Here is a 144,179-nt window from a genome sequence, read left to right on the forward strand (position 1 = left end):
GTTCTTATGTTTCAAGGTTAATAATACTTGAACTCCATGCCATGGCCTCTGAAAATATGGCCAAGGAATTAAATAATAAATTTTATACTTTGGGAAGCTCATATATCTAAACCATTCCATTGTGATATGATATATCTAAGCTCTCTAGTAATACATCAGAAGAATTATGCCATCTGTGACCTAATTTTTCTCTGTACTAATGCTAAATTCTAAAAGCAGTAATCTTTTGATCCATTTATTAAAACAAGCTCCAGAAGTCATAGCAGGTTATGGACATCAGCACTTTGGAATTTTCCACTGTAACTAAACCTGTGATTCTTCCCTCTTGGTCTAAGTTGTATATTCCAGAACACTTCCATAGAAAAAATCCCTGATGGTTACTGGATTGATTTACAGAGGACAAAGGTACAATGAGATGTAGAAGGAAGTATGAAATTTTTTAAGTAAAACAGTGAGTATAAAACAAGTATATAAAAATACACTATTGAAAAAAATATTTCTGTAAACAAAATTTGGGTACGCAATGTTCAGAATCTATCTTCACAATATCAGTGTTTCAGATCCTAAATGGTCTCTTTCTCACACACACATATATATCCAATATTCCCTCACATAATATTAACCTATGATAACATTTTATGAATTTCAGATCCAGCATAAGTATTTACGACTCCTCCTTATATTTCCTTTTTGTAATTGGTAGAAAGAATGTTAGACATAGGAAATATTACTGAAGAAAGATGAATTTATATACTACATTTTTACATACACTTTAAAACCCAATGTTTTTATTACAGTTTCATATTATTTTAAGCAATTTATTATGACTTGAATTATATTTAGTCTATTAATAATTTATAAAATAATGCCTCTTAAATATTACCATATGACATGCCTTTACCCACCCACCCCAAAATTTTACATTTTATAGTAGTTTAACTTTCAAACAGCAGCAATGCTATCTCTACTTACATCAAAAAAGGGGTTGTGGGCCTGCACATGTGAATGCACATATATGTACATAGATCTATGTATTCATTTCTCGGTTAGTGATTACTGTATTCTTTAGTAAATGTCCTTTCCAAATTAGACTCTTGTTTTTATTTTCAAAACAAGCCCAAACATATCTGGAAACAATTTTCTTTCTAACACAACAAAATTTATGAGATTCATCTTGTTTTGTTTTTGTTGGTGATGTTATGCCAGTTTCATAAAAGCTCCAATTTCTATCAGGATGTAAAAGTGAGTTGACCAAAACGTAGATGCTTGGATGCATTGATAAAATGACTAGAGGTATTCCCAGCAACTGTTTCCTAGTGTTACTAATGGAGTAGTATCACAAGGACCTTAGAGCCACTAGATGAGTCATGTTGATGCTCTCAGTTGACTTGCACTGTCTTTTTACATACACACATACATTCTATAAAATTTTGTATTTTTCACTACTTACTATTGCAAACAATGTAATTAAATTACAACATAGAATACTCAGACTAATTGAGTAGTCTTTAATAAAATTTGAAACTTTTATAGTAAAGACAGTGTGCTGTTGGCTAAAGAATGATGTAGTGGATTGAATTATGTCTCCCCAAAACTCGTTGAAGCTTGAATTGTGTCCCCCAAGTTTTACGTATTAGAAACGTTGTCCCGACTGTGACTGTTAATGTTGTAAAAAGAACTTGGCAAGGAAAACTTCAGACTCTCAGAAGGTTGGAGAGCCAGGAAGTTTATTACACTAGCGGGACCCAGGTGAACTCACGTTTCAAAATACTGGGACCCTGCATGCACAGACAGTTGTGATTTTATACTTTTCTTGAGCAGGCAGGCTGGCTTTTCATTGGCCCTGCTTGTCTCCAGGCAGGGTCACACAAACTGGGGGCTTAATCAAGCAGCTGTACAGAAGCAGGAAGTGCGGTTAGGAGAGCTTTGTAAATATCAGCAGGCAGCTTCTCTGAAACAGGCAGGCCACAGAATTACAGAAGCTGAAGATGCAAACAACTGATTAACCACTAAACCAACTCTCATGGGCTTTCTGCAAATAAGCACATTCCAGTTACAAGGTTGCATAAACAAAGGGCCTTAGTTAAAATCACTTTTTAGACCCCAACATCGAGAAGGTGGAAAATCCTATTATGGTAATTTAAAGGTGGAGTCTTGAAGAGGTAATTAGATTATAGGACCTTAGTGAATGGATTAATAATGGTGGTCAGGGGTGTGATTCTGGGGGCTTTCAAGGTGCGTCAATGAAGTGGTTGGTCTCTGCTCTCTCTCTCTGCTCCCTCTGCTTTCACCATCTTGCAGTCTGAAACTCCTGGGTCTCTGTCACCACCACCAGATGGACTTTGGAATTCCCATCCTCAGAAACTGTAAGCAATAAATTTTATTTTCTTTATAAATCACCCACTTTCAAGTATTTTGTCATAATCAACAGAAATGGATTAATACAAATGGACACATGTATCAATGGGTAAGAATAGGGAGTCAAGAAGTAGGCCCCTAAAGACAATTGATTTTATACAGGGTACCAAAGGAGTTTAATGAAGATAACCTCAATAAGTAAAAACAGTACTGGGACAATTGAGAAAAATATCTCACAACATACAAAATTTAACTCAAATATAAAAATAAAATATAAAAGTGCAATACTTTAGAAGAAAACACAGGAAAAAGTTTCATGATAAGAAACAAAAACAGCAACTGTAGTTGTCTTAATGCAGAATAATATATATATATATATATATATATTTTTTTTTTTTTTACCATGAATAAAGATATCTGCAAAACCTCCACAGTTAACCAGTGATGATGCGTTAAAAGTATCACCTTTAAGGTAAGGAATAAAAGTGTTCCCACCATTATCATCTCTATTGAGCCATCTACTGGTTAGGACATTATGAAAAACATATGAAAGACAGGAAGATTAGACATATGAAAAAATACTCAAGGCAGGGATATTCCCTACTGAGCCTAAACAATTTCATAGAACACAAACATGACACAGAGTCAATGTTTGTCCATGATGGAGTTAGACAAAAATATAATCACACTATGATATTGTCTGTGCACAGACAAAAATAAAAATGCCCTACAAAAACCAAAAACTGAAAAAAACATCTTCCTCTCCCAAAGGAGTGAGAATTGTTCTTTTAAAAATCAATTGCAGAACTTTCAGAAGGAGAGAACAAACCTAAGGATACTAGAGATGGGGGGGAGGGTGGTAGGGGGTTTTTGAAGTGATAGGTTGGGCAGAGGGCATAAAGAAATATCACAATTTGTAAGAATGAATATGCTAATAATAAAAAATAAAAAATAAATTAATTTAAACTTCAGTCATGTTGAATTCCTCCAACAACTGAGATAAAAATTGTGTTAGGATACTCAATCCTAGAATTGCACCCACATTCTGACAGTAATATAGATCAAAACTATGCTTCAAAAATTTCCTAACATAAACCTATATCTTATAACAATATCCTTCTAACACCCACATGTTTCCCTATGGTGTGCAGTTTCCCTTGATGCCACATGTACCAATAAACAAACTATGTTTAAATACAAGTGTGTTCTTGGTGATCTTTTTCTGTTGGGTATTAAAGAAAGAAAGAAAACTATCTTAATTACAGACAAGATGATTGTCAACATAGAGAACCCAAAATAACCTAATGATTAGAATTGATGACAATTTAAAAACATATACTACTATAATCTGCAATAAAAAAGAAGAAAAAAATCATTTCTAATTGAATGACAAATATAAATAAATCTAATAAAAGGTGTATGAATATACTAGAGAAAATTATACCAGATTACTTAAACAACAGAAAACTTAAGAAAAATGGGTATAACATGCTCATAAATTAAAATTTTTAATATCATAAAAGACAAGTAATTCCAAAAAAAATCTATAAGTTTAATAAAATTCTCATAAAATGCCTAACATTTTACAGCTCACTTTTTTCTAGGTGGAACTTGATAAAACGCATGTAAAGTTTGTATTGAAGAACAAGCCTCATTTTAGGTATAAAAACAAAATGAGGATAGCTTTATCACGTATCCTGAGTTATTAAAAACATATAGGGTAAAAAAGAAAGGGCATTTATTATGCAAATAGAATAAGTAAATATAATATCAAGCCCGGAAGAGAAATACATACGTGTGGACAATTGGTATATGGCAGATGGCATTGTAGGTCATCAGAAAACATGGACTTTTAAGTAAGTGATAGAATTATGGCTAACTACATGGAAAAATAAAATAAAAACAGGGCCCTACCTCCCACCATTCACAACAAATACATTTCCTGAACATTAAATGACTAAATATAAAAAAAAGTATAAAAGCTTAAAAGACAATTTCTTAATTATCTAGGTATGTGAAATAATTTGTAAATAAAAAGTATATACAATAGTGCAAAATACCAATGATTCTGACAATATTAAATTAAGAAATTTTGTTCATCTAAAGAATCACAGTTAAAATACAAGCTCAAATTATGGAAAGATATTTGTAGTACAAATAATCGACATATGACTAATATCTATAATGTACAAAAATCAAAAGACATGAGTCAATAAAAATATAACCCAGGTGCATCCATGTTATCACATATGGCAGGATTTTCTTTTCTTTTTTTTTTTTTAAGGTTGAATAATATTCCATCGTATGTATATACCAACATTTCTTTATTCAGTCATCCATTAATAGATATTTAATTTGTTTTTATGTCTTGGCTATTGTGAATAATGTTGCAATGAACATGTATGCCGATATCTCTTTGAGATCCTTATTTAAATATTTTGGTTATTTAAAAAAATTAAAAATAGTACTACCATATGACCCACCTAACCCAGAAGAAGGATTGTTAGGTGAGTCATATGGTAGTACTATTTTTAATTTTTTGAGAAACGGCCATTTTTTTTTTATAGCAGCTACACACTTTTACGTTTTCCCATCAACAGTGTGCAAGCGTTCTGATTCCTCTACATCCTCACTAGCACTTATTTTCCTTTATGTTTTTGTTTTTTCTTTTTGATAACAGCTATTCTAATGAATGTGAGATGTTATCTCATTATGATTTAGATCTGCATTTCCCTGATGATTAGTGATATTAAGTATCTATTTAATTACTTCACTATCTGCATGTCTTCTAAATGAATTTATCCAGATATAGGATAAATATTGCTTAAGTCCACTTTTATAACGTATTTAAAATAGTCAAACTAGTACAAACATACAGTAGAATGGTGGTTGTCAGTGTCAGGGGTCAAGGGGAAATGGTCAGTTGCTGTACAAGTGATATAAAGTTTCAGTTATATAAGATAAGTAAGTTCTAGAGATCTGTTGTATGACATCGTGCCTACAGTTAGCAATACGGCCTTGTTCACATATTATTTGTTACAAGGGTAGATCTCATATTGTGACAGAAAAAAAGATAAAAAAGAAGAAAGGATGTGTGTTTGTATATAAAGCAGTGAATCATGAAGTATTTTTAAAATCTGTCTTAGAATTGTAACTTTCAGTGTGAAGTCTTTACAGTACTTTGTTGTTTCAAATGTCCACCAGTGAAAAAGCAAGTCCAAATTGTTAACAAAAGAGACCACGAGGTCCATGGAAAAAACAGAGGGACACTTTATTTGCGGAGAAAAGGCATCTGCAGATTGAGGAAACGAGACCTCCTGGGAAACCCGAGAGTGCATGTTCCAAAAGAAGGAGGCAGAAAATGGTATTTATGTTTTGCAGGGTCAGCTTTGTGTACATATTTAGCAGGTTTGGGGGAATTCTGTGAATATTTATGAGGGAAGTCATGCCTGTGAGCAGTGGGTAAAGATACATCTAACCTACATCCCATGTTCATTTTGGGGTGAAGATATAGTATTTAAAAAAATAATTAATTTTTGATTATACATATTTTGGGGCACAGAGTTGATTATCAGTATTTGTGTACAGTATGTGATGATCAAATCAATATTGTTAGTATGTTCATCATTACAAATCCTAATTATTCTTTGTGTCCCTTACCTAATTATTCCTTAATCTCCTCCCCCTCCCATTACCACTCCCCATCTTCCTTCCCCATTTCTAGTAACTATAGGTCTGTTCTCTCCTGCAAGTTCAACGTTTTATTGTGGTCTTTCTTTCTTTCATTCTTTCCTCCCACTTATGAGTGAGGACATGCAGTATTTCTCTTTTCTGTGCCTGGCCTATTTCACTTAACACAATTTTCTCTGAGCTCATCCATGTTCCTGCAAATGGCAGGATTTCCTTCTTTTTTATGGCTGAGTAGTATTCCCTTGTGAAAATATACCACATTTTCCTTATCCATTCATCTGCTGATGAACATTTAGTATGTTCATATCTTGGCTGTTGTAAATAGAGCTGTGTTGAACATGGGAGTTCGGGTATCCCTTCAACTTGATGTTTCCGTTCCTTTGGGTACATACCCAGAATTGGGATTGTTGGATAGTATGGTAGTTCTATCTGTAATTATGTGAGAAACATTCATATCATTTTCTATAGTGGCTGTACTAATTTACAATCCCACCAACAATGTAGAAGAGTTCCCTTCTCCCCACATCCTCACCAGCATTTATTATTCTCACTACCTGTCTTCCAACTATACTACAAAGCTATAGTAACCAAAACAACATGGCACCGCATAAAAACAGACACATAGAGAACACAGGAATCAACTTAGGAACTTACAGTCAACTAATCTTTGACAAAAGCATCAGGAACATAGACTGGGAAAGGACAGCCTCTTCAGTAAACCACATTTTACTTATCCAGTGGTCCAATAATAGACATTTAAATTGGTTTCATATCTTAGTTATTGTAAATAGAGCTATGTTGCCCATAGGCATGCAGATTCCCTTCGACAAGATAATTTCCATTCCTTTGGGTACATATCCAGAAGTGGGATTGCTGGATAGTCTGGTAGTTGTATCTGTAGTTTTTTGAGAAATTTCCATATTGTTTTCCATAGATTTAGTACTAAAATGGGGTGAAATTTGGCTCTTGACATCAAAAGATAACTACAGGGCAAAAAGGACAGTTAATGCACAGTCTGTGTGAACCAGCTAAAGCTTATTACAGCTTAAATAGTGTTTATTAGAGAAAGAATGTTTGTGAAGCCGATTCTCTGCCCAATCAAAGCAGTAGCAGAGTCACAAAATAAGGGTGTGTGGGGAGTAGTCAGTACACCTGTTGTACTGTTGGAGGGCAGTTGGGAAATTTCTAGCTGTAGCTATTTTGCCATTATTCACCAGGAACTGGTTTTTGCTCAGTTACAGGAAAGAAAAGCCTCATGACTGTTAGCGACATGTATACCATAAGTGTGGGGTTAAGTATCTAACCCCTCCTTCTGCTATGGCTATTTGGTTCTCTTTGGCAGTTTTAGAGTGTCTCTTTTTAGCCACAGAGGAGCCCGTTTTCTCTGTTCATTGGAGTATAGTTTAACAAAATTTTATAAATAATACTTTATTTCAATTTTTAAAAAGAAAAAGAAAAATATGACCCAGTAGAAAGTGGACCAATGAAATACATGAATTTTCAAAAAAGATGAACCACTTATGAATAAATGTTTGAAAAGGGAAAGGAAAGTAAAACCATGATGTGATTTATTTTTACAAGAAAGAGTCTGACAAATTATTTCTTTTTAAATAGAGATAATTTTAAATGATGGTGAGGATCAAAACAAGAGTACTCTTCCATTCTTAGCCAAAGTGTAAACTGATATATTCATTTTACAAAATAATTTGTCATTCTCTAGTAAAGTTGAATATGTGCATCCCCTAAAGCCCCTAATTACACAAGAGGCTCAAAAGACACACACAAGAGGATTTATATCACTATTGTTGAAAATAGCAAAAACTGGAAATAATACATATTATTTATGTATTGTGGCATCTAAATATGTCAATATTAGAATGGAAAAATAAGTTGTGTTACATTTATAAGAGACGGCATTCTACATCAATTAAAAAAAAATCAACCATCAAGCTCAAAACAAAATAAATGACTCAGACGAATATATGAAGTAGATTTCATTTACGTAAATTTCAAATAGAAGAAAATACAATATATTTAAGGAGGAATAACATACAGCAATGGTGAACATTATGAAGGAAAGCAAGAACACTGATACAAAATTCAAGATGTGGTTGCTGTTTGAGGTAGGAGGGAGCTATCACAAGGGGAAGAGTACCTCAGGGACATCTGGGATATGGTAAAGTTCTTATCATAGCCTGAGTCATAGGCAGTAGATACCCCAGTTACTATTGTTCTTTAAATTGCAGTTTTTATACGTCTTGTGTGTGTGCTGTATTTTGTTTCAGTTTCATAAGGGAATGTAAAACAAGATACTTGAAGAGACAGATCTGAAATTAGTAAAATAATGTTTTGGCATAAAGAATATCATCTGGGACATAGGTTCTATGAAACTACATTTTAGAGATTATTTCTTAGAGTTAGGAAAGTTACTAAAATAATATGCAATATGAGAAATCTCTGAATTATACAGTTTTTAGGCAAACTAGATATAAGCATAAATATTTTATTATAAATAGATGACATAAAAATTGCTAATTTATTGCCAGTCTTATGCAAAATATCATAAGCAAGGCTACCAAAGCAAATAATAATAATAACAACAACAACAATAATAATAAGGCTGAGATTTTAGGAGAAAGGTTAAAGATTCCAGTGAGAGATGATCTGACAGATTATGGCACCTATGATTAAAATGTATATGTAGACGACTCTGAAGATCATGTGATATCACATTACTTCTCGGTGACTTCTTTCTGTTGCTCACATCCTTGTCTACAGAAACTCAAATTCCTTTTCTTTTAGTTTCTGCCAAATATCACCATGATAAATGCAGAAATTTTTTGATGATATTTTATTGAGAAAATTTGAATACTGCTAGCAGAGATTAAATTAAGTGTTCCTATCCCTAAATCATAGTAAAATAATACTAGTAATTATTTTGTAAGGAAACAGTATGTGTGAATGATTATGCATTTAGTTATGTGACTATTCACAATATCACATTATATTTACATATTATTATTTTCAGACATTTTGGGTATATGCCCAAAGTCAAAACAAAGTTAAAGTATCTGTTTTCCAATATCTCTCCAAAATTTTTGCATATAGTTATGTGTCTCATTCTTTACATTCTTTACTACTAATACAAGAGAAGACTTGCAATAGAAAACATTCTACTTATATAAAAGTAATGCCCCCCCCCCCCACACGCATATCCAAAGTCACCAAATCAGGCTATTTTAATTGAGGTATTTAGGTAAGAAAATCCCAAAGATAAAAATAACAATTTTCTTGGTTAAAAATGCTTTGAGCTATTTTTACTGTTCAACTGTTCATTTTTAATCTAAAAATAACAGTAATAAACTGCTTAAACTTACTTATTTGAGGTAGTTATTTCAAAATACGAGAGGCAGTTGTTTAGTCTCCTATTCTTTACACCTTGAGCCACAGTGCATGAGTCTAAAAGATACCAGTTCTGTGCTACATTCCTAGCTCTTTATCAGTGGTTGATTTCTAACTCTACAGATCAATAATTTCTGCTTCTAAAATGAAAAAAAAAAAAAAAAACTCTGAGAGGCAGAGGAAATAACTCTTGAAATAAAAAATGAACCATAAAAATAATAACACTAACCACCACAGCAGCAGCAGAAGCAGCAGTGAATCAACTCAAAAATCAAGAAATTATGTGTAAAATGCACAAAGGAATTGCCACAAAAAGGAAAAATTATGATATAATAAGAAAATTAATTGATGCTTAAGCATATTTGGTTGATAATATAAGTTTTATATAGTTATTTAAAGTCCATTGTTTTTCAGCAAAATATCCACTGATTATGTTGCAGTGAGATACTGTGAACTTGCAGGGAGAGGCAGGAAACACCTAGGCTTAAAACAGGAAAACAGAGATTATTGAAATGCCAGCATTTGACTCATGTCCAAATTTTTGAGCAGCCTAATGCAGTGAGGCAGTGATTTTTTTTATCATAGCATTTCCAAGTTTCTGGAACCGTGCAAGAGCAGCGATCTTATGATTTTATGTGGTTATGACTCTGTCACAGGGTGGGAAAGCACAGCGGGTGAGAAGCATGCTGAAAAGTTCTGTTTTAGCAGTCTGTGGTAACCATAGGGTGAGACCTAGGGGGCCTGTAGCTGCAGTGGAGTATTAACAAGTCTGTGATAACCACAGGGTGAAAGAAGGCAGGGCTGCATGAAATCCACGTGGGGGTCTGTTACAGCATAGTGTGGCATAACATGGATGTTTAATGGCTACAGCTGGGCTGGACACAGCTGGGTAAATGTGAGTGCCTCATTTCCCCCTTTGATGCATAACCAAGGCCTTAGATGGCCTGGTCAAACAGCATCACCTTTAGGTGGCTTTTGTTTTAGAGGCTGGTACTATCATAGTGAGAACATTTTGGCTGTTTATATATATATATATAGTGGCCTCCAGAGAGGACGTGACTTTGTGTACTACCAGAGGCAGCAGGCAAGGAAGGTTGAGGCAGGTGTCTATTAACAAAAGAACTCTCCTGACTACTGTTGTATTGGGACATGAGTTAGTTTTTTATCTTTGTCTGGGGATCCTCAAGCTTCTGCCATGCATAGATCAGTTAGCCCCTGGAGTGAGTGGAGCAGGGCTGTTGTCATCTGGGATCTCCATGGGGTTTCTGCTCCTCTTTTCTGGATAGTTTACTTGTAGGGTAAGGAATGCAGTACCAAGAGGTCATGGCTGGTTTGAGTCTGTTGTGATGTATTCAAGGAGTAACCTCTGCTACTTTGACTGCAGTAGAGGTAGACAAGACAGTAACCAGTCCCCTCCATAGGGGTTTTAGGGGCTGTACATTCCTTTTTTTTTTTTTTTCTTTAACCCAATCAGAGATACCTGACTTGTAGGAGTGTACAGTAGAGTTAACACTAACTGGGAGTCACTCTCCTTCCCACTGGTGAATGGTCTGCATATTTTTTTTCCTAGAGCCAGGAGTTGTTGTAAAGTTACATGTCCGACCTCCATCAGATCGTCTTGAATAGCCTTGACGAAAGGGGGAGGCCTTTCATATAGTTTTTTGAAAGGGAAAAGCCCATGTCTTTGGTGGGTGTAGATCAGATTTGAAACAATACCATGGGGAGGATTTTGTTCCAGTGGAGGTGGGTTTCTTGTCTTAGAGATAATTTGTCAGTATTGGCTACCAGAAGGGTTGTGGCCATTGCTGCCTGGATACAGGGCAGCAAGCCTTGGGCCATTGTGTCCAGCTGTTTTGAAAGATATGCTATCTGGCAGTGCCAAGACCCTAGAAGTTGAGTTAGAACTTTCACCAAAATAGCCTGTTTTTTGTGGACATATAGAAAGACGGGTTTTTTGGGGTTTTTTTTTTGTTTTTTAAGTTAGACCGTCCCAGTCCTGGAGCACTTGTAAGTGCCCATTTTTATGTCCATGAAGGTCTTTTATTGAGCTGTTTTTTAGATCAGGTTTTTTTTGTTTGTTTGTTTTTACCCTCCCCCCCCCACCTTTGGTTGTTTTATATAGGGGTTTTGCCAGCACTGCATAGTTAGGGAACCAGATCCTGTAGAAATTCATTGTCTCCAGAAATTCATTAACTTGTCTTTGGGTGTTGAGGTTCACGATGGAACAGAGAGCCTGTTTACTCTCTGGTCCCAGCTGATGTTGTCTTTGGGAGATATAGAACCCCAGATATTTGACTTTTTCATGGAAGAAGGCATCTTTAAGGTCCAGACAGGTGAAGTAAGCAGCATCAGCCAGGATTAAGCTCAGATTAGGAATAGCAGGGTGCAGGGTGATGGTTGCTTGGTTGACTGCCCTGAGGTTTCGTACCAGTCAGAAGTCTTTGGTCCCCAGCTTCTGAACTGGCAGTAGAGGTGTGTTCTAGGGGGATTGGCAGGGCCTTAAAAGTTCATATTTAAGGAGTCTTTCCAGATGTTTTGTATCCCTTGTTGAGCCCATCAGGGGTTTAATATTGTTTTTGTCAGACCAGTGTTGCCCCTGGTTTCAATTTCACCAGGACCAGGGGAATGTTCCTGACTAGACCTGGTGGGTTGTCTTTAGCTTAGATTCTGGGCACTCGGAGGGGAAGCTCCAGTAATGTTGGTGTCATGACCTCTAGGCTGAACAATTGTCATTTTTTCCCCTGGGGAACAGTGAGAGACAGGATCTGAGCCTCTGAATCTCCCAGAGTTAGAGACATCTTTCTGGTCTTTGAGAAAGTTATTTGGGCCTGTAACTTACTCAGTAGATCTTGTCCAAGTAGGGGTATTGGACAATTTGGCAGGTAGAGGAACTCATGAATGGCTTCTCTTTTTTCTATGTTGTGTCTTCTGGGCAGTAAGTAGGTGGATTTCTTTTGGTTTCCTGTGGCTCCAACTATGGTGGTTTGTTTAAGAGAAAAAGGTCCAAGAGACTGTATGACTATGAATGTTCAGCTCCAGTGTCCATCACAAAGTTTATAGGTTGGCCCCCTACCATCATTTTGATCAGGGGCTCCTGGGGGCCCAGGGAAAGGGAGCCTGGTCAGTTCTATTCACTTTCACTTTTATATTGTTTAAGTTCAGTCAAGCCAATGAAATCTTGCTGGGGTGCCTTGGTAGCCAATTTGCCTGGGTTGCAGTCTCCTTGTAAGGCTTGTCTCTTTGTCAAGGACTGCAATTTGGCTTTGGTGGTGGCTGGGAGTTGGGGACATTTATTTTTTTTAACGACCGTCTTTAGGACAGTAAGCACATTTGTTGGGTCTGAGGGGTGGTCTGGAACCGGGTGTGTCCTGCGGCTGCCCTCTGGCCAGCTTTTGGCCTTGGCACCGGGGCCCTTTCAGAGGTCTTGATTTTTCAGCCAATGTAGCAGCTAGGAGGTCCACCTTTATTTTCATTTTTCTGTTTGTCTCATGGTGGGTCTCTAGGTCCTGGTGGACAAACAACTTGGTTGTAATTTTTAAGATCTGGGTGACATTCATGTCAGTAAATCCTTCCAGCCTTTGGAGCTTGTGGCAGATATCCCCCTACACCTGTCCCACAAAAGCAGCGTTGACCATTCTCTGGTTTTTAGTTTGTTTAGGATCAAAGGGTACGTAGAGTCAGAATGCCTCATTGAGCCTCTCATAAAACTGACTGGGACTTTCATCTGGCTTCTGGAGGACTTCAGAAATCTCACTCATATTGGTTGGCTTTTTTCCCCCTTTCTGTCTTTAAGCCTCCCAAGAGAGTCTCTTGGTATCGTTTCAGCATCTGTAGGCCCTGATCTGTGTCGGGGTCTCAGTTCGGTTCCTCATCGGATAAATGGTTTCAGCATACATTTGGGCATTCGGAATCCTGGGTGGGACATGGTCTTGGAGCCACTTTAGAGCTGCTGGGCTGATATGGTATCTCTCCTTGGTATTTAAGAGGGTCATTTGGAGCTCCTGCAGTCCATGCAGGGGGGCCGATGAGTCTGGACAATGCACTGGACCAGATCAAACATAGCCTGGGGCTTTTCAATATAGGAGGGTGTATGATGTTTCCAATTCAAAAGGTCAGTCATTGTGAATGGCTGATAGATGACGGTGGGGTGTCCTCCCTGCAGTTGCCCAGCCTGGTCATAACATAAGGGACCTTGAGTCTCTCTGAGTGGCATCTGGAGAGCCATTCCACATGGTGACTCAGTTGAAGGCTGGGTCTGGCTTGGACCATACAGGGTCAGGATAGTTGGTGATAGGGTCTCTAGAGAACTGGGAACTGAAGTGGTCCCTTGTGATCAGCCAGGAGAAGATGTTGGAGACATCGCTGGAGTGGGAGGCAACAATGGATGCCATGGGGGTGGCAGAGCAGTTGGTCCAATTAAGTAGGGAGGTGGCAGATCCTCTGGATCTAAGGGCAGGATAGCTGGCTTGGGGCCATATGTAGCAGTTGCCTCTGGGTGTGAGTCTGGCCTGGAACTGATATTTCTTGGGCCAGGAGAATTTGGCAATGTTTTTCCATGCAGGCCTTTAACTAGAAGTGTGGAGAATGATCTAAGTCTTCCTAAGAATTAATATAGGGGTGCTGGTCAAGGTGGCCCTGAGGGTCATTTCGATGTTCACCAGTGATAATTCACCTGACTTGATGGATGAGGAAAAGGTTAAAGGACCCCTCCCAGGGCCACCCACATTGAACGATAGTCAGTCTACCTCACAGAATGCCCTGAGTTTATCAGGAGATAATTTGACACCATAGTCACCAGAAAAGCATTTCTTAAAGTTCCTTAGCATACAGGCAAGGGGAGTTTGTTTACTAGGTGTTCCTCCCATGTTTTCCACCTATGATCAGTGTTGCAACAGACACTATTCCAGCCGCTGCATATCCAGCCGCTCACCTCATGGTGATATTTCAGCTCCTCTTGGCTTTGGTGAGATGTTATAAATCCCACATCAGGACCTCTCTTGCTAGAGTCACCCTTAGCCATATGAGGTCACAATGGAACCACAGATCAAGACTCCACACTTGCTTTGTATCCAGTATGCATCTCAGCTACACACATTTACAAACTTTCATTCACCACCTGAAAATTCCAAAAGTCCTGACTGGAAAATGTAATATGGTTTCCTAAACAGAACAGAGATCACCACCCCCAAATTATTGAAATCCTGAACTGAATGAGGAATGTGGTTTCCTCTGTGAAATGGAATACTAAGACATTCCCCCTTTGAGAAGTGATCAGACTCCCCTTCGACTCACATGAGAGTGGAATCTAGTGGGACCCTGTTTCTTACATAGTCCAATGGGCTGAGCTCCCCGGTCTGGTTCCTGTGCCTCTTTGGGTTCCATTGTGCTCAGAGTTTTACCCAGTGAGGTCTTTTCCACTCATGGAGAACTCTCCGTTGGCACCTGAGTGCAGTCCGTATCGTCGGGTGTCCCAGGGGTCAAGACTGAAAGACACGGGAGGTGGTCAACCCACCATTTCCACCATCATGGATGAGCCCCCAAGAAATGTTGCAGTGAGTTACTGTGAACTCACAGGGAGAGGCACGAAACACTGAGCCTTAAAGCAGAAAAACAGAGTTCATTGAAATGCCAGCATTTGGCTCAAAAGGACTCATGCCCAAAGTTTTGAGCACCCCAACTCGGTGGGGCAGTTATTTTTATATCATAGCATTTCCAAGTTTCTGTAACTGTGCAAGAGCAGCGATCTTATGATTGTATGTGATTATGACTCTGTCTCAGGGTGGAAAGTACAGAGGGTGAGAAGCATGCTGAAAAGTTCTGTTTTAGCAGTCTGTGGTAACCATAGGGTGAGACCCAGGGGGCCTGTAGCTGCAGTGGGGTGTTAGCAAGTCTGTGATAGCCACAGGGTGAGAGAAGGTGGGGCTACATGACATCCAGGCAGGGATCTTGGTTACAGCATAGCATGGCATAGCACGGATGTCTAATGGCCACAGCTGGGCTGGACACAGCCAGGTAAATGTGAATGCCTCAATTGTGTATAAATTTTTAATGTTGAAATCATAGCTCCATCTTATCCCAGTGAGGAAAGTGAAAATTTGCAAGTGCACACAAACACAGCTGAGGAGAGCATGCAGATTTAGAGCTGGAGAAACATGAACTCAGCACATGCACAAAAACTCACAATTTTAGCAGTGGGATTTTCTGTTTCCAATTAAGCAGTGCCAATCAGTTATCTGGCGATGACTTCCCCAAATTAATAATTAAATGTTTAAATTCTACAATCTCTTATACTGGATTTTATGAACAAATTTATAAATTGTTCACAAAGTTAGGGTATATCTAAGAGAAACGTATTTTACCTTCAAGGCCAAAGGAAAAAAAAAAAAGGAAAAGAAATTCACATGGTGTTAAGTGAACTCCTTCAGAATCAAGAAAATTTGTGGCTGGTCCATTAGCTCAGTTGGTTAGAGTTGTGCTGATAACACTGATGTCCAGGGGTTTGATCCCTGTATCAGCTAGCCACCAAAAATAAATAAATAAATAAATAAGAATTATATATTTCCTGGAACTAGTACAGGTATCATGTTAGAGTATTTTCTTTTATTCTTATGTGTTTTCTTTTTTTAGTTAACTCCGTCAGAAAGGTCAGTGAGACATTCCCTTCTCTAATACACTTCCCTCTCTTTTGCCCTTGATCTTTTTGATCCAGGATTGGCAGATGTGAAGCTCTGAGGCAAAACCATTGACTCAAGGAATCCAACAGAGTTTAAGACTCATGCATTCTATTTTTGGATGTTATACTCACCAAATAGGGCATTTACTTTGGTGACTGAGAACTGCAACACATAGAGTTCAACCTGGCAGAATGTGAGAGAGATTTTCTATGCGATTTTCAGGGAGTCACAATTCCCCATCTATCTTGTCCTACTTCTTGATTGGCTTTTCTTCATTTACTCTCAGCATTCGGTACCTATTATGATGGTACTCCAAATGGTTCCTATGAACTCCTCCCCACCTTTTCTGTACTTATTGGGGGGGGGGCAGTGGCAAGACTTGGGACAGATGCACAACAAGTTGAAGTTTTACCCATGAAGCAGTGACTCAAAGTTAGAGATTTCTCTAACCTTATACATATTTCTATATATTATTTACTGGAAACCTGAAATTTTTGGAAAACTTTGAGTATGTTCAGTTTCAAATATAAAGGTTGCTATAGCAATAATATGGTCTAGTTTCATACTGTTATGTTTCATATTATGTTTTGTTTCACTCCCTTGCTTATTGCTTCTTAGACATTTATACAACAAATATTTATTAAATTCATTCCAAATGTAAAGCCCTGTTGGTGATCTCAATTTGCATTTCATGTGGACTCTATATGGAAGGAGCATGCAGTCTAACAGGGAAGATCAGATGGGTATATTATTGTGACAAAAGGTAAAATAATAAAGAGCTGTAAGTCTAGTACTGTGGGATTTCAAAGAAGGAAAGAATTCCTTCTAGTATCACTAATATCAATACAATCTCATTTCTTAGGTTCTTAGATAGCAGTCACTAATCTGTGCATGAGCTGACTAAATTACAATACTCAGTGTGATTTTGCTTTCTGGAATTTCGAGAAAAGCGATTAGTGAGTTCTGATATCAACAGAAATTTTACATGAACTTTACCTTGATTATTTCAGCTGTCTCTTCAAATAATAAGATTCAATTTCTAAATAACATATGAATGGAGCAATTGTAGAATTTACTATAATAATGTATTTCATATGTGTATGTCTGTGAACATATGTGTAGTTTTATTCATTGTTTTTGTTTTCTTTTTTAAGGAGAAGAAAAGGGAACCAAAATATTATTTGCCAAAATCTGACTGTATATAGCAAATTCGGGGATTAAAAAAAAAAGATGTCACTGTTATTGCATGACGTGTAAGTTAAACTCAATTTTTTCTCCTTTTAGCAATTTCAAAATCCTTTAAATGTTTCTTGAAATTGTTGTTTCCTTGGCAGCCACTAAGTGAGATGGTTACAGACAGGTGCCATTATTCTGACCGTAGAAAATACAGTGTGAGATATTATACTAAGACTCTGATTATCTTCCTTTCCCTACTGAATGAGGAATTACTTAGATAAAATCCATCCATATGTGGCACTTTTATTTTTCATCTAGATTTCCTAATGCTCCTTTGCACATGTGAGAAAGGGGACGAATGCCAACCATATACATGCATTTCAAAAGAGCTGTCATTTTTTTTTAGTCCATAAAGAAAAGCTAGACAATAGTTAAGGTCAAAGAAATGAATGCACTGATAGAAATTCCTCCATGGCAAGAAGTAATTTTTAGGTATGGCATGTTCAGCCTGTAGAGAAGAGATGATGTGGTATTAAAAATACCCTCTGTCCTCTAAAGCACTAGTAAAAAAGATGCGTCCCAAATCAAATGGTGTGTACAAATGCTTCCCTTGTCTAAGAGAACCCAAATTAGTAGTATAAGATAAAGAAGATTTTTTTTGATCAAAGTAGATAGAAAGTAATCAAAGTTGGTGAGATTAATTAAAAATATGTTTATAGTCCATAGATATCAGAAGCGAAAACCAGTGCCTAGTTTTTAGAAATTGCTCAGAGATCAAAACCGCAGGCATGTGATGTGACTGCTATAATAATATACAAGAAGGTGGTTGGAAGCCTGATATAGGAAGAGAAGGTGAGAAAAGATGAATTTATGATAAATGTGGTAAAAGGCTTGAATACGTCTGTCTTAAAGGATTAATACAAGACTCAGACTTGAAGACAAAATAAGGAATATATTTAACCAGATTTTCAAAACTTGATTTTTTTTTTAGTGCTGCAGGATTTTGGCAAGGCTGTTAGCCTCCTGCAGTGACCTAAACAAAAAGCATGAACCTTAGGAAAGTTAAAAGGCTTTGATGATTCGTTATATTGAATTTCAGAAACTATGAGGAAATATTGAACTAAAGGTTTATGCTGAAAGTTTGGCCGCAGTTAGGAAGCACAAGTATGCAAGTTGTACACATTTATGGAAATATTTATTTTTTCAGACTGCTACCAAGTTATTTTCATTAACAAATAAAGATCTCCCACCTAAATACTTGGAGAAGGTGGTGATTTTCCCTTTGAGAGATAAGCAATAAAATATGCATTCTTAAAGGATACAGAAAGTTCCCTACTGTAAAGGTTGATGATAGTTTAAATACAATTATTAATAACTAAAACAAACAGAGAATTTATCAGAAGTAGTGCTGGCAGAGACAAGGAAGGGTTGAAAAGTAAACAAATAAACAAGCAAATAAATAAATACAAATAAAAGCAGTGTCCTTTAAGGCTCCAACTAGAATGGAGGATGCCCTAAGTATAAGTAAGTGGCCCTTTCTGAGCTCTACATCAGTAATGGATCTATATGACACCAGCATTAACATCATCTAATAGTCCTGCTTTACTGGCAAGTTCACTAAGAAATCTTCCAATTAGAATTTGACTTACTATGTCAAATAAGCAAATTGGTAATCATGGATATCCAGTCCACTTGATCATCATGTTTAACTGCGTATAAGTTAATTGTCATTATTAGAATTTTTGTCCATCCCTTTGAGTTCTGCTAATGTAAATGAATACCCCAATTCAAATTCTATTTACTTCTTGAGATAATAATAGCAGAAATCCTGGGACTGCAGAAGTGAAGCCCAGCTCCTGGAATATAATAGCCCAACTCAGTACTAAGGTGATGTCACAGGATTACGCTAGACCAGATGGGCAGCCAGCTTCCTGTAGCAGATGATCCCGTCTTGGTTAAGCATGATCTTCAACTAAAACGGTAGCTCTAAAACTCATTAAAACAAATTTTGTCTAGAGAAAAAGTTATGCAATAAGCAATTATAAAAATACCAAAAATCAAGAAGGAAAAGTCGAAGTGCTAAAGATCTCAGAGTTTCACAGAAAGAAACCATTAGACTTGGAGATGTCAACACATTTAGCTAATTCTATTAGACAGTCTCTCTTTCTAAACGTTGACTATGCTTTAAATAATTTTATAAGTGACAATTAAAAAATATTTTAAATGATGCTCGGAGAAAAATATTGTAATTTATTAAGAAATAATTAGTTGCCAGACTCTTGGGTGATTTTAAATTTGGTATATTTAATAGAAGTTGGCTTATACCTATGGAAATATTTAAGCATGTGATGTGTATACAAATGTACTGAAAATAATCTGCAGAAGGTATGAAGAAAGATGGACAATAAAGACTTCTTAAGAAACTTTTTGGGGGACCTTACAGGAAACATTGAAGATCTCTCAGATTTACTTATATACTTATAAAATGTTATGCAACCTTAGCTTCTTAAAAGTAAAGTAAGATTAAATTATCACATAAATTTATTTGTGACTACATGATAAGGTCAATGTTAGGAAGGTTCTGGACAATCAAACATTTCTATCACATATCAGGTTATGCAAAATAATGTTTTAATAGAAATGTTTTTGGTTCCAAATTGTGTAATTGCCTTAGATTTCTATATTAACCTGTTTTGGGTAAACCTAGCCAAATTATAGAACACTTACATCCTCCTACCCCTCAAGAGCAATATTATTATTTTGGAAGAATACTCAGATTTAACCATATCTCTTTCAAACATTAATACACTCACACTTTGTAAACAGTTTTCTTAATGTTGTTAGTAAGCATGGGAAATATATAAGCTTGAGGTTTTTTCATAGGAATAACAATAGGCCCAAAATTAGAAAAGTGAAGACAAAAGTGAGATGAAGACATAGCAAAGTATTAGTAATAAAAACGGGTTAAACACTCAATGCAATGGTTAAGCACATCACGGTTCAAAGGGGGAAGTTAACAATGCTAAAAAACAATAATGATAAAAGAAAATAATAATAAAAATAAACTAATAATGATAATGAAAAGTCAAGATTTTTAGAGGCTCAGGTCATCATAAAGGTTAAAAGTTAGACTAGGAAACTGAAGTATGAAAGAGATAGCTAGTAAAAATAAGGAAAAATGAACAATCTAGAGTACAGTAAATCAGGCACCAGAAGACACACAGTATCCAAGGAATAGGACAGAAAACTCATCTGTAACTGAGATAGGACATTTGAGAAGGACATTGATTAAAAAACCAATCAATGGATATCTGATCGCTCTCGATATTTTATTTTAGTGCTTCATTTAAAGGAAGGTACCTTTAATAGCTTCTGTAATTCTAAGGACCCTTTGGATATTGAGTTCGGACTCAATTTCATGGCATCTGCACAGGCATACACATAGGTATAAATATGACTATGACTTATCTTTAATTTCGATATACTTGAAAAAAATCTTAAAATTTATGTAAAGCTGAAATGGTAGAGTCATTTTTTAAAAAATAATATACAGATATTTAGGGTGGATCATTATTTCAGTATTTGAGGAAGGGAATATATCCCATAATGCTTAAACCTGGTTGTCATTCAGATCATCTGGCATACATGTCCTTAGGCCCATCTGTTATGTTGTCACGGTGCCATACTGAGGAAGTGGCAAGCTAGTTACAAGTAGACATAAATGCCAACCAAAGATTAATTTAGCAGGAGAGCTTGTTGAGAGCAAACAGTGACATCTCCTATAAGAGGAAACTCTTGACTAGCAATGCCAAATTGGGGACTTGTGCTTCATTACATGTGAGTGCATCTGTTGCCACTTGTAGGCCTAATGCCTAAGAGAGAATGACTTTCACCGTGAAAGCTTCTCTGGAAAAAAATGGAAGCATAGGTAATTACATAGTTTATGGAGGATTCACCTTATGGTTGCATATCTAATAAAGTCACTAGATGGACAATTGTGAAAAGCTGTTGAAATAAAAGATAATACAATATTTATCTAGATTTTAAAATACTTGGTCAAGAATTGGATGGCACTGTTAAAGAAGAGGAATATGCAATTATTAATGCCATATTAGAGAAATGAATGTTATATGGAATGGGTTTTAGTGATACAGTTAATACATAATTTGGGAATTGATATAAATCATTTAATAATAAAAAATAAGTAAAGGAAAAGGATAAATGTGAAAAATATAGCCAAGAAATAAAAATATAACTTTTATTTTATTTTGTAAACTGCAAGAGAAGCTATTTATAATGATATTAAGTTAACAGAGTAAATGTTTGGAATATCATAGATTTTAGGAATGTGGCAACATTCAGAAAAGTCACCTCTTCAATTCACTGATGATATTTTATTCATGGATTTACTTAGACATATTTAAATAAATATGTTAGCACCCAGCATGTGCCGAACTCAGTGACTGAGCTTCCTTAATGACTGACCTGAAATAAATCTTACTTAAAGGACATTTTTTTTCTCTTCTAGATGACATGTTTTCTTAAACTTAGACTTTTGTAAATGCAAAAAGATGGATGGTTGTTGTTAAACAACATAAGTAACAAAATGGTTAAAAAAGGAAAGTAATAAGTCATTTGTATTTTCCTTCATTTCTATGAACTGATGCTTTAAAGATTTATGTCTTATATTACTTTTATCTTAAAATAATCTTACCTGTGTCTTTGATTTGAAACTTCAAAATGGATAGCTAGAAAGATTACCACACTACTATATTAATAAACATATTTCATGTTAAAATTCTCCAGATAAGAGCATGCTTTTCAAGCCTGAGTATCGAATTCTCAAAAATACTTTCTTCTTTAGAAAAGTGATCTTTTGGAAATATGATATACTATAGAAATTAAGCCTTTTTTGTGTAGCATAAAATATGTAAACTGTTTTAATCACTTTGAGGAATAAACAAAAAACTCTAATTCCAAAATTTCAAGTCAGAAGCATCTTAATATTCGTTAACACCAGAAAATTTGATCTCATTTCTTTAAAGTTCAGAATACCGTTTCTTTATATGATGATGAGGGCAAAATTATGTCCTTTTGTAATACGGCAACTGTGCACCAAATTTGCTGATTAAAATAGGCTGTGTTTCTCTGAAACCAAGTGATTCTGCATAGTGGACCAATTTGAAATCATCCTCGTACTGATCCCTGGAGAGTTGTTTCTACTTCTTAAAAACCTTATGTTGATTCAAGTTACTTATTTTCTAATTTTGATCCTGAAATATGATCACTTTATTATATTGAAAAATAACTGTACTTCTCCATTTCCACAATATTGAATACTAAGTACACTAACAATACTGAGAAATAAGTGTTTTAAATAATTTAACTCAGGTATTCCTCACAGTTAAGCTATGATGCAGATATTATTATTCAGGGTCTTATAGCTGGTATGTGGCAGATCTGGGATTCAAACCTAGGCAGTCTGTATTCATACTCTTAAGGTAAATTAAGTCCTAAGTGACGTGCTGCAAAACTTCTGCAGATATATTGGATGAAATAAATGAGTCATGGTTTTGAATATATTACTAAGTTGGAAATAAAAGGGACATGAGAGGCACAAAACAGCAGATAACACAAATCTAGGGAAAAAATTTGCAGAAGATTTGGTCATAGTTCTAAGGGCATCCCTTAATTTCTGGTATCTATCCTAGAGCATTGCTTTCATCAGGATGTGCTCTGCTCAGGAGCTGGAGACAAAGCTTAGGGCCAACACAAAGGTGAGTTTGGTTCAGCTATTCTTAAACAGTAAGTCACATTTAGAGGGTAAATGCAGCACAAAACAAACAAATACACAAAAATTCCTGTTTTACTAAGAGAGATACTTGTTTCACACTTGGCTTTAGATGAAGATGAAAGAAAAAAGAAAAGATTTTTCTTACAATTTTGAAGAAAAAGTCCATTCTTACATGGATATGGGACCAGAATACCCAAAACCCTATGGCTCTAAAATAAACAAGGTGATGATTAATTTAAGTGGGCTTGAATTTTTAGTTCTTCTCAAGCATCTGGCAGAAAAAAAATCAAATTCTCTTTGGAATAATTTAGTTCATAGCTCAACTTCAAAGTGTGTACTGTTGAAATTCCAGGTAATGTGGGTTCATGATAAAAAAAAAATCATAAATATCATGAGAAAACAAGCCACTATAAACAATAGCTTGAAAAAGCAACTAATTTAAAATTATGGCTGCCAGGACTATGGTCACTAGAATTATTTGCTATAGAATATTGAATAAGTATAGGTAATATATCACAATATTATTAAGCAGAAGGGACTACCAAAATGAATTAAGCAGATATGGAAAAATGCAATAAATTTTATGAAGATTAAAATATAATGAAATAAATTTAAATGAAATAATCATTATAAAACAGATTACAAATAGCAAAAAAAAAGAATTAGTGAACCAAAAAGATTGTTATAAATCACAGATAATTTAATATAGAATGGAAAAGAGAAGAAATATATGAAAGAGAAGTTAAGGGACATGGAGGAGAGAATGAGATTGTCTACCACATGTTGAATTGGATTTTTATAAAGGGATAATAGAGAAAAATGGAGAAGCAGCAGTTGAGATTACAATGAATGTGAAATATTTTGAAAATCTTCAATTCAGAAATACCAGTGAATCTCAAAAAGAAATAATATAAAGAAATTCACACCTAGATGCATAAGGAAACTTCAGAATACCAAAAAGAAAAAAAAAAAAAAGGAAAGAAAAAAGAAAAAAAAAAATTAGCCAGAGAATATAATGGATTTCCTACAGATAAGTTGTATACAGACTGAAAATTAAATTCTCAACACTAATATAGAAGCTTTAAGAGAATGAAAGCATATTCAAGGGCTGAGAGAAAATAACCATAAATGCAGAATTTCATATTTAGAAAAACTGTATGCTAAGGATGGAAGCAAAATAACGATTTTCTCAGATAAACAAAACTGAGGGAATTTCTACCAACAGAAAACTTCACATATACAAACAAATCAAAAAGATACACTCTAAGAAAGAGAATGGTATGAGATATAGGATAGAATAATAAACTAAAATATTAGTCAATGTGGGTAACCTAACATATGTTGAGTATTAACAATTATAACACCTAATCAGTTTATTTTAAAAGGTAAAAATTAAAAGATGAAAATGGTACAGTAGAAGGAAATGATTTAGAGTTAGAATTTTCTAAGACTTGTATAACCCATTTCATGGAGGAAATCCTCTCTTAGATTCTACAGAAAAAGCAGTTTCTTTACAAGGTAGTGTTTATTGCCTATTCAACAGGCATTACCTTTTTCCTTTTCTCATGCTTACAAATTTTCCATGTGGCCCTAAATAATAAGTTGAATATCTGTAAGCCAGTGAAATCACTTCCTTCTCCTGCTGTCATATGATAATTTCCTCAACCTCCTTTGCAGTTTAGGTGTGCATCTGACCTGCTGTTGCCAGTGAGATTTAAGAGTAAATCTGATAGGGTTTCTCCTAAAGGTAATCTACTATGATTTAAAGAAGGGCCTATTTTTGTTGTTGTTTTTTTCCAAGCCCTGCATTTCTGCTTAGACATCGATTAAAATACTTTGTAGAGAATATGAAGGGAATTGAAGAGATAATTTCCCAACACCTCTACAATGCTGAGCAGTTGAAGCATTACCAGCAATCCCCTGTTCAGAGCACTTGTCCGTGACACAAAATAAGCCCATTTAGGTGAAGCCATTTTAAGTTTGGTATTATGTTATTAGGAGGCAGGATCATTGCAAACTGATACAATTGCACATATATATATTTATATATATGTACATAATTTTCATAATTTTGGTCACTTGATTCCTTAATTCACATTTATGGAAACAAATAAAGTGGCTATTACTTTAATAGCTTTGAATATCTGGATTCTTTTCTTCTTTTTCTCCACCTAATCATTTAGAATTTCTATCCACTTCCTTCACTGTAAACACCCCTCAGTAGTTACGTTTACATTTGCCCACAGAGAGTTTCTAAAATTGCAGTTACTACAAGAGATCAAGTGCATTTATCTCTTGGACTGCTTCCCACTTCTCTATGTACGTTTATCGGGAAGCTCCTTGAAGCAGCACAATGATAGACGGTACTCAGTGTACCTAATGAAAGTGCAAATGCTTGTGCCACAGAAATAGTTCTCAAAGTCATCAATCCACTGAAAAAAACAGTGCCCTGTCCTGCTAATATGGTAGAAAATAGTTTGATTTCTAACTTGGTGTAACCCTTAAAACATGGACCATCAAGCACATTATTGTTTCTTGGATTCATAAAATGTCTCAACAAATTAAATAGGCACCCACCCCTTTAATTATTGTTTTCTGTAAAAGTGAGGCTGTTAATACAGAAACAACATTATCATTATTTTCAAATAATATAATCTTACATCTGAGAAGAGATGCAAGTTATAGAATGATGTGTATAATTTAACCCATTAAAACATGCATAGAATTATATATGAGGGCACTTCAAAAAGTTCATGGAAATATTCATATTATCTTTTAATTCTATTTTTCATGAACTTTTTGAAGTATCTGTAATTATATAACTCTAAATAGATACATATCTATATATTTCTAAATATATCTCAATAGCTATCTATATCTGCCTCTACTTATTCATCTGACAATCTAACATACACATGGGAAAAATTCTTTTTTTTAAAGTATATTTAAAAATATTTACTAATATTACTTTTTTTACATTCTATGATGCTATTGTGGAGCAGTTGCGGGGGAGGGAGAGAGGGGAAGAGGGAAGGAAATAGGGTGGGAGAAGGAGGAAGGAGGAGAGGCAGATTTGAGGCCTGTGGCACCCCCCTAATTCCTGCAGGGGAGACCAGGGGGCTTCCAATGTTGTCTTGGTTTCTGCTGGACTGGGTGCAGATGGCGGGGGGGGGGGGGGGGGGGGACTGAAGCCCTTGCCCCGCCCAACTTCCCCAGCATAGGAGCCGAGGCTCTTCCTGCAGCAACTTGGTGGTCATCACTGGGCTAGTTGTAAGTGTCAGGGGGGCGTGGCTGAGGCCCTTGGTCGCCCACTGCCCTGGCTCTGGAGAGCCTGGGGTGCTACCTGCCATGGCTTGGTGGTCGTCACTGGGCTGGTTGCAGGTGTTGGGTTGCATGGCTTAGCCTCCCAGCCCTCCCTCCTTCTTGGCTTGGTAGCCCAGGTGAATTCCAGTCCTTCTAGCTGCTATAGGTGTTCTTTGGTGATGTGAGACCTTTCCTAGTTAATATCAAACTTTGTCTCTGGTCTGTGGGTATTTTGTTTTTTCTTCCAGTTCTGTGTTGGATTATTTGCTGTTCCTACCACTTAAACTCTGCACTGGAACTAATTTGTTGTCCTTTGCTTACTTCTAAAGTGGGAGAACTTCCTGTGGGGAATCAGTGCTTGAGCTCTGTGGTTGAGCTAATTTGTTGCTTTGCTGCTGATTCCCTGAGGAAGGATTTTTGTGCAGCTCAGGTTTTAATGGTTGACTTTATAGGTACTTCCAACTCTTGTGAGATCTGGTACACCTGGGTTGTGTAGAAACTCTGATGTGAGCCTGAGTCTTTTCAGCAAACCACACCTCCTGAAGTTCTAAATTCCTGACTATTTTCCACTGAGTGGTCCTACGCTGTTTGGGGGGCAGATCAGCTGTCCATGCTATGTCCCAGTGTTCTCCTGGTGGGCCCATCTCCCCACATTCTAAACACTTCCCATGGGACAGGCTGTGTGCCAGTCCCTTGTAATGACTCACTGGCTTCTGCGTGGCTCCTTTTTTTCAGTTGTTGTGGCTCTTCGCTCCTATGTGGGTCGAAGGGAACCCTATCAGTAGTCTTGCTGGCCTGGGGGCCAAAAAGGCCCTTTTCTCCCCTGCCTCCTCCAAGCAACTTCATAGGAAAGACACAGCTGCAGCTTTTGCCAGCTCCTGCTCCGTGTACTCACCATCTAGCCTTGAGGCAGCCAGGGCTCCAAATGGTTGGAGCAGTTCTTCCTTTCTTTCATCGTGGCTTCTCCCACCTTCATGTACTCCGTAGGTCTCTCCTCCACTTCCCCTGAGTTCTAGCAGCCCCAGCTTGGCTGCCATTTTTTAAAATAGTTATAAATTGGTTGACTTGTGGAAGAGAGTGATGCTGGTGAATATCTATTCCGCCATCTTGACCACCACATAGGAAAAATTCGAATGCATAGAAAAACAGTCTGTAATGGAACTGAGATTGGGTTTGGAGGCCAATGTACACAGAAAAAGACATTTATTTCCTACCTACATATATATATTTAGGGATATACTTTTCCAATGGGCTTCTTATGGCTCATTACATTTAAAAGAAAAAAAAATGTTACTTTTAATGTAAGCAGTTTATAAACTGAACCCCTAAATTTGATTTTACCAATCTCTACATTTACTCTCATACAATCAGTCAATAATATGCAATATATCTGATTCTGAAAATGGAGGACTAGGTAATCCTACAACTCTCCCCCTAAGGACATACAGAAAACATGACGGTTTTTTTGTTTTGTTTTGTTTAATTCATGAAGATAGGAGATATCCAACAGGCAATGAAAACTTACAGAACCAAAATCTAAGAAAAGATAACCCAGGAGTTAAGTTTGGCTACTATGGGCCATTTTCCCTCTAGAGGTGTTTTTCAATTTTGAATGAAATAACAAAGAAGCCAGACTACACATTTGACCTCTTTTTGATAGGTAGGCCAAAATTAGAGTTCAGGGTCTTTCAGCATGAGGAGATAAACGTAGGAAGCCCGTTCATACTTGGGTTGGGATCCTTTAAGGGCAGCACCCTATGCCTAGGAGTGAATCTAATCCCTATCTCTCTTTGAGACTTTCTGGATACATGCATAATACCTCTTAAGAGAGAGCTAATATAATTCTATGCCTCCAGTTAATTTACAAAATAAACAATGTCTAAAACAAAATAAAATTGCCAGGCTCAAAAGGAAGTCCACATAATTGAAACAAAGGAAAACAATGAACAATAACAAAACTAACAAATTACAAGATGATAAGTTATCAGATACTACAGACTTTAAAATGTTTTTCATAAATCAGGTTACTTACCTGGATAACATTTAGAAATGTTTGAAACTGCATGGATATTCTACTTCTACCTAAATTATTTCTTAACATGCTAGCCTAGTACTGCAATATTACTCTGAACTGAAAGCCTAGATTACACAGGTTCACAGACTCTTACTAACAAATCTTGAGATATGATGTGTTTTGAATTTAGACTATGTCAGAATTAGTAAAAAGTAATACAGTATAGATTATGTAATACTTCCCAGGGGGCAGTACTCCGTAAGCAAATACTTCAAGGTTTCTGGAACAAAATAGTGAATATTTAAAATAGGTGAGATATTTAAAAGACTGTATATAGCCTAGCTCCATAAAGGTTACATTATACCACCAAATGAATTTATTGAAAACTTAAAATACAAACTTCCAGTGTTCAGAGCTTTTTAGATTTCTGAATTGTGAATAAGGTATTTAAGATCTGGGCAGAATGAAGTAATTTGAAATAATTTTCCTCTCCCATTTTGTCAAATTCTTTGTTCCTTAAATTTATACTGTAAGAGAAAAAATAAGCAGAATTAAATGTGTTTATAAATCCACAATATTTACAATTCTAAATAAAAAAGAACTTGTGCAATTTAAAATATTTTTATATGTAATTTTTAATTAAAGTAATTTAAAGCTCAAATTGAATTTAGTTTTAGTCTATAACATTTTTTACAATCTCAAGGTATATTTGGGATTCATTGTGAACATGTAGAAATAGAATAAAACATTTATATTTGCATTTATTTATATTTATATCATCCTACAGAGTGAATACTGAGCATTTCTTTTGAATCTGCAAGAATATAACTTTAGGACAATATAATAGCATTTCAGCATGCAAACTTGATTTGCAGAATCATTTTTGACTGGGGATTATAACAAAATGCACTTTATTGTTTCATTGACAAGTGCATAGATCATAGTACATTTTATTTAGGTATTAGACATGAATTATTAATGTAATATGTGGGTAGGTCTGTGTTCATGTTTCCTTTTAACAAAATCTAATAAAGGCTTTTTTAATTTTTTATTTATTTTTTTTAATTTAAATATTGAATATTGAAAAAATTTCAGTGCTCATCCAAAAAATCTTTTTAGAGATGTTTAGAGATTTCCTTTTCCCATTAAATTATTCTTGCCTGAATAATTTGCAATGCAATCACAAGAAAAACATAAACAGAAAAAAATGTGAGGAATTAAATACTTATCTTAGCCAGTTGCTCTCTACTAATTAATACTTTTCTTTGGGGTTTTGTTCTCCTTTTACAATGGCCACTTTTAGTTTTTAATAAAGCAGATGATTTTTTATGAGATATAATTTCCAATGATACATATTATTGAAGACTTTAGAATAGGGGTGAGACCTCATTGTTGACAGAGAAGTTTTATGGGGGCCTTGAAGGAGGACTGAAGTAAAACAGGATCACACAGCTACGAGGAAAGCTTTCTAACAGCTTTCACAGAAACTCTGTGAGGGGTTTATGGTAGATATGATTGCTATTTTTATTGCCCACATATTTTAGTTAGGATAAACGTTGGAGGGTAAGTGATTTTCCCAATGTCACAGGGCTCTTTAAAGTGTTTAGAACCAAACCTCAAATCCAGGCTTTCTCATTCCACATTCTCTGGCATTTTAGCAAGACTGCCAGAATAATTATTTTGGACATGGCTTTCCAGTCTTTTATTCTTCTTGTAATGAAACTCTTTTTTTTAAATTCACTAGACATTTGTATAACGTAATAAAAATTGTGAGTGCCTGTTTGAAGTTTGAATATGCATATTAATTGATTGCAGTGAAGTGGAAGACTGAACCAACCAAGCACATATGTTAGCGTCTTTTAAGAACCAGAGCTGTTTCATGTTAAACTCAAAAAATTTAAAAGAAAAAAAAAATAGTTAAACTCCTCTTAAGTTCCAATAGTTTAGTCATACTGATTTATGGCAGTGCTAGGAGCTATTTCCAAAAATGCTGCCTATCTCCTGGCCAGAGCATTAACCATTAGAAAGTGTAAACCAACAGGATGGCCGGTGAGCTCATCTGGGTGAGTGTAGTGCTGATAACCCCAAAGTTAAGCGTTTGCATACCCAGAACCAGCCATCTGCCAAAAAAAAAAAAAAAAGTGTAGTCACCCATAGCTCACTTGGGAGAGTGTGGTGCTGACAACACCAAGTCAAGGGTTAAGATCCCCTTGCCGGTCATCTTTTAAAAAAAACAAAAAACGGTGTAGTCAATACTATCGCTACTTTAATGCTTAACTTGTCTCAGATTGGGGCAGTGGGAGTTCCTTCAAGCTGGCTTCCTGACATTTATTTTTTTGCCTTAGTTAGTAGATATAATTGTATGAACTTATTGTGTATAATATGATGTTTTGAAGCATATATACATCGTGGAATGGTTAAATTTAGGTAATTAACAAATGCATTAACTAATTTGAGCACCTATTTAGTTTCTGCAATAGCAAGATGTTGTAACTTTTAAGATATTTTCTATGCCCCAGCTCTGGAATCATTCAAATATTTAAGGAACCCAGATTCTTTATACTTGAGAATATTTATAAACCGAGACCTCGACAGTAGTGTACTCATTGCTGATTGTATACCATTGCTTCTAGATCCTCTCAGTAGACAAGGTACTTACAGAATATATGTATATCCTTCATCAATTATCTAATCTCTCTATTTCTCTACTTGTCTTTCTATTTGTCTATCTATAAAGTATATAATGTAATATAAAATGTACATACTATATGTTTATATATGCATGTATACACATATAATTATTTACAAGTTATCTATATATTTAACTGTCTATATTTAAAGCCATGAATTCCCATAAAATTTCAAACATCCCATAGCTCATTCTAATGTTTCTCCTTTTAAAAAAAATTTGTAATTCCCTTTCTCAACAATGAGAAATCCACATTTTCTTATCTTCACTGTAGCTACTTATTTCCTCAAATTCACAATGCACAGCAGTTTTGAGATTTGCTAACAAACACCACAGGCAATATTAAACTTAATAACTAGAGAGCAGTATGTGTTTACAGTTAACTTATATTTAGGTATTTGCTTATGTTTTGTTATTTATTTACATATAGATAAATACACTTTATTTACTAGTAAGCACTTATATACACTAAGTGTAATGCACAAATCTTAAGTGTGCTAATAGATGAAGTTTGGAATATCCATTTGCCTGTGTAACCCATATTCTTAATAAAATTTAGAGCATTTACACCAGCACAGAAATTTCCCTCATGCCTCTCCCTGTCAACTCATGCTCCTACTCCTTAGAAACATATGTTGTGGAACTTTCTGGTTCCAGCTATTTTAACTCAGACTAAAGTTATTAATATTTATACACGTTATACAATATATCAAAAGTTCATATATTTGTATTGAAGGAATATAGTCCATTTTCTGAATACACCATATATTTTCATCTCTTCTCATGCTGTATAATATGATACTTATTTGGGCTAATTACATCCAAAGATAGGTTTTGAGCTCAGTATAACATTTTACTTTTTAAGAAATCTCCAAATAAACACCTTGAATGAAGACAGCCAAATTGTGCAAATTTTCTCTTAAAAGAATGGTAATATATAATATAAACAATTCTGAAAGCAATAAGATTATTTAACCCATGAAACAAACTCCTGTACTCTATATTGTATTCTATAATGTAATATTTCATTCACAATGTGACTTAGGATCAAACATTTCCCTACTTGAAATGATAAGAATATTGATTTATGTTAATATTAAAATGGCTTTTATTTTGTTAAAAGGAAATTCACTAGCATTAAAGCCCAAAGCAGGTAAAGTATTCCATGACTGACACATTTCTCTGCTAATTAGATTATATTTTGGTCACTCAGAACCTCTCACTTTCAAACTTTCCTGTATACCTGTATAAAGTCGCCTGAGGAATTTCATATTGGAAGTATTTTTGGCTAGTTTTATCAAAATAAATTTTTTTAAATAGGTACTCTTATTTGTTTACTATTTTCATTCATTTGCTTATCAGTTGTCTGCATATTGGTTGACACAATTTGATGTAAAATTGCAAAGTGGTGAGTGGTGCTCCTCTGTCTTTTAAAGTTTGTTTAAATCCTTTTAAGGGGATTTGGTTACTATCTCCCTCAATTATTTCTGCTAAAGCCACAATTTCAGCTAGCCAGATAGGACTTTTTCTACTGTATCTGTGTGTATGTGTGTGAGTGATTGTGTGCGTATTTAGGCAAAACATCCGCAATAAGTTATATTTACTCTTTTAATGTACTTTTATCGGTGTGTGTGTGTGTGTGTGTGTGTGTGTGTGTGTGCACGCACGTGTGTGTGTTTAACTCTTTCTACCAGGACAATAAACTTGATTAATAAGTTGTGTCCATTTAAGTACCAATCTCTATCAAACCTCTCTAATTCTACATTGCACTTCTATTTTCTCTTTAAGATATCTGGGTGATTTTAAATTATTGGCTTTCTTACTAACTATGCACATAATTAATATTATAGTCCATTCATCCAAAATTTTATGGATATATATATATATAGTGGCTATACAGATGCTTTGACTGATTATTCTATTTTATTTTTAACCATTTTATTGAGGTATGATTGACATACAAAAAATTATGCATTTAATGTATACAGCGGATGAATTAGGAGATAAGTACAAATCCATAAAACCATAAAAACATCCATAAAACAGTCTTTGCCATAAACATATTCTTCACCTCTAAAAGTTTCTTCCCACTCCCTTTATTGTTTTATTCCATTGTATGCATATGCCACATTTTTTTTTATCCATTATTCTGTCCCTGGACATTTATGTTGTTTCCATATCTTGGCTATTATGAGTAATACCACAGTGAATATGGGAATGCAGATATCTCTTCATGATCCTGGTTTCAATTTCCTTTGATAAGTATCCAGAAGTGGAATTGCTGGTTCACATAGTAGTTCTATTTTTAACTTTTTGTGATACCTTCATGCTGTTTTCCACAGCAGCTTCACCATTTTACATTCCCACCAACAGTTAAAAGGTTTCATCTTCTCCACATTGTTGCCGACCTTTGTTATCCTTTTCTATTTTTTTTTTCATAGTAGCCATCCTAACAGGTATGAGGTCATATCTCATTGTGGTTGTGATTTACATCTCCCTGATGATTAGTGATACTGAACATAGTTTCATATGCCAGTGGGCCATTCATTGCATGTCTTTGAAAAAATGTGTATTCAAGCCCTTTGTACATTTTTAAATCAGGTTATTTGGTTCTCTTGCTATTGAGTTGTAATAGATTCTTATGTATTTTGACTATTAACCCCTTGTAAGATATATGATATGCAAATATTTTCTCCCATCCCATAGGTTTCTTTTTCATTCTGCTGATTATTTCCAGTAAACTTACAGAATACAAAATCAACACACAAATATCAGTTGCATTTCTATCCACTAACAATGAGCTATCTAAATATAAAGTTAAGAAAACAATCCCATTTACAATAGCATAAAAAAATACTCAGGAATAAACTTAACTAAGGAAGCAAAATAATTGTACATTAAAATCTACAGAACATGAGGACCCATACAACCATTGTGTTTTTCACTTTCAATGCAGTATTCAATAAATTATACAAAACGTTCGACACTTAATTTAAAATAGATTTCGTGTTAGAAGATTTTGCCCAACTGTAAGCTAATATAAGTGTTCTGCAACATGTAAGGTGGGCTAAGTTAAGCTGTGGTGTTCTGTATGATAGGTATGTTAAATGCGTTTTAAACTGACAATATTTTCAACTTATGACGGGTTTTGGGAAAGTTACAGTTTACTTTCTCCCTTTCACTTTCATCCCTATATGCAGGCAGCTGTCCTTTCTTAAGTCAACTCAAATCAAACCTTCACTGGCTCCAGACCCCAGGACCGGAGAATTCTATTGTTTTCTTGGGGACAGCAATGACTATGGGCTTTTGTTCCCCTGACCCCATTTGCATATTATCTCCCAGAAAACTCTCTCTTCATGCCTCTCCCCAGCTCTACAATACCAGAGTGTTGGTCGTTGATAGTTGGGTGGAATTGTAGTAATTGGGCCCTCTCCAAGCCACTAAATAACCTTTGTTCACTTATGTGAATATTTCGTAGATTGTGGTTGGTGCAGTGTGATTGTGAGTATCACCTCCAGCTCACAATTGTTACAGAATTACAGTGAACATTCCTTTCTGGGACCCCTGAAGTCATAATATGTAGGTGGCTACCTATTCCTCTTCCTCCTCCACATCTACACTATAAGTTAAAAATCTATATAACCTGAAAATAAAAATTCAGCCAGCTAGTGAGATCATTGCCAAATAAGAGGAGAATTGAGTACGTTTCCACTTTAGGTTGCTAATGGATGGAGTTTGTGTAGTGAATTCTGTGAATATTGTGGGCTGAGAATTTATTTCTGTTAGACAGAAAGTCCTTTTGGAGCTGAAACTGTAATAGTACTTGATGATGGTTCTTAGCAAAGTTCTCAGTCAATGTGATTAATACTCTCTGCCTGTATACAGACGTCAAATAGTTGGTCAAATACCTGCCATGTCTAAAGACTGCCATTTTAGTATTCATGATGAAGATCTATTTGTTCAATTTCTAATACTTGTGCTAGTGGTCTATTCTCCTGAGCCATGGAACCAGAAGGCTCTTTGCATATTTTGGGTGGAAAGCGGCGTAAAAGCAACACCTGTTGCTTCATTTTTAAATGATTAAGTATTGTAATAAATATTTACTATTTAATTAATACTTAATTTAATATTCAATTAATCATTTTGTAAATGATTATTTATTCAAGAATCTATATGGTTTGTGTTCTAAAAGAGACTAAAATGATTTTTTTTCTTCTGGGTAAATAGAGGCATTTTTTTTTTATTTTAACCCTATATTTATCTTTGAGAAAACACTCTTTACTGACTTTGCAATTTCCAGAAGCAAAAGCTATAATTCTATATTGTAGGTCACACTGGAGGACACCCTGTACTTGAATGTGACAGTAATAAAATGATATTTCTCAAGAAATTTAATTAACAAGTCGAGGTTATAAAGAACTTAATGGCATTTCTCATCAAAATATTTCATATCACTTTTTAAACATTAGCTCATTAATTTTCATAACCACCCATGGGAGGTAATTATGTACACAAGAATACTCCATTTCAGCGCTTTTCATGGTCATCTGAAAAATTCTTTTATATACCATAAAATAAATATTTGTGATCGTGTGATTATACAATTAGTTGATTAATTTGCGTCCTTATATATGTTTTCCTAATACGTGCAAGATGCTATGTTAAGTTGAAGAAAGGACATAGGAATACATTTTTTTTTTTTTAATTTGTAGCATCAGTGGCCTTTGGGTTTAGGCCTTGTACTGATGCTCTCCCGGGTATCCGTGTTTTACTGTTCTTTGAAGGAATAAGAAAGATAATGAATTTGGCATTTAGAAAGATAATAAAATGTCTGGATCATGGAAGGTAACTGGATAGGACAGAAAATATGGTGATATCAAAGTCTAGGAAGGCCCATGTTCAAATACATTCTTCAAATCCAGGATTTGAAGATTTGTCCAATTTTGGATCTTACAACTCCAGTGATTCTTCAGCTGGATTCCATGAACATGGCAGGAGCATTAATAGATGATACATCTTTAGGAATTTTGTAAATTCTTTATAAAATTTTTGAATTTTGTGAGGCTTTCAGTAATTATATAAATGCATATATAAATTTTGGATTATCTGAGAAACCAGTTAAAAATGGGAAGCTACCACTCCATGCCAGTATGCATTTCCATTTATTTTAAAAATATTTTTGGTGCCAAGTACTACTGTTTTTATTGTCAGGGACTATTGTGGAAGACGAAAAGAGAGGTGAATGTAATCCACAAGTGTTTATCTAAATATGTGAGCAAAGTTGCACATTGTATAATAATGAAATAGACAATACTTAAGGCAGAATTCAAAGATGGCATAACATGCTAAATTCATACAAAAATGTTTTGTTATAGTCAATATCACATGTAGTGTGAGAGCTGTAATGCATCACCTATCACATTATACTAATAATGATAATTTGAATATAGTTGCTTTTAGATTTGTTACACTTATATATTATATATTTTTATATATGGTGGAAATATATATATATATTCAAATATATATATATATATATTTGAATGAGAGCTAAAATAAAAGTGGCATTATACCTAAATTTTTCTAAAAAAAAATTATCCAAGAAAAGTTTAGAAGCACCCATCTGTAAAGTCCACCCTCAGATACATTCTACTTCAGCTTTATTAGTATTCTTTTTTGGTTGAGGCATAATTCACCTCCACAGATGCTAGCAATTTACTTAAAATTCAACCCAATATCTGAGGTGAGATGAAAATATACAAATACAGCCAAATTTTAGAAGCCAATAAAAAACAAAGGGAACAATGACATTGGGAGCATGTAATAATATCTTTTGTTCGGTAAATCCTTCTAAAATAAGACTTCTGGCAATGGTTTTAAATAGATAAATTTAAAGTTGCTGACCATGCATGACTTATTACATTTGCTTTCAAGGAGCTCAGCTCAAATGTAATTGTTTCTACTGTAAATGCATACATTCAAATAAGTCAGTATAATGAGATGGATGGGCGCTCTCTCACAGTTCACATGTATGATTCAGAGAGTGTTTATGAGAGCACCGTTTAGTCATTATTCCATTTCCTCAAATGCAGTTCTATTTCTCACTCATCAGTCTAGCTTTTCACCCAACACTCTGGTTAAATGGCACTCACTAATACTTTCCCAAATACATTCAATTCTGCTTTCTTAATAGGCTATTTTCTGTACTTATCTTATTGACTTCTGCCTATCATTTCTTTCACTTGACTATACCTCCTGTCAGTTTCTGTGTCACTAAACTTTTCCAGTATTCTTAAAATATCTGTAGAGGGCTGTCTATTCTCAGCCTCATTCATGGGTTCTTCATCCTTTATGCAGCTCCTGAATATTGATATTCCTTCTAAGACTTTATTATTATCCCTTTACATAAAATCTATAGTAGACCTCACCTATAACCAGTGTTCCAACCACTACCCATATTTCAAAGACTATTGCTCCTGCCCCATTTAGCACCTGCACACCTACCTTTGGATGCTCAGAGACATTTAAATCTAAAAAAATACAAAAATAAATTTTATTTCTTTCTCAAGATTTTTGTTCCTCTTTTTGTACTTAGTTTGTAAATGTCTTGACTCTCACTCACTTATCAAAGTAGAATCATGACAGTCATCCTAGATTTCTCTTTATTTACTTATCTCTTTATCTACTACTTATTATCTAGCCATTTACTATATTCTATATCCTTAATATATCTTAATTATATTTCTCTGACTCCAATGATATTTTCACTATTCTTGTTTCTGTCTGTCATGACTTCACACATAACATCTCTGTGGCATTTTAAAAATTTATCCTTCATACTCTATGATAATAATTTTTCTGCAATGCAAATTAGATCAGGTAGCATTATTATTTTAATGCTTTGCTATATTTTTATGCTAAAGTTATAATTCCTTAGTTTATTTCAGAAGGCCTTTTATGGCACAATTCTTTCTTACTCTTCTAGCCTCAAGTTCCACCCCTCCCAACACCTCTTCTTTGTCCACCTACAGAGATTTATTTTTGTTTATTTATTTTTTTACAACCACAGGGATTTTATTTGTAGTTTTAATGAGAGCTCATGGTTTTCTTAAAAGCAGGTGTCTCCTCTTGGAATGTTCTTATCCTGTTCACCCTAAACATTTGCCAGGATACCACACTTATCACTGAAAATGAAACTCAAATATCATCTTCAACCAGATTTGTTTTCTTTTCCTATTTATCAGAGAGTGAGACCAATTCATGCAATGACAATTACCAATAACTTTTCCTCTGTCTTCCTCTGCTATAAAGAATAGTATTCAAAACACTAACTAATCAAGCATCTTCACTGTTAGGGATGAGGATGTGGTAACTCTGGCCTATGAGTTGAAATCAGAAATCACACAGGGAGGATTTCCCTTAACAGATCAAGATAAAACTTCAGGTGCAGAGAGTCTTTTGCCTTTCTTTTCTTTTTTGGAAGGGTGGGGGAAGATGGAACATGGAACAAGACATGGTGCCTGGAACAGCAGCAAGAAGCAAGAAACAAATGTAATAATGTATTCACAAGGTATATAACATTGTTGAGATTCAAAGTGACAGCCAGAATCATGATTAGTCAACATTTAGTTTAAATTACTATTAGTCAAGATGTTTCTTGCTTGCAAAGTAATGCATTTCTAATACTATTATAGTTTAAAATATTTTTCTTACCTTATAAAACACTCTTCTTATATCTGCTGTCAAACTTTAGCAAACTATAGTGTAATACATTTTACCTGTTCATTTACTTGCCTGTATCCTCTACTTTATTTGTGGAGGTCAAGAACAATGTTTTGCCCCTAAAGCACTTGGTCTTGCATCTGGAAGATCACAGTACTCAATGAAAGTTTATTACTTAAAATACATAATAATTCAGATTCATGTAATATGTAAATGGATAAATAAATCATGCTGCATGTCTTGATTGACCAAACTGTTAATCTTCAAAGAGGATCACAAACTCTACGGAGAAACTCTCGATTATTGTTGGACTGTGTCTGGCTTTTACTCTTTTATGTACCTTCTCAAAACTCAGTTAAATGTACTTAATGTTCTTTCTGCAGAATAAATAGCAGTTTTCATTGTCATGTAAAAGTCTTTGTGCTTATTAAATGCCCCAGTAACATAAAACCTGTAATATAAAAATATTCATTAACATAGTGTGTCAGTATGTAGAGTCAGTACTAATTCTTAATTCACATTATACAATTTACTAAGTTTTCCTCCTTATCACCCATTTTAATTCCATTTCCTAGCAATAGACACCCTTTCTAATTATATTACTATGTTATTAAATGTCTACATGTCATTAAAAATATGTAAACATGTTTTATGAGAAAATGTGCTTAGAATTTACACAAATTTTATAAAATCTATCTTATGTTAAGTAGTAACGTGACTTATTTTTTTCTAACTTTTTTTTTACGAAAAGTGCTTTTTCTTACCAAATATTCGTATTGTAGGATATATATGTCAATCATTACTTTTGATGAAAGCACAGTCTTGCGTTGTATTAAATCAGGCTTCAGTAATACTGAAATGAATATCTTCAAATAAATATCTTTATAGTGTCTTGGGAAAGTTTTATTGGCATGCAAATAACAGAGTGAGATCTCTGGGTCTCAGGACAGTCACAACAGTTAATTTAACAGTCTGTCAGCTATTCTAGAGAACAGCTATACAAATTCACCTTGCCTGCGAAGTGCCTGTGAATTCTGTCTTCTCATCTTAACAAAACTTGCAACTCATCTACTTACTATATTTTTCCAAATGGATGAGTTCAGAGAGCATCTATTTTTTAATATGTATTTTTTTAATACACTTTAGTTTTTAGAGCAGTTTTAGGTTCACAGCCAAATTGAGTGGGAAGTACAGAGAGTTCCCATCAACCTCTGACCTCATTTGTGCATGGCCTCCCTGAGTATCAACATCTCACACCACAGTCCACGTTTGTTAACAATTGATGAATTTTCGTTGACACATCATTATTACCCAAAGTCTGTAATTTACATTAGGGTTTGCTCTTGGTGTTGCACATTCTGTGGGTATTGACAGATGTATAATGGTATGTAACCAACATTAAAGCATCATGCATGACTGTTTCATTGTCCCAAAAATCTTGTGTTCTGCCTTTTCATTCCTTCCTTCACCTTGCCCCCTAGCAACTATTTTTTTTTTCTGTCTATAGTTTTTCCTTTTCAAGAATGTTTATTGTTGTAATCATACAGTATGTAGCCTTTCCAGATTGGATTTTTTCAGTTAGTCCTAAGCATTAAAGGTTCCTTCATGTCTTTTCGTGGTTTAGTAGGTTATTTCTTTTAAGCATTCAATAATATTTTATTGTCTGTATGTACCACAATTTATTTATCGATTCACATACTGAAGGACATCTTGACAGCTTCCAACTTCTGGCACTTATGACTAAAGTTGCTGTAATATCCATACACTGGTTTTTGTGTGGACACAACATTTCACTTCTTTGGGGTAAATAACAAGTAGTGTGATTGCTGGATTGTATGGTTAATGTATGCTTAGTTTTGTAAGAAACTGCCAAACTGCCTTTCAAAGTGGCTGTACAATTTTACGTTCCCACCAACATTGAATGAGATTTCCTTTTGCTCCACATCTTCACCAACATTTGGTAATGACAGTGTTCTGGATTTTGACCATTCCAATAGGTGTGTAGTAGTTTCAGTTTGCAATTCCATAATTTCATATAATATGGAACATCTTTTCATGTACTTATTTTCTATCTCTAATAATCTTCTTTAGTGAGGTGTCTATTTAGGTCTTTTGCTCATTTTTTAAATTTGTTTGTTCATTTTCCTATTATTGAGTTTTAAGAGTTTTTTGGGTATTATGAATGACATTCTTTTAGCAGATGTGTCCTGTGCAAAAATTTCCTCCCAGTCTGTGGCTTGTCTGTTTATTTTCGACATTGGCTTTTGTAGAGCAGAAGTTTTTAATTTTTAATTAAGTCCAGTTTATCAATTATATCTTTCATGATTGTGCCTTTGGTGTTGTATATAAAAGGCCATTGTCATACCCAAGGCAATCTTGATTTTCTTCCATGTTATCTTCAAGTCGCAGTACAGTTTTGAGTTTTACATTTAGGTCTGTGATCCATTTTGAGTTATTTTTTATAAAAAGAGTAAAAATCCATATCCGAATTAATTTTTGTAATGTACATATCTAGTTGTTCTAGCACCATTTGTTGAGAGACTGTTTTTTTCCCAATTTATTGCCTTTGCTTTGTCAAAAATCAGATCACAATGTCTATGGGGGCTAATTTCTGTGAACTCTATTCTGTGTTACATTGACATATTTGTCTAATCATTCACCAGTACACTGTCCCAGTTACCACAGTTTTATAGTAAGCCTTGAAGTTGGGTAGTTTCAGTCCTTCAGTTCTGTTCTTATCCTTCAATATTGTGTTGTCTGTTTGGGTATTTTGTCTTTTCATTTAAACTTTAGAGAATGAGTGTGTTGATTTCTACAAAAAAAACTTCCTGGGATTTTGACCGGCTTCACATTAAATCTATACATCAAGTTTGGAATAACCGATATCTTGACAATAATGAGTCTCTTCTCCATGACCACGGAATATCCCTTTATTTATTTTGTCCTTTTAAAGTTTCTTCTATTATAGTTTTGTAGTTTTGTTCATGCAAATATTCTACATAGATTTTTAGGTTTGTAACTAAGTACTTTACTTTTGGGGGTGAGTGGTAATGCGAATGAAATTGTGTTTTTAATTTCAAATTTCACTTGTTCATTGGTGAGATATAGGAAAGCTGTTGATTTTTGTATATTAATCGTATCTTGCAACCTGCCATAATTGTTTATTAGTTCTAGGAGTTTTTAGTTTTTCAGTGATTCCTTTGGAATTTCTACATATATGATTATATCATCTGTGAGCAAAGACAGTTTTATTTCTTCCTCCTGTTTTATTGCATTAGCTAAAAATTTTAGTACAATGTTGAAAAGCAGTGATGAGAGGGAACATTCTTGCTTTGTTACTGATCTTACTGGCAAAGCTTTACTTTTCTCATCATTAAGCATGATGCTAGCTGTAGGTTTATTGTAGAAATTCTTTATCAAGTTGAGGAAGTTTCTCTCTATTCCTAGTTTCCTGAGGAGTTTTTTTTTTTTTTTTTTTTTTTTTTTGTCATAAATGGGTATTGGATTCTTTCAAATGCTTTGCCTGCATCTGTTGATATAATCTTGTGATTTTTCTTCTTTTGCCTGTTGATGTGACGGATTACATTAATTGATTTTAAAATATTGAGTCAGATGAGTATTTGTAATAATTTCCCCTTTGTTGTGATGTATATAATTCATTTTATACATTGTTGACTTTGATTTGCTAATATTTTGTTGAGGATTTTTTCATCTCTCTCTATGAATGGCATCTGTCTATAGTTTTCTTGTAATGCCTTTGTATGGTTTTGGTACTAATGTTAGACTTAGAATAAATTAGGGAATATTCCCTCTGCTTATATTTCCTGGAAGAGATTATAAAGAATTGATATGATTTCCTGTATAAATGTTTGGTAGAATGCACCAATAAACCCATATGAGACTGGTGCTTTCTGTATTGGAAAATTATTAATTATTGACTCAGGCCTACATTTTCCTTTGTTAGATTGTCAGGTTTTGTCTTTCAAGGAACTGGTTTATTGCATCTAGGTTATGAAATTTGTAGGTAAAGAATTATTTATGGTAATTCATTATTATCCTTTTGATGTCTTCTTCATTTATGATTTTAATAATTTGCATCTTCTGTATTTTTTTTAATTAGTCTAGCTAGGGACTTATCAATTTCATTGATCTTTTTCTTTTTTAAATTTTTATTCAAAATATTTTAACATTTACCTGTACATACTTGTGGGGTACAGCATGTTGTTTTAATACATGCATATACTGCACAGTGATTCACTTAGGGTGGGTGGCATAGTTTTGTACCTATTAATCCACCATTTTTCCTCTTCCCTGCTTCCCATTCTCCTGGCCTCTGGTAACCATTATTTAACTCTCAGCTTCTATGAGAAACATTTGTTTTTTATATTCTTCTTCATATGAGGGATATCATGTGGTATTTGTCATTTTGTGCCTGACATATTTCACTTAACATGATAGTTTCCAGTTCTATTCATGTTGTTACAAATGATAGGATTTTTTTTTAATAGCTGAGTAGTATTCCATTGTGTATACATCACACAGTTGTTTTAAACATTCATGTTAAACATATTGTGAGTAGTGCTACAATGAACATGACAGTGCAGGTGTCTTTTTGATATGTTGATTTCATTTCCTTTGGGTATATACCCAGTAGTGGGACAGCTGAGTCATTAGGTAGATCTCTTTTTAGCTCTCTGAGGACCGTCTATACTGTTTCCTCAATGGCTGTACCAATTTATGCTCCCATCAGCAAAGCTGGAGAGTCCCTTTTTCTCTGCATTTTCACTAGCATTTGTTAGTTATATTGTGCCTTGTTGATAACAGTCATTCTAACTGGAGTGAAATGATATCTCATTGTGGTTTTAATTTGTATTTCCCTGGGCTGAGCCGTGGCGCACTTGGGAGAGTGCTGCGCTGGGAGCGAGGCGACGCTCCCGCCGCGGGTTCAGATCCTATAAAGGAATGGCCGGTGCACTCACTGGCTGAGTGCTGGTCACGAAAAAGACAAAAAAAAAAAAAAAAAAAAAAAAAAAATTTGTATTTCCCTGATGATTAGCCATGTTGACTATTTTGTCATGTGTCTGTTGGCCATTTGTATGTCTTCTTTTTAGAAATGTCTGTTCAAGTCTTTTGCCAGTTTTTAAATTGGGTTATTTGTTTTTGTGTGTGTTTGTTTGTTTGTTGTTGAATTGTTTAAATTCCTTATATATTCTGGTTATTAACCCCTTGTCTGATGTGTAGTTTGCAAACACTTTTTCCTGTTCTGTAGGTTGTCTCTTCACTTTGTTGACAGTGTCCCTTACTATGCAGAAGCATTTGAGTTTGATGTACTCTCATTTGTATATTTTTTACTTGAGTTTCCTGTGCCTTTGCAGTCTCACTCAAAGAAGCACTGCTCAATCCTATTTTACGTAAGATTTTCCCTATGTTATCTTCTAATAGCTTCATAATTTCAGGTCTTAAATTTAGGTCTTTAATCCATTTTGAGTTGATTTTTGTGTGTGTGGTGAGAGGGGTCTAATTTCAATCTTCTTCATATGGATATCTAGTTTTCCCAGCACTAGTTGTTGAAGAAGCTGTCCTTTCCCCAGTGCATATGTTTTGGCACCTTTGTCAAAAATAGTTGGCTGTAAATGTGGGGTTATTTTGGGGCTCTCTATTCTATTCCACTGGTCAATTTGTCTGTTTTTATGCTGGCACCATGCTGTGTTGGTTACAATAGCTGCATAGTATATTTTGAAGGTAGGGTGTGTGTGATGTCTCCAAATTTTTCTTTTTGTTCAAGATTGCTTTAGCTATACAGGGTCTTTTGTGGTTCCATACAAATTTTAAGATCTTTTTTTCTCTTTCTGTGAAGAATATCATTGGTATTTTGATAGAGATTGTGTTGAATGTGTAGATGGCTTTTAGTAATATGGGCATTTTGATGATAATTCTTCCGACCTATGAATATGGAATATTTTTCAATTTATTTCTGTCCTCTTCAATTTTTCTCACCAGTGTTTATAGTTTTCATTGAAGAGGTCTTTAACCTCCCTAGTTAAGTTTACTTCTAGCTATTACATTTTTTTGGTAGCTATTATGAATAGGATTATCTTCTTGATTTCTTCTTCAGCAATAGTGTTATTGGTGTGTAGGTGTATTTTATATCCTGTATAAAAATTTAGGATTTTTGTGTGTTGATTTCATATCCTGTCACAATAGTGAATTCATTTCTTAGTTATAGTAATTTTGGTAGTGCCTTTAGGGTTTTCTATGTATATGATTATGTCATCTGCAAATAGGGATAGTATGACTTACTCCTTCTCAATTTGAATGCACTTTATTGCTTTCTCTTCTTTGTTTCACTGGCTAGAACTTCTAGTCCTATGTTGAATAAGAGTGGAGAAATTGGTTATCCTGTCTTATTCTGGATTTAGAGGAAAAGCCTCCAATTTTGGCCATTCAGTACAATATTGGCAGTGGGTTTGTCATATATGCCCTTTATTGTGTTAACATACATTCTTTCTATACATAACTTGTTAAATGTTTTCATCATGAAGGTGTGTTGGATTTTATCAAATGATTTTTCCATGCATCCCTGGGATGAATCCCACTTGATCATGGTGTATGATCTTTTTTTTAATTAACTAATTAAGTTATTTATTTTTTATTGGTAAATAGCTGATTGTACATATCTGTAGGGTACAGCATTGAATATTAACACTTTTGTGCAATATGTGATGTTTGAATCAGGATAATTAGTATATTCAACATTATACAATGTAATCAATTTTCGTGGCCCTTTAACAATTCCTTCCTTACCTCCCTCACCCTCTCCCTTTCCCATCTCTGGTAACCTCAGTTCTGTTCTCTTCTCTTGAAAGTTTTAAATGTGTTGTTGGATTCTGTTTGCTCATATTTTATTGAGAATCTTCATATCTATGTTCATTAGGGATATGGGCGTGTAGTTTTCTTTTTTGTTGTTGTATCTTTTTCTGGTTTTAGTGTGAGAATAATGTGGCCTTGTCAAGTGAGTTTATAAGCATTCCCTCCTATTCGATTTTTTGGAAGATTTTGAGAAGAATTGGCATAAGTTATCTGTTAAATGTTTGGTTGAATTCAGCAGTAGAACCATCTGGTACTGGGGTTTTCTTCATTGGAAGAATTTTTATTATTCCTTCAATCTCATTACTCAATACTGTTGTGTTTAGGTTTTCTAGTTCTTCATGTTCCAACTTTGGTAAGTTGTATGTGTCCAAGAATTTATCCATTTCTTCTAGGTTTTCCAGTTGGTTTGCATATAGTTCTTCATAGTAGTCTCTTATGATCCTTTGAATTTCTGTGGTATCAGTTGTAATATCTCCTTTTTCATCTCTGATTTTATTTATTTGAGTATTCTCTGTGTTTTTCTTTGTTAGTCTAGCCAAAGGTTTATCAATTTTGTTCATCTTTTTGAAAAACCAACTTTGTTTCATCAATCTTTTGTATTTTTTTAATTTTAACATTTATTTCTGCTCTGATCTTTGTTACTCTCCTTCTACTAATTTGGAGTTTGGTTGGTTATTGTTTTTCCAGTTGCTTGAACAGTGTAACATTAAGTTGTTTATTTGGAGTCTTTCTTCTTTTTTGGTGTAGGTATTTATTGTCTTAACTTCCCTCATAGAATTGCTTTCACTGTTTCCCCAAGGTTCTGATGAGCTGTGTTTTCATTTTCATTTGTCTCCAGGAATTTTTAAATCATCTTCTTGATTTCTTCTTTGACCCATTCATTGTTTAGAAGCATATTGTTTAATTTCAATGTATTCGTAGGTTTCTAGTGTCCCTTTTGTTGTTTATTTCTAATTTGATTCCATTATGATTGGATAAGGTAGTTGAAATGATTCTGTTTTTTTTAACCTTGTTGAGACTTGCTTTGTTTCCTAACATATGGTCTGTTCTAGAGAATGTCCCATGTGTTGTTGTGAAGAATGCGTATTCTGCATCTCTTGCATGAAATGTTCTATAAGGTCATGTTCATTAGGTCAAGTCAGCATATACTAGAGATTAATTCTGGTGTTTTCTGGTTAATTTTCTGTCTGGATGATCTATTCTTTGCTGAAAGTGGGGTATTAAAATTCCCAACTATTATCGTGTTGGAGTCTATTTCTCTCATTAGATCCAACAGTAATTGCTTTATAACACTGGGTGCTCTGCAGTTGAGTTCATATATATATGAATAATTATTATTTTTTAATTATATAATGATTTTCCTTATCTATTTTTATTTGCTTTGGCTCGAAGTCTATTTTATCTGGTATAAGTATAGCTACCGCTGCTCTTTTTTTTTTTTTTTTTTTGGTTTTCATTTTCATGAAATATTTTTTTTCTATCCCTTCACTTTCAGCCAGTGTGTGTCTTTCTCATGTAAGTGAGTTTCTTTTAGGCAGCATATTGTTGGTTCTTGTTTTATAATCCATTCACCCACTCTGTGTCTTTTATTGGGGCATTTAATTAGTTTACATTTGGGGTAATTATTGAGGAATCGGGATTTGTTCCTGTCATTTATAGATATTTTTTTTCTGGTTCTTTTATAAATCCTTTTTTTTTTTTTTTTTTTTTTTTCCCAGTCTTACTGTCTGCTTTTGTGGTTGAGTGGTTTTCTCTAGCTTTACATTTTTATTCCTGGCTATTTATATTTAGTATGTCTCATACATTTTTGTATTACAAAAAAACATGTTATAGCAGATTATTTTAGACTCATAAAAACTTAACTTTGCTACCTAAGTAAATAGAAAAAAAAACAAAGCCCACTCTATTCTTTGGCATTGTTGCCCCCCACCCCCACCCCATTTTTTGACATTTTGTTGTTCCAAATACATCTTTTAATATTGCCTGTATGCTGTGTGGTTGTTGTATATTTTATGGTCTTCTTAGGTTTATCATTTAGCCTTTATAGTAAGGATATAAATGGTCTTTACAACATTGGAGTATTCTGAGATTGTCTTTACTAATGAGTTATGAACCTTCAAAAGTTTTCTTCTTACTCTTCAGAATGTTTTCTTTCAGATTGAAGAACTCTGTTTAGCTTTTCTTGTAGGGCAGGTCTAGTATTGATGAGTTCCCTTACCTTTTGTTTGTCTAGGAAAGAGGTTATTTGTCCTTCATATGTGAAGCTTTGTCTTCTGCCATGTCCGTTCCGTTTTTAGCTCATCCAGTGACTTTGCATTTGAGCATTTGTATTTTTTCTTTTATAATTGGATCATTTTCATTCTTCCTATTTCTGTGTTAATACTTCTTTTTCTTTGAGGAGATTTTCATGTGTTGAAAATATACTTTCTTTTATTCTTTGGAGATAGATATAATTGCATTTCTTCATAATCCCCTAGACCTTTACCTGAAAATAAGGTTCTTTTCAATGTTATCCACATTGCTTTTGTTTTCTCTTAAGAACATGTTGTACCTTTTTGTTGTGACTTGTTTTATTAATATGCTTGCTAAATTTGGATGGTAAAATCCATGTTATGAAGAGTATATTACAAGTTTCTGGATTCTCTTTGTTCTTATTTATTTTTCCTAGAAAAATAAACCAAATGCTTTCTTCATTTTAGTAATCTATTTACTTGTTGTGTTTAATTTAGAAACTCTGTTTCTGATGTTAATGTCCTTTGTCTTCTTCTGAGCTACTCTGGGTATGTTCAATGCATTTGTTGTTTAGGAGCCAGTCATAAAATTTACAGAGTCTGGAGAACCAATCTCTGGGTCTTTTCTTTCTAGGATTATTGGTCTCTTTTCAGGATTCATGGTTCACTGGCTTCACTTTTCTAGTTTCTCAGACATATTGCAGGTTTTGCACACACACCCTGCTTCATTCAAGTATGCCACAAAGACAAGTCCCAAAATAAAAGTCACAGAGGCAGGAACTTTCTAGTATAGCTTCCTATCTCCACTTCTCCAGTGATCTTGAACTCACCATCAGAGTCTATCTGCTCTTGGATGCTCTGCATCTTTTTCAAGTAGTTTCTTTTTGAATTACATCAATTTTTATATTTCTTTTCAGAAGACAGTAGAGGATTTATACAATTGTGTATTACTTCATCATACACAGAAAAAAAAAACAATCTTTATTTTGGTAGAATTTTTTCTCGTTATACAAGTCTCAATTGACAGTTACCACATTTTTATTTCAGTATCCAAAACTGACAGATTTTTTTTTCTCATTAAAGTGCTATTGATTTTCTCCTGACTTCCAAAAATTTCAGCTTCCATTTGTATAAAATGAACTTTTTTCCTGTCTGATTTTATATTAATCTTTATCTTTATATTCACCAGTTTGACAGTAATATGTCTTGATGTACTTTTCCTTGTGCTTTTCCTCCTTGTAGTTCATCAAGCATCTTGAAACTCTGAATGTGTGTCTTTTATTAGTTTTGGGGAAAAATTATCATTATTTTTTCAAATATTTATTTCTCTTCTGGTCTTTTGGGACTAAAATTTTACACCTATTAGACCATTTGATATTGACTGACAATTCTCAGATAAGTTGTTTAAGTTTTTTATGCACTTTCTTTGTGTGTGTGTGTGCTCTTTAATTCTTTTGATAATTCTGTATAGACTTATGCACTTCACTGGTCATTTACTCTGCTTTGCATAGGCTATTGTTTACAATATTAAGTAAATTCTTCATTTTCTTGTATTAGATGTTTTAAATTTCTTCCATTTCCATTTGGTTTATTTTTATAGTTTTTATTTCTCTGTACAAAATCTCCCTGTATTCATGCATATAATCCACTTTTTTTCACTGGATGTTTTTATTTATTTATCTTGCTATTATAAATTCTGCTTGATAATTTCAAAATCAAAACCATCTCAGGGCTTTTTTTTGCTTGAGTATTTTCTTTTTCAATAATTTGTCAGCTCTTTTTAAAAAAATAATGGAGATGTAGTATTTTACTGTATGCTGGATGTTTTGTACAAAACAACAGTAAAGAGTGAAGTAAGTAATATGCACCTCCAGAAATAACATATTCTTCAATCTGTCAGATTTCTCATATGGAAGCCTAAGTGCAATCTATAATTGCTGTGTTTGGGCGTTATGGTGGGTTCAGTTAGATTCAGTGTACCAATAGATTTAAATATTTTCAGGGTGGGAACAGGGTTTTCCCTTCAGCATATGTTGGGATCTCAGCATTGGCATGTTTCTGAAGGTCTCTTTATGTTTTATAGCCAAGACACCAGCTTTCTTGACATAAATCCCTGTGTTTAAATGCTTATTTCTTAGCTTTCAGTGTTGCTGTATAGTTCCATGATCTTGTAGTATATCTGTGTTTTTTTCCACTGTTAGCAGTAATAGTTCCAAAATTTGTTTTAAAATTAATACGTCTCTTCTCATTATTCTGTGACTCTCTTTGACTCATCGCTAGTTTTAGTTTCTGATCTTTATGACTTTGCAACAAGGGAGAAAAAGAAGTGATAAAGGATTATGGGCTTAGAAGATGATACTATTGTGATCTGATTTGGAATCTCTAATATTGGTGTCTATTTTAAATTCATCTTTTTCTGTCTTGGATAATTTCATTTTTCTTGAAGATTTCCCCTTTGGGCATGGACACACTATTTTATGATATTGGTCCTTTATAATTTCTCACTCAGCTCTTGGTTATCCTAAAATCTATCCGTTCTGTTGGGGTCACTCTCCTCTGCAGGGAAGCCTCTTGGTTATGAGTCAAAACCGCTACTAGCCAGATCTAGATTGTGACCCAAAACTGAGCCAGAGAAATACTCATCAATCTCTGGATTGATCCTAACTTAGAGTCACTTTACTGTTCTTCCATTTCAAGCCAGAGACCCAACCCTTCTCTTTTTTATTTAGAAACTTGTCTAATATGTCTTGTGTGTTTGAAAGATATGTGTCCTGGTCTCCTAGAAGTCCCCTTGAAATATGGCTCATTTAACTTGAGGTGAGGAGTAAACATCTCTTATTTCCACAGGAAAGAGAATGCATCCTATATTATTGCATAAATATCTTCCAGGTAAATCTCTCAGCTTCTTTCAACAAAAGTCTGTTATAATAAGGTGGGCTAAAAGCCATGAAATTGGCTTTAGAGCATCTCCTTGCAGATTCTACATATATTATCTAGTGTGGTTTTAATCTGTGAATATAATTGCCATTGGAATCTCAGTTGAAGCTGAGAAGAGCAAATAGACCCATAGATATAGATAGATAGATAGATAGTTAGATAGATAGATAGATAGATAGATAGATAGATAGATAGATAGATAGATAGATAGATAGATAGATAGATAGATAGATGGACGGACGAACGGACGGATAGATAGATAAGGATAGATAGAGATGCATTTTTTTCTTTACTTTTTGCTAAAGCCCTAAAAAATGCTGTTGACTTTGCCTGGAAAACCTGACTCATGTAATTAGTATTCGTACAATTTCTTCAAATCTTCCTCAGGGAGGACATTTCTAACCTCACAGAATAGACAATATGCCCCTTTTCTGTGCCTCCGAGCACTGTTTCGTTTCTAACATAACATCCATAGCAATTTATTGCAGTACCTAGTGCCTGAGGTTTTCTTAGGGGATATGAAGAAGAAAAGAAGTGAAGAAAAGCAAGGGAAACACTGTAACAAGTCTCTAAAACATTTAGAACACTGCACACATATTCCCAGAAATACTACTTCTCTGGAGTCTTCCTGAAATTGCAGTTTGTTGTACAATGCTGAAGCCAAGTGAATTCCTAGCCAAACCCAGGGGATGTTTACAAGGACTAAAATAAGAGCTTACAGAATTCTGAGGCTAACATTTGCTAATTTATTTTATAAATCAGATCCAAAGAGTCAATTTAATTTTGTGGTGGTAGTGATTTACATATTAAGAATACATATAGTTCAGAATTAACATAGAATAAACTGAGACTTTATCATGTATCCAAAGAAAAGATGACCCACTGTGTGAATGTTAATAAAATAATTTTTATTGTCTCCATATTAATCTTAAAATATGTACTTCAATATTATTCTGCCACTTAATATTTGTTTAAGTTTATATTTAAAGCCACGAAGAAAATCAATTATCAAACATTGATTTAAATTTTTTGTTAATGTAAACATTCTTATATTATTATTTTTTAGCTTTATTGAGGTATATTTGGTTTACAAAAACTGTACATAATTCATGCATACAATTTGGTGAATACAGACACATATATACACTGACATTACCATCTCCACAATCCAATTAATAAACATACTCATCATATCCAAAAGTTTTCTATATCTCTTTGGTTTTGTGTATGTTTGTGTGTGGCAAGAACATTTAATATGATATCTACCCTCAGCAAATTTTAAGTACGCAGTACCCTTTTGTTAACTATATACACTATGTTGTATAGCAGATCTCTGGAACTTGCTAGCCTTGTATAACTATAGTTTTACTCCCTTTGTTGTTATAAGTATAACAACTGCCCATATACCTCTCCCCCATCCTCTGGTAACCACCAGAAGTTATTGTCTAATTCCATTTCTTTGACTATTTTAGATACTTTATATAAGAGCAATCATGCAGTATTGTCCATCTGTGGCTGACTTATTACACTTAGCATAATGCCTCCCGGATCCATCCAAATTGTCACAAATTGTAGGATTTCCTTCCGTTTGAAGGCTAAATAATATTTCATTGTATCTATATGCCTACTTTCTCTATGATTCATCTGGAGATGAATATTTGGGTTGTTTCTATATCATAGCTATTGTGAATAATGCTGCAATGAACATGAGTGCAGATATCTCTTTGAGATTCTGACTTCAATACTTTTGGATATATACTCAGAAGTGGAATTGCTGTATCATATGGTAGTTTTATTTGTAATTTTTTTGAGGAAACTCCAGACAATTTTTCCTTGCAGCTTCACCATTATACATTCCTCCAACAATGTACAAGGGTTCTGATTTCTCCACACCCTAGCCAACATTTATTACCTTTTGTTTTGTTTTGATTATAGTCATATTAACAGGTGTGATATTATATCTCATTGTGATTTAATTTACATTTCCTGATGATTAGTGGTATTAAACATCTTCTTGTATACCTGTTGTCCATTTCTTTGTCTTCATTGGAGAAATATCCATTCAAGTCTTTTGCCAATTTATTTATTTTTTTAAGTTTTTATTTGTTTGCATGGTTCTTAGCTATTAAGTTTAGGAGTTCCTTATATATTTTGAAATGTAACCCCTTATTAAACATATGATTTGCAAATATTGTCTTCCATTTCTTAGGTTGTCTTTTGACTTTGTTGATTATTTACTTGCTGTGAAGCAAGCTTTTGTTTTGTGCATCCCCACTTGAATATTTTTGCCTTTGTTTCCTATGTTTTTGGTGTCATAGCCATGAAATCCTTGCTCAGACCAATGTCAATAAACTTTTCCCCTATACTTTCTACTAAGAGTTTCATAATCTTAGACATTATATTCAAATCTTCAATCCATTTGGGGATTTTTTGTGTGTGTATGTTGAAAGATAAGAGTCCAATTTTATTCATTGGATATGGATATCCAGTTTTCTCAACACCATTATTTAAGAGACTATTCTTTCCTCCATGCATATTTTTGGCACCCTTGTCAAAGATCAGTTGATTGTATATTGGTGTATTTATTTCTGGAATCTCTATTCTGTTTTATTGGTCTATATTTCTATTTTTATGACAGTACCGTAGTATTTTGAATACTGGAGGTTTGCAAAATATTTTGAAATCAGGAAGTGTGATGCTTCCAGCTACTTTCTTCTTGCTCAGAAATATTTTGGCTATCTGGAGTCTTCATGTTTTGGCTATTTGGAGTATTTTTTGGTTCCATATTGTATTACTGTGTTTCTATTGCTTATACCAAGATACCTGGAGCTGGGAATTTATAAAGAAAATGAGATTTATTGCTTACAGTTTCTGAGGCTGAGAAGTCCAAAGTCCAGGAACACATCTGGTGAGAGCCTTGGTGGTGGCAACAGTGATGGCAGAGTATCACATTGTGAAAATGGTGGAGCAGAGAGAGACTAACCTATCATGTGTTTGTCTTTTTAAGCCCTCAGAACCATGCTCCTGATGACCATTTTTAATCCATTCACTATGGCATGGTCCTACAATCTAATCACCTCTTCAAGGCCCCACCTTTAAATTACCATAATAGGATTTCCCACCCTCAACAGTTGCAGTGGGGGGCAAATTTCTAAAACAAGGCTTGGGAGACACAATTCAAGATTCAATGAGTTTGGGTGGGCGTTCAGTTCACTGCACATATGAATTTTGGTTGGGTCTTTTTCTGCTATGGTCTGAAAGGTTATATCTCTCAAAGTTCATATGTTGAAATCTGAACCCATAAAGTGATATTGGGGCATAGGGACTTTGGGAAATAGTTAGATCATAAAAACAGAGCTCTCAAGAATGTGATTGGTGCCTTTATGAAAGAGGCCTCACAGAGACCCCTCATGCCTTCTGCCATATAAAGATAGGGTGAAAGAAGGCCATTAATGAAGTGGGCAATCACCAGACACCAAAACTGCCAGTACCTTACTCTGGACTTTCCTACCTTCAGAACTACAAGAAATAAATTCTTGCTGTTTATGAGCCACCCAGTTTATGGTATTTTGTTTTAGCAGCCTGAACAGACTAAAGCAAAAGTATTTTATTCTTTTGGAGATGAAAAGAAGGTTCAACTTATGGAAATCCATCCATATGATGTAACAAATTAATAGAATAAAGAATAAAAATCACATTTGTCATCTCAATAGACATAGACAACTTTTTAAAAAACATCCAACATCTTTTCATCATTAAAATTTTCAACAAACTATGTAAAAAAAAAAAAAAGAAAGAAAGAAAGAAAGAAAAAACTTACCTCAAAACAATAAATGTTATATACTAAAAGCCCACAGCTAAGATCATCCATAATGGTGAAAAACTGAAAGTTTTCCTCTAAGATCTGGAAGAAGGTAAAGTTGCTCACTCTCCCACTTAGCCAGAGGAATTAGACAGGAGAAAGAATTAGAATTCATCCAGATCAGAAACAATGAAGTACAATTATATTCTTTGTTCAGATGACCTGATCTTTGTTGTAAAAAACCCTAAAGACTCAAAAAAACAAAAAATTGTCAAAACTAATAAACAAATTCACTAAAGTTGCAGGATACAAAAACAATATACAAATATCAGGAGTGTTTCTATACACCAACAACACACAAAAATCAGGTGTGTTTCTATACACCAACCACATACTAGATCAAAGGAAATTAAGATAATTCCCTTTTAAACATGCTTTATTAATGCTGAAAACCTGTCATAGAATTTTCTAATTTGATATTTAGAGAATATTAGTCAAAAATATAAATTTACAATATAACTTAAAATCCAAGTTTACTGGCACGTAACCTTAGAGATAGTGAACCTAAAATCCTGATGAAGAATTTCTCTAGGAATTGTGAAAGTCTTAATAGATAATAAACTATGTAGTATTTATAATTTTATTTATAACTTTATACAAGCATATATATTTTATTCATAACTAACAAAAATTCAAAGTATGTTTGGTAGAAAGCATCTATCTGGGTTTCAGTAGCTCTTTCACTGTGCTAAATAAACTATACCCATGATAATAATAACTGATATTTATCCAGTGCTTATTATGTGCCAGATACATTGACAAGCAGTATCTCTTTCCATTTACAAAGTATGATCTGATATAGGTACTTTTCTTATTCCCATTATACTGATGAGATAAGTAAAGATTAAATATGTTAGGGTTTTTTTTTTTTCTGAAGTTCACACAGCAATTAAATGAAATAAGAAGGATTTGATTGATCCTGACACCCATGACCTTAACCACGATGGTCTATGGATTACCATAGAACAAGTGTCTTTCCTAAATAGCTTGCCTTGTTCAATGTCCACATAAAAGGAACAATATTAGCTTCCATTCCAAGAAAATTGGAATTTAAGCTTATTAAATGTTTCCATATACGTAGAAAATTTATTAAAATAAAGAGATTTTAGTTTTCACAGAGAATAAAATAGTCACTGCCTAATAATAACTGTTCTTATCCAAACTTCCTCCAGAGAGCCTTGTTGCTTCAGCAAATGAAAATTTTTTATTCCAGTCCCATTGGCATTTGTTTTTATGAAATAGGTTGCTTCCTTTCACATTAACAGAACAAAACATAATTTAAGATATCTGCATTGTTTTCTTACAGACTTTATTAAACTTTATTGGTTCTCCAACAAATCTTCTAATTAATAATTTTTACTTTTTAATAAATATAGTAGGAGATGAATATATATATCTATCACATTAATAATTAGTAGAATTTCTTATTTCACATGTATGCTTTGTCATTCTGATATTATGTATAAATATCCTAAGTTGTGTGTATATGAATATGTTTTAATCCCATAAACCCAAAGGCCAGAACATAAACTGTAGTAAAAAGATAATTATTCCATTGTATAGTTACTCAGGATACTTTCCCAATGGTGATGACATACTGGTGACATCACCACTGGCAGCATTTGGCTATTTTCTCTGATTCTACATTCCTTTGGTTTTAGGAATTTTTACTTAAATGTAATAATTCACGTTATAATGTTTCTGTAAGAAAAATATTTGACTTTCTTTACACTCAAAAACTTCAATATGCCAAGGGGGAATACATAGATGTCAGTCTTACTAAGAATATATAAAGAGAATAACTATAAAGTTAAAGGTATTTTAGTTCTGCAGTGATTGACAGATTTTAAGATTACGTCCATAACATGACAAAGGTCAGTAGAAGAAGTTACTGGAAAATTCAAGTATGATAAAATATCATATTTCAATTAGACAACTTGGAGGAGTATGTTTCACAATTAGAAACTATTAATAATTAAATAAATCAGAAACATCATAATAAACTGGTCTGCTTATTCTACATATTTTTATATTAGAAGTACTACTAAGGTAATTAACAACTACAGTATTGGTACAACCTGTTATTTTTTTTTATCTCTTCCCCTTTGAACTGTCTTACTATTTCCCCAATTTGAAAGCTCTAATAATTCCAAAAACTTTAATAACCAACTGCTGAACAAAAATTTCATATTAACATAGTATAAGATACGAAACTAAATTTTTTTGTGATATATGTGCTCTCATTTAAAAATTTCAGCTGAGGTTCTTAGTAACTTTATGTGATATTTACTTTGAGGGTCATTTTATTGCTAAATTATCTTTTTTGCATTTAATTTGTGTATTATATATCCAATATGTATATCTATATATCTATACACCTACCTACCTAGAAACTATTACCAAAGATAGCAATTCATCTCAGTTATGCTTTCTGTAGTGGTACTGTTGGGAATATTCAAAATTAATTCTTTCAGTAGCTTGTTTTGCCTTTAGAACAGAACCTTCTTATTGTATCAGCTTTACTGATAATCAACTGCTCGCACTCCTGCTTTTGTAAACACGCTTGCTTATCACAATGGCTACTGCACTGGCTACATGAATGCTGAGAAAACAAAACTTGAAAGAACCCAAAAGAGTCCACCTATATAAACCCTGTAAGACCTAAACTTGGAGCTCAGATCTTGGAGTGCAAGCTCACTGGGGCCTGCCAGTGTAATAAAATACCTGACTCTCCAACCCTCTGACTGCTGACCGCTTCTCTACTGAGTCCGTTCCATAACGGTACATGGTGAAGTTCCAATTTGGAATTTATTATTTTTCTGTCATTCTCTTACTGCTCATTAATTTGGATCATTCTAAGTGAACACTTATGAAAATTTAACTAAATATTTAGCATTAAGCTAGGCTCTTGAAACATCAAGATAAAGAAAGCATTATTCTGAATTTCAATCAGCTCATGATCTTAGATGGGAGGTTGGAGGGAAAGAAACTTTAGCTATTATATGATTTTGATTTCAGAAGAGTATTTTGCTACTGCAATGGAACCTTATTTAGACTGGGGATTAGGTGTCTAGAAAAGGCTTCTCAGAGCCCGTGATATCAGCTGAACCTTAAAATATGAGATATTGAGAAAGCCTAGGGAACAGAGAAATGATAATCAAAGAAGGATAGATACAGTATATAAGAGTGAGAAAGAACATAGCACATTTGGTAGTGATTTGAACTTAAGATCTATAAAACTGGAAAGTTAGGCAAAATGGAAACACTAACAACCAGTATGCAATATTATGAAAGAGTGATTCATAAACAGGTAATAATTATCAATAGTTTGAGAATAAAACTTAGCATTTTCTATAGATTTTAGAAGCTATTTGTTACCAAACTGATCAAAGTTTCAGCATGTCTTTCCTCATTTAAAAAAATTCCAAAATTTGAAATAACTCTGATAGTATCATTTTTATTAAGATTGATATTAGATGTATTTTTTAAAAAGTATCCTCTTTATTTTTTTGAAGTATGTTCCACACAAATATAAATAATTTATAATCATTTTTGGAATATTAGCTTATATGAAAATGATAAATTTAAGTAATTCGAAAGCATTCAAAAATCAGTATGTTCTCTACACAGAAAACTAAATTCTGTAATGACATACATGTTAGGATAAGTAATATTTAACTGCCTTTAAAATGCCTAATCTCTAAAATACAATAGTTCTTAAAGTAGTGCAATTTAATTTTTACAATAAAATTTGTTAATTATTAATTTATTATTTTTACATTAGTAAACATTAAGGGTTTATACATGGTTTGAGCAGGATGTGCCTAAATGTACAAGATCAGCAAAATAAAATATACATTTTTTATTTGTTAATTGACATGTAATAATTGTACATATTTATGGAGCACAGAGTAATATTCCAATACATGTATCTGCTGTGTGATGATCAAATCAGGATCATTGGCATATCTGTCACTGCAAACATTTATCATTTCTTCGTGATGAAAACATTTGAACTCCTTTCTTCTAGTCATTCAAAAATATGCAACAAATTATTGTTAATTATAGATACTTAGCACTACTATAGAATACTAGAACGTATTCTTCCTATCTAGCTATAATTCTGCATCCATTAACTAACCTCTCCCAATCTTCCCTCCCTCTACCCTTCCCAGCCCCAAGTACCAATTTTGCTCCCTACTTCTATGAACTCACTTTTTCTTTGCTCCCACGTATGACTGAGAACATGCAGTATTTATCTTTCTGTGCCCGACTTTTTCACTTAACAATGTTTTCTGTGCTCGTCCATGTTGCTGCAAATGAAGTGATTTCTTTCTTTTTTATGGCTGAGTAGTATTCCATAGTGCATACATACCATATGTTTTTTATCCATTAATCTATTGATGGACACAGGTTGACTCCCTGTCTTGGCTGCAATAAACATGGTGAGAATATGGAGAAAAGGGAAACTTTACACACTGTGGGTGGGAATGTAAATTAGTACAGACATTATAAAAAACAATATGGAAGTTCCTCAAAATATTTAAAATAGAATTACCATATGATCCAGAAATCCCACTATTGAGTATTTATCCAAGGGAAAAAAAAATCAACGTATAAAAAAGATGAGATTAAAATATGTTTTAATGAAGAACAGTAATCAGTAATAATTCATAAACAATGGCCTACAGATACATTTTGCTGGTAAAGAGATTCTTGATTTTTAATACCCAGATTTTGTAAAAGACACCTATCTCTAAAACTGCAACAATAAAAAGGGTTTAGGTAATTTTGGCTATTGTTAAAGGAAATATTACACGTATTTTCTATAATTTAATACATTTTAAATAAAATTATGGCCAAAAAATCTTCAAGATTCACATTAAAGGTGAATATTGATATTCCAGAAGACCATATGAATGTCAACAAAATGAAAGTGTTTTTTGGATTTGGCTAGTGATAAGAGAGACAGCACAGAGTGACAGACTACACACATTCAATGATAAATATTTTTCTTGAAAAGGATAGAGATATGTTTTGATGACTTTTGTTTAGAGAAGATATAACATGTTTCATTGAATAAGAAATTTACAAACATAAGCAGAGGTATGCAAAGAAAGGACCATTTGAAATTTTTGCACCCTAAATTGTACACTGCCTTCTGTAAAGATTTCCCATAGCCCCTTCTATCAGCATCAAAACTGAGGGTTTGTTTGAATGGATGACCCTCCATCACCCTCTCCTCTGCAGCATCACCCTCCGCACCCATGGCAAACAGTAACTGCTCCTGTTCTCTCTTCCTTCTTCAACCTACTTCAAGCTTTATTTTCCACCTTACTTGGTGAAGAACAGATATTACAGTAAATTGCATTGCTCTTTACTTATATTTTTGCCTTTATTTTTTCTAACGTTTCTGTGTGCTATTTCCCATGCTATAACATGCATGATGTTATGCATGACGTGTGCAAACTGTATGTGTTAAAGTATGCAAGCCAAGAGTTTAACAACCATCTTAACCAATGATCAGGAAACAAAGTTTCAAGCATTTTAAATAATAAATTGCTACACAGGTGTTTTATTGTCTTTTATTTATATTTTAAGAAATGGTTGGGGGGATGGTTAGACTAAACTAAAATTCATAATAACTTTTCCATTTAAAATAATGTAAAATAGAAAATCTGATAACATTTTGGGGTATACTAATTGCTTTTCAGAAATGGATTACTGAAATTAAGTGGGAGACACATGTATATTTATTCCAGGAAGCATTTTACTTTTATTAATATGGTAATGGTCTTTTACTATATATAATATTTTGAACAAGAAATTGAAACGTTCACATTTTCATTTTGAAAAGGCATGTGCCACCTTGAAACCTTTCAGAAAACCATATTTTATGTGTATATTTTACAGTGGTGGTAAAGCACTATCTATCTTTCACTTCTAATAGATTTTTTTCAACATATAAGGCATAAGATGGCTACTGTAATTCAGAAACAATAATAATATAAATATTTAAATAAAAAGATTGATTACAATAATTATATTTTGAATACTACTTACTACTACATTTTCCTTTTTTACTATCGCTGATAATGATAGTTTTACTGTATTTCACAATTTTCAAGATAAAATACTTGTCTCTGAAATGCCTTGTTATTTTGCATTTACATATCTATTCTCCTTTTCCTCTAGAACTCAAAAACTAATGCTCTTGGAGGATATGACCATATATATGAATCTAGTAAACAAATATATGTAAGATATTTGTGTCATGGAATTAGACTTTCTGAAACTCAGGCTTTCTTTCTTACACCCATTCTACATGCAATTCTCATTTTAATATCTGTAAAATAACTGGTTTTTAAAATATATTTTCTCTGCTTCCTAAGCCAAAATATCTCTATACTGTAAACTGAAGTTTCATACTGAATCTTGTCCCAGCTTTTCTATCCAAAAGAACATTCTTGAAACATAAATTTGGCTTCTATTTCTAATATATTTAGGCCATTCATTGATTCTATGGATATTTATTAATTTATAACATAATGTTTTCCTTCAAGATGATATAGGAAGTGCTCACTTTCCCTGGGTTCAGTTTTCAGGACATGCCTCTGAATTTCCAGCCACTCCCTGAGGTCTCAGGCCCCTCCTCTGGGCTTTCTCCTGGAAGAAAGTTACTGTTGCCTGTCAGGCTTATTTTTAGCACTAACAGAGAAAATGAGACCACAAAAGGCTGTCTTATGCAAATCCAGTGGCTGGGCACACTCGGTAGTGATCACAGAATATTTCTGAATGTGCCTGGTGCATGTGGTAGGGTCTGACCAATGAAAATGCTCCAGGAAGAGACCCACTGAGCATGTTCAAGACTAAATGTTACATAACTGGGAGCAACCCCCTTAACTGAATATTAATTAGATACAGAAACTATAAAGGCAAAATCCCAGCAGAAAGCAGGGTTATTGCTCGCTTTCCTGGAGGCAACACTTACTTCCCTGACTGAGGTGTGTGTGCTTTACTTTGTGTCAGACTTACTTTCAGCAAGCAGCTGCTCAGTCTCTTGAGCCAGCCTGCCCTTTGTACTGAACGTTAAGTATGTTTTTCTTGCTTTTGTGTTAGACTTGATGTCAGTACTGAACTTACTTTTGTGTTAAACTTGGTGTGGGCTGTGCTCAGTCTCTGGAGCTATGTCACACTCTCTCTATGGAACCTGTATTTCTTATATGTTATATTAAACTTGTTCTCACTTTCTATTGTTACTCTACCCTTGAATTCTTTCCTGTGGTGGAGTCAAGAATGTGGTACGGGGACAGGGTGGGTTGAGGCTGAATATTGGGCCCCCCAGACCCTATATCTGACATCAAAGATTCAAATAGTCTAAAAGTAGAAGAGTACCAATGAGCAAATCATTAACAACATGAAAGATGTTTTTTCATTAAAATCATCTCTAGGGAAAACAAAAGAGAAATCGTAAAGTCCAAAATCAAACTTGTTCAGCTGTGGTGAGTATGCTGACCCCAGGAAAGATGATTAAGAAAGAGCAGATGATTGGCTAATATTAGGACTGAGTCATGTATGTAAGATGAAGCTGATAGAGCAATGGAAAGTACTGTTTTAGTATTGTTTATGGCCCTTGTGTCATTGTAATTTTTTTTGTGTTGTTTTGTTTATCTTTTGAATTTTTTAGGTTATAAATCAAAGTTCCAAGCCCTATTTCAAGGGGGTTGCAAAGCAAATACTGCCTGGATTATTATGTCAAATTTTTTCTTTATAGTTCTGTTGAAAGATGTGAAATGCTAGAGTAGAGGGTGTAATAAGTGCTGAGAAATGATGGTGTAGGGGCCAAAAAACCCTTCTTCGCTACGGAAGCTTTATTAATAAAAATCACTGACAAATGTAGATCAATATGAAGAACAGACACAACAAATTGTACTATTTAATGTGTTGGGAAGGGGCAAAGCATGGAGGAATCACAAAAGAGTTTTTGAATACTGGAGGGAGACTTTCTACACCCACACCCACACACACAAAGCCTATTGCCAATTGCTAGGTTTTTCTTATTTACCTCTTTAGTGCCATTTTTTGAGAGCGTTCATTTTATTCAGAGATTCCATAACAAAAATCTCTTTCTTCCTCCACTATTAATGTATTTGTCACTTCTGACTGTTCTGAGCAAGTTTCCCATTTTCTATTTCTCATCTGCTTTTGAATTAAAATATATTTCAAATTCACCACTAATTCTAAATAAAAATCTGCTAATAATATCTTTGTATATGCTTGGCTCTGGCTTCTTTAGAAAAACTTGTCACATGTACCTGTACGTTAGATAGAAAAATGATCTAAACAGCATATTTCATCTGTTCAGAAAATTTACAAATACAGTTTTTTTAAAAGTAAGATTTGTTAAAATGTTATTTCCAGTCAAAACTCACCTTTTTAGATGCATAATTAATGATAAATGTATGCAGCCATATACCCAAGCAGAACAATCAAGAATTAGAATATTTTCCTCTAAATAAAAACTTTTCATTCTGCTTTTTTACAATTTGTTTTTCCCATACCAGCCTTTGGTATCCACTGATTTGTTTTCTATCCCTGTCATTTTGCCTTTTTCAAAGTTTCATATAAATAGAACATATGGTAGATGGTCTTTGTACCTGGATTTTGAGTCTGGATTGAATTTAAGATGTATCTGTGTTGCTGAGTCTGCCAGTAGTCGGTTCTTTTTCACTTCTGAGAAGTATTGTATCGTATATATGCACCACAATGTATTGATCCATTCATCACTTGATGGATGCTTGAGCTGTTTTAATTTTTTGGTGATTACAAATAACCATTTATATAGAGGTTTTTAAGTATTTACATAGAGGTCTTTGTATTGAACAAATAATAATAATACAAACAATAATTTTAATTAAACATGCTGGGTTTTTTTGCTGTTAAAAATATATGAACATAAAAAAATTGAAAAGGAAGGTAGTAAATAGTGTTTCAATCTTAAGTATAAGGCTTGAACCGAGATCTGTCCTGTTTCAGTTCAACAGATTTTGATAACTCCCTAAATTTTATGAGGCTCTGTGTTCTCATTGTTTTAATTAGGTTAAAACAATCTATTTATTTCAGAGTGATGTTGAGAAAATCAAATAAGATAATGATTATAAATAAACTTGGTAATTTTCTTGTTTAAGCAACATAAATATTTTCCAAGTGAGGAGTAACTGCCTTGCTCAAGTAAATACCATAACAGTCTGGAAAGTTTATCTAGGAAGGTTTATATCAAATTTTAGGCAGATATAGACCTACATCATTATGTAGATTTTAATCCTTTTCAATATTTTCATGATAGCCCTTAATGAGCATTCTGCTCAGACTGTAAGGCTGACTTCTTAGTTTACAGAGGGAAAGCAACACTAATGTGTAATATTCTACAATAGTGAAAAATTCCAATGGAACTACCTCATCCTAATGAGTTATAAACTATTGCATTTATTAAATATTGAGCAAGATTACCATGCTCCATAAAATCCAGGTTTTACATTTTCTAATTTTTAGATTAGACTTAAGCCCATGACCCATCATGTTCAATGTTTGTTGTCCATTGTATAGATTCTTTGTTTTTAAGATTACTTTGGCTTTAAAATATCATGTTAGACTAGATAAAAGAAGAAATAAAATTGCTTTCCCAAATAGTAATTCTTGGGCCATCAATACAGATAAGCCAAACCAGCCTGGCATAAGGTCATTCATATTCTTTCCAGCTCAACTTGTTTTGGTCAATTAGTTTAAACATCTGTGAAGAAAAAGTCCCGTGGAAGGGACCAAACTTAAACTTGGAACTAAATGGCAATCAGTCTGAAAGCATAGCCACCATCCAGACTGAATTTTTCTCTACAAATTTTCTAAAGATGATAAAATACAGTTAACACACCAAATAAGAACAAGGTCTACATTGTTAACATAATAGATGGAACAGAATTCAATCAACTGCTGCCAAATGGAGTCTTTTAAAATGGCTTTTTTTTCCCTCCCAGAAAATTGCAATCAAAATATAGTATTTAGACCCCTTTTGTATTTGTTCCTACTGTGATGAACACTGAAATAGCAGTAAGTGGACATTCAAGTGAGAAAATCTTGGTTTCTGGGAAGTAGCGCAATGCGCTTAATTGTACTCGTCATCGATTTTCAAGAACATTTTCACCTTTTGACCATAGTAAAATCTTCCGTACTATGTAGTCTTCTGCCAGGGATAACATAGCAAAATCAGTAGATTCTAACTGGGATCTCATTTTTAATCTATGAAAAATCTTTTTGCAACCCAGTGTGTTTAAATGGAATTTCAGTCTTAGATATTGCAGGACACCTACTGATAGATCGATGGATATTTTATCCAAACTTTTATATATCTGGGAGTGAAAGTTGCATGCAAATTAACTTACTTATTTTCATTCTTACTGGTTTAAGAGATTTAATTGGTGTGGGAAGGTTTTTGTTTGTTTGTTTTTGAACTATCGATAATTGCCCTTTTATTGACATCTAGTATCTGTCTGCTTTTTTTATTCCATTGTGCCTATGTAATATCATTAGTTAGCTTTGCTCCAGATTGCCCATGGGTAGCACTGGTTTTCAAAATAGGTATTCAATAGTAATCCAATAAAATAGGTTGTGTAATTAATGGTTCACTATTGTTAAATGAGTTGTAAATTTTCTTTTCTTCTAGGACATGGCACAATTGTAAAACAGCATTTTTTTTTTTTTTTCTTTTTGGCAGGTGTGGGTGGTGGTAGGTTTTTGGTGACTATTTCTGTTTTTTACTGAATATTAGTCAAATTATATTTTACATTTTTTCATTTATTTTTCACCTTACATTTTTCAATTTTTTTTGCATTTTATATTTTTTTCAAAGCATTATTTCACCATTGCTGTTACATTTGAAGTTTAACAACGTGTAATTTTATAACATTATTTTTATTATTAAAAACATCTTTTGTCCACAAGAAATTGGTTAATGGACACAAAGAATAGTTACATGTTATATAATGATGAATAAGTTAATTGTCCTTATTTGACCATCACATATTATACACAAGTGTTAATAGTCAACTCTGTGCCCTACAAATATGCATAATAAATTAAATTTCAATAAAAAATAAAAATAAAGAAAAAAACATCTTTTGTACAAACTTATTCCAATATTTTTTTTCAAATTTTACTTGTGTTATATTTTGTTCATTTAAAAAGTTTACAAAGAAACAATTACTTTAATAATCAATGCTTACCATATTATGCATATATTACAATCTATGCAAAATTTAGTCATGCATCTAAAACAAAAGATAAGATGCAATTTTATGTTGCAAAAGTGTCCTCTGTGAACAAAAATAAAACTTTAAATATGGAAATAAAGAGTAGACAAGGTCAATATATTATGATTTTAACAATTATTATTCTATGCCTCCAGTTTTATACTGAAGTTATACAAATTCTTTATCATAGTACCTGAACAAAGACTTAATTTGAGGGATATATATAGTTAACTTTCTATTCTGCTCTTAAATAATTCAGGCCTGATGCACAGTTACTATTATTGACTATTATTTTATTTACTTTTATGGCTCTCCTAAGCTAATTTTTATATTTCTTTAATCTCAAGTTTTTTTCTTTCTTGAATAATATTTTTATTATTTGAAAGGATCAGAAGCATTTGTTTATGTAATTCCTTGACATACATAATTGGCTGTAATTTTCGCTGTGCACTTCCTAATTTGAATATTGTAATCTATGCTGTGAGTTGAGTCAAGCATTTATTGCAATTAAAGTTAAATTAGCATATATTTTAGAAGAGATTTTTGTCAATATTAAAATCTCATGTTAAAACCTCTGGAATGTGTGGATCTTCCAATTCCAGAAACATGGACTGGACATACTTTTCCTTATCCTTCTGTATATATAAAAACAAAACAAATAAACATAAACATTTGGACAACATATACAAAGCTAACGTAAGAAGATTCTGAAAGGTGAGGAAAGAAAATATAGTGCCTAGGGACTTGAGGAGCTGAAGAACAGAATTGTCATGAGTTTCCTAGGGTTTTTTTTTAGCCTCATATATCCCAAACTTGGAACTGAAAAAGCTGGCAATGTGGAATCACAAACGAATGCAGACAAAAAATGCACCCTTCCACTATGTCAAACCTGCATTTTTTAGCAAAAGGATCATGAAAGGAGCAGCTTAGGAAAACATAAACAATGATAAACTTTTAGGCATAACCACTCTAATTTACCCAAACATCACAGAAAAACTATGCCCCCCTGTCCACACACACACCATCAAAGGTTAAGTAAGAAGTTTAGACTAGTGAGGCTGTAAGAAAGTATCTCAACATCCTTGCTTGAGCGGTCTCCAAATGCCAAGTAGAAAGCTGGGTTTTCATTCCTTCTGGGTAGAGACTACTACCAAAGTACAATTCCCATCAAAATCCCAGTAAGATCTTCTGTAAATATAGACAAAATTATTCTAAAATTTATATTAGTATAGAAAAGAATATTAATAGCTTAATATTTTTGAGAAAGGAGAAGAGTGAAGTGAAAGGGAGCAGTTTATGCAATTTCAAGTCATATTCTATAGCTTTTTATGTAGTTTATTATGTAAAATAAACAAGTAGTTATTGGCAGAGATTTATATATACACATACACAGATATCAGTGGAACAGAAGAGAGAACCAAGAAATAGACCTGAACAAATACACTCAACCGGTTTTCTGACAAAGGTACAAAAACGGCTCAATGGAACAATGACAATCTTTTCAACAAGTACAGCCAGAACATTTATTAACTTAAAATATACCATTTACTAAATGAATAATGTACCAGTATAAAACCTTTAGAAAATAGTAAGATACGGAAAATGTGCTATATCTACACAATGGAATACTACTCTGCCATAAAAAAAAGAATGAAATACTCCCATTTGCAATGGCATGGATGGACCTAGAGAGAATTTTATTAAGTGAAATGAGTCATTCACAAAAAGAGAAATATCACATGTTCTCACTTATTTGTGGGAGCTAAAAATAAATAAATACACACACACAAAAAAAAAAAACGGGGGGGGAGGAAAGAAGACATAGCAATTACAGTTCCTTGAAGTTGATACGACAAGTGAACAGAAAGGAGGTTGTTGGGAGGGAGGGGGGAGAGGAAGGAGGAAGGGAGGTTTCAATAATTGGCCACAATAATCAACCACATTGTATATTGACAAAATAAAATAAAATTTGTAAGGAAGAAAAAAAAAAAGAAAGAAAATAGTAGGAGAAAACTCTTTAAGATCTAAGGCTAGACAACAAATTCTTATCTTTGACACCCAAAGCACAATCAATAAAAGGTAAACAATGAAGAAAAGGACTTCATCAAAATTAAAAAGTTTTGCTCTGTGAAATACCCTGTTAAAAGGATGAAAAGACAAGCAAGCTACAGACTTGGAGGAAATATCTTACACATATTCAACAAAGCATTAATTAGTAAAAGGATATATAAAGAACTCCCAAAATTCTACAATAAAAAAATATAACTAGATAACGGGCAAAAGACACAGGGAGACATTCAACAAAGAGAAATCGTTTTAAAATGTCAGTTTGATTATTATTCAGGTACGGTGAGAGCAATAGGAGATGATTGTCACTGAAAAGGTAATTTGTTACTCACTGTTTCCAAGAGGAGGAAAAACACTATACCATGCAGGGCCACATGGGCAAGCACTGGGGTCTGTCAGGAGACTAGGGGGATGAGGGAAAACTTAGCAAGAGTCTTTCTTGTGGTTTCCATGGGAAGAAATGGGTTAGACAGAATAAGTTGGTAAACTGGACAATCTGAATAATTTCAGTGAGTTCCAGGGTATAGGGGTTGTTTCTAGTTTTCTAGTACGTGGGACCTGGGATGACGGGAGCAGGAAAATAGTGTTCCACAATTTAAGAGCCCAATACAGGTGTGTGGAGAGGAGCGTGGTGGGGTGCTTTGGATTGGTTAGTTTGCATATGAAAGATTTGCTTGCAGGTGAGTTGTTTACTATCTCTGGTAACTGACAAGCCCTAAGAAGGATAGTCTCTCCAGAGTCAGCAAAACTCAGATGTCAAAGCATCAGAAAATAAAAAGGCACAATTAAGACAAATATACAGATGGCAAATCAACATATGAAAAGATGTTCAACTTTATTTGTCATTAGGGAAATTCAAGTTACAATCACAATGAAATACCACTACACACCTGTCAGAGTGGCTAAAATAAAAAAAAAAATCAACACCACTAAATCCTGTGTTACTAATGCATTTCTGGTAAGAAGGTAAAACAATACAGCCTCTCTATAAAACAATTTGGCCATTTCTTAAAACTAAACTAAACATGCAACTAACATATGACCCAGAAATTACACTTCTGAGCATGTATCTCAGAATTACACTTGTGAGCATTTATTCCTGTACATGAAGGTTCACAGCATCCTTATTCATAATGACCCCAAACTGTAAACAACCCAGATATCCTTCAACAGGTCAATGGGTAAACAATTACGGTACATCAATGTAATGGAATACTGGTCAGCAATAAAAAGGAAAAGATTATTGATATTAACCACAATTTAGATCAATCTTTAGAGAATTATACCAAGTGAATAAAGCCAAAGACCAAAGGTTATGTACTTACCTAAGTTCCATTTATGTAATCTTGAAATGGCAAGACTATAGAAATGGAGAATAGATTAATGAGTGTCAGTGATTGGAGTGGATGGAGGTGGGAGAAAAGAGAGTGTGGCTTTGAAAGCATAACAGGAGGAATCCTTGTAACAATGGAATTTTTCTCCATCTTGACTGTATTAATGCCAATAATCTGGTGGTAGCATTTCATTATAGTTTTATAGGTTGTTACCAACTAGGTAAAGAGTAGACTCTCTCTCTCTGCTATTTCTTACAACTGCATGAGAATCTACAATTATTTCAAAACAATAATTTTTAAAAAATTATAATTTCAAAAATTCACTTATACTCTTCTACTTGGTGAAGAACAAGTTATTTTCATTTCCCGAGTTAAATATCCAACTCTCTCTGAATCTTTCTCTGATTAACAATAAAATTTGCAATGTTTCCTTCCTGACTGAAGGTTAACTTCTAGTTGATCATGGTCAGGCCTGCTTTAGGACTAATGATATAGGAAGGAATAGAATCCTACAGTGTATAACTATGGCGAGGTGAAGATTTTTTTATTTGGTAGTGCACAGACCTTGAGTATTGACCTGACATTCTCCTCAGCCAGTGGTATAAAAGACAGTGAAACACTTCTGTGGCCTTCTAGTAGAAACCTCACTTCACGCAGACACCACTTAACGCAGAATTTACCTGTATGAGCAACTGAGAAGGAACGGAAGGGAATGTCTTGCCAGTCACTTGTATCTATTGAAAACCCTTTGCGGTTTGCATATTTGATCATATACCAAAGCAGAAACTACTGAATCCTAGTCAAATTCAGTATTCTTTATACTTTTTGAAATAAAACATGGCATTTTTGTCTAGATTGCCTCACTTTATGCATACTTCTATAAAATACCAACAAATCTCTATCGCTCTTTAGTTTTGGAATGTTGATATATATTTATGACTATACTGTTCTGTCAGTTCTCAAAGAGAGACCCTGTGTTTCTTTACTCTGGCAACATTTTTGGTAAGGAATGAGTCCTGTAGGATTACCTTCACTGTCAGCCAACATGTGAGAGACAGACTTAGTTCCAGGAATCTCTGGCCTGTGTGGGTCTGAGTGCTTGCAGCTATAGTACTGTCAATCACACTTGCCAGACAGAACTTGAAGGAAAGGCTTTTTATTTTGGAAAACGTCGACTGAGGGACAGAAGGTAAAGTCCCAACTGCTTCTCTGATAGACTGAGGGCTGGGATTTACATAGGTAAATGCATTGGATGAGACAGGATGCTTTGAGAGATATATTAGATGAGCCAGGATGTCTGCTTTTGATACAACATTAGTTAGCCATTAAGGGTGAGCTCAAAAGGGAAAACAAAGTTAGTTCTATGGTATATAAATGAGTGTGGGGCGTTTCTACATTTACAAAAGGACATACATGTCAAAAGTACTACTATGTTTTAGAGATTTAGGCAAACTAGTTTTTGCACTTTGAGCACTGTGATTTTGTTTATTCAGTAATGAAAATATTTTTAAATGCATTACACCTTTCTTTATGCTTTCTACCTCTCTTTATATAAATGAATATATAATCATATATATATATATATATATATATATATATATATATTTCTTATTCTTCCCTGCTTTAGCTCAACATAAGAAGTAGGGTGGTTTAGATTTTTTGTTTTACTTAGCATTTTTAAAATTAACAATATCTCCTAAAAATTATTGCAAATGAAATCTTCCTCCTCTTTCTTAAGCCCACAGAGTACATTATTATGGGATGTACCATAGCTTATTCAACAACTCTCCTATGAGTAGGTATTTGGTTTGTTTTTCCCATCTTGCAATTAAAAGCAATGTTGTAATGAATAACGTGGTGCATAAGCAGTTTTATTTTGTTAACCTTTAGGGTAAATTCCCCAAAGTGGAATGTCTGAGCTTAAAGATAAATGCATATGTAATTTTGTTAGATATTGCTAAATTTCTTTCCAAAATAGTTGCACCAGTTTGCACTCCCACCAAACTACAAGTGTCTTTTTCCCAAAACTTTTGAGTTATCCAAATTTTTAATTTTTGCCAATCTGTTTAGGGAGACATGGTATCTCAATGTAGTGTTCATTTATATCTTACCAATTGCAAGTGAGATTAAACAGCTTTTAATATGTTTAAGAGATGTTTAATACATGTTAATATAATTTTATGAGGTTTGGGGTATTTTCAATATATATCTACATATATACTGCATTTGTATATATATTCTGATACTGTATAAAATGTATACTATTTGCAAATATTTTCTCATAGTTTTTGTTGCTGTTTAATACTGCAATTTAACTCTTTGTTGTATATTATTAATTTTTGTACCTTTATGTAATCAACTTTATCCAAAACGTTAAATTGCACGGTTAGAAAACCTTTCTCTACATCCGTATCATTACACATTGTATTCAATTATCAAAATATCATATTTTATCTCATAAAGAAGTACAATTATCATGTGTCGATTAAAAATAGTAACAATAGTAAAAGAGTTATACTGGAATACAGGAAATAGAATTGCATAATAAAAATAAGCAATTAATAAAAAAGGAAAAAGTAGGGGACATTTAAAAAAAGCAATTAGGAGATAGGTAAAATGGTAGTCTTAAATTCAAATTTATTGCTAATGACAATTGAAAGAAGATAGATTGAACACTATAATTAAAATTTAAAGATCCTCAGAAGAAATAGAACCAAACTAAATACTGTCTAAAAGGAACCTTTAAAAAGCACAAATTTATAGTCTGGTTTTAACCAGTAAAATGGAAAATAATAAACAGACATTAATTATAAGGAAATTGAATTAACTATATTAATAATGAGCCAAAAAGACTCCAGGGGAGGAATAATATCAGGAGTTAACCTCAAAAGAAACATTTTAAATGTATCATGTAGGAAATGAAAATTTGACTGGGAAGAGTCAGGACAGTGTTGTATTCCTTTCTCATGAGTCTTTCTTATTCTGATTCTTTCTGATTATGTACATGTATTACATTAATAAAAATAAAAATATATGTTAAAGTTTATTAGAAGAAATTTCCCCCACAAGCATAACCTTTAGACATGAAGGTAAACCATGAAGAAACAGTTAAAAGAGTTAAATTTAGATTTAGTGACAGGAGGGACTTTGTTTTTATTTGTGTAGGCCTTTAAGTAATATCTAATTTTTAAAATACACATGCATGGTATTGATAATTGAAGTTTGTAACTATATATTGTATTCTTGAAAATTACTGAGAGTAGATTTTAAGTGTTTTTACCACAAAAAATAAGTATGTGAGGTAATGCATGTGTTAGATTGATATACCCATTCCACAATGAATGCATATTTAAAAACATGTTGTGTATGATAAATATATGTGATACTTATTTTTCAATTAAAAATAATGTTTTTTAAATGCTTGACTTTGTTTTTTTGATAGACATATGCTGGGAAACCTCTTTGAAGCACACCAAAAATACTCCAAGAAAATCTGTCATCTTCTATGCAAATACATGGGTTAATCATATGGTTATGAAACTCCCCAAATATGGGTTTCTATTGTGACTAGTTTTTATAAATCTACAGTTTTATCAAAATATTGCTTTAATAAGTTTGTCTGCAATCAGATAACATAATTACTGATTTTTTTCAATAAATGGAAACAATCTTTAGAATATGTTTATAATGTCTTTCTCAATAGCTTTGAACAAATGTTTGTTGGATTAACAAGTGCCTGAAAATATAGTAACTAGTCAATCATGTTACTGTGTGCATTCAGAGATGCATTTATCTATACTTCTTCCAATTTCTAAAATTTACTTTATATTATTTATTATAGCTATTGAGAAAAGAATGGAATACGTATTACAGGAATATTTCTAATTTTCTTTTTTTTTGTTTTCAGGTTTATAAGTGAATTGAATGGTTGCTATCTGTTCTGAGTGAAAATGCCTCTGGTCATTCTTCTACTCAACCCTCCTTTTTTTTTTTATCTACAATCATTTTATTTTATTTTATTTTTTATTTTTTCATTATGAATATTCATGATATACAAAGCTGATTGTCACCCCTCATACCCATGATGTGAGGGCCAGATTCATACTTGCAGCATATCCATTACCACAAATTGCTTTTGTACCCCATGTCCCCCATCCAATTTCCCCAACCTCCCCCCTCCTCTCTCCCCCTGCCCCCACTCCACTTTGTAGCCCAAGATAAGCCAAGTAAAACTCATTTGCCCAGTCCAGTAATAATTTGGTCAGTAAAATCAAGACATGTTGTTTTTTATCTTCTATAGAAAACAAATGATACAATAGAGTCCCAAAAAATGTCTTTAATCAAGCAAACAAAAAAATATTATGTGAAATTTCTAGAGAATTTGTCACTATGCCACTGGTAATGTTGCAAATTAGGGAAATGATAGAAAATTTTATTAATCATTTATCAACTGATTTTATTTTCATATAAATCATGAGGTAAGTCCTTCAAAACAGGTGATTGTGTATTTTCCTCTAGAGACATCTATGGATAATTAATTTAAATAAATCCTCAGAAATCTTTTCTGGAAATGTTTCCAGCTTGATAATTATATTTCTTGTTTTCAAATTTTTTATGTTAATTAAAACTAAGAGCTAAATTCCTTATTTTTTACATGAATCTGAATGATATTTAATAAATATATTTCTTGTTTAGAGCACAGAATATTTGAAACTCCTTACTGCTTTTATTTATTTTTTCTTCAAAATTCCAACACAAATAACTGGTTTCTTCTCTGTATCTTTTTCTCTTTCTTTAACAATGTTCTATGTTTTTTACATGACTAAAATTGGAAAACCAATTAAGGCTGTCTTCATGGGTACCTTCTTTAGCTCTCTCTAAAACCAGCTTAAAAACTACACTGCTTTATTTGAATATCGTAAGATAGTAGTTGGCTTTAAACTTGTTCTTTGCTTCTGCCTGAGAAAAACTCATCCTTCAGCAGTTAGAATTACACCAGGGCATAGTAAAAGGACTGTAATGAAAACATCACATATGGCGTACGGACAGTAAATGGAGCAGGTATGCAACCTCTTCCAAGTCATAGGAAATGTTATTTAGATTGATCGTATTCCCAAGGTTGTTACACATTTATTTTATTTATTTATTTATTTTTTTAAATTTTATTTTGTCGATATACATTGTAGCTGATTATTGCTCCCCATCACCAGGTTGTTACACATTTAGCACTGACACAGCATCAAAATGAAGGATAATGGTAGTGTCTCCAAGGCCAGAATCTCAGAGAGCAGTTCACTTAAGAAGCTGGCATTTGAGAGGTTCTCTTCAACTGAATCTTTAATATTGTAATGTGTTCAGAGCATTGGTGAGGCTGGCACTTGCTTTGAGCCTGTTATTGTGTTTTCACCATTTAAAGTATTCTAGTAAAAGAGCACGACAGCACTACTGAGAAATAGCTAACATCTTCCACTGCCATGAATGAGCAATACGGTGGTATTTAGAGTTTAGGTGTTTTGAGGTTTTTTTTTCTTTTTAATCTATAATTATGAAATTGCAAAGGGGAAATCCATCTTAAAAACTTAGCTTACCTGAAGGCTTGGTCCTGGTTTGGAGCCAAATAATTTGAATCATTCTATAAAAAGGCTCATCAAAATATATATTCTGATAGAGCCATGCACATATACTAACAGTAATGTTTGTTACAGGTGATTTCAAGATTTTTTTTCCTTTAATGGATACAAGAAGGAAATCTGCCTAAATTGCCTAAATAAATATGGTAGTGGACTTGTTGACGACTAGCCAAGTTAAGAGCTTTTACTATCAGCCAGAAAATTTTTATGTTAATACAAATGAAAAGTAAATCTTTTCATAATTTGAATGGATTAGATACTGGGTAGTATATAAGAGAACTGACAAAAAGCTCACTGAAAATATTGAATTCCATGTCTATTTAACAAAGCAGGCTTTTATCAACTTCTTTGTTCATTCTGTTTATTTATCTAAACCCTGATGAGAAAAATATTGGACAAAACTGAGAGATAAAAGAGTTATCAAGAGTGCTTGGTAACTGATAAGCACTTTTTCTATTTCTTCTTTCTTCATACCTGAATGCAATGCTCAAGATTTTTTTGTTGTATTTCCTTTCTCATAGGCATAGCTAGGAGTTATGCACTCAGTATTGGGAAGATCTCTGTATCCACAGCAGTAAACCTTCTGTCATCATCTCTAATAATGATTAAATTTTCTTTAATAAAGTAACAAAGGTATCTAAAGATAGAAAAAAATGTTTAAAAACACAGGGCATATTTTCTCTCTTTCCTTGCTACTTCTCTCCTGGCTCAAGCCATCATAATCTTTCTCCATTTGGCTACTGCAACCAGATTCATAAATGACCCCAATTCTGCATCATACCTACTTCATCCATTCTCCCTGCCTAATATGCTTGATGTTACTTTTCTAAAACACAATGCAGTGTGTGTATATATATATATTACATTATATATATTATATATATATATATATAACTTCCTATTTAAAAGGTTTTCTGGTTTTCCAACTGCTTCTGCAATGAAGTCCAAGCTCTTTAATTTAATATAGAATATCTTTAAAAAATTGATTCTCACTTATCTGTTCATATTCATCAAACTTTATTCCTCTTTCACAGTGTACATTCACAACAATCATATCCAAATACCAATGGTCTCCAGACTGCCCAGTCTAAATCATAGCTCTGTAATCTTGGACAAATAGCTTATTATGGTGGGGTATATTTTCATTTCATTTTTGTCTCATAATTTATTACTTTACTACATTAAAAAAATCTGCCAAATAGTAGCTCCTTTGTGAAGCAAATTTTCTTTATACAGATAACTGGTCTCTTCTCTGAGCTTTCATAGGTGCTCCACGTGTGATTCCTTTATAAATACTTATCCAGAGATGTGAATTTTATTTATTGATTTTTTAATTTTTAATTTTAGCATTTTCTTGTAAGCAACATATTCTTGGTTCTTGTTTTATAATCTATTGATCCACTCTGTGTCTTTTAATTGGTGAATTTAATCCACTTACATTTAGAGATATTATTGACAAACAGGAACTTGTTACTGCCATTTTGTTACTTTTCTTCTGGTTGTTCTGTTGAGCCTTTGTTCCTATTTTCTGACCTTACTATGTTCCTTTGTGATTGAGTGGTTTTCTCTGTCATGGTATTTTTATCTCTCACTATTTATTTTAAGTATGTCTCATAAGTTTTTGTGCTATGGTTACCATGGGGCTTTCAAGAAACATGTTATAGTTATAACAGATTATTGTAGACTAACAAAAACTTAACTTTAATATCTAAGGAAAAAGTGAAAACCAAAGCCAATTCTACGCTTTGGCATCATTCCCCCCCCCGCCCCCGACACACACACTTTTTGACATTTTGTTGTTTCGAGTTACATCTTTTAATATTGCCTGTCTTTTATATGGTGGTTGTATATGTTATCATCTTGTCAGATTTGTCCTTTCGAGCTTGGAGAAAATTATGTTAAGTGAAATAAGCTGGCACAGAAAGAGAAATACCACATGTTCTCACTCATAAGTGAGAGGAATGAAAGAAGGAAAGAATGAAAGAAAGAAAGAAGGAAAGAAGGAAGGAGGAAACGGGAGGAGAGTCACAGAAAAATTGGGTAATGGATACAAAAAATAATTATGGTTTGTAATGATTAACATGCTAACAATACTGATTTGATCATCACATACTGTACACAAATACTGATAGTGAGCTCTGTACCACATAAATATGTATAATCAATTATGCTTCAATTTTTTGAAAAAGTTTTTAGAAAGTCTTCATACTAAGGATATAAGTGGTTTATCCACCACCCTTATTATATTGGAGTATTCAGAGGTTTTCTGTGAACTTACTTTACTAATGAGTTATATACCTTCAGATGTTTCCTTGATGCTCCTTAGTGTTGTCTTCTTTCAGACTGAAGAACTCCCATTAGCATTTCCTGTAAGGCATATCTATTATTGATGAATTCCCTTAGCTTTAGTCTGTCTGGAGAAGACTTTATTTCTTCTTCATACTTCAAGGTTAGTTTTGCTGGATAGAGAATTCTTGGCTTGACAGTCTTTTTCCTTCAGCACGGTGAATATATCATCACATCCTCTTCTGGCCTGTAGTATTTCTACTGAGAAATCCACTGGGGCTCCATTGATCAATATGTATTTCTTTTCTCTTGCTGCTTTCCATAGATGTTCTTTGTCTTTGGTTTCTGATAATGTGATTCTGATGTTCCTTGGGATGTTCCTCCTTGGATTGAATTTGATTGGCAATCTCTGAGCCTCCTGGATGCTGTCATCTTTCTCCATGCTAAGGAAATTTTCAGCCATTATTTTCTTGAATATGCTTTCTACATCTCTCATTCTTCTTTATGTGTTTCCCCCCCACCCCAATTTTTTAATTGTGTAATACACACACAACTTAAAATTTATTATTTTAAGCATTTTTAAGTGTACAGTTCTGTGGTGTTAAGTGCATTCATATTATTGTGCAAGCATTACTATCATCCATTTCCAAGACTGTTTGCATCTTGCAAAACTGAATCTCTCTATATGTGTTAAACAATAACTCCCCAGCCACTGGAAACCACCATTCTACTTTCTGCCTCTATGATTTTGACTACTCCAACGACCTCATATAATTAATGAAATAATATAGTATTTGTTTTTTTGTGACTGCTTTATTTTACTTAGAATAATATCTTCAGTGTTCATCATAGAATATGCAAGACTTTCCTTCTTTTTTAAGGCTGAATAATATTCCATTGTGTGCAAATACCATAAATCCATTCATCCATCAATGGACACTTGGGTCACTTTCATATTTTAACTACTGTGAATAATGCTGCTATTTTTAGAATTTTTAGCTCTTAGATTTAGGTCTCTAATCTATTTTGAGTTGGTTTTTGTATATGGTGTTAGGTAAGCGTCCAACTTGATTTTTTGCATTGCATGTGGATATCCAGTAATCACAGTACTTTTTGTTGGAAAGACTGGCACCCTTGTCAAAAATCATCTGACCACACATGTGAGGGATTATGTCTAGACTACCAGGTCTATTCCATTGTTCTATATATCTCTCTTTATACCAGTACTAAACCCTTTTGATTACTATACCTTTAAAGTATGTTTTGAAATCAGGAAGTGTGAGCCATCCAACTTGTTGTTTTTGAAGATTGTTTTGGTTATTTGTGGTCCACAGAGATTCAGTATTAATTTTAGAATGAGTTTTCTTATTTCTGAAAAAAATACTGAGGTTTTGATACAGACTGCATTGAATGTGTGGGCTGTTCGGGATAGTATCAACATTTTGACAATACGAAGCGTTCCAATCCAAGAATATGTAAAGTCTTTTTATTTATTTATGTCATTTGATCTCTTTCAGCACTGTTTTGTAGTTTTGTTGTACAAGTCTTTTAGCCTCTTGGTTAAGTTAATGCCTAAGTATTTTATTCTTTTTGGTGCTATTATAAATAAAATTGTTTTCATCATTTCCATTTTGTATTGTTCATTATGAGTTCATAGAAATACAACTGATACTTGTATTATGACATTGTATCCTACTACTTCACTGACTTAGTTTATTAGTTTTTTTTTTTTTCTTAATTTTATTTTGTCAATATACAATGTGGTTGATTATTGTGGCCCATTACCGAAACCTCCCTCCCTCCTCCCTCTCCCCCCTCCCACCCAACAATGTCCTTTCTGTTTGCTTGTCGTATCAACTTCAAGGAATTGTAGTTGTTATGTCTTCTCCCTGCCCCCGGTTTGTGTGTGTGTGTGTGTGTGTGTGTGTGTGTGTGTGTGAATTTACTTATTTATTTTTAGCTCCCACCAATAAGTGAGAACATGTGGTATTTCTCTTTCTGTGCCTGACTTGTTTCACTTAATATAATTCTCTCAAGTTCTAATCATTTTTTGTGGAATCTTTACGGTTGTATATGTATAAGATTATATCATCTGCAAAAAGACATAATTTTACTTCTTCCCTTCCAATTTGGATGCCTTTCATTTTATTTCTTGCCTAATTGCTCCACTAGAACTTCCAGTGCTATGTTGAATGGAAGTAGTAAAAGTGGGCTTCTTGCTTTGCTCCTAATTGTAGAGGAAGAGACTTAGCCTTTCACTATTAAGTGTAATGTTTGCAGTATGTTTTTCACATATGAGTTTTACTATGTTGAATTAATTTTATTTTATTCCTAGTTTGTTGAGTGTTTTAATCATGAAAGGTTGTTATATTTTGTCAAATGTTTTTTGGCATCAGTTTAGATTATGATTTTTTTTTCCTTCATTTTGTTAATGTGGTATATTACACTGATCAGTTATTATATGTTGAACCATCCTTGCACTCCAGGAATAAATCCCACTTGGTCATGGTGTATAATGCTTTTAATATACTACTGAATTTCATTTGCTAGTAGTATTTTTGAGGATTTTTGCATCAATATCTGTAAGGGATATTGTTCTGTATTTTTATATTTTTGTAATTTCTTTCTCTGGATTTGATATCAGGGTAATGCTGCCCACGTAAAATGAGTTAAAAAGTGTTCTCTACTTACTAACTTTTTGGAAAAGTTTGGGAAAATTGTTCTTTTCAAATCTATTAGTTCTTCTTTAAATATTTTGTACAATTCAACAATGATGCCGTCAGGTTCAGGGCTTTCTTTTCTTTGTTAAAGGATTTTTGATTAATGACACAATCTCCTTACTAGTAATAAGTCCATTCAGATTTTCTATTTCTTCTTGATTTAGTCTTGATAGGTTTTGGGTTTCTAGGAAAATATTCATTTTATCTAAGTTAATTATCTAATTTCTTGGTGTAAAATGGTTCATAGTATTTTTTTAATAATCCTTTTTATTTCTGTAGAATCAGTAGTAATGTCCCTACTGTCATTTCTCATTTTAGTAATTTGAGTTAGTAGTTTATAATGATGGACCAATTAAAATATACAAAAAGTTTTATGTAGACTAATTTATTTCAAGCATCATTTGTAAAACTATTGCTATGAAGCATACTAGTATAAATCTAAGAATGGAAAAGGATATTGTGCTTATTGAAATTGGTTAGTTTGTGGTGATTAAAAGTCATGTCATACAAAACATTTTAAAACATGGAGAATGTGTATATTTTTAATAGTATATAAGCTGTATGTGAGATATTGATGAAACATGATCCACTAAACACAGGTCTGCTTTCTCAAACCCTGTGAAAGAAGGAAGCATTATTTTTTTAATAAATGATAAGTCAATAACAAGGTTAGTAAACTGCATAATGTATAACTGTTGTCCTAAGAACTGGGAAAAATCTCTGAAGGATAGAAAGCAGATAATAACAGATCCATGAATAAACAGCTGAGAGGAAAGCACACACTGATAATCACAGTGAAGAATGCCATTACAGAAGACCATTATAGTATTGCAGGTAAATAAGACTGATGTTGAGTCTGTGATACTCATGAGTTGAGAAAATAAACAGTGGGAATGAAAAATTTATGTATGCATGTTTTACCATTTTTTCAACAGAATGATTACCATTCCATCTCATAGACACATAGAGAATGCCATGTGCAATGAAAAACAAACAGCAGTGGCTTTTGTTCATAGGAGTGGACAAAATATGGACTTTGGAGACTGAATGTGTGCAGATAGTACAGCAGCAAATTATTGACAACAGGACCTAGAAAGTAAAAAGAAAAACTTAATAAAAAGTAAATGTAGAAAATCTTTAAATTGCAGTCAACTTTTGAACCAGGACTCAATGTATTGAAATAAACAATAACATTAATACAATTCTGGAAGACACTTAGTGAAAAGACACAAAAAATACACTGTGGAAAAATTATATATATATATATATATATATATATATATATATATATTTACAGATAGAGAACTATAGATATAGAGGAACTTAAAAACTTAAAAATTGCTCATTTATTCAGTTAAATTTGCAATTATATTGAAATGCCTGTCTTATTAAGAAAACACAGATAAGTTAAAAATTAGAAGTTCTGTAAAGAGAAAAATTAAAAGAAAAAACTAACATAAATTATAGTATAACTTCAAAAATTCAAAAATAAATAATCCCTATATTTTATTAAAGCCATCATATTAGTCCTTTTCTGTTGCTTATAACATACCTGAAACTGGGTAATTAATAAGTAAAAATTATTTCTTACAGTTTCAGATGCTGAGAAGTCCAAAGTCCAGGGAACACATCTGATGAAGGCCTTCTTGTTCTTGGTGGTGACTCTCTACAGCCACGCAGGGTGTCACATGACTCTCTACAGCCACGCAGGGTGTCACATGGAAAATTTATCAAGCATGAGAGAGCTAACCTGCTCACTCACTCTCCTATAAAGCCATCAGAACCACCCCCATTACCAACTTATTACTCCATGATTGGACCAATCCATTCACTAAGGCATGGTTCTCACAGTCATCATGTCTTTACAGGCCTCTCCTTTCAATTACTGTAATAGGATTTCCCACCCTCAACACTGTTACAATGGGGATTAATACATGAACCTTGAGGAGACACAATTCAACCCACAGCAGCCATTAATTATATAAACAAATTATTCCAGAATACTACCAACACTAACAAAGAAAACTAGAGAAAAATTAACTTATGACAATACTTGTAATAATTATCATAAAAAAAATATTATTTTATTGACGGAATGTAAGAAGCGTTAAAATCAGGAAATGTATATTTTATAATTAATAGAGTAAACAGATTAAACAAGAAAAAATCTCTCATGGATACATGAATAGGTACAAAAACAGTTTGATAAAATTTAATACCCATTTGAATAAAATAATACCTTATGAAGAAAGGAATAGGAAGAAACTTTCATAACTTATAATTCATGTTAAACAGAACTTAATAACATCAGTATACAAAGTTAAGAAATGAAATGCACCATCAAATAAAGTCAAGAATGTTTTCTACTTATTCAAAACAATAAAACATGAAAAATAATTTAGTTTCATATTTTAGGAAGCAACAAGACAATTTTCACATTCACAAATAGTATTCAATTTTACTTAAAAATCTCAAGGAATATATTAAAAATATAAGAGAACTAATATGAGGTATCAGAAATGTGGCCTAATAAAAGATCAACATATGGAAATCAAAACTATTCATTTACAGTAACCAGTAAGAAAATATAAGTATACAAAAGAGTCTCATTAAAAATAACAATATATTTATGGAAAAAAATTAAACAGCAAGTGTAAAAACATAGGGAAAAATTATTACTCTTTAGTAATTATTACTCTTCAGTGTAATTTACATAAATAAAGTGGTGAGCTTTTTGAAAACTTGAAAAAAATATGTGAAAGAGAAAATGTGAAATACTAACACAAACATTTCTGTACAGTACTAACAAGCATGGGGCAATGGTTTGATCTATCAGATATCAGACCATACACTGAAACTCTTATGGAAACACAGTGATTACAGCAAATAAATATATCAATATGTTTATACGGATTCCATAAACATATCCACTTACTTGGAATCCTGTTTATTATAAATTATTTCAAATAGCTAGAAAAAAATATTGACTGCTGTTAATGATATTGGAATAAATAAATATCCCTATAAATTATAAAAATAGAACATTTGCTCACAACTTGCAGAACAATTAATCATAGATAAAAGAAAAAATATTTATCAAAGAAGGATGTTTCATTTTTTAAAATTGGAGTTACAGCTTTAAATTTGATTAAACTTCTAGCAAATGGACATATAAATACCTATGTTACTAATGTGCAATGATAAAATGAAAGTTTAAGAGTTTGTTAGAGTTGTTTTTTCTGAACAACGTAACTGCATTGACCAATATTTGCAAAAGATTTAATGTTAAACATTGACTTTTATGTTATATTCTATTATGGCTTCAGTCTTATATTTTCCCGAAGAGACAACTTTATTGTTAATTAGTATGTAAATTTGTTTTCTGCAGATCCAAGAATTTGGAAAAGTAAACCTCAACTTATATGGTACTTTATGTATTCTAAGAAACACATTACTTTTATTATTATTATCACTATTGTTATTGTTATTTTGCATTTTAACATCCCCAAAATTGAGATGAATCTTCAATCAATGACATATAATTAAATATTAATAGCACAAAAATTAATGTTGAATCTTATACTATTTAACATCAGCAATGAAAAGAAAAACAGTTTATTAACATTTCAGTCATAGTGCAAGTATTACCAGTAGTAAAACTTTTGAGAGAGAAATGATTAGGGGTGCAGCAAACTTGAAAAGAGAAAATTTAATCTAAGTCTACCCTTGGTAATGAGGGGAGTAAAAGTCAGAAGTGATGAGGACTGACTATAATAAAAAATAAGTACTTTTAGAATATGTATCTTGAAGGGATTTTTTTGTTTGCTTTACTAATAGAGAAATCATGTTAAAAATTAAACAATACATTCTATGAAAACTTATGAAATTTGAGATAAAATTTAAGAAGCAAGTTTTCACAGAAGTGAGTGAACAGTTCCCCTTGCAAACATCTGGTGATATCCAGGAATGTATAAAAGAAAAATAATTCTTGTATTTATGACAAAATCATTAAGGGCTTCCTAATATCCTCTCATTCTTTTGTCGATATTTTCTTAGCTTCATATCTGTTTTTATCCTCAAAGATAATGCCCTTTTGTCCTACTTCCTCTCCTTATTTTTAAATACTTGTATGTATATGCAAAATATGTCAAGAGATAGAAATTCATTTATTCTAATTATAATTTTCTTATAATGTCCATATTTTCAAGTACTTCAGTTTACTGTTAACAATATTTATTCTTTCATGCTTGAACATAAAATTTTTGTGGTTTAAATTTGTACATATCATCAAAATTAATTTTTTCTCTCATACTAATCTAATATTAACTTTACATCATCAGTCATATACATGTATTTATGTATATATATATGTGTGTGTGTATATATATATATATGCTTTCAATATAACATCTCACTTATTTAATTTCTGCCATTCTTTAAGATATATTTTGCCAGATGTTTGGCCTTGTTGGTTATACTTCCTCCTTTTTTGTAGGTGTCCTATTGATTTGTAAGCTCATATGAAAAAAGATAACGTTATTAGTAACTATAAGTTACTAGAAAGGTAATTGTAGTTTTTGTTTTTTTTTAAATAACCCAGATTCCATAGTTCACAGTAGAGTTCACTCTTGGTGTTGTGCACTCTATGGATTTGAGCAAATATATAATGACATGTATCTACCATTTTAGTATCATGTAAAGTATTTTCACCACCCTGAAAATGCTGTGTTCCCCCTATTAATCTCATCCTCCCCCCAATCCCTGGAAAACCACTAATCTTCTTACTGTATCCGTATTTTGCCTCTTCCAGAATGTCATATTGTTGAAATTACACAGTATATAGCCTTTTCAAATTGTCTCTTTCATTTGGTAATATGCACTAAAGTTTCTACCATAATTTTTCATGGCTTCACAGCTTATTTCTATTTAGCACTAAATAGGATTCCATTGTCTAGATGAGCCATAGTTTATCCATTTACCTACTGAAAGACATCTTGGTTGCTTCCATGTTTTGAAAATAGTGGATAAAGCTGTTATGAGCAGCCATATGCAGGTTTTTGGGTAGACATAAATCTCCAACTATTTGGGGTAAATACCAAGATTCATGACTGCAGGTTCATATGATAAGAGTGTGTGTTGGTTTTGTAAGAAACACCAAACTGTTTTCCAAAGTAGCTATACTATTTGGCAGGGAATGGGAGATCCCGTTGCTCTACTTCCTAGTCAGCATTTGGTGTTGCCAGTGTTTGGGATTTTGGTCATCCTAATAGATGTGCAGTGGCATTTAATTGCTGTTTTAATATGCATTTCCCTGAGGACATTTCATGTGGAGCATCTTTTCATATGATTATTCGTCAACTATATATCTTCATTGATGAGGTATCTATAAGGTCTTTGGCCTATTTTCTTACTTGGTTGTTTATGATCTTGTTGTTGAGTTTTAAGAGTTTTTTGTATATTTTGGATAGCAGTCCTTTATCTGATATGTCTTTTGCAAATATTTTCTCCCAGTCTGTGGCTAGTCTTTTCATTATCTTGACAGTGTCTTTTGCAGAACAGTAATTTTTAATTTTAATAAAGTTCAGATTATCAATTCTTTTTTTCTTGCATTATGCATTTGGTGTTGCAACTAATGGGTTATCACCAAACCTGAGGTCATCTCAAGTTTCTCGTACGTAATCTTCCAGGAGTTTTACAGTTTTCCATTTTATGTCTGTGGTCCACTTTAAATTAACATTTTTGAAGGGTTTGAAGTCTGTCTCTAGATTAATTTTTGTGTCGATATCTATTTGTTTCAGCACCATTTGTTGAAAGGACCGTCTTTGTTCCACTGTATCACCTTTGCTCTTTTATAAGAGATCAATTGACTGTATTTATGTGGATCTGCTTCTGGCCTCTACTCTGTTCTGTTAATCTGTTTGTTTATTCTTTTACCAATACTGCACTGTTTTTATTACTGTAGCTTTATAATAAATAAGTCTTGTCTTTATTACCATAGCTTTATAATATGGCTTGAAGTTGGGTAGTCTTCCAACTTTGTTCTTCTCGTTCAATATTGTGCTATTTTGGATCTTTTGCCTCTCTATATGAACTTTAGAATCAATTTGTCAGTATCCACAAAATAACTTGCTGGGATTTTGATTTAGATTGTAATGAATCTAGAGGTCACGTTGGGAAGAACTGGTATCTTGACAATAATGAGTCTTTCTATCCATGAAAATGAAATCTCTCTCCATTTACTTAGTTCTTTAATGTCTTTTATCAGAGTTTTACAGTTTTTCTCATATACATTTTGCATATATATTGTTAGATTTTTACCTACGTATTTTATTTTCTGGTTGCTAATGTAAATAGTATTTTGTTTTTAATATCAAAATCCACTTGTAAATTTCTCATATATAGAAAAGTGATTGAATTTCCGTATTAACCCTATATCCAGCAACCCTGCTATAACTGTTTTTCAGTTCCAAGAGATTTTCTGATTAGTCTTTCAGATTTTCTACATAGACAATCATGTCATCTTAAAACAAAGACAGTTTTATTTCTTCCTTTCCAATATTGATACCTTTTATTTCCTTTTCTTGTCTTAATGCATTAGCCAGAACTTCCAATACAATCTTAAAAATCAATAAACAGATTTTGCCTTGTTTCTGATGTTAGTGGGAAAACTTAGAAGTTTTTACCATTAAGTATGTTATGTATAGAAGTTTTATATATTTTTTTTATTATGAATGGGTATTGAATTTTGCCAAATACTTTTTCTACATCTATTGATATAATCTTTAAACTTTTCTTTTTTATCCTGTTGATGTGATGGATCATGTTACTTGATTATTGGATGTTGAACCAAGCTTGTATATCTGGGATTTTCGTGATTTATCTGTGTTTATGAAAGTAAAATAGATTGACTTATTTCTAATTGCCTTACATTAATCTTTGCATTATATCATATTATAAGTATCCATTTATTTCCAATTGCTTTACAGCACACTTTTTATAATAAACATTCTTGTTCATGTTCTTTGTGCATACATAGTAATGCCTTCTCTTTTATATATTAAAAATATATATATAATTTACCTGATGTTGTTTAGCCACACACAAAAACAATATACTTGATACATTTCTATGATATTTCTACCATATTTGGGAAGTTATTTTCTAAGATTTATAAGCTCAGAAAGGGTTATCTGATTTCTAGATACTAGTTATGCTGTGGTTATAACAACTTACTCGGCATTTCTACATAGTCAAGATTTGATTTTATCAAACCTTTATATCACCAGATTGATGCATGTGTAAAAGTACATGATATTTTAATTTGTACAACTCTGATTACAAGGATCCTAAATATATTTGAAAGATATTTTCCAAATATATTCTCTATTCTGGCTTTTTTAGCTACCATTTAGCTTAATGAAATGCTTATTTTTTGAGATAGAATCTCAATTACAGTTTTAGTGTAACTAAACATACTAACATTGCAGTTTATATTTTGTGATTCTTATATTGTTTCAAGAAAGTTTCTCTTACTTGAATATAATGATATTACTCTCATATTTTATTTTGTATACATAAGCATAGATTTTTGAGACTATATATGTAAGAGTGCAATTACATGATTACAGGTTGTGGCAGGTTTTATTTTCAAAAGATTATGTTGACAGTCCTTCAGAAGTGGAAATAGGTGGATCTTTGAAATTGTCTTAACCAATACAATTTATTAGAAATTACGCTGTATGATTTCTGAGGCTAAATCATGAAAGGGTATATGATATCTTCCTAGCTCTTTCTCTTGGAATATGCACATTGAGAATCCTGAGCTGACATGTAAGGAGTCTGGGTACTCTAAAGTCACCATGTTAAAGGAATTATATAGAAAGCCATATAGTTATTAAGAGGAATTCTTTATTTTCTAGTCCTTAGCACTTTCAGTCCAGGTACTAAACACGTGAGTGAAGAAAACCTTGAGATAATCCTAGTCCTGGGATATGTCTGAAAATTCAGCCAAACCCCACATGAAGTCCTTGCCCAGAAAAACCGTAAAAGAAAAACATATTGCTGTTTTAAACCATAAAGTTTGGGGAGATTTATTACTATGGAGTAATAGACATTTAATATCCAGGATAGGTAAGTGTACATTGCTTGATAAAGTGAGACTTTAAAAAAAAAAAAAAAAAAGCTTACAAGTGTATACCCTAAACAGAAGTGTGAAAGATTCTGATTCTCCACATCTGTAGCAATATTTTTAATTTTAGCCATCCACTGTGTATGTACCAGTGTATAATTGTGGATTTACTTTAAATATTTTTAATCATTCTGAAGTTGTGCTCTTTATTGCATATGTAGTAGACATTGTCAGTAACCCTACATCACTTTGTTCCCATAGATTTCTATCGTTGTTTTACATGGTCAATTTTATTAAGGTGTTTCCAGCTTTTTAAGGATATTATCTCATTTTCTTTGTTTTTCTCTTACTTTGTCAAGAAATGAGCAGTCTGTATTATCTTTTAATAAACATAATGGGCCTTTTTTATTCATCTGCTTTTTGTTTAATGCATTAAAATTTATAAAATGCTGTATGCATTATAACCTAATATTTGAGAGAAATTAGAAAGATCTAGTCTAATGAATTATTAATATGAGTTGTATCTAGTTTAGTGATATATATATGGTCTATTGTTTTCCATACCTATATAATATTTTCTTTAATCTGCATGTACTTTTTTTTATAAAATTTTATTTTTATATCAATTTGATTTACAAAATAGTTGTAAACATAATACAGGGATTTCTTATTGCCTTTCACTCAGGTTCCCCTTATCATAACATTTTACCTAGCAAAAGATCATTTACCAAACTAACAAATTAATCTTGGTACAATGATCTTACCTAATGTATCAACAGCATTTGGATTCCACCAGTTTTCTACTAATGCCTTTTTTTTTTCTCTGTTCCCATATCCAATCCAGGGACCCACATTGCATTTAGTTTTCATGGCTCCTTAATCTTCTCCAATTTATTAATCTTTTCTTTTTTTTCATGACCATGCCACTTTTGAAAAATACTGGTCAGGTACTTTAAAAGATGCCCCACAGTTTGGGTTTGTCCTAAGTTTACTCATGAATACACTGAGGTTATGGATTTTCGGGAAGATTCTGAAGGTATAATTTTTCAGATATTCTAATGTATGTATTTCATTGTTGTTGTTGTTTTTATTATTTTGTTTTGCTTTACCTATGCTATGATCTGAATGTGTCCCCCAAAATTTATATGTTGAAACTTAATCACAACCTTGATAGCATTGAGAGGTAGGGCCTTAGGAGGTGATGAAGTCACAAGGGCAGAGCCCTCATGAATAGGATTAGAGCCCTTGGAAAAAGGCTTGAGGGAGTGGGTTCACTCTTCCATCCCTTCCGCCACGTGAGGACACAGCCTTTGTCTCCTGCACAGGATGCAGCAACAAGGTGCCATCTTGGAAGCAGAAAGAAGCGCTCATCAGACAGCTCTAGAGAGCTGAAAAAGACAAAAAACAAACAAACAAACAAACAAAAATTCTCTCCTATGGTCTCCAGAAAGGAAAGTAGCCTGACAACACCTTGATTTTAATCAGTAGTCTCATTTTGAGTTTCTGGCTTCCAGAACTGTAAGATAATAAATTGGTTTGTTTAAGCCACTAAGTTCATGGTAATTTTTTGTAGCAGCCATATGAAACTAATACAAATCACATCTTTAAAATACGTCATAAAATCAGAAGAGTTTATTCTAGAATATCCAGGATGATTAACATCAATAAAGCTCTTAGTATAATTTATCATAAAAAGTACAAAAGCCACACAATTGATTAACTGTTTACACCTCTGGTAAGTGACACTGATGGAGAAAACACCCATTAAACACCCATTCTTTTTTGCTACATTGAACCTCCCAATCAAGGCAGCCTTCGACACTTAGAAAAAATACAAATTAGTTTCAACATTTCAAGCACCCTTTTGCCATTAAAAGCTTAAGATGTTTTTATTTAACCTATGAATGCACTTGTCCTGATGACACTTGACTGCAATTTTACTTGAGAAATTGATTTATACTTCATATACATTCACTTATTCCATTAACATCTTTCAAAAGGATTTAATCCAACTGGAAAAATAAAGGTTATAATATAAAATACTTTCATATTTTGTAGGATGGTTTTACTTTAAATTTTTCACAATATACATACATACATACATACATACATACATATATACATATATATAAATGTTTTTTAAATATTTTGGGGAGGGGTAATAAAAATGTGAAATATTTTAATGGAGAATTGGAGAGTCTATTATACAGGGCCCTATATAGTGAGATTCACAGGGCTGCATTCTCATTATAAGGATGAGATGTAAATAAACATGTCCCCAACTTCACCAATAGGACATCCAAGAAATTGCCCTTCTAAAAATTTTAACTGTGGGGGAGAAACAAATTGCAAGGATTTCATACCAGATATTGGTTCTCATGCAGTTTTGAGTTACAGATTCACACCTACTTGAGTAGTCTGAAAATCGCGGGTGTTAAAACTGGAGCCGAATTGTTATTGAGCCCAGGCATCTAACAGAAGTAAATATGAGTGCTGTCTCAAGGAACCCAACTTTGACTTGGGCCCAACTCTCACAGAAGAAATGCCAAGGAGTATAAGCTTATCGTCAACTATCGACTTTAAAAAAGACTGTATGAGCAAAATTTAACAAAAAAGAAATTACATTTAAACTAAGAAGTTGAAAAAGAATAGAAAAAGCTCAAAATAAGTATAAAAGGAGGTAAGAAAAAAGAGTAATTTATGAAATAGAAAACAAACATAAAAACAGTGAATTTTTCTAAATTCCTTGAAAGACTAATAAAATTGATAAAACTCTGGAAATTTGATCTATTAAAAAATAAAACAAAGCTCAAATGAATAGAATTAGTAATGAGTATAGGAAAAAATACAAGTTCATGTGTAAATTAAAGATATAAGAGAATGCTAAAAATATCTCGTGCCAAATTTTTTTTTTTTTAATTTTATTTTGTCGATATACATTGTAGCTGATTAATGCTCCCCATCACCAAAACCTCCCTCCCTTCTCCCTCCCCCCCTCCCCCCCAACCATGTCCCCTCCGTTTGTCTGTTGCATCAACTTCAAACAATTGCGGTTGTTATATCTTCTCCCCCCCCCCCCGGTTTGTGTGTGTATGTGTGTATGTGTGTGTGTGAATTTATATATTAATTTTTAGCTCCCTCCAATAAGTGAGAACATGTGGTATTTCTCTTTCTGTGCCTGACTTGTTTCACTTAATATAATTCTCTCAAGGTCCATCCATGTTGTTGCAAATGGCAGTATTTCATTCGTTTTTATAGCTGAGTAGTATTCCATTGTGTAGATGTACCACATTTTCCGTATCCACTCATCTGATGATGGGCATTTGGGCTGGTTCCAACTCTTGGCTATTGTAAAGAGTGCTGCGATGAACATTGGGGAACAGGTATACCTTCGACTTGATGATTTCCATTCCTCTGGGTATATTCCCAACAGTGGGATGGCTGGGTCGTATGGTAGATCTATTTGCAATTGTTTAAGGAACCTCCATACCATTTTCCATAGAGGCTGCACCATTTTGCAGTCCCACCAACAATGTATGAGAGTTCCTTTTTCTCCGCAGCCTCGCCAGCATTTATCGTTCATAGTCTTTTGGATTTTAGCCATCCTAACTGGGGTTAGATGGTATCTCAATGTGGTTTTGATTTGCATTTCCCGGATGCTGAGTGATGTTGAGCATTTTTTCATATGTCTGTTGGCCATTTGGATATCTTCCTTAGAGAAATGCCTACTTAGCTCTTTTGCCCATTTTTTAATTGGGTTGCCTGTTTTCTTCTTGTAAAGTTGTTTGAGTTCCTTATATATTCTGGATATTAATCCTTTGTCAGATGTATATTTTGCAAATATTTTCTCCCACTCTGTTGGTTGTCTTTTAACTCTTTTAATTGTTTCTTTTGCTGTTCAGAAGCTTTTTAGTTTGATATGATCCCATTTGTTTATTTTTCCTTTGGTTGCCCGTGCTTTTGGGGTCGTATTCATGAAGTCTGTGTCCAGTCCTATTTCCTGAAGTGTTTCTCCTATGTTTTCTTTAAGAAGTTTTATTGTTTCAGGGTGTATATTTAAATCCTTAATCCATTTTGAGTTGATTTTAGTATACGGTGAGAGGTATGGATCTAGTTTCATTCTCCTGCATATCGATATCCAGTTATCCCAGCACCACTTGCTGAAGAGGCAGTCCCTTCCCCAGTGAATAGGCTTGGTGCCTTTGTCAAAGATCAGATGGCAGTAAGTGTGTGGGTTGATTTCTGGATTCTCTATTCTATTCCATTGGTCAGTGTGTCTGTTTTTATGCCAGTACCATACTGTTTTGGTTATTATAGCTTTGTAGTATAGCTTAAAGTCAGGTAGTGTTATGCCTCCAGCTTTATTTTTTTTGCTGAGCATTGCTTTGGCTATTCGTGGTCTTTTATTGTTCCATATAAATGTCTGAATAGTTTTTTCCATTTCTGAGAAAAATGTCTTTGGAATTTTGATGGGGATTGCATTGAATTTGTATATCACTTTGGGTAGTATGGACATTTTCACTATGTTGATTCTTCCAATCCAAGAGCATGGAATATCTTTCCATCTTCTTGTATCCTCTCTAATTTCTCTCAGCAGTGGTTTGTAGTTCTCATTATAGAGATTTTTCACCTCCTTGGTTAACTCAATTCCTAAGTATTTTATTTTTTTGGTGGCTATTGTAAATGGGCAGGCTTTCTTGATTTCTCCTTCTGCATGTTCACTATTGGAGAAAAGAAATGCTACTGATTTTTGTGTGTTGATTTTGTATCCTGCTACTGTGCTGAAATCATTTATCAATTCCAACAGTTTTTTTGTAGAGGTTTTAGGCTGTTCGATATATAGGATCATGTCATCTGCAAACAGGGACAGTTTGACTTCATCTTTTCCAATCTGGATGCCCTTTATTTCCTTCTCTTCTCTGATTGCTCTGGCTAGTACTTCCAACACTATGTTGAATAGGAGTGGTGAGAGTGGGCATCCTTGTCTAGTGCCTGTTCTTAAAGGAAAAGCTTTCAGCTTTTCCCCATTCAGGATGATATTGGCTGTGGGTTTGTCATATATGGCTTTAATTATGTTGAGATACTTTCCCTCTATACCTAACTTATAGAGGGTCTTTGTCATGAATGAGTGCTGAACTTTATCAAATGCTTTTTCAGCATCTATAGAGATGATCATATGGTCCTTGTGTTTGAGTTTGTTAATATGGTGTATCACATTTATTGATTTGCGTATGTTGAACCAACCTTGCATCCCTGGGATGAATCCCACTTGATCGTGATGAATAATTTTTCGTATGTGTTGCTGTATTCTGTTTGCTAGTATTTTAGTGAGGATTTTTGCATCTATATTCATCAAGGATATCGGCCTGTAGTTTTCTTTTTTGGTTATATCTTTACCTGGTTTTGGTATCAGGATGATGTTTGCTTCATAGAATGAGTTTGGGAGATTTGCGTCTGTTTCAATCTTTTGGAATAGTTTGTAAAGAATCGGTGTCAATTCCTCTTTGAATGTTTGGTAAAATTCTGCTGTGAATCCATCTGGTCCTGGGCTTTTCTTTGTTGGGAGCCTTCTGATAACAGCTTCAATCTCCTTTATTGTTATTGGTCTGTTCAAATTTTCTACGTCTTCACGGTTCAGTTTTGGGAGCTTGTGTGTGTCCAGAAATTTATCCATTTCCTCCAGATTTTCAAATTTGTTGGCGTATAGTTGTTTATAGTAGTCTCGAATGATTCCTTGTATTTCAGATGAATCAGTTGTAATATCGCCTTTTTCATTTCTAATTTTTGTTATTTGAGTCTTCTCTCTTCTTTTTTTTGTTAGCCATGCTAATGGTTTGTCAATTTTATTTATCTTTTCAAAAAACCAACTTTTTGATTCGTTGATCTTTTGAATTGTTTTTGGTTTTCAATTTCATTCAGTTCTGCTCTGATCTTAATGATTTCTTTCCGTCTGCTAACTTTAGGATTGGATTGTTCTTGTTTTTCTAGTTCTTTAAGGTGAAGTGTTAGGTTGTTCACTTGCCATCTTTCCATTCTTCTGAAGTGAGCATTTAATGCAATAAATTTTCCCCTCAATACTGCTTTTGCAGTATCCCACAGGTTTTGGTATGATGTATCATTGTTTTCATTAGTTTCAATAAACTTTTTGATTTCCTGCTTGATTTCTTCTTGGACCCATATGTCATTAAGTAGAATGCTGTTTAATTTCCATGTGTTTGTATAGTTTCCAGAGTTTTGTTTGTTATTAATTTCTAGTTTTAATCCATTGTGGTCTGAGAAGATACATGGGATAATTCCAATTTTTTTGAATTTATTGAGACTTGATTTGTGACCTAATATGTGATCTATCCTGGAGAATGATCCATGTGCTGATGAGAAGAATGAATATTCTGAGGTTGTTGGGTGGAATGTTCTGTAGATATCTGCCAATTCCAATTGGTCTAGAGTCTTGTTTAGATCTTGTGTTTCTCTACTGATTCTTTGCCTAGATGATCTGTCTAATATTGACAGTGGAGTGTTCAGGTCCCCTGCTATTATGGTATTAGTGTCTATTTCCTTCTTTAGGTCTAATAGAGTTTGTTTTATAAATCTGGCTGCTCCAACATTGGGTGCGTACATATTTATGATTGTTATGTCTTCTTGATGGATCAGTCCTTTTATCATTAAGTAGTGTCCCTCATTGTCTCTTTTTATGGTTTTTAGTTTAAAGTCTATTTTGGCAGATATAAGAATAGCCACTCCAGCTCGTTTTTCTTTTCTGTTTGCATGGTAAATCTTTTTCCATCCTTTCACTCTTAGTCTGTGTGAATCTTTATGGGTGAGGTGGGTCTCTTGTAGGCAGCATATAGTTGGGTCCTGCTTTTTGATCCAGTCAGCCAGTCTGTGTCTTTTAATTGGGGAATTTAAGCCTTTAACATTAAGAGTTGTTATTGAAAGGTGTTGATTTATTCCTAGCATTTTATTGGTTGTTTGGTTGTCTTAGGTGTCTTTTGTTCCTTGCTTTCTGATTTACTGTTTGGTTTCTTTGTTTGTTGGTTCCTTAGGTTGTAGATAGTGTTTTTGTTAGCTTGTTTTCTCTTCATGAATGCCATTTTTATTGTACTAGCGGGTTTAGATTTTTCTTAGGTTTTTATGGCAGTGGTAGTTATTTTTCAGGAACCAAACCCAGTACTCCCTTGAGGATTTCTTGTAAGGGTGGTCTTGTGGTAGTGAACTCCCGCAGTTTTTGTTTGTCTGAGAAATATACTATTTGCCCCTCATTTCGGAAGGATAGCCTTGCAGGGTAGAGTATTCTTGGCTGGCAATCTTTGTCTTTTAGTATTTTGAAAATATCATCCCATTCCTTTCTAGCTTTTAGGGTTTGTGATGAAAAGTCTGATGTTAACCTGATTGGGGCTCCCTTATAGGTGATTTGACGCTTCTCTCTTGCAGCTTTTAAGATTCTCTCTTTGTCTCTGAGTTTTGCCAATTTGACTATGACATGTCTTGGAGAAGGCCTTTTTGGGTTGAATACGTTTGGAGATCGTTGAGCTTCCTGGATCTGAAGATCTGTGATTTTTCCTATACCTGGGAAGTTTTCTGCCACTATTTTGTTGAATATGTTTTCAATGGAATCTCCATTTTCCTCCCCTTCTGGAATACCCATGACTCGGATATTTGAGCGCTTGAGGTTGTCTGATATCTCTCTCAGATTTTCTTCCATGTCCTTGATTCTTTTTTCTTTCTTTTTGTCTGCTTGTGTTATTTCAAACAGCCCATCTTCAAGTTCAGAGGTTCTCTCTTCAACTTCGACAAGCCTGCTGGTTAAACTCTCCGTTGTGTTTTTTATTTCGCTGAATAACTTCTTCAGTTCAGCAAGTTCTGCTACATTTTTTTTCAGGGCATTGATTTCCTTGTATATTTCCTCTTTCAGATCCTGTATACTTTTCCTCATTTCATCATTATATCTAGCTGAGTTTTCTTGTATCTCATTCAGTTTCCTTAGAATTATCACTCGAAATTCCTTGTCAGTTATTTCAAGGGCTTCTTGTTCTATAGGATCTAGAGTATGAGATTTATTAACTTTTGGTGGTGTACTTTCTTGATTTTTTGTATTTCTGGTGTCTTTTTTTTGGTGTTTATTCATTGTGGCAGGGGGTTTCACAGTCCACCGGTTTAAGACTAATGACTAACTAGGATGTTGCTGTGGTTGCCAATTTGGTATGGCTCCCGCCGTGACTGCTCAGTTGGCCTCTAGTGTCTTGTGTGTGTGGCTGCCTCGGGTCTTGGGCTTCTCCGGGGATCCACCTTTCTGGTCAGCTTGTACTCTGCTGGGCTGGTGGATCACGTACCACAGGGTGTGTGATCTCTGTTGAGCTTTCACTTTCTGTACAGGACTTCTCCCCATTCCGTGTGCTCTGGCCCAGGCTGTTAGATCGTGCAGTGGCGGCCCCACCGGGTGTGTGGTTTCTGTCGAGTCTCCGCCTCCCTGGCTGCACGTCTCCCCCCTCTGTGCACACTATGCTGGGCTGGGGCGTGTCTTCTGCACCCCTCGTCTATCAGCTGGGCCTTCAAGACCCTGCTCAGCACCGCCTCGCCCAGGAAGTCTACCAGGTTTCTGCTAGGCACAGACGACCGGTCTCTCTGGGTGCCTTTGTAGCACTGTGTAGATCTTTCTCGGGTCTTGTTCACCTTTGTATCCCCCCGGTATAAACCGAGTCTAGTGCCCGCCTGCAGCCTGCTCTCTGGCAGGTTCAAGCGGACCTGGGAACTCTCCTACCACACTATTCCCAACCAGAAACTCGTTAGGCTTTTTTCCAAACTGGTGGTCGCAGAGATGGTATCTGCCTCCCAGTAACAGGAAGTTTACCGGGCTGGAGTCCAGGGTGTGGTGGAGTGACAGTCGGCCCACCCGTACTTCCTAGCCCTCCCAACACTGGTCGGGACGCCCCACACCCCCAGCCCTGCCAGAGAACCGCGGAGGGAGTGGGAGAGGAGGTCGGCCCGCAGGGTCCGGAAAGCCCCGCGCCAGGCCAAGCAAATGGGCTCAGTGATGGCCGAGCAGGGCGGAGCTGCCCGCACCTGGGAAAATGGAGGCAGCACCGTGGCAGTGAGTGGCCTGGTGGTGCAGGCGGGAGCCGCGTGGGCATCCACCCCCCGAACAGAGCTGTGCCAGGGATCACTCACAGTGCTGTGCCAGGTCGGGCGCTCGCTCTGTCTCTGGTTTGTTGCCTTCCGTGTTCTCGGCGCTGCCGCCTCGGGCTGTTCAGTCGCGGCGCCGCTCGGGCGCTCCCAGGAATCTTCTTTAATGCCGGCCTGAAACCTCGAATCCTGAATAGGGCAGCTGGCCGCCTTCAGTGCGGCCCCAGCCTCCGGGATCCTGGCTGCATCCACAGCAGCCCTGGCGCCGTGTTCCCTGTTTCAAGACTCACTTTTGCAGCTAAGAATCAGTTCTTTTCCTGCTCCACACTTCAAAGCTGTTGCCTGTAAATGAGGCAGCCTCTCCTGCCGGGGGCAAAGTGGCGTTGAGCCCCCTCGACCGGCCAGCAGCAGCAGTCCTCCCTTAAGAGATGGCCAGAGGAAGGTCCACAAGTTTCCCGGCTGCCTGAGGCCCAGTGGCCACCTTTTCCACCTCAGCTACTCCGCGCCAGCCGCCGCAGCCGCCGCCATCTTGAAACTCTCTCGTGCCAAATTTTTTTACTTACTCTAAGTTGAAATAAAGAAATGTACATGACAGAGACCAAGACATTTTCTCCCAAAATAACATATTTGTAAGTACAAGAAAAAATTCTACATGTACAAAATGCCATTATTGTACATAACAAAACTAATGATAATTACCTGACATCATCTAATATATTCATAGTTCCCCATTCTCTTGCAAATCCTTCTTTATAATACTTTGTATGTCTAAACCAGCATTCAGTCCAAGCAATGGTAGCTTGTCCAGCAATTTTACTATCTCTGTCTAACCTGTCCATTTTTTTATCACACTTAATTAAAAAACAAAACAAAACAAACAAACACAAAAAACCCTCTGCATTTTGTAATTGTATCTTGCTTCTTCATCTCTTATATTTCTTGTTAATTTTAAGTAAGATATAAAGGATTGATTAAACAAAGATTTTTGGCTCAAAACAACTTTTGTGATGTGATGTAATTTATACTGCATTATCTATGCAGACATAATATTGTGCCCTATCACCGTTACTAATGGTTAGGGTGATATCCTGATCCCTCCACTAACAATATATTTTTCTCCCATGACAACAAAGTATTTCATGTGGTGATAATTTGTTATTAATAAAATTTCTATTTCCCTTTCAACTATGTGCCTTCTATTGCCACTTGATAATCCTTTCTGGAACAATAATTTTATCAAGTATTGAAAAATGATGGTTTTCTAATTATCTAATTTCTTTTAGTTATTTAGTTATTTTTCTTCATTTATTTATCTTCCTGGTATTCTTTTCCACAGTAAAAACTCTCCTGACTAACTGGGGCTACTTAATTATTTTCTCTTAATTATTAACTCTGTTAACTGTTTCCTCTTAACTGTTGTTCCTATTTGAAATACAGAATAAATGCTTCGTTTTTATATTTAACTAAGTGCTTTACTTTTAGTGATATCTAAACATGTATTATATATACTAATTTAGAAGCAATGAGGGTAGTTTGCTTAAAAATTTTAAAGCCAAACTATTGAAATTTATTTACAGAAAATTGTGTTTTTATCTCTCCATGAGCCCTGTTCCTCTGACTGCCACACATACACATACACAGATAGGTTTCCCTTTTTTACTCCCAAAGAACACTTTTAAAAGTTTGCATTTTATATGTATGTGTTTGTGTGTGCACATGCACTTGCATGTATACCTTCTCATTCTCTAACAGTGCAGAAGGATTCTGCCCAATTTTTATGTAAGCATAATACTCTATTGTATTTTATTCACCATTTCCTGTTCAGCTGGGCATTTGGGTTATTTTCAGGCTTTGGCTATTATAAATAACGTCACATCAAATAAATTTATATGTATGTAATTTTTTACCTCTTTTAACTGGGATTGGTGTGTCAATCTCCAGGATATCATTTCTATTTATCAATGCTAAATTAAAAGGCAAATTGAGGCGTAATTTTATTATGGTGCCAAATTCCTCTTCACAGGGATTGTACAACTTTGCATATATCTGCAGTTCATTTTTTATTTCTGACTGGTTACACCACATTTTGTTTATTCATTCTCCAGTTTCAGTTGTTTCTACTTGTTGGCTGTTACGAATAATTCTGCAATGAACATTCAAATGCAAATTTTGTGCGGACACATTTTTATTTCTCGAGTATTTACCTAGTGGAAATGTTGCAGTGAGTTACTATGAACTCACAGGGAAAGGCAGGAAACACCAAGGCTTGAAACAGGAAACAGAGTTTATTGATATGCTGACATTAGCTCAGCAGACTCTTGTCTACAGGCTGAGCCCTGAATGCAGTGGGGCTGTTATTTTTATATCATAGCATTTCTGGGGTTTTGTAACAGGGCAGGGTGATCTTATGATCTTATGTGGTTATGACGCTGTCTCAGGGTGGAAAATAACAAAAGAGAAGCAGAAGGGAAAATTCTGTTACAGCAGTGTATGTTAACCGCAGTGTAAAACAAAGCGAGGGTGCAGCTGCAGCTAATTCTGTATGATACCTGGGTGAGTGTCTTGGTTATAGCATAGTGGGCACAGCTGGGCAAACATGAGTGCCTTACGGCCACAGCTGGGTGGGACACAGCCGGGTAAGTGTGAGTGCCTCAGAAATGCTCAGTTATACGGTATATATGCTTAACTTTCTTTAAAAAATGCCAAACAGGTTTCCAAAAGAGCTGTACCATTCTATTTTTCCACCAGCAATGTATCAGAATTAGTTTCTCCACATGTTTTTCAACATTTGTTATTTTAAGCTTTTGGTTGATAGCAATTCTAGTAAGTATGTGATGGCATCTTCTTGTCATTTTGCTGGTTTATCTCCCTAATATTGTCTGTTTGGAGATCATTATACATTCTGTACACTAGTCTTTTGTTATCCCACTCTGTAGCTTATTTCATTTTTTTAATTTATATGTTTTCAAGAGCAAATTTTAAAATACATATATAAAATAACAATCAAGCTGCATTTGTTTTCTGTGGCTACAGTTAAAAATTATCACTAGTAGATTGGCTAAAAACAGCATAAATTTATTACTTGACAGTTCTAAAAGTCAAAGTTGCTAAAATCAACATCTCAGCTTCCTTCTGGAAGCTACAGGGAAGTATTGGTTTCCTTTCCTTTTCCAAATTCTAGATGTCCACATACTGCATTCCTGGGGTGTTAAGTGTTGGATATTGGGTGTTGGGTATTGGTTGAAAAGCAAGCAGCTTACATCTCTGAATCTCTCTCTCTCTCTTTCACATCTGCTTTCGTTGTCACCTGTCCTCTCCTCACACTGACCCTTCTGCTTACCTCTTATAAGAACACTTGTGCTTACATTGGGTCCACCCTGATAACTCAGGTCAATCTTTCCATCTCAAAAATCCTTAACTTAATCACAGCTGTATAATCTGTCTTGACATTAAGATACAATATTCACAGATTCAGTGGATCAGGAAGTGGACATATTTACGGAGCCATTTTTCAGCCCACCACAGGGCCATTTGCAATTGTGTGTACGTAAAATGTTCATGTGTTTTGTCCATTTTACTAGGTTATTTTTCCTCCATAATCTTAAGAGCTCCTTATACATTTATGGTTAGTCATTCTTTTGTGTGTGATAAAGGTGAAAATTACTTTTCAAAGTATGTTTGACACTGAAAATGGATATTTTTTGCCATTAGATGTTTTCATAATGCAGCAGAATTTGGCTTTTACTTTGTTTACTGATTTTAAATTTGAGGTCAATAGTTATAAAGGCAAACATTTTATTTTCAATTTTTATGTTATCACTTTACTTGAGATATATTTTTGTATATGGTTACACAAAAATGGATAGACTTACATTGATTAGAAAAAATGCAAATCTTTTTTATAATAGGTGAACTTGGTGCATTATAAATTATATTTACATTATTTCTACTATATAATTTTGTGTTTTGCCTTCTAATTTTATAGTTTAAAAGTGTTTTACTATTTAATATGTTTTATTTTGTTTTATTCCCTTATGCATGTTTATTTTGTTATTAGGAAGGTTAGCAGTTTTGTTCTGGTGATTATTCTTGTAATTGTAAATTAAGTAATAACCTCAATTATCTAATTTTAAACCATGTCTACAATTCCCCACTATGATCAAGACCAATTATGACATTAATAAATCTCTTCTTCTAATCCACTTTGTCTTCTGCCATTTAATTGTATTAAATTATGTTCATATTGTGATTTTTAGTCATTAACTTTTGCAATCTTTTCAATCTTGGATATATTGATATATACATTTTCAAGCATAAATGATAGCCTCATAGTTTCAGCTATAAATGAAGTGGAATTCAACATATTTACTGTACCTCTAAACTTCATTCACCATTTATGCCCAAATTTCTTTTAATTATTTTATTTCTAGATATCCAAGGAATATAACACATATATTCTGTTGCAGCTACTTGGTATATAAAGGGTTTATTAGAGCAATATTGTCTTATTTCTAATGTATATTAATATTCTATTGTCTTTATATTTAAGAAGTATTTAACTATATAAAATTATGCTGGATTACACTCACTTTCCTAGAAATTTTGTAGGTGTTCGCATCTAGTACTAAATGCTGCTGTGGAATGTTTGAGGTCATTCTAAACCTTTATAAATGACTTGATCTCTGTCCTGGCTCCCCAAAGGATTCTTTACTTACATCAGGGTTCATTGGCTTTATTATGTTATAGCCAAAGTTAACAATTTGGGGCCAGTTTTCCCTTGGACCTCATATCTTTTCAACACGTACCAGAAAAAAATTTATTTTAAATATTTTATCTTATATTTTCTTCCATGAGCTCTTAAAGTTTAAATGTATCTTCTTTAACTTTCATAGCTACCATTTTCTATGATCAGTTGTAGCTCTTTCTATATATTTACCTTCCACTATGCTTTGTTGCCTTGTTTCTAATCTTAATTATTAAAAAGTACTATTATTACTTTTTGTGAGTATTGACTGATTTTCCTCACTCTCTTTCCAGTTTTACCTCCAGTGCTGCGAGGGTATTTTCTCTTCTCTCCTTAGCTCTTCTTACTTACGTTTTATCTTTTCTTGTTGCCCTGCAGTCAATTCCCTGAGGCCTTGCGCCTTGTTTTTGTTCCCCTGCTTCATAAAAGTGATTATTTGAGTAAGTCTTTTGTTTCTTGTTGTGATTTTTGTTTCTAAAGTTTGGGGTCAGAATTTTCGTCTGCTGATGGCAACAGTTTTCTAGTACATATTCCCCTTCTGTCCGGGATCCCTTGATTCCTTTTTTTCTTATTGTAGAATCTTTTATAGATTTTATAATTCTGGGAACTAAACTTAATACAGAGAATCTCCTGACTATTTTACTCCTTACTCTACTCTGTATATATTGTTCCAACAGTTGCAAACTAAATGCACACACATATGAACACGCACGTGCACACACACATATAACACATTAGGTTTACTGCCTTTGGATGTGTCTGCCACCTTTGGTAAGTATAATTTATATATCTACTGACTATTTTTGAAACTTGAAGCAAAGTATCTTGCCCCGTGATACCTCTCTCAGTTTTCTCCCAAAGGAACACTACTCAATGATTTTCACTGTGTTTTGTGAGCTTTCAACCTAAATTTTGGTGTTAGATTTTAGCTGTTTTCTTGTTTTACTGAACATGAAGTTAAGGCTTTTGTATCTTATATTTTCTTGTAGTTTTGGAATTATTTCCAAGAAACTCAGTCCACACTCTCTGGGATCATCTCTAAACTGAAAATATGCACTGATTTTAGATTTTCTTCTAATAAAGTAAAATAAAATCATTTGTTACTTGAAAATTATGTTTCCTTCATGGGTATATTAAACTACAAATCTAATAGAAAATGATAATTTTGAAAAGCACCAAGTTTTGATTTGATTAAAATATATGATTATAATTGTTTATTTTGAAGTTTAAAGAATACTGAAATTGAAATTTAGGTTAAAAAATAGATTTCTTATTAGCTGATTGAATGATTGAACTAGTGAAAATAGTGATTACTATTTGAAACAAAGCAAAACAAAAAAAAGTATCATAGGAATGTTAGTCCTTCCATTTTATGCTACTTAAAAACAGATGTTGTACAGAGCCATGCTAAAATCAGTTTTCAGAATATGTAATATTAAACAAATGAAATTAGTTTGATATGGCCAGGGACAGCACAGAGGGATGTGTTTATATTAAGAAGTGGCCAGATAGATTCACACCAACAATTTATCATCTCAGTTATAATGGGGGATCTCAAGTGAAACTAGAGCTAAAATATGAGCATCAGCAATAAAATGTTGGAAGAGGAAAATCATGTATTCTAGGTTAGTGGTTCAATTCTGGGACAATACTCCCCGAGGAACAAGCAGGCTTTGGTACAAACCCAAGCAATAATAAAGTTGGTTATTCAGATTTAAATGAGATAATATAAATAAAAATGTAATGGTCATCATACATTTAAATAAATAACTTCTATTAAAATAATTATATTTATAGCAGTGATTCTTAACTTCCATATTTTTTCACTCTTTATGACTTTAACCATTTCTCATATAAGAAAGTTAGTAGAAAAAAAATGTGAATTAACTTGAATCTGCTTAACTTAATTTAAAATATTAAGCCTTTTCAGTGTTTGGTTTTTTAATTAGCAATAGCAACAAATTATTTTAGACATGCCTCACAATTAATCACAAAACATGCATATCTTTATGTGTTGTCGGAAGAAAGTTATAAGAATTCTTATTCTGGGCACTGGAATATTAATTTTAGTAGTTATAAAGAGTACTCACAGACCAATTAGTTAAATCTATTGATACCTGCAATAATTGTTAAGATGACAGAACACAAGTTAAGAATTTTGGAACTTCTGCTGGGGACTATACATATAGTATTTAACCTAAGCAAAATTTACTCACATATGAATACATATTGTAAATACCATTTACTACACACTTACACACATATACACACACAGCATGAATAAATGATATAAAGTTGTGTACACTTTAAGATCCCATTTACTTTCTACTCTGCAACTGGTGAAAACCCTAAAGCCATACAACTAAAATAATATTTTCTTTTTGGATATAGTCTATTTTTTAATTTTACAAATCTCCCTCTGTACATTTTGTTCCTTTTCCATATCTTCCCTTTCCCTATCTATGTCAGGGATCTTATTAGTCTAGTGGGATGGCTCTGATTGATCCTAATTTAACACTGGTTATCAACTTAACAGGGTCTATTTGAATGATTGATTTGTATATAATGAAGAAATTTTAGAAGATAAGGTTTAATGCATATCTGCCTAGGGTGAAAGGTAAGAAAGAAAATAATATGCAGATTATCCCAGACATCTGGTCTTTGACATGATCCTATGAATTTTGAGCTCCATGGAGAGGAGAACATAACACACTTGTGTCGAATGCAAGGTAGCTTCAGCACTGTGAGAACTGAAAGAAATGAAGCACTATTTTTAGCTCTTTAAATCTTTTGGAGGTTGTTCCTGAGAGGAGGCACTCTAAGCTGCATTGCTCCTTTACAAAAAAGTGATGACAAAATAGCAGTGGAAACTTTCACTTTAAGGAAATGGAATTGATGCCCATCAGAAGATTGGCAGCAAAACAGCAGTGGCCACCTGTTTCTGATTTAGGATATAAATATTAATATGAAATTCTTACCACCCACAGACTCTTAATAACTAAGGAACGTTGAGTTACAACATTATTTTCGATTCTTTCTACATTTTCAATTGCTTTAAATTCACATTAAATACCATATTTGTTGCCAATTCTTCATCAACCATTTTTTAAGTTTGTTTATTTTCTTCATTACACTCATCAAAATATTTGCTACTAATTATACATTTGTGGAAAAGACCTCTCTCAGTTTGCACAAGGCTAGGGACGTGCTTTTTTACTCTCTAATGTAAGTATTATGAAAAAACTATAATAAGTCCTCAGTAGAGAAGAGTTAGAGACTACACTCTCCCTTTCCCCTTTTCTCTGTATGCAGAAAGATTACATACCCGGCTTCCCTTGCTTGGCCACATATATTTACATCTATGTCTCTTTCCATATGCATATCTATGTCATGTACAGATATCTATATCTATACCTATATTATTATCTATATGTGATATGATTAATTCTAGCCAATGTGAAGTGCAGAAGTGATTATACTGATTTCAGAACTAGCTTCTAAGATCATCTGCTAGGTTGTGGCTTACCACTCTCTCATCTATGCAGATGAAGAAACAATCTGAGATGCCAGAGCTTTAAGATGGGAGGAACCAGGATCTCTAAGACAGAGCCTGGAATAAAAATCTTTAGGGGAAATGTCTTTTCAGCTCCTTTGGAGAAGAAATTGGTACCTAACATCCTAACCATTATGCAAATAAATCAACCTTATTATTTTTAAAAAGGGGGTTTGTCCAAATTAGAAACCAGCCTTTTAAATCTATGCTTTATTTTTAAGAAAAATCCTTAGGGGAGACACATGGCTTTCATTTTTTGCTTTGTATTAGTGAAAAATAAACTTTTATTACATTAGTAATATTTAATGGGCTTTAGTTACATTGACTAGCGTTATTTCCCCTGAGTAATGCTTTTTTGTGTGCTTTTTATTCCATGGCTATAGAAAGGGTAACTTTTTAATTGGTGCATAGGAGGCTTTTCTTTTCAGGTGGTATCTGGAGACATGAAAATAATAAGTTTTTAATTGTTATAAATTTGTATACAACATTATGTATAGTTCTTATCTATACAATGAGGTAAGTTTTGATAAATATATACACCCATGTAGCCACTACTCTAAACAATATATAGAACAATTCCGTCACCTGAAAAAGTTATCTTATGTCTTTTTCCAGTGAATTCCCACCCCTATAGTAACCTCCACAACCACCATCAGAGGAAACCTCTCTTTTGATTTCTATTACATGGATTAGTTTTGACTGTTCTTGAATTTCCTATAAATAAAATCCTGCAATCCATACATCTATACCTGGTTTCTTTCAATCAACAAAATACCATTGGATTTCATGTTTTACCTGTGTCAGTAGTCTACCTCATTCTATTATTGAATAGTAATCAATTTCATGAGTATAATGCAATTTGTTTATCCACACGTCTGTTTTTGAAAATTGCTTTCTTACTCATTTTTTAGATATTATGAATAAAACTACTATGAATATTCATTACAAGTCTTTGTGTGGACTTTATTTTTTCAAAGTAAAATTGATGTGTAATACAGTTGGTAAATGTTTAAATATTTTAAGGAATAATATTGATGTATAATACAGTAGGTAAATTTCTTAATATTTTTGAGAAACTGCCAAATTGGTTTTATTTTTATTATAATATTTTACACACCCAGGAGCAATTTTTCATAGTACCATTTGTTCCATATCTTTGACAATTGATGTGATTAGTATTTAATTTTTTGTCTTTTGTTTGTCAATTTGAGCCATTCTAGTAGCTATCTTTCTCAATGTGGTTTTAATTTGGATTTTCTTAATGACCAATGATGTTTGCTATTTCACAGGCTTATTGAGCATCTTTCACATCTTTCTTTGTAAAATGTCTGGTCATACCTTTGCCTGTCTTTTAAATAAGTTTTTATTTATATTATTTGTGGTTTTGCTATTGATTTTTGGAATTCATTGTATATTCAATGTAGAAATGCTTTGTCGGATATATGTTGTGGTAAACACTGAAATTCATTCCCTTTATTAAAGACATATTGACCTAATGCTGGGACTGTTGTCAACAACCTTTTGTTGTCCACTTTAGGAATTTCCAGTTTACTCAAGATTATCCCCATTCTTGAGATGGGCCACATTCAAAAAAATAATCCATGTGGGAGTATACAATGAGGGAACAACTCTGAAATCCAGATCCTCCCATGAAGTCAGCCAGTAATCTTCTTTTTAACTCAACTTCTTTCTATTTAAATCTTTCTTTCTTCCCTTTCTTTACAAAGGTATTAATCCCAACATCGTGTACACTAGACTTTATCCCAGAGTTTACTCCCCAGGTATATAAACTTATGACATGCTACCAGGAAAGATCAGAGAAAGAAGGCACAGGATGGGGTTTTGGATTTGGATTATTTGATACCTGGCTGGCAATGAGGACCTCACCACTGGTTATAAGTGGAATATAGGTATTCTTTGGCACAGGTGGTAAATGAAACTATTGCTGTTGGCTAATAGTAATGCTAAACTGGTAAAAGAGGATACATTACTGATTGTGAATTTCCAAGCTTTGAGAAATGTGGAAGAAATAGTAACTATCAAGACAATGGATTTAGTGGATATTGCTGAGTTGAACTGAAGCTGTAGAAAATGATTATGTAAAGCTGAGTGTAATTAATTGCTAATTAATTGTTTGTCTTCTTTGTCAGTTTGCAAATAGACTATCATCTACTAAGCTGAGAGACAGAAAAATCTGAAGTCCAGGCCCAGTTCATAAGCTTCAAAATATACAAGCTCCAAAGAAGTTAAGTTCTCTCAACCAAGACAGGTTTGTAAACTTTGCCAAGTTTACAGTCCTACTTGAAAACGAATGAGGTGCTGACACATGGGATGGAGCCAACTTAATTAGTAGTTCAGAAAACTTTGAATCCCCAGATTTTTCTGAATTCTCTGAGCATAAATGAATCACCTCTCCATATTAGGTACTAGCACTCACCACTTACTTAGAAATAATAGCAAGGCTTTTACCCTTAGAGATATATCCTTCTATCCTTGTCAGAATATCCTTTCTCTTTTCAACCAGTTGTGGGGCCTAAAAGTAGAAATAAGTCACAATGTAATCTGAGAAGAGTTTTGCTGGGCTTGATGGGGAAGAAGAGTGTACTTCAAAGAAGCTACGAAATCTATTGAGTGTTTGCCAGCAGGAACTAGAATAATGTGTATAAGATTTGAATATTAGGGTAATTAATAAAGAACAGTCTGAAACAAAAGGATGGATGAGCAAGAGTTTATTAATTTAGGAATAATTGCCTGAGATACAGGATTTGACATTGCAACAAGGACCTTGGAGATGGTCAAACTCATTACTAGGATAGCTCTCAGATGCATAAAATAGAGACTGCCAGCCTAAGTGGTGGAGAATTACTGTGGCAGTCAGTGGAAAAGGGGATTAAAAGGTTCAGGGTGGTCATGCTGGATTGGATATACTGTGTAAGGTTGGGAGATCCACAGGATAACTGTGTTTCATGGAACTGACAGAGGTAGTCATCAAAGGTCTTAAGGAATGCACTAGTGAGAAGGGAACAAGCATTATTAAGAATTTCAGTGGTAGTTCATATCTACAGATTATGGCTAGAGGTAGGAGACATCATTTCAAAACCAGGCTCATGGATAACAATGGGTCAAATAGGAATCTGAAACTGTGAGTCAGTTGTTGGCACTTATCTCTCTGAATAAATGTAAACACAATTATAATAATTAGTGATAAGATCAGAGCGGCAGTTGATAAAAGGTAAAGTAGGTATTATGTACAACGGTTACAGAGATGTTTATTAAAAATTAACAGTCCTATAGGCAAATCAGATAGACCCAAAAAGGTATTACTTAGCATCTATCATCAAAACAAATCAAGGATGAAAACTCAGTAGGCTAAGAGTAGTATTTCTATAAAAAAAAAAGGTAATAATTTCTTGCCCAGTTTTGAAACTTGAACTAGTTTCAAAACCTGAAACAAAATTATTTTGAACAGGCCACTTCTCCAGGAGAAAGGAGTCTGTAATATCATGGCAAGTCTACATGACAACAATCACCTAGTCAAGGAAACGGAGGAAGAGGACTATACAACTATTCAGGGAGTATTGGACAAAGGGTTCAAGTAAAAATTGATGCCCAAAGACTCAAAGCATCTTTGTGACTAACATCTTAGAATAGATTTGGGGGTAGTATAATAAAAAAGATTTCTGGCCAAGACCTTGCTCACAGTGTTTCTAGTGGGCTCATGGATCCTGCCAATAAACATTCTGCTAAATGTAAAATTAGAATAAATATACTTGGTAACTGGCAAAAACCACATAATGCATCCTTCACCTCTAGGATAAGAGCAATTACACTTGAAATTGCCAAATGAAAGTCTCTAATACTTTAAAACCTCCCACTGACCAAAAGAGCAAATAAAAGACCATGTTGTATACCAAGAAATTAGTGGCATCATGCTACCTGACTTCAAAACATCCTACAAAGCTACAGCAACCAGAACAGCATAGTACAGGCATAAAAACAGACACATAGACCAACGGCACAGAATAGAAAGCCCAGAAATAAACCCACACATCTACAGCCAACTCATTTTCGACAAAGACACCAAGAACACACAAAGAGGAGAGGAAAGCCTCTTCAATGAATGGTGCTGGAAAACTGGATATCCACAGGCAGAGAAATGGAAATACATTCTTATCTCTCACTATATGCAAAAATTAACTCAAAATGGATTAAAGACTTAATTGTAAGACACAAAACTATGAAACTACTAGAAGAAAACTTAGGGGAAAATCTCCATGACATTGGTCTAGGCAAGGATTTTTTTGGATAAAAACTTAAAAGTACTACAACAAAAGCAAACAGACAGAAGGGATTACATCAAATTTAAAAGCTTCTGCACAGCAATGGAAACAATCAACATAGTGAAAAGACTACCTACAGAATAGGAGAATATATTTGCTAAGTATATATCTGGTAAGGGGATAATATCTGAAATATATAAGGAACTCAAAATCTCAACAACAAAAAAACAAATAACCCAATTAAAAAATGGGAATAGATATGAATAGATATTTCTGAACTTTTTTTTCTGAAAAAATGTTCAACATCACTAAGCATCAGGGAAATGAAAATCAAAACTACAATGGGATATCACATTACAACAGTCAGAAAGGCTACATCAAAAAATAACAAGTGCGGGCCGAGCCCGTGGCGCACTCGGTAGAGTGCTGCGCTGGGAGCGCGGCGACGCTCCCGCCGCGGGTTCGGATCCTATATAGGAATGACCGGTGCACTCACTGGCTGAGTGCCGGTCACGAAAAAATGACAAAAAAAAATAACAAGTGCTGGAGAGGATGTGACGATAATAGAATCCTTACACACTGCTGGTGGGAGTATAAATAGTACAGACATTATGAAAAACAGTATGGAGATTCTGTAATCAACCTAAATGTTAACAAATGAGTGGATTAAAAAAAAAAAGTGGTATGTATGCATAGCAGAACACTATTTGGCCACAAAAAAGAATGAAATTGTGCCATTCGCAGCAACATGGATGAACCTGGAGGACATTATGTTAAGTGAAATAAGCCAGATACAAGAAGACAAATACCCCATGATCTAACTCATATGTGGAATATAAAAAACTGTTCTCATAGAAGTAGAGAATAGACGGGTGGTTACTAGAAGATGTGGAGAGGAGAGGAGTGGGAGCAATGGTGAGAGATTGGTCAATGGGTACAAAGCCACAGTCAGGAGAAATAAGTTTTTGTGTTCAATTGCACAGTAGAATGACTAGAGTTGATAATATTGTACTGTACATTTCAAAACAGCTACAAGAGAGGTTTTTGAATGTTCTCATCACAAAGAAATAGTAAATGCTTAAGATGAAGGATATACTAATTACCATGATTTGATCATTACACAATAATACATACATGTATCAAAATAACATGTTGTATGCCATAAGATGTGTACAATTAAACATAAAAATAATAATAATAAAAGTCTAGAGGATACATGGTAGTGATCATTATTACATGTCAATTTTATTCACCAGTCTCATCTATGCAAAAACCAAAAAGATTCTGTTGAATGAATGTAGGTTAACACATATTCAAATAATCCAAGTAACAGCCACCATGGTATCTTTACTAGAGCAGATTAACTGAGCTTCATACATATTGGATGGGACCATTGATTTGATAAATTCCTTTTTCTCTAATTACAGAAAAAAGGACCAGACCAGTAAAAATTTTTATGGAATGGACAACAATATGCATTTATAATTTTGCTCTTGTGCTTTGTTAAAGTTTCCCACTTTCTTTCATAGTGGGAAAAGATCTGGGCTTTCTGGATATTCCAAAGAACATCACCTTGATTCATTATGTTGAAGATGCTAATTGAACCAGCATAGTAAGAAGAGGGTATCACATTGAAAGCCTTGATATGTACTCCAGGTGTGTGTACTCCAGAAGGCAGGATGCAAACCATAAAGTGATTCAGAAGCCTGCCATTTCTGTAAAATGTTTGGGGCTTGAATGATCAGGGACATGCCAGGACAAACTAACAAATGAATGGAATAAGTTATTGCATCTGGAGCCTGTCACCATGATGGAGAAAGCACAGTTCCTATAGTAGGTCTCCATGGGTTTTGGAGGCAATAAAACCTGCTGCTGGGAATATTACTCAATAATAAAAGCCTGCCTGAATTACATGGGACCTGGAATAGGAAAGCTACTGCATCAGATTCAGTCTGCATCGCAAGCAGCCCTGGACTTGAGCCATTAGACAGTGCAAATCTTATGGTATTAGATCTATCAGTGGTGTGAAAATTTGCCATGTCGAATATATGAAAAATCTCTAAGGGAAGATCACATAGATCCATAGAAAGGCCAAGTACTTACAGCAAAGAATTAGATAGCTTTTGAAAACCAATTCCCAGCATTGCTACTGAGTCCTGATAAAGATGAATTTGTGAATATTGTAGCATCAAGTGACCACATGGCCACAACTGACAATCACAACCAGGCTTCTGTCAAGCTTACAAACTCATAATATCAGCCAGGTCCAGTGACAGTCTATTGTAAGTTAAAAGTAATAAATATGGAATTTAGAGATAAAAAAGACTAGAAGGCACAAGTGAGCTCCTGGAGCCAGTAGCAGATTCTCATGCCATCTATTAATGTTGTGCCAATGCCCTTCATTCAGCTCACACATGGGGTATATGGGGAAGCTTTTATAACCAATTGCTAGAGCAGAAAAAGCTCAAGCTCAGTCCACAGATGAACTAGCTCGAAACATATGTGCAAGACAAAAAATAGAAGGCAACTGCACAACTGCTGCCCTTAGGGATGACACAAAAACCCAATGGCAAAGCAACAACCTCAAGATGTAGAGAATCATGAACCTGGTCATCCACTTTATGTGGAAGGAGAATTGGCTGGAGTTTAGAACACGCATGGATTCAAACTCAGTTGTAAATGGCGTGTCTAGATAGTCAAACGCCAAAAGGAGAAAGATTAGAAGATTAGGAAGATTGCAAAAATGAAGTTTTGAAGCAGCAGATGAAAGTGAGAATAAAGCGGTCGCATCTTGGTATCACATGTTAGCATTCTAAAGACAAAGAGGCACAAAACAAGCAAGCAGATAAAATGTCTTAGCAATTTCTAATTTAATTTTTTAAATTAAAAAATGTAAATAGCATAATATACCATAGAAAGTAGTAAAACTGACGAGAACTCAATAAAAATAAAGATGACTACCAAATGGAGGCCTGAAAGTTTGCAGGAGACCCTACAGAGGTTTGTAGGCCAGGTACTTAGTCCTCCTATTCCATGTAGCTTTAAAACAGCAAATATTTTGACACAAGAACACCATGGATATGGGCTCCTCAAGTTTCCAATTTTATTTCATGCCAGGCCCAGGTGACTGCTGAAAGTTTTGCTGGTTTTATTTCCTCTAGTGGATGTCCTCTGGACCAGCCCCAACTTCAACTGGCATCCGTAACTGGGAAATTGAATCAAAGAAGAGAACGATACAGCCCAGCTCACCTCAGAGGGCGCGCCCTTCTCTGGAATTTTAGTTCCTATTGCTTCACAACTCTGAGATACATTTAAAACATGATTTCTGTAATATGTCTAATCGTTCCTAGTTTTTGCAGCAATGCATTGTCCCTCCATGATCTTCTATATTGTAGACAGAAGTGGAAATTCTCATCACTCATAATAATACCAGAATAATAACTCGATTAGCAATTTTTTTTTTTGTATATGCTAAGACGGTTATTGCAGCATGGAATCAGATTTTGCTTCTTTCTGCATTAAAGAAGTCACAAGACTGAGAGCAAAGTCAACAAAATAGCCCCTAACGATAGAAGTTACTAAATGTAGAGGCACTTCACTGACTTCACTGCAAACGCTGCATCAATGCTAACTGCATAAGGCATTTCCGAAATAGAAAGGTAGTTGATGATTACATATACTTAGATCCATAAACTTCTGGGATAGTCCACATTCTAAAAAAATGAATGCATCAAGTTTACTATTCATATGCTCTGAAATTGTTCAATGATTTACTAATTCAAGTATAATGTTTTTAATTATTAAGTATTCCATGTATAAGCTTTTAATTTAATTTCTTTATACATATCTATTTTTACATATATAGGCATAAATTTGATGATAGATTTTCTTAACTATAAATCATGATAATAATAGTAAGAATACAAACTGATATTTTGTGGTTACTGTAATAAAATACTGCCTCTTTAAGCCACTGCTGTTATTTCCAAGTTTAAAAAAACGAAAAGAAAAGAAATTGTGCTGTTTCTGAGACCAAAGAATTTTCTCGGTTCGGATGGCTCTATGCTGACCAACAGATGGATCAGCAAATAGCAGATGGTTTTATGAGCAGTTCTGTTATCTCAGCCTCTGCAATGCTCTACATGCCAAAGCTGTAGAAGTTTGGCCTCTGCTTTTATACAATAAGCCTGCTGTTAGCCTGGTTCTCTGTGTTTCTCACCAAATTTCGATTCTCTGCCTTTCTCTGAACATCTTGGCTGTACATGTGTATCTCCCCACTATGTTCACATATTTCCAGAATGCTTTCTTGTACAAAAAGTTTCTTAATGAGCCTCTCTCCTGGTAAATAGTGTAAAATACATCTTTGTGCACTATTTTATAGATCACTCTGATCTTCATACCTGTGCCAGCTTTTAGAATAAGAATGCTAATATGCTTTACTTATTAATTTAATAAGTCCAAGCAGCTTTATGGTAATCTAAGGGTAACACATGCTCATTGCAAACACACACATACACATACACTCACGTACACACAAAGAAAGGTATGGAGAAGTTACAGTTATATGCAAAAACACAGAATAAAATATTGTTATATAATTTTTAAAACTTACACATATATGTATGCATAGATACATATATACACACATACAGACACATTTCTACAATTACAGAAAACGTTATAATGATACTTTTTGACTCATTCTATTTACTTAACGAGTTTTTTTTTAGTTAACAGTTTAAAAGGGACCCATTTCCATGCAATAAATTAGATAAATATCTATGTTAACTCCTGCATGTCATTACAGCATATACATGTCAGATATAATTAATTAATATTTTAACACATTTATACTTATCCTAGTTTTTCCTCACTAAAAAGTGATAAATATCTTTGGACATATGCCTGTGTACACTTCATTTATGCAATACTTGCTATGTGCCAGACCCTGTGATGACTGCTTTATATGCATTACCATATGGATTATTCTCAACAAGTCTGTGAAATAAGTATTATTGGCATTTCTTGATTATTAGTAAGAAAGCCGAGTCTTACAGAGGTAAAGATATCATGTATTTCATTAGATTAGAAAATGTTACAAGTGGAGAAACTGGATAATTAGAACTACATTATTAGTAATTCAAATTTCCATTAACCTTAGAAGATTGGCCAAAAAAGTATTATGCTGGCAAATCGGTAGATGTGTATTTTCACCTCAGAGAGTTTTCTGGGTTTTTTTTGTTTTTTTTTTTTTAATTAGTCTACCATGAACTACTATTTTTTCTCAAGTTTTCTGTTTAAAATAGTCTCTGTTCCTGGTACATATTGTGGATACATACCCTTGATCTTACCTGTTTTGCTTCTCCTTGGGAATTTCTATGCACTAAACTTTTCTTAGGCCACCATTTGTCTAGTTTTACTCATGTATGTCAACTCTTAAAACAACATTAATGCAAAGATTTGTTATCTGAAATCTGTGTCCAATTCAGGTTAGTTCCAACAGAAAAAAAGTAAGTGAATACTACTTTAGTGTCTGTAAACATCAGACAAAATTGTGCCTGAAAAAAACAAAAAAAAATTTTTGACTATATTACATAATTAACACAGTAATTTATTCTGCTGTACTATATCCTCAAAAAATGAATATGTGATAAAAGTAGGGAGAATTGCAAAGCACAGTTACCATCTATTTGTACAAAACTTCGTAAATATATTCTTACATATAATGTAAATTGGATTAGATTAAAAAAAACTTCATAGGCCTCATAGTCATTCTCTCTCTAGAAAGGCACTGTTGTGAACTAATATGTGGTTAGTTCAAAATCACCAACTAATAAGTGATTATTACAGAAGAAAGCACAAAAGACCCAGAGAATTTATGGGCCATATTGCCCAATTACAGGTTGCCATTCACATTATGTTTATAAATATCGCCCCCTAGAGCACCAATCAGGTAAGGAAAATTATTTCACATAAAAGGGCAATTAGAACAGGTATGAGGGAGGTGACTGGGAATAAAAGATCTGATTCCAGAAGAAATTAATGAGTTTGACTTGCAAGTGGGATTAAAACTATCTGCACATATAAAGACAAAGAAGATTTAATGGAATCATTGTCATCATCTGAAATTGCAATTGTTTATATGATTGAAAAGAATTATTAGCAAAAGTTCATAATTATTTCTCCGTGGTGAAATATAGAGTACCATTATTGCTTATATATTTATATTAATTTGAAAAATATTAAAGAAATACAAGGTGAACTGCAACAACAAATCATTAATCTCTACCCATTTAGTTGGTCCAGGGGTTCCTCATATGAACAGGATATTTTTCCACCAGCTATTGTGAAAGAAAACTATGAACGAGGATTAGAGTTTACTAAAGAATAAATTACTAGAGGCAGGAAAGGGGAAGGCGGAGGGCGGATAGTGAGAAGTTGGTTAATGGACACAAAATTACAGCTAGATAGAAAAAATAAGTTTTCTTGGTGTACAGTTGAGCTAGGCATCTATAATTAACAATAATTTACTGCATGTTATCCAGTACCTGGAAGGGAGGAGATCAAATGTTCACATCACAAAAAAATGATTAAGTTTTACAATGCTGAATGTGCTAATTACCTTGATTTGATCATCACATATTATATACACATACTGAAATATAACTCTGTACCCCATAAATATGTATAATCAATACTTTTCAATTAAAAAAAGCTCGTTAAAAAAAAGGAATAAACTGCTCTGGAAAATCATGATGGTCTTGGAAATAAATAGAACAGATAGCTTAGGCAAGTGCAAAAGCAAAGAAAAGATCTTTGGGGTTCAGGGTGGTAAACTTAAGTTTGAATCTCAACCAGCTGCTTTCTAGCAATATGGAATGGTTACATTATTTAACTTTCTTTCTCCTTTATATTCTCTTAACATAAAATAGTAATATTCTCACGACATTGTTATAGAAATTTAAAATAGTGTGTGTTGAAGTGCCTTGAGCATTGTCATTTCTCAGTAAACACTGCAAACGAAATAAAGGTCACACATTAAAACTATATACCTATAAATTTGACTGGCTTCCTCAGGAGGAACAGCAATCACCACCACAATCACAATCTCAACCATAGTAAACACTATCAGCTCAGCCAGAAAGGCCAGGCTCTATCTTCAGAAAGAGCAGAATACAACTGGGAGATTCCATGCCTGTCTCCATTACTCTTATTCTTTACCAAATGAAGGAATTGTTTTGCAATATACCCATGTTACCACATTGAATCTGTGGAAATTCAACTTTGACAAATATCTTTTAATTTGCAATGACCTTCTCAAGAACATAAACTACCTTAATCTGATGACTGTCTAATAAACTGTGTCTATTGTCCATATGCAAAAAAAAAAAAAAAAAAAAAAAAACCCTTTAATATTTACTGTTTAATTTGACAATCTACTCTGCGCTGTGCAGGAAGAGGTCAGATCCTAGGTGCAACTCCAACCAGAGTGTGGCCCGGTCGTTGTCTGCCTGTAGCTTTTTATCTATTCATTTTGCATAAACATAAGCTTGCTTGACTGGCATCTTTATTAGCATTTAAGGGTTACCTCCCTTTTTCTTTGTTCTGCATGTCCTTACCCATAATTCACTCTCTTATAATAATATGCACTTATGGATTTCATATGCATAAGCATAAACATTAATGAGTATTTATCATAGCTTAAGATTATCTGAGGTCTTAAGTTTTTGCATCTGCACATGCTCCAAACAGTGGAAAGTCCCTACCCACAAGCTGTGGTCAAAATTTGGTGGAAGTTTATCCTGTTCTGACTGCCAAATGGGTGTTCCATGGGAAGGCTAGAGCGGATCTAGGCGGGCCTGGGACAGGTGTTTGTGGGCTACCAGACTTGTTATTTTCTGTTTTCCCCCTTCCCCTTTCATCAACTTGCTTAAACTTTCACTAGCCAGGTGTTGTCATGGTATCTGGTTTAGCCGGCAAAGTCATGTGGCCTGTTTCTAATAAGTGTATCGTCAATCATTAGACCTACATATTTTACTCATTGATAAGAGCCTTCTGAGTAATGAATGATAGAACTTTGACTTATAGTGTAACTCACTGAAAAAATACATTAAAAATTCAGTGAACATTTTATATTAATTTATACTGATCAATATTAATGAAAGTTGACATTTTGTGATTTCTTCAAGTTTCAATGTGAAAACTTTGTGTTCAAGAACATCATTCAGGCTTTCATAAATTCCAAATGTTATGCTACTTTACCTTATTTCGTGTCTGACTAATTACCTAACACACCCAGTGGCATCCATTTGTTATTGGTTAAAGGGGCCCCAGAGGGGGCCCTGAACTTCCAAATTCATACTTAATCCTAAGTGGGTTCCCTCAGGCATCCCACTTCTCTATCTCAAAGAAACACAAGAGGAGAAAGCAAGAGTTACATGGGTTTGGCCTAAATACAAAGAACTGTTGGATTGTTTTGAAGCTGGTTGAAGCAGCAAGAGTGGCAAGAGGAGGAAGTGGGAATGAAAGGATTCGAAAAGGATTGCAAGCATTGTCTAGTGCAAGCAACTCGATTTTCGTACCTACTTAAGGTAAAATTGCCAAAGCAAGAGTATTAACCAAAATGTAGATTATATTATTTAGCTTAGTTGAGAAAAACTATTTTAATCCCAAGGTTAAAACGTGTTTCGTTATTGAATTTATATGGAAAATTATTACCTAAATGCTCATTTATATTCTTTTTGAAACATTACAGTTCATATTTTTCTGCCCATGGGGCAATTTCTAGCGTCTCTTATCAGTCACTTTCCGTCATAGCTTTCTAGTTGAAATTCTATAAACATTCTATTTGAGGTGCAGTGCATTCATTTTAACACTTTTAACTACAATGAGACAGCTCCCTTTATAACTCTGTCCTGAGTTTGACTTAGAATCTACTTCAGTATTCTAATTAAAATTAAATGTTTCAGTTTTTCTTAATATTCTGCACAGGGGTTGCCAAGGAAATGTCTACCCTTGTAGCCAATTTAAAGCTTACATTGTAGCATTTTTCAGTCTCACCAGCAGTGCAAGTTTATAGTTGGTGATCTTTCATCCTGAAAAATGAATCCAGCTGTGTTGCCACTAAGAATTGGTGGTGTTCAGTCTGTTAAATAGCATGCAATTCAACTAAATCCTGAATGTAATGTACAAAATAATGAGATTACACTATGTTAAGCATGGTAAATTTACAGGATACATTTATTAGAAACATATTTTGTACACTTTTAAAACAAAATTTTCTCTATTATGAAATTGTCAAGACAGAAATTTGTTTAAAGAAAACCATAACAAGCCATTTTAAGAGATACCTCTCATCTTGAAAAATTAAGTAGGTTTTGGAGAAGCACATAAGGGGTCACTAAAATGTTCATGAAAAGATTTGTTTTATCGTTTAATTCTATTTTCCATGAATTTTTTGAAGTGCCCTCATACTCTGTGACAATTGGACTCATTTTTTAAAAAAATAAAGTAGAAAATATTAAAATAGATGTATGACTTTGGATTAAAAATAACAGGTGAGTGATCTTAAATTTAGTTTAGATAAAATGCATACAGAACTCCATATAGTAGTGTAGAATTAATACCATATTTGAGTTTTTCACATATTTCATAAATACTTGGGTTCTGAGGCAGCTTTCACTTCTAAACATAGCACTACACAGATCTATGTAACTTAATACTATTGTCTAATTATGTGCACACAAGGCCAATGTTACACGTCAGTGTGCACGACAGATAGCAGCCAGCAGAAGAAGCTGTACTTCTCACACTCGTCATGCCAGCTGCAGTTACTGTGAATGGAAGTATTGTACAGAACTGGGTGCCATCAGCAAAATGTTGGCAGCAGTATGGAAGTGGAACAGCTGAGCAACTTGCTCATATAATATCTTGAAGTCGACTATGGAATAAAAGTCATATTGCACATTATGAGTTTAAATAAACAAATAATGTTCTATGACATTTGATTAATTTAAAATCTACAAACAAAATCTCCATATCTCTATTACAATTAAGATTACATGAACTGATATCTATAATGATAGCCCTGAAGTAATTAGAAATAAAGAAATCTGAAACATGAAATCTGTCAGGTTTAAATTAAAAAAATATTTATCAGATATCAACTATGAATCAATTTTATTTACTCAGGTAAATAATGCCCTGTAGAGACACTGTTATTCTTATTTTGTTAATGGTGCAAAATATGAAGGTCACAAATAGAGGACTTGCCCAAATTTGCATACTGTCAGAGCAAGTTCTTGAAATCAAATCCCCTTGGTTCCATACCCTGTCCTATTTCCACACTGCTACAACCCCTGGACAATTATAAAAGTAAATTATATTTTGTAAACAGAATAAAATGTATTGAGAAATGGTTAAGGAGAATAAGAAAATTGGAGTATAATGCAATAGGAGTAGACATCTGGGAGAGATAAAAGATATCTCTCTCCTGTAAAGGAGAGACGTGGCAATGAATAAGATAAAGAATAAGAGCAAGAGTATGAGAAGTGATTTCTGATATAAATATAATTATAATTATATCATTGCATATCATTAGATATATCATTATGTATATCTCTTTATATCTATCTAAAAATATATCATGAGAGCTAAAAATTCACCTTTGAACTATCTTTACCTTTTTAAGTACCCAAACATGTATAACACAATAACTAATGATATACAAAGTTCCTTTCTACTAAGTATTTTTGCTAAGGAGTGGGTCTAGCCAATAGATAGTAGGACAGAACATAAGGAAGCATTAAGAATCACATCTCTTAATCCTGCAGAGGCCCAAATAAAAAGAGGTGTTATGGGAGAATTTACCAAAACAAGCAAACAAAAAAAAGCAAAAGCAACAAAAAAAAAAAAAAAAAAAAAAGAAAGAAAAAGAAAAGAAAAACTGATTTCAAGAGAAAGAACAGGAATTAAAGTGAAACTGTAAGATCAACTCCTGTATGGAATTGAAGTGATGTGTTTACTACGCATCATTCAAAAGAGTAAGACTTCCTCTGGCCTTGATAACACTATTAGTTTTGGTAGGAACTTTGCCTTGGTTATTTTCAAAGAGGAATTATTTGTAATTATTAGGATAAAGATATTCCAAAAGACAGAATGATACGTTAACTCTGTACTTAAAAAGGTAGCCTTCTCTTTAAGAGGGATAGTTGCAAAAAATAATTCAAAACAAGTCCTTCTTGAAACTACGGAGAGATGGAAGAGAAGCCTGATGTCCTAAGCCCATTTTTTTCCACTTATCAGAAAATAACAACTCATTAACTAATTCTATTAAATATTTGCATTTTTGATATGCAAATTTAAATGAAAGGAAACAAAAAGAAACTTCTAGCTATCATCGAGGATCCCTTGAGCTTTCCCTCCAAACTGATAGGATTATGTAAAATATCATTAGAGAATAAACAGCAATCTGGAGCTAACAGAAAAGCTTCTGCTGCTCATGAGAAAATTATAAGATAATATTCATTTGGCTGTAATCATCCACCAAAATGATGCCCCAGAGATAGCTGGAAAAATAATATATTCTAAATTGTTTACCTATTTTATTGAAATGATTCCTTTATGCCTCATCTAACACACAGTCTAACCCCAAAAGAGACCTTTGTCATCAGCTTGCACCAATTCTTCATGAATTCTGCTGGAAATAGGTTTGTGAGAATTAATAACACTATTAGGCAAGATTTATGTGATAATGATTTCTGGTAAATATTTCAATTTGGAAACCAGATAGTTCTGTTTAACTAATTAGTTATGTTAAACCAATTAGTGTCTGTGTGTGTGTGTGTGTGTGTGTGTGTGTGTGTGTGTGTATGTATATGTATATGTATATGTATATATGTGTATATATATGTATATATGTATAAATTGGAATTTTTATTGAAAGGTGAGGTACAAATGAAGAGCTAGAGGTGGTTATTTTGTTGGTTTAGTTTTGTGGTTCATCTGTTTTGGTAGTATTTGCTTATTGATAGGTTAAATAAACATAGTGTTCTTAGTTATCTGTGATTTTTGAGTCCAAAGAACCCTGTCCCATTCACTTAGACATGACAAAAGCTTCAGGCAGAAGAACCAGGAATTTGCTTATCAAGGTTATCTCTAGCTTATAAATAATGTTCTTAAAAAAGACAGTCAAACATACACGACACTGCAATAGGTAGACTTCATTCTCCAACCTGCTTGGGTGTAAAAGAGCATTTAGCACAACTGACCAATTGTCATTGAAGATACCATTCCCTAGTCTACATGGACAACAGGGGGTCCTCCTGGTGTCCTCTTACCTTTCTTGATGCTTCTTTTATATCTCTCTTACTGGATCTTCTTCTTCAAGTCAGTCCTCAAGTAATAGAATATCTCTTTTTGTTGTTGTTGTTCTGGGTGTACTTTTCTTATCAACCTATGCCTTTTCCCTAGGCTATTACTTATAGTTCTGGGTGTTGATTAGAAATCATTTGCGTTTTTGTACACTATCCCATATTTTTCAGTCTTAACCTCTCTTCTGAGTTTAGATTTACGTATCTAAGTTCATAATCAAAATCTCTTTTTGTATGAATCAGAGGACTTCAACATATTATTTTCAAAACTAATGTCAAATCATTACACACTGCCTCTTTCCTAACTTATCTTTTTCAGTGTTCCCTATTTCAGCAAATTCTATCAGCATTTACTTATTTGCTTGAGCCAGAAAAATGAGAAATTTTATTAACAATGTTCTTTGCCTCTCTCCCAACCCTTACCCGGTGTATTACCCTGCCTTTAACATAGCTTATATTTGTCCTTTCTTTCTGTCTATATTGCCAAAATGTAGTTAAAAAAAAGTATTTCTCATTTGATACATCACCTTACCCACTTAATTGGTCTCTACATATCTACTACATCTCCCATTCACTTCTCCATATAGGATTTTAAGTGATATTTAAAAAAAATAAAATTCAGTCATGTAATGCTTGAAGTTTAGGATAATAAAATCAGTGGTTCTTCACTGACTGAAATAAAAATATCTAACAACCTTAGTAGAGCTCATAATGACCCACACAATTTCATCCTTATCTCTTCTGCATGACTTATTTGCAGATGTTTCTATCCCACACTTTCAGGCCATAGTCAACATTTCAGACACACCTCTACTCATAATCTGAACACATACCATTAACTCATATTTTGCACAACTGTCTGCTATTTTCTTTACATGTCTGCTAAAAACTCAATTCATCATCTAGTAAAGTTAAAAGTGCTCACACCCTAACATCCAGAAATTTCACATTTTGTGCACATGGGTACCAGCAGGAAATTCAAGCAGCAATTTTTTAATAGCAGCATAACTGTAAATCCATTAAACAACCACAATCAATACCATAAATTTAAATTAAAATATCATAGTGCCCTTGTTAAAGATTAGTTCACCATATATGTGTGAATTTATATCTAGATTTTCTATTTTGTTCCATTGATCTATGTGTCTGGTTTATTTCATTTGTTTAATAACTTATTTTAAATATACATTTTTATTATAAAATATAATTGATTTTGACAAACCTACAAAGACATTTGTGAATTAAATCCAAATCTGCCAATTCCTACACTTGGTGAATATATAATATCATTCTTATTTCTCAATTCCCCCCCTCTCTCTTTCCATTTGTCTTTCTATCTGTAACTCTCCAGTTCTGTCTCTATCTATCTATATATGTGTATATGTGTATTCTCATAGTGATATATCAGTAATCTTGGCAATTTAAAGGTTTTCCAAAGAAATAGACATTTTTCAAAGAATAAAAATCCTTTAACAAGTAGTTATTAGGTTTCTTTCTCTGCCATTTTGAAAATCATGGTTTTTATCCACTCTCTATCTTGTTTCTTCAAGTACAGCCGTAATCAGTTAGTTTAAATCACTTTCCTGCACCTACTTATAGATCATATGATGCATAAGCTGTTTCAGTTAGTCTCTTTGAGTACAGATTAGAAAAAGTTGTTTCCTGTGCAAAATAAGTAACTTAGAAAGTACGTGAAAGTTAAGAGGGGAAAAAAGGACAAAGTAGAGATGCAGTTACTCTCCCTCCCCCAGCCCCATAGTTCAAAACCACAGCTGGCTGCTCTCCCCACTTATAGGTGGGCTCTGACTAATTGGGTTCTTGGGTGTGGTGTTCCCTGTGGCCATCAATGCAGCCAACCTCCATTGACGTATTCATGCTTCTCTATATGTATTTTTTTAAAATTTCAGCATCATACTGTTTTTGTTACTGTAGCTTTGTACTGTAGTTTTAATTCAGAGGGTGTGATGCCTCCAGTTTTGTAATTTTTTCTCAAAATTGCTTTGTATATTTGGGTTCTTTTGTGGATCCATATAAATTTTAGGATTTTTTTTTCTATTTCTGTGAAAAATGCCATTGAAATATTGATAGGGATTGCATTAAATCTGTAGATTCCTCTGGGTAGTATGAGCATTTTAACAATATTAATTATTCCATGTTAGAACACAAGATACCTTTCCATTTATTTGTTTCTTCAATTTATTTCAGCAGTGCCTTATTGTTTTCAGTGTATAGACCTTTCACCTGATTAACTAAGTTTACTTCTAAATGTTTTATTCTTTTTGATATTATTGCAAATCGGAACATTTTCTTAAGTTCTTTTTTGGGCAATTTATTTTTAGTGCATAGAAACACAACAAAATTTTTATTTTGATTTTAGATCCTACAATTTTACTGAATTTGTATATTAATCTTTACGGTGTTTTGGTGGAGTCTTCAGAGTTTACTATATATAAGATCAATGGAGAAATAAAAGTCTCTTTAATAAATGGTATTGCGAAAACTGAATATCGACATGTAAGAGAATTAAATTGGACACTCTTTTTACATCCCATACAATACTGAAGTTGAAATGAACTAAAAGCTTGAGTGTAAGGTCTGAAATCATAACTGCTAGAAGAAGACATAGAGAAGAAGCTTCTTGCTATTGGTCTTGGCAAATTGGATATGACCCCTAAAGCACCTACCACAAAAGCAAAAATAGAAAAGTGGGGCTAAAACTAAAAAGCTTCTGCACAGCAAAGGAAACAAGAAACTAAATGAAAAGCCATCTTATGGGATGGGAGAAAATATTTGCAAATCACATGTCTGAGAAGGGGTTAATATTCAAAATATATAAGAGCTCACATAATTCAAGAGCAAAAAAAAAAAAAAAAAAAACACATTACCCAATTAAAAGATGGGCAAAGGACCAAAATAAACTTTTTTCCAAAGAATGCATACAGATTATGAACAGATATATGAAAAGGTATGCAACATCACTAATCATCAGAGCAAATCAAAACCATAATGAGATATTAGCTCATACCTGTTAGGATGGCTGTTATATAAAGGACAATAATTAACAAGTGTCAGTGAGGGTATTAAAATAAGGGAGCCATTTTACACGATTGGTGGGATATAAATTTGTACTGTCATTATGGAAAACACTTGGGTGATTCCTCAAAAAATTAAAAATAGAATTACTATAAGATCCAGTAATCATATTTCTAGGTATATATCTAAACGAAATGAAATCAGTATGTCAAAGATATTTCTGCACTCCCATGTTCATTTAAGCATCACTCACAATAGCCAAGATATGAAAACAAAGTGTCTATTGACAGATGAATTAATAAAAACAAAAAATTATGGTATATGTGTACTATGGATTACTATTTAGCTATAAAAAGGAAGGAAATTTTGTCATTTGTAACAACATGGATGAACCCAGAAGATATGCCAAGTGAAATAAGCCAGACACAGAAAGACAGATACTGTATGACCTCATGTTTTAGTTCATTTTGTGTTGCTATTAAAAGAAATACCTAAGACTGGGTGATTTATAAAGAAGAGAGGTTTATTTCGCTTACGATTCTGGGAGAGCTGCATCTAGCATGGGCCTCAGGCTGTTTCTACTCATGGCAGAAAAGTGACAGGCAGCCAGTGGTTACAAACAGTTCACATGGCAAGAGGAAGCAAGAGAGAGTAAGCAAGAGAGAGAGAGAGAAGGTGCCAGAGTTTTTTAAAGCAACGAGCTCTCACGGGAACTAATAGAGCAAGAACTCACTCATTAATCCCCCCTCCCCCAGGGAGAGCATTAATCCATTCATGAGGGATCCACCCCCATGACTCAATCATTTTCCAACACTGCCACATTGGAGATCAAATTTCCACATGAGTTTTGGAGAGGACAACACATCCAAACCCCATCATTCCACCCCTGGCCCCCCAAATTCATGTCACTCTCACATACAAAATACAATCATTCTATCCCAAAAGTACCAAAAGCCTTAGCTTGCTCCAGCACCAATTTAAAAGTCCAAAGTCCAAAGTCTCATCTGAGACCAAAAGCAAAAGTCCTTCCAGCTGTGAACCTGAACCACAAAACCAAATTTATCTACTGCCAAGATACAATGGGGGAATAGACATCGGGCACACATCCCCATTCCAAAAGGGAGGAATAGGCCAAAAGAAAGGAGAAACAGTCTCCAAACAAGTTCATAACACAGCAGGGCAGACATTATGTCTTAAAGACCCAAAATAATGTTCTTTGACTCCAAGGCCTACATCCTGGGCACAGTTGGGCATCCGGACCCTCAAAGCATCAGGCAGCCTCATTCCCAGAGCTCTGCCAGGTGCAGCCCAGTGAGCCATGCTGGTGCCTCTGGCTTGTCCAGTCCTGCATTGCATGTTACCAGTGGCCCCAAAGTTCTGGAGTCCTGGCGACAGCCCTGCTGCCTTGGCTCTACTAGACATTTCCCTGGTGGCAGCTCTCTATAGGGGCTCCAACCCCACTTTTCTGCTCGGTGTTGCTCTAGTAGATGACCTCTGTGGTGGCTCTGCCCCTCCAGCAGGTCTCTGCCTGGGCTCCCAGGCTTTTCCATACATTCTCTGGACTCTAGGTGGAGGCTGCCATGACTCCACAGCTCTCACATCCTGCCGGCCTACAGACTTAACACAATGTAGACATCACCTCCAGCTGGAGCAGCTGGGATGCAGGGAGCAGGATCCTGAGTGTAGCTATGCCCAGGTCTGTCCTCCAGGATAACTCAGTCCTTCTAGGCTCAGGGTCTGTGATGGGTGGGGCACCCTTCCAGACTTCTGTAATGCCTTCAGGGCTTTCCTCTCATTGTCCTGGCTCTTAGCATCTGGCTGCTTCACTGCCAAGATAATGTCTTTAGCAAACAGTTTATCTGCTTCACCCTTGCATTGTTTGCCAGCTCTCCACTTCTTTACCACATGGCCAGGCTGCAAATTTTCCAAATCTTTACACTCTGATGCCCTTTTAGAGTCTGGCTTTACATCATACCTTTTCTGCCATAACTCAGAGTAGGCTGTTAGAAGTAGCCATGCAGCATCCTTAATGCTTTGCTGCTTAGAAATTTCTTTGGCCACATGCTCTGGTTCACAACTCTTAAGTTCCAACTTCCACAAAATCCAAGGGCATGGACACAATGCAGCCAGGTTCCTTGCTATGGTGTAGCAAGGGTTATCTTTTGTCCGATTCCCAATAAGTCCCTCATTTCTATCTGAGACCACATCATCCACATGGCCTTTACTGTCCACATTTCTATCAGCATTCTGCTCACCACCACATAAGTCTCTAAGACATTCCAAACTTTCCCTCGTCTTTTTCTCTTCTTCTAAGTCCTCCAAACTCCTCCAACCTTTGCCCATTACCCAGTTGCAAAGCTGCATCCACATTTTCAGGTATCCGTTTAACAACACCCCACTCCTCGGTACCAATTTTCTGTTTTAGTCTGTTTTGTGTTGCTATAACAGAAACACCTGAGACTGGGTAATTTATAAAGGAAAGAGGTTTATTTGGCTTATGATTCTGGGACAGCTGCATCTGGTGTGGACCTCAGGCTGCTTCTACTCATGGGGGAAAGTGGCAGGCAGCCAGTGGGTACAAGCAGATCACATGGCAAGAGAGGAAGCAAGAGAGAGAGAGAGAGAGAGAGAGAGAGAGAGAGAGAGGAGGTGCCAGGATCCTATAAACAACAAGCTCTTAGGGGGAACTAATAGAGAGGAAACTCACTCATTTATCCCTCCTCCCCCAGGGAGAGCATTAATCCATTCATAAGGGATCTTCCTCCATTACTCAATCAGTTTCCAACACTGCTACATTGGGGATCAAATTTCCACATGAGTTTTGGAGAGGACAACACATCCAAACTCCATCACCTCACATATATGTGGGATATAAAAAACTTGAAATCACAGAATCAGATATTTGAATGGTAGTTGCCAGGGCCTGGGGTTGTAGGCAATGCGGAGATGCTGGTCAAAGGGTACAGACTTTTGGTTATAAGATTAATGTTTTCTGGGGATCTAATGAATAGTGGTGAGGTATGTGTCAATTAATTAAATTGTGGTCTATGTATATTAAATATACACAATGTATACATATATTAAATCATCATGCTGTAGACACTGAATATATTCAATCTTTATTTGTCAATTAAATATTTAAAATTTAAAAATATAATAAACAACTAAATCAATTAAAATATTATATAACAATGAAACTGAATAAACAAAACAAAATGATAATATTAAGCTGAAAAATAAAATTACAGATGCTTATTTAATTACATAATTTTTACATAAATATTAAATTTGTCAAGCTAAATAAAATAATAATTTATTAATATATTGTTAAACTATGAATAAAAGCAAGAGAGTGCTAAATTAAAAATTTAGAAAAAATGTACTTGAAGCCAAGAGAATAATGTGATGGGGTGAAAAAAAAAGCATATGTACTAAAAATAAAGTATTTCAGAAGCTACATGTTTTGTTTCAACTACAAAAAATAAACATTAACTTAAAAAATGCAAAGGGATTAGTGTGAAGGTAAATCACAGAAGGAAAAAAACACTAGTATACCAAATTTTAAAAAGAAATACACCAAATTTTAGCCATTTGTCAAAAGAGATCCTTGAGTAGACACTTGTAATTCATCTGAGAAAAACTCATATTTATCAACCTTCATAAAAAATTTCCTCTCTCAGAAAGAAAAAAAAAAAAACACTGTGCTCTAACCACCTGAACTAACTGGCCAGCCTGTTTGTTCTTGTATAACACCATTCATCTAAAGATTGAAAAAAAAAAAAAAAATTTCCTCTCTCCTTCATTCTATGTTGCTGAGAATCCAAATATTTTCTAATCTTGCCCTACTGCCACAGTAAATAAATAGTTGATATTAGCACATTTTATCACAAACTTCTTAGGAAAATATTAGAATAAGCATTTCTATAGTACTAAGAACATAGCAAGTGTGTATGCACAAGTGTGCATGTGTATATACATATCCGCACATAACAAAAACAATGGTGGCTTTTTAATAACCACTTAATGTACTTTGTTTTTCTTTTACCCAGAGTTAATATTTTGGTAGATAAGTTGCTGAAAAAAAAAAAATTCTTACTAGGCTTGTCCCAAGAATAGCCTTGAATTTTCAAATTAATTGGGGGTAGGTAAGAGGTTGGGGAATGTTGGTCAAAGGATAAGAAATTTCAGTTAGATAGGAGAAATAAGTTCAAGAGACCTATTGTACAGCATGGTAACTACAGTTAATGACAATACATTGTATTCTTGAAAAATGCTAAGAGATTGGATCAAAGTATAATTTGATTGGGGGGAAGAATTTTAAAGATACGTTTTTATCTGACTCATGCTTGGGAAATATTATCCCTGACTGCAGTATGGATTATGGAATATGGGGGAGGAGAAGATAAGAATAATGACAGATAGAAATGTTAGAGAAAATTTTCATAGTACAATGCACGATGATTGTGTTTAGACTCAGATCATTATCAAGAGAAATACTGTATGTCATCCAATTTAGATATCCTTTGGAATTATGACCAGTAAGACAAAAAAACTGGATTGTATTTGAGATATATTAGAAAATTAGGAGTCTAGTATGATGACTCATTTCTGTTTTGATCTCAGAAACTAGAAAAATTTTGGCATTATTTACAGAAATGTAAAAAGCTCGAGGTGAAGTCTAATTGGTGGTGAAGGTTTTGGTGAGAGGTTCTAAGTCAGTGTACTGCTGCCTACAACAGAATACCTGAAACTGGATAATTTATAAAGAAACAAAATATATTTTTTACAGATCTGGATGGTGGGAAGTCCCAGGTTGAGAGAGCAGATCTGGTGAGGACCTTCTTCCTCGTGGGAAGTTTCTGCAAGGTCCCAGGATGACATAGGGCCTCACATGGCAAGAGGGAAAGAGCATGTTTAGGTGCTTGCACAGGTCTCTCTCCTCTTATAAAGCCACTAGTCTCCATTAATGTATTAATCCATGAATGAATTAGTGCATTCATGAGGCAAGAACCCTCACAATCCAATCACCTCCTAAAGGCCCCACCTCTCATTACCTCCACATTGGGGATTAGGTATCAACATGAGCTTTGGAGAGAACAAGCATTTAAGCTACAGCAGGGAATATTAGTAATTTAGTTTTGGGCATAAAATAATTCTGACTTTTTTTAATTATTGAAGGCCAACATAACTCTGATACCAAAACCAGATAAAGACACAACAAAAAAAGAAAATTACAAGTCAATATCCTTGATGAACACAGATGCAAAAATCCTCAACAAAATATTACCAATCAGAATACAGCAACACATTAAAAAAAATTTTACACTATGCTCAAATGGGATTCATACCAGGGATGCAAGGATGGTTCAACATACAAAAGTCAATAAATGTGATATATCACATCAACAAACTTAAGGACAAAGACCATATGGTTATCTCAATAAATGCTGAAAAAGCATCTGACAAAATTCAACATCCCTCTATGATAAAGACTCTCAACAGATTAGGTATAGAAGGAAAGTATCTCAACACAATAAAAGCCATTTATGACAAGTCTACCACCAGTATCATCCTGAATGGGGAAAAACTGAGGGACTTTCCCTTAAGAACAAGTAAAGACAAGGATGCCCACTCTCTCCACTACTATTTAACATAATACTGGAGGTACTAGCCAGAGCAATCAGGCAAGAGAAAGAAAAAACGGGAATCCAGACTGGAAAAAAATGAAGTCAAACTGTCTCTATTTGCAGATGACATGATAGAGAAAAACCTAAAGACTCTATAAAAAACTCCTAGAGCCGGTTAATAACTTCAGTAATGTTGCAGGATAGAAAATAAATGTCCCCAAATTAGTTGCATTTATATAATCAAATAATGAACTAACAGAAAGAGAAATAAAAAAAGTAAACCCATTTTCAATTGTCACAAAAAAAGTAAAATACCTAGGGATCAATTTAACCAGGGAGGTGAAAGACCTCTACAATGAGAACTACAAAACACTTCTGAAAGAATTTTAAAAAGACACCAAAAGATGGAAGGATACTCTATGCTCCCAGATTGGAAGGATTAACACTGTGACAATGTCTATGCTTCCCAAAGTGATCTACAGGTTCAATGCAATCCCCATCAAAATACCAATGACATTCTTCATAGAAATGGAAAAAGCAATCTTACATTTCATATGGAACAACAAAAGACACCAAATAGCCAAAGCAATCCTGAACAAAAAAAATAAAGCTGGAGGCATAACACTACCTGTCTTCAAATTATACTACAAAGCTATTGTAACCAAAACTGCATGGTACTGGCATAAAAATAGACATTCAGACAAGTGGAGTAGAATTGCAAACCCAGAAATTACCCTTCAGGTTTATAGCCATCTGATATTGGACAAAGGCAATAAAAATCTACATTGGGTAAAAGTCTGCCGCTTCAACAAGTGTGCTGGGAAAACTGGATATCCATATGCACAAGAATGAAACTAGATATGCATTGCTCACCTAACACTAAAACAAACTCAAAATGGATTAAAGACTTAAGTATAAGACCCCAAACTGTAAAATTACTAAGGAAAAATATAGGTGAAACACTCTAGCAACTTGGTCTGGGCACAGACTTTATGAACAGGAGCCCGAATGCACAAGCAGCCAAACAAAAACTAAACAAAGGAGACTATATCAAATTAAAAAGCTTCTGCACAGCAAAGGAAACAATCAGCAAAGTGAAATGAAAACCTACAGAGTGGGGAAAAAATTTTGCTAACTATGCATCTCACAGGGGAATATTATCCATACTATACAAGAAACTCAAACTATTATATAGTAAAAAAACAAATAACCCAATTAAAAAATGGGCAAAGGAGCTGAATTGACATTTTTCAAAGGAAGACATAAAAATGGCCAACAGGTACTTGAAAAAATGCTCAACATCACTAGTCATCAAGGAAATGCAAATTAAAACTATATTGAGATACCACCTCACCCCAGTTAGACAGGCTATAATAAAAAAGATGGTGAATAACAAATGCTGGAGGGTATGGAGAAGAGGGAACACTCCTATACTGTTGGTGGGACTGTGAATTACTACAACCACTATCAAAAACAGTATGGAAGTTTCTCAAACAACTACAGATAGATCTTCCATATGATCCAGAAATCCCACTTCCAGGTATATGCCCAGAGGAATGGAAATCATCATGTTGAGGGGATATTTGCACTCCCATGTTCATCCCATGTTCATCCATATACACACTATGGAATACTACTCTGCCAGAAAAAAGATTGAAATATTCCCATTTGCAACAAAATGGATGAGCTTGGAGAAACTTATGTTGATTGAAATAAGCAAAGCACAGAGGGATAAATACCGCATGTGCTCACTCATATGTGGGAGCTAAGAGAGAAAAAAGGAAGGAAAGGAAGACTACAGTAGTGTGTTGGACTTGCAGAGGGAGAGAACATTCCCTGGGTAACAAAGTGTAGTTGGGGGGAAGGGGGAAGTGGGAGGAAGGATGCAGATAATTGGGTGGGGGACACAGGGGTACAAATGCAATTTGTGGTAATGGTGTACAGCTAGTATGAAACTGGCCCCGACATCATGAGCACGAGGAGTGACAATCATCTTTGTATCTCATGAATATTCATAACCAATAAAAAAATGAAATTTAAAAAAAAGTGGAAGTACACAGTAGGCATTTGGATATATGAGGTTTGTACTTAATTTAAAATTCTAGGAGGAGAGTAAAATGAAAATACAGAGTATTTCAAGCTATGGAAATTGATAAGCAATATGGAATATAGCCTTTGCCCCTAGGCTCAATGGTCCCAACCTCTGTACTTACTCAAATCATTTGAGAGGCATGCCAGTAGCAAGTAGTTATCAACAGTCATTAGATATTCATGATTATGTATAATTTACATGATTATGTATAAATTACCTTTAGTTTTGTTGTTTTTTATAAATTAAAAATCATCAAATAATTGAAAGTTTAATAATATTCTAAACTTTTAAAAAGCCTTAATTTATATTCCACAACTTAATAAATGATTTTGTATGCTTATGATGATTTGATATTTTTTTTTCTTGTTTATCAGAGTATGAAGCTAGGAGAGCGAGCACTTCTCCCAGTGTCTACTTTACAGGAGATTATTTTAACAATAAATAAAATAAATATTTTTTTTTTTAAAAAAAAGAAAAACAACAACAAAAATAGAAACAGAAGGCCTGGTGTCTAAATGCGTGTGAGAAATAAAGAAATGGAAAGAAATAAAATTTACTGCAAGATTTCTTCTTTGGTCAAGGCTTTGATGGAAATACAAGAAACAAAGAGAAGTCATGTTAAATCTTATGTCTTTCACACATTAGTAAACATTAGGTCCTAATCCCATGTTGTTTGAGAGCCCCCTTAGGACAAAAAGGAAAGAAACCTTCATGATAGCATACTTTCTCTCAGGCATGTCTAAAAGAGAGATTTTGTATAACTTAGAACAGCCCCCATTCTTGATTGTCATACTTGGGAGACTGAGATTTTTAATCTGAGATGTGAACATTTAAAAGGCCCAGATTATTATTATTAAACCACGTATAATTATTTCTCTCTCTCTTTCTCTCTTCTCTCTTTGTCGTGTGTGTGCACCTGGGCATGCTTGCCTGTGTGGTATCCTAAAATGGACTTTTTCCACATCTGAGCTTTCTTCGCTCTTTTAGAGGAAAGATAATAATCCTTTCAGAATATCTAATTTCACATTTTTCTGAAGGCAGATCCCTCATACTACTCTTTTTTACTTTCTTCTCCTTCATTTTCCAGTCTTCTACTGCTTTCTTGAGAAACAGTATTTGAGGACATTTCACTCTAAAGAACAACATTTCCAAGGAAACCACTTTGAGAGAAAGTAATTACACATGGAACTACGGAGTTACTTTTCTTTAGAATTCTCCCATCAACATCTGACACCATCCTTATCATATAATATATTCTAAAAAAGAGGTAGAGAGGAAAGGCTATTCGTCTTCAAATATCGATACTGTAGATGTTAAAATGCTTTTTTAATATCTAAATTTAATCCAAAGTACACAGGGAAAAAAACACAGTCTTTAAAAAAGAGCAAATTATTTTTGAATGGGTAAAAAAAAAATGAGATGGTACATTGTTATGGTTGCTTTAAAAATCTGCCTCTAAAAGCATAATAACATAAACATATTGCAAAATACCAAAGTGTGCCATGGAAATAGCTTGAATAATTTAAAAATGCAGTATTGCATGTTCTTTATGGTGTGGCAAGACTTTTGGGGGGCAACATACACTAATTCTGTTTTTAGATAGTTAATATATGATCATAGGGAAATCTGTATGACTGTTATTCGTGAGTGACTTTGAGCCAAATAAGATTCTGGTTTGTTAAAGATGTATATTATTTATTTATATACATTTTATTTTGATGTTTTTGTAACAGCATGATGTCAAAATATGAGCCAGTTATTTCATCTAGTCCTCAACGCTAAAGGAAGTATTGCCCTTTACCAGATGCACAGTCATCTCCAAAGTGGCACATTTCTAAGAGATGCTAAGATTAAGTTTTTAAAATAATTCTTTGCTTTATATAGAATATTGTACCTAAGTAACATGAAATTTCACCATACTTTTTATGTTTGTACTTACTTTTGTCTCAATTAAATGTCAGCAATTACACATTAATAATAACCTCAAGATTGATTTGGTTGAAAAAGTTTGAAGAATGTGTTTTATATCTGCAACTCTGCCCCATCATCGCTTTTCCTACCATTTTAACTATTGTCAGTAATAATGATATTCTTTTCATTGTATTTATTTATTTATTTATTTAATTTATTTTTAATTTTACATACGTGTGGTATACAACATTCAATAACTGTGTAGACTGTGTGGTGGTTAGATCAGTATAGTTAGATTATTCATCATTATAATATTCAATCATTCTTTGTGTCCATTCATCAATTCCTCATTAGCCCCCTCCCTCTCCCCTCCTCTCCCCTTTTCCATTTCTAGTTTTCTAAAACTTCAACGTATTACTATGATTGTTGTTTCTCTCTCTCTCTCTCTCTCTCTCTCTCTCTCTCTCTCTCTCTCTCTCTCTCTCTCTCTCTCTCTCTCTCTCTATTCATTTTCTTTTAACTTATGGATTCAGCTCCCAGCTATGAGTGAGAACATGCAGTATTTCTCTTTCTGTACCTGGGTTGTTTCACTTAGGATAATTTTCTCCAGGCTCATCCATGTTGCTGCAAATGGTAGAATTTCTTTCTTCTTTATGGCTGAGTAGTATTTCATAGTGTATATATACCACAATTTCCTTATCCAGTCATCCATAAATGGACATTTAGGTTGGTTCCATTGCCTAGCTACTGTAAATAGAGCTGCAGTAAACATGGGAGTGCAGGTATCCCTTCAACCTGATGTTTTCCTATCCTCTGGATATATCCCCAGCAGTGGGATTGATGGATCATATGGAAGTTCTATCCATAGTTGTTTAAGGAATCTCCATACTGTTCTCTATATTGGCTGTACTAATTTACAGTCCCACCAGCAGTGCAGGAGTGTTCCTCTCTCACCACATCCTCGCCAGCATTTGTTATTCTTTGTATTTTTTACAATATTGGTTCTGATTGGGGTGAGGTGATATCTCAAAGTGGTTTTGATTTGCATTTCCCTGATGATCAGTGATGTTGAGCATTTTTTCATATACCTGTTGGCCATTCCTTTGAGAAATATCTATCCAGCTCCATTGCCCAGTTTTAAATTGGATTATTTGGGGTTTTTTGCTGTAAAGTGGTCTGAGCTCTTTGTACATTCTGGATATTAGTCTCTTGTCAGATGCATATTTTGCAAGTATTTTCTCCCATTCTGTAGGATGTTTTTTCACTCGATTGTTTCCTTTGCTGTGCAGAAGCTTTTTAGTTTGTTTTAATCCCATTTGTTTATTTTTTTCTTTTGTTGCCTGTGCTTTGGTGGTATTATGAATAAAGTCATTGCCCAGTCCTAAATCCTGGAGTGTTTCCGCTATGTTTTCTTCTAGCAGTTTTAAGGTTTCAGGCCTTATATTCAGGTCTCTAATGCATTTTGATTTGATTTTGGTATATGGTGAAAGGTACAGATCAAGTTTCATTCTTCTGCAAATGGATATCATGATACTATGCTTCAGTAGAATAGAAAGTTACTGCTTTATTAGAGCAAAAATATAGGGGGAATGAAATCAACTACAAGCAAATACACAAGAAGGTATTTGTGTTTATCTGTATCTATAAGAGCTTCCTACACATAATTATTAGTAAATTGTTAAATACATTTGTAGAACATGCATTGACAAAATAATGGAAACAGTATCTCATATTCTTCAGCAAATTGAAAGTCTGATCCTATTAATAAAGCTAGTTTTCTATCATTGAAGGGCATTGAAATTATTTTAATTTTGGAGAGTTTTGTTATCTAAAACAGCCTAATCATATTTAACCTGTCCACAAAAAGGCAATGTTATCTAGTGTTCTAAACTGCCAGTCCCTATTTGGAACAACTTACATGCATCCATGCTTCTTATGCTGTGAAATCATGGTGATGGTACATGATTAGAACTGTCAAAATTTTATGTGTTCTTTTGAATTTATAATTTACCCCTTTTTAACTTGACAGGTGATGATTCTTTTACATATCTTTAAGACACTGATGAAAATATTTATATATTAACAAAATCTCACATTTCCCCGCACTTTTTACAAATGATGAATACACAAAAGTGACACTGTGTTTGAAGTCACACATCACAGCATTTGATTCATCTTTTTTCAATACTTAGCCTTGACAGGTGCTGATGGTTTGCTTCCTGTCTTAGTAACTGCTGCAAGCTGTCACAGCTACTTCCAATTAATACATATCTGTTACAGTCCAGCAGCTCTAACAAATGCAAAACTACAAAACATTTCTTCAACTTTCACTAACCAGGTGTTGCCATGGTATCTGCTTTAGCCAGGCAAAGTCATGTGGCCTGTTTCTGACAAGTATATTGTCAATCATTGACAAGAACGTTCTGTGTAATGATAGAACTTTGACTTACAGCATAACTCATTGAAAAAATACATAAAAAATTCAGTAAACATTTTATATGAATTTATACTGATTGATATTAATGCAAGTTGACATTTTGTGATTTCCTTTTCAAGTTTCAGTGTGAAAACTTGGTGTTCAAGAATATCATTCAGGCTTTCATAAATTCCAAATGTTATGCTACTTCACCTTTATTTTAAGAACATTAAATCACTAAAGTTATTGGACTTTTACCAGCATGTATTAAATTCTAAGTAAAAAATTATCAAAAAAATAACCTAAAGTACATTTTATTAATTTGTCAGGAGATCTTAATGTAATATTTTAGGAAAGACTACATATCTATATCTGTATATATATCTATCTTGGATATTTTTAAATGAGCAGTTTTTAAAAAAAAATAAATTCTCTTAAATCATTTTGAATGATGGTCTATGCTATTCATTTCCAATTAAGGAAACACCAATTAAGCTTTTTAAAGTTATGATGAAGAAGTTTAAGAAAAGAGTTAAACTAAGTAAAGATGACATTCTTCATGTTGATGTGAAAAGAATTACTTCTCTGGTAAATTATATTGAAATGACAGTAGGACTCAGAGTAAACTGTCTTCTTAGCACATTAGTGTATATAAGTAAAAGAATGATATATAACCCCTTAGTTCTTCTCAGGACAAGAGGACCTCAGTATGATGGGCACAACAATATTAATTATTTTTTTCTTTTCATTTTGTTGGAATCAGCAGATAAGCATAAGTGGCTCTGTAAGAGAACGGAGTCTGAAAAAGATGCTGTCGTCTGTTATTGTGCTTAGGAATGTGAGACTTGGCAAGATAATGTCTGTCTGGGTGAAGGGATCATTTGTAATTTATAATATTTACTTGAATAAATCAAATACAGTGGAAAAGAATACTAAGCACTAATAGAAAGAAGACAAAGGAAAAAAGGTCATATGATTTAGAATATGAATATAGATTGTTTTATTTGATTAAGAAAAAAAGGCATAGTAAGTTTTGTGATGCCTGAAACCTCTTTCATATGTAGTTTGTACAGCTAAGTGTATTTTATTTAAGTTGTGTGCAGTTTAGAGTGCTCACACAATTCATTGTATGCATTCACTTATTTTTTCATAAATATTGCAAGTCGCTACTATATTCCAAACGCTGTGTGCAACACTGACTGCATAGTGGCAACATAATATACATAACAACTCTATTCATTCACTCAGCAGGTGATATTTATTGACTTCTATTCTAAGCATTTTGGATATACCGGTGAATAAACTTAGATCTCTGTTGTCTCTAAGCTCATATTCTAGCATGGCGATGTAAACATTAAACATATAATGAATACATACTACAAAAATTATATACATATACATGTCATATGTCAAAAAGCAGTATAAAACATTGAATAGGGTCTATAATAACAAGCAAATGCCATGTCAGTATGCTTCTCTTGAAGCAAACTAGGTTTTTTTGTTTGTTTTTTTTTTTTTTGGTTTATTTTTTAATAATAACCTTTTACATTAGTCATTATAGGACAACAGAATTTGCACATGTGCTTTTTCTACACTTATCATTTATTTAAAGAAATTTTATTTAAGTAGCCAGGCTATTTTTTAGAAGCAATATATTGCTACTCTTTAGCATTCTCATGTATCCTTGTCCCTAGAAGGATTGACTTTCATTGTTTCTTTATTTTTATATATGATGATGATTACTATGTGTTATACAACATAAGAAAATAATTAGATAATACTTTATTTTTTAAATAAAGATTTGTTTAAAAATATATCCAAGGGCCAGCCCTGTGGCTCACTCGGGAGAGTGTGGCGCTGGTAGTGCCGAGGCTGTGGGTTTGGATCCTATATAGGGATGGCCGGTGCACTTGCTAGCTGAGTGTGGTACAGACCACACCCTGCCAAGGGTTGCGATCCCCTTACCGGTCAAAAAAAAAAAAAAAATATATATATATATCTCCAATGTATCATTTTTAGGCATGTAAGTGATACTTTATTTACAATATTAATGCACTAGTATTTTTACATAAAATATTTAAATCATATATGAAATAACACATTCATTTGGAAATAACGTTACTTCTCTCTTTTTCATGAAATAAGACTTGCAAAGGCATTTTTGACATTGTGTTTATCAACTTTCCATCCATTTTCTGAGTTATCTAACACCATATGCTCAAGAATCTTGTATTAGGAAACTGAAATGGTATGAGGTTTGAGAATCCCCTATTCTTTGCTTATTGTCAAAAAGATTTTTTTAAAAAAATCTTTTCAGTTGTACTTATTAGGAGCAGAAATTTGGTCCTGTGGGACAGTGTTCTGTGCTTGAGAAATTTGTGTAACTCTGACATGTTTTTCGTATCTTTAAGACAATGATGAAACAATTTATCATTATTGATATATTATTGGTGGTAGTAATGAGAATATTTATTACTGTGTTATGCTTATTATATGGTTATTAATATAGATAGGATGAAAATAAGCAAATACTTCCTAAATTTATGTAGAGTAGATGCAAATAAAGTTATCGTGCCAGTTCTTGGTCTTGATTTTTTCTGGTATATGGAAGAATATGTTCCTTTTTTCAAAAAAAATTTGCTTAAGTCAATTTGAATAGAGTGAATTTCTGATTCATGTTAACAGGCACATTGGGAATTAATTACAAAGCAATTATTTTTGTTTTTTAAAGGAACTGCTATTTTGGAGGTAATACTTCATACTTTTATTATGAATAGATATAAAAACACACAAAAAATAAACTTAAATGCACAAAAATCCAAAAATTTTTTGTAAATTTTGTCTTTTCCCCATATAAAAGTTATTTATAAATGGCTAATGATATTGTTCATCTATTTATATCAGATGAACAGTTAAATCAATTTCAGGGGTTCCGAAGTAAAATATATTAAGTGAAACAAAAAATTGTCAAGTGTCATAGTTTTCTGGGAATAAATATGAATGTGAAAAATAAATGTTGGGGGGTGGGTAAAGAAAGCCAAGAATTTTTATTTTGTTTTAGATTTTTAAAATTGTACTGCCATAAGTATTTTATCCAAAAAAAAAAAATTGATTTTGGTGTTTTCCCCAATGAAATAGATGCTGTTTTCTCATAATGGTATATAATATGTAAATGGCATATGACATATAAATAACCACTATCACTTGTGTAGCATTTTATAATATATAGGGCATTTTCTTAAATGCAATGTAAACTGACATATATTATTTGAAATAAAGAAAGAAATTAGGGAGAAATTTTAAACATACCTTTAATTTATGATCTGTAAAAACATTGACATGTCATATTAGTAAGAAATAGCCACTGCACATATAAACACATGGTTTAATGTTTAATATTAGGATAATTATTTGCTTGAATACTTCCAGGATTTTTGCACACTTTTCTTCTACATTTTATAGATTAAATACAATTGGACTGTTTTTATATAACATATGTTGTTTTTCAGACTATTTGTAATTTTGCTCATTTGTAAATAAATTTGTAGACCTATAAAACAACCTATGAAAGGGGCAAAAATGATTAACTGGAAATATTCTGAACAATTTATTATTTATATCATTTTTTTTCTTAAAGCCACACAAACCTTTATTTAATGGGTATGTAATCACATGTTTCTAAGGTATTAAAATCCCTAAACTTTCTTTTAGGTTATTAGTTCATGGTATTAGATATATCTAATGGCCTATATATTTTTTGCATGTCTTAATTTACCTGAATGTCTTTTTGGCTATACTGAAAGAACCTAAAGATATTAAGGCACAGGGCCTTTCTATCTGCTTTTGGTTTCATTCTGCTATACATATTTGTAAAACCTTTATACACTTAGTTCTGTTTCAGAATTTTTACACTAAAGATAATATTACTCACCTAATTAAGTTGTGGTTAGCAGGAATAAAAATGCCTTTTAAGCTATATGTTAAGTTATTAAATAAGTGAATGTTTACATTAATAGTCAAGGCTAAACTTGACTATTAATGGTTTCACACCATAAAAAATAGCTTATAGTTATTTCGCATACTACTTTTATGTATTTTGTTATTCATTTTCTTAAAATCATGGTGTGTCTTGAAAATCATGAGTTACATGGACAAGCAATTTGGTAAAATAGAAATAACATTGACTTAGTGTAAAATCAATTTGCATTTTGGTCTTGGCTTTACTACATCCAAGTATGGGCTTTGGCATATTTCCTAATTTTTTAAATTCTCGTTCTAATTTACTAAACAAAAAAAGTACATCTATTTTACGAAGTAATTGCAAATCTAGGTGTTTCTAAGAAACTGATAAAACTCAACCTGTGAAACACACTAGTGCTAACGTAAATGAGAACTGAATCTGATTACTGTCTGCATATAATATACATATGTGTGTGTGTGTATATATATATCTACTTACATAAAGTAAATAATAAGGTTGATTTGCAAAATAATCATAATGTTCTTTTTGTATAATAAGGCTGATTTATCCTGCTATGTTTTCATTCTCTCTCATGCCTTCACAATATTTCTTCCTATTTTACCCAGTTTAAATTATATCATCAAACATTTATGTACATCTTTTGCTCTCTTGGTCCTCTTTTACTTCCACAAAATAGTCAAAATTACAATTCTAATTAAAATAAATTTTCTGCATGTTCTACATTTATACAGCTCATTGAGGCTAAACATAAATATACCACGTATGCTGCTCTAATTTTAAATTAATGACGATAAACTTCAAGAAGGCATTTAATGTGCCCTGAAAATCACATTGTTTCCTTGGTTTACTTTTCCACTTTTCTATGGAGGTATTTTATATAATCTTTCTGTTCAAACTCCTGACACTTTATTCTCTATCCCCAGTCTCAGCAAATAACCTAGTTTCATACCACACTGAAAAAATTAAAGTAATGAAAGACATCTTCTAAAAGGTTCCCTTCTGTAATACCTGTTTCTCTATTCACTGCTACCTGTCCTGTTATTGAGGATGAACTTTTGTGCACCTGTCTACAATAGCCCCTCCAGTTGTGCATTAATTTTTCCCCCTCTCACTCAAGGACCTGGCTAGAACTTTCCCTGTTATCTTCGAGGTCCTCAATGCTTCCTTGTCTAAGGATTATTTCCACCAATGTACAAATATGCTGTTACTGCTCTCATTTTTTTTTAAATCATTTTTGACCCATTTACTCTCTAGCTATTGCCTCATTTCTGTGTTACACTTCATATCCAATTTCCTGAAAAGAATTTTACATATTGAATGTCTTCAATTTCCTTTTTCCTCTTCTTTCTTAAACTCACTCTAGTCAACACTTCACACCCTTCACCTTACTGAAATCATTCTTGTTCAACATCACCAATGACCTAATGTTAAATCCAGTGGTCAAATCTTAGTTCTCATCTTATTTTAGCTATCAGTAGCATTTTCTGTAGTCTATTACTCCCACTGAGAGATTTTTTTTTCAGTTGGTTATAGTTTCATCATCTGGCTTCTAAGATTCCATACTGTCCTAGTTTTTCTTTTACTAAATTAGGTTCTTCTTCTCAGTCTCTTTCTTTATTTCTCTTCCTTACCCCAAACTCTTCAAACATTGAAGTGCCTTAAAACTCATTTCTTAAGCTTCTATCTTCTATCTACACTCATTAATTTAATAAACTCATCCTTTATTATTTAAATATTCATGGCTTTAAGTAATAGTTCTTTACTAACACTTTCACATTAATGTCTCCTGCATGCATTACAGCCTCTCCTCTGAATTCCAAACACATATCGAACTTCACATCTCCTGCTTAACATCTTCACATGTTATTCAAAGTGAACATGTATTTAAAAAAAAAAATTCTGAACTTCCTTTCCAAAACTCCTCCACCCACAGTATTCCCCATCTCAATGGCAAATTCACACTTCCATTCCCTCTGGTCCCAGTGCTTGGATTCATTATTTTTCTCTGTCTTAGTCCATTTAGTCTTTCTATAACAGAATACCTGAGACTGAGTAATTTATAAATGAACAGAGTTTATTTGGCTTACAGTTCTAGTGGTTAGACAATTCAAATTTGGGCCACTGCATTTGGTGAGGGCTTCATGCTGCATCTACTCATGGTGGAAAAGTGGAAGGCAGTGGGCATGTGCAATGAGCTCGCATGGACAGAGGGGAAGCAAGACAGAAATGGAGGAAGCCAGGCTTTCTTTAACAACCAGCTCTCACAAGAACTAATCCACTCCTGCCCAAGCCAGAACTCACTCACTTCCAGCAGGAGAGCACTAACCTATTCATGAGGGATTTGCCCCCATGACCCAAACACCTCCTACTAATACCCACCTCTCAACACTGCCACTGCCATATTGAGAATAAAATTTCAACATGAGTTTTAGCAGGAACGAACCACATCCAAACCATAGCATTCCATCAGTGGCCCTGTAAAACTCACATCTTCTAGTACACAAAATACTCTCATTCTATCCCAATAATTTTAAAAGTCTTAACTTGTTTAACATCAATTTAAAAGTTCGAAGTCCATGGTGAGGCTGTACAATCAAAAATAAGTTATTTACTTTCAAGATACAGTGGTGGAACAGACATTGGGTAAACATTCACATTCCAAAAGGGAGAAATGGGCCAAAAGAAAGAAATCATTGGTCCAAAGCAAGTCTGACATCTAGCAAGGCAGACATTAAATCTTAAAGCTCCAGAATAATCTCCTTTGCCTTGATGACCAACATCCTGGGCATAGTAGTGTGAGCAGTGGGCTCCCAAGGCCACAGGCAGCCCCATCCCCATGGCTTTCCTAGACACAGACCAC

The sequence above is a fragment of the Cynocephalus volans genome, chromosome 5, assembly GCF_027409185.1.
Source record: "Cynocephalus volans isolate mCynVol1 chromosome 5, mCynVol1.pri, whole genome shotgun sequence".
In the NCBI taxonomy this organism is placed as follows: domain Eukaryota; kingdom Metazoa; phylum Chordata; class Mammalia; order Dermoptera; family Cynocephalidae; genus Cynocephalus; species Cynocephalus volans.